We start from the raw sequence: 144,179 nt of genomic DNA, 5'->3' as shown, positions 1-144,179 counted from the left end.
TATTCCAGGGCAGATTAAGAAATGAAAGCTCAGCTCTGATTGGTTGTCTTGGTAGTAACGAATGAGAGCTCAGGTCTATAGTATTGCTGTAAGCTCAGCTCTGATTGGCCGTCTCTGTTGCTAACAGCAACTGGCCAGAGCTCGGCCTTCAGCTGCCTGCATGCTGGGAGTTGTAGTCCTGTCCTTATATCAGACAATTATCTCTGCAGCAGCCTACATGCTGGGAGTTGTAGTCCTTTCCTTATATCAGACATTCACTATCACTGCAGCTGCCGGCATGCTGGGAGTTGTAGTCCTGTCCTTATATCAGACATTCACTATCACTGCAGCTGCCGGCATGCTGGGAGTTGTAGTCCTGTCCTTATATCAGACATTCACTATCACTGCAGCTGAGTATATACATTTGTTTACAATGAAGAGCGGGTAGAACGCTACAACATGGCCGATCCTCCCCTCCGCCATCAGGGGGCAGTGAAATCATCAGGCGACATCTAATGTGTGACTTGCTATTCATGTTGCTGGGTGTTACCATGTGGGCTTGTTATCCAGTGGTAGAGGATGACAGGCTGATCTCTGGTGGTCCGACCACAGCAGAGCCCACCATGGCCCCCGCTCTGTTTATTCTCTGTGGGAGTGTGCACCTGGAAAGGCTGGGTGACCCAATAGTGAGTGTGAGTGAGTGGATGAAGCGTGTGTGTGTGTGTGTGTGGGGGGGGGGGTGTTCAATCGCTTAGGATCAGTGGTCGGACCCCTGTGGATATGGAGTGTAGAGGATGATGTCATCAGGGTAGAGAGTAACGGAGGCGGGGGGGGGGGCAGTATAGAGGATGATGTCAGCAGGGTGGAGAGTACCGGAGCGGGGGTGGGACAGTATAGAGGATGATGTCATCAGGGTGGAGAGTACCGGAGCGGGGGTGGGACAGTATAGAGGATGATGTCATCAGGGTGGAGAGTACCGGAGCGGGGGTGGGGGGGCAGTATGGAGGATGATGTAATCAGGGCGGAGAGTACCGGAGCAAAGGCGGGGGGACAGTATGGAGGATGATGTCATCAGGGTGGAGAGTACCGGAGCGGGGGTGGGGGGGGGGCAGTATGGAGGATGATGTAATCAGGGCGGAGAGTACCGGAGCAAAGGCGGGGGGACAGTATGGAGGATGATGTAATCAGAGTGGAGAGTAGCATGGTGGGGGGCAGTATAGAAGATTATGACATCAGGGTGGAGAGTACCGGAGCGATGGGGGGGGGGGGGGGCAGTATAGAAGGTGATGGCGTCAGACCCCGGACTATGACGGCTCTGCTACATCTGTAGTCACAGTGTGATCGGATAGTAATAAAAAAGAGGAAATCCAGATGAACAGGGTAAGCGGCAGTAAGAGGCAGGAAGTGAGGCCGGGGTATCAGCCTATATACTCTGTATCCTGCCCTGACATATAGATCATTAAAGCAGTACTCCAGAGAAAAAAAATATTTTCAAATCATCTGGTGTCAGTAAGTTATATAGATTTGTAATTTAATTCTATTTAAAAATCTCTGTCAGACTGGAGAGAATACACCACTTCCTGCAGGGCATACAGCAGCTGATAAGTACTGGAAGACTGGAGATTTTTATATAGAAGTAAATTACAAATAGGTATAACTTCCTGACACCAGATGATTAGAAAATATTTTTTTCCTCTGGTGTTCCCCTTTAAAGGGTACCTGTCTGCAGAGACGTTGCCAGCGCAGCATCAGCTACTAATCGGAAGGTTGGGGTATCCTTGGTAACATAATCCATTATTATAGAGTCCCCCTTTAATGCTCTCTACCCTGTGCGAGTCCGTTGCGGCTGACCATGTGATCTGCTTGCGTCTCCAGATGGACCAGTCCTCTCAGTCCTACATGCTTGCCAACATCACCCACTTGCACTCAGAACAGCTCCTGCAGGGCCTGAACCTCCTCCGCCAGCACCACGAGCTCTGCGACATTGTCCTGCAGGTGGGCGATGTCAAGATCCACGCCCATAAGGTGGTGCTCGCCAGCATCAGCCCCTACTTCAAAGCCATGTTCACCGGAAACCTTTCGGAGAAAGAGAATTCGCAGGTGGAGTTCCAGTGCGTGGACGAGGCCGCCCTCCAGGCCATCATAGAGTACGCCTACACCGGCACCGTCTTCATCTCCCAGGAAACGGTGGAGTCCCTCCTTCCGGCCGCCAACCTCCTGCAGATCAAGCTGGTGCTGAAGGAGTGCTGTGCCTTCCTGGAGAGCCAGCTGGACGTGGGCAACTGCATCGGCATCTCCCGCTTTGCCGAGACCTACGGCTGCCATGAACTCTACCTAGCTGCCAACAAGTTCATTTGCCAGAACTTTGAGGACGTTTGTCAGACGGAAGAGTTCTTCGAGCTGACCAATTCGGAGTTACACGAGATCGTGTCCAATGACTGTCTGAATGTGGTGAACGAGGAGAGTGTGTTTTATGCCCTGGAGGCCTGGATCAAGTACGACGTGCAGGAGCGACAGAAGTTCCTCTCACAGCTGTTGCACTGCGTCCGGCTGCCGCTGCTCAGCGTCAAGTTCCTCACCCGGCTCTACGAAGCGAACCACCTGATACGCGATGACCACACGTGTAAACACTTACTGAACGAAGCTCTGAAATACCATTTTATGCCTGAACATAGACTCTCCCACCAGACGGTGCTAAAGACGCAGCCACGCTGTGCTCCCAAAGTGCTCTGCGCGGTGGGAGGAAAAGCCGGACTGTTCAACTGCCTAGAGAGGTAGGTTCACCTGTGTGTGTCCGCCATTTAAAGGGAGGGTCCACGGGATTTTATAGATCCAGGAAAATGAAGGTACTTTGCAAATAGTTATTAAAAAATATGTTGTTAGTTTTTGTTTACAGCTTGGAGACCTATGTGTCTCCATGGTAACAGACTACAGACAAACCCTGTGTAGTCAGAGCCTGCAGTCATCCACACTTCCATCACATAGCTGTCTCTCCTGATCCCGCATCAGATGTGCAGCTTACCTACTGAGAACAAAAGGATCAACCGTGTTAAAATCCCGCCCCATCAGACGCTTGGGAGGCGCCAATACACATTAGATGGTCGAGCAGTTACAAAGAAGTCGCTCTTATCTGTATACCCAGTAAGTAGTGGAGAGATGGAGGAGCATCAGACTACGCAGGGTTTGTAGTCTGTTACCATGGAGACACCCAGGTGTGTATAGGAGCTGTCATCTTACTTTTTAGCACTGATCAGTGGTGTCAGCTGTAAGACCCCAACCGATCTAGGCATGTGACTCTGTGACACGGTCTATCCCAATACATCAAAGGAACATCCTAGGGCCATATATGTGCTGACCAGAGATAATAAGGTAGCCGGACACATTAAAGGGGGGTCCGGGCAAGTGTCACAGATAACTGTTCAACTCTTATTAAAGTGAATGGGTCTGAGCTGTAATACCAAACACAACGTGTAGACAGGTGTCATCGCTGTTTTAGGAGAAAAGTGTGCTGTGTTTTTTTATTAATCCCAGATGATTTACCCCTCCAAAGGCAAATCCAAGTTTAAATGGTCAACCAACCATGTGACCATATTGCCCACTAGGTGTCTCCCTTCTCTGCATTCTGATGCCTGTTGCCAGGGGAATTCTGTCTCTAGTAACAGCTAGATAAGGACAGAACACAGTAAGAGGGGGAGGGCCTAACCTGTGCTCTGTAACTGCCTGCTGGGAGGATCCACACTGTTCCTAAAAGGTAAATCCAGGCTTCCTTCTTATCGCAGTGACAGCGCAGATCTCACCTGTCACCACTCTGAGCGGTTCCTAGAAGTGATCGTTCCCTCTCTTGTTTATTCCAGCATGGAGATGTATTTCCCGCAGGACGACTCGTGGATAGGCCTGGCCCCCCTGGGGTCCCCCCGCTATGAGTTTGGACTGTGCACTCTGGACCAGAAGGTGTATGTAGTGGGGGGCATCGGCACCCATATGAGACAGGGCATCAACTACAGGAAGCACGAGAGCTCTGTGGAGTGCTGGGACCCCGTGACCAACACCTGGACGTCTGTGGAGAGGATGAACGAGTGTCGGAGCACCCTGGGGGCCGTGGTCTTAGCGGGAGAACTTTACGCCTTAGGCGGGTACGATGGACAGTCATGTTTACAATCTGTGGAGAAATATATCCCCAAGGCGAAAGAGTGGCAGCTGGTGGCCCCCATGATAAAGACCCGGAGCTGCTTCGCTGGGGCCGTCCTGGATGGGATGATCTACGCTATAGGGGGATACGGCCCCGCCCACATGAACAGGTCAGTGTATATACTATAGGGGGATACGGCCCCGCCCACGTGAACAGGTCAGTGTATATACTATAGGGGGATACGGCCCCGCCCACATGAACAGGTCAGTGTATATACTATAGGGGGATACGACCCCGCCCACATGAACAGGTCAGTGTATATACTATAGGGGGATACGGCCCCGCCCACATGAACAGGTCAGTGTATATACTATAGGGGGATACGGCCCCGCCCACATGAACAGGTCAGTGTATATACTATAGGGGGATACGACCCCGCCCACATGAACAGGTCAGTGTATATACTATAGGGGGATACGGCCCCGCCCACATGAACAGGTCAGTGTATATACTATAGGGGGATACGACCCCGCCCACATGAACAGGTCAGTGTATATACTATAGGGGGATACGGCCCCGCCCACATGTACAGGTCAGTGTATATACTATAGGGGGATACGGCCCCGCCCACATGAGCAGGTCAGTCTATATACTATAGGGGGATACGGCCCCGCCCACATGAACAGGTCAGTCTATATACTATAGGGGGATACGGCCCCGCCCACATGAGCAGGTCAGTCTATATACTATAGGGGGATACGGCCCCGCCCACATGAACAGGTCAGTGTATATACTATAGGGGGATACGGCCCCGCCCACATGAGCAGGTCAGTCTATATACTATAGGGGGATACGGCCCCGCCCACATGAGTAGGTCAGTCTATATACTATAGGGGGATACGGCCCCGCACATATGAGCAGGTCAGTGTATATACTATAGGGGGATACGGCCCCGCCCACATGAACAGGTCAGTGTATATACTATAGGGGGATACGGCCCCGCCCACATGAACAGGTCAGTGTATATACTATAGGGGGATACGACCCCGCCCACATGAACAGGTCAGTGTATATACTATAGGGGGATACGGCCCCGCCCACATGAACAGGTCAGTGTATATACTATAGGGGGATACGGCCCCGCCCACATGAGCAGGTCAGTCTATATACTATAGGGGGATACGGCCCCGCCCACATGAGTAGGTCAGTGTATATACTATAGGGGGATACGGCCCCGCCCACATGAACAGGTCAGTGTATATACTATAGGGGGATACGGCCCCGCACATATGAGCAGGTCAGTCTATATACTATAGGGGGATACGGCCCCGCCCACATGAGCAGGTCAGTCTATATACTATAGGGGGATACGGCCCCGCCCACATGAACAGGTCAGTGTATATACTATAGGGGGATACGGCCCCGCCCACATGAACAGGTCAGTCTATATACTATAGGGAGATACGGCCCCGCCCACATGAACAGGTCAGTCTATATACTATAGGGGGATACGGCCCCGCCCACATGAACAGGTCAGTGTATATACTATAGGGGGATACGGCCCCGCCCACATGAACAGGTCAGTGTATATACTATAGGGGGATACGGCCCCGCCCACATGAACAGGTCAGTGTATATACTATAGGGGGATACGGCCCCGCCCACATGAGCAGGTCAGTCTATATACTATAGGGGGATACGGCCCCGCACATATGAGCAGGTCAGTCTATATACTATAGGGGGATACGACCCCGCCCACATGAACAGGTCAGTGTATATACTATAGGGGGATACGGCCCCGCCCACATGAGTAGGTCAGTGTATATACTATAGGGGGATACGGCCCCGCACATATGAGCAGGTCAGTCTATATACTATAGGGGGATACGGCCCCGCCCACATGAACAGGTCAGTGTATATACTATAGGGGGATACGGCCCCGCACATATGAGCAGGTCAGTCTATATACTATAGGGGGATACGGCCCCGCCCACATGAGCAGGTCAGTCTATATACTATAGGGGGATACGGCCCCGCCCACATGAACAGGTCAGTGTATATACTATAGGGGGATACGGCCCCGCCCACATGAGCAGGTCAGTCTATATACTATAGGGGGATACGACCCCGCCCACATGAACAGGTCAGTGTATATACTATAGGGGGATACGGCCCCGCCCACATGAACAGGTCAGTGTATATACTATAGGGGGATACGGCCCCGCCCACATGAATATGGTAATGCTTGGTTGTTATACTCTGTTATCTGGCTCTATATACCCGGTCCCTATCTGCCTCTATATGCTTGGAAGTTATCCGCCTCTATATACTCTGCCGTTGCCCGGCTCTATATACTCGGCCGTTGACCGGCTCTATATATTAGGTCACCACCACTGTTTGTATATAGGAGACTATGATGTAGTGTTGGGACCAGTATGGGACTTAAAGGGTTTCCAGTAGATTTGGGGCTGTTTTTTTTTTTCCTTTCCGGGTAGAGCGCCTCCTTAGTCTCTGGGCTGGCTCTGGTATTGCAGCTCATCAGAAGATCAGAAACCTCGCATAGAGAAGAACGGCCATGTTTCTGCTTTTTTAAAGACGTCCCCTTTAAGGTTCCCCATACACCTTCAGGAACGTCTGGCCAGAGGGTCACTTAACGTCTAAGGTGGATGGGGACCTTTACAAGTCGTATGAAGAACCCCGACTGATCTGTCACGGAGCGGGGAGGAGCACTGACTGTGTGCATCGCTCCCCGCCCATAGACTTATAATGGGGCGAGCTGGGGGAGTGAAGCACAGGATCAGACGCTTCTCCCACATGTTATAGAGATCAGCGCATGATCTGATGTATATGACCAGTGACCCTTCTCCTCCATCTTTCATAGTGTGGAGCGATACGACCCCGCCAAAGACTCCTGGGAGATGGTGGCGCCAATGGCCGATAAGAGGATTAACTTTGGAGTGAGCGTTATGCTGGGCTTTATATTCGTAGTGGGGGGACACAATGGAGTGTCGCACCTATCCAGCATCGAGCGGTATGACCCCCATCAGAACCAATGGACGGTGTGTAGACCCATGACGGAGCCCCGGACAGGTGAGACCCCATGTACACTGTATGACTGCTGTACCTCCCCCCCCCCCCCCTCCTCATTGTGAGAGCCTAGAGGTAGTGGGGGCCCGTAAGAAGAGATTATATATATATATATATATATATATATATATATATATAATATATATATATATATATATATATATACATATATATATACACACACACACACACACACACACACACTGTGGAGGGAGGGGTTCTTTGTAAAGCAATGGTTTACACCAACACAGAACTAAACATGGCCGGGGTTCTCCAGGATAAAGCACAGCGCCACCCCTGGTTGTCAGGTTGTGGTCTGGTATTACAGCTTATAGTTTGCTTTATCCGGTTGCAGTTCCTGACTCCTCTTCTTCCTCTTGTCTAGGAGTGGGAGCGGCGGTGATTGACAACTACCTCTACGTGGTTGGGGGTCACTCGGGGTCGTCCTATCTCAATACTGTACAGAAGTACGACCCTATATCGGACACGTGGCTGGACTCGGCCGGCATGGCCAGCGCCCGCTGTAACTTTGGGCTGACGGCCCTTTGATGAACGTGTGCGCACCGCGTGATGATCCTGTATCCTGCATGAGCGGATAACGTCCCAGGCCTCGACTCCAGGACGACTCAGAGATCCAGGGGGCGAGCGGCCGGCTACCTGGTGACCGCCTCTTATAGCCAGTCATCTCTCCCAAAGTTCCCATCAACCATTGCAGCTGTAGTGCGGGAAGGAGCAGCTGCGTCTCACTGGTCTTATACGTTTACATTGAGTTACAGACGGCTTTTATATCGGTGCTCTCTATGTCTCGCACTGTCTCTCTCTCTCTCTCTTTTGTGTCTCTCATTATCTCTCCCTTTCTCTCTATCTCTCACTATTTTTCTATGTCTCTGTTCCTCTCTCACTATCTCACTATCTCTCTCACCATCTCTCTGTTCCTCTCTCACCATCTCTCTGTGCCTCTCTCACTATCTTTCTCTCTCTCTCTCTTTGTGCCTCTCACTATCTCTCTGTTCCTCTCTCTCACTATCTCTCTGTTCCTCTCTCACCATCTCTCTGTGCCTCTCTCTCTCTCTCTCTCTCTGTTCCTCTCTCTCTCTCTCTCTCTCTCTCTCTCTCTGTTCCTCTCTCACCATCTCGGTCTCTCTGTGCCTCTCTCACTATCTCTCTGTTCCTCTCTCACCATCTCTCTGTTCCTCTCTCTCACTATCTCTCTGTTCCTCTCTCACCATCTCTCTGTGCCTCTCTCTCTCTGTTCCTCTCTCACCATCTCTCTGTGCCTCTCTCTCTCTGTTCCTCTCTCACCATCTCGGTCTCTCTGTGCCTCTCTCACTATCTCTGTTCCTCTCTCACGATCTCTTTGTGCCTCTCTCTCTGTCTCTCTCACTATCTCTTTCACTGTCTCTGTCTCTTTGTGCCTCTCTCATTGTCTCTCTCTGTGACTCTCTCTCACTATCTCTCTCTTCCTCTCTCTTGAATTACACGTTTCCTCCTAAAATGATAGAGAATATAAATGGATTTGTTTGGATATCATCTGCATAACTACAGCTCCCAGCATGCCCTGCCCTGGGTTCTTTAGTCTTCTGCTCTCAGGGCATGCTGGGAGTTGTAGTTTTGCAAGAAGCAGAGAGTTCCAGATTATGGATCAATGCTTTATACTGTATATTGGATTGTAATAGACAATAGTAAATGTGGACATCCCCTTTAAGTTGCGGAGTCACCCCAACCTTATCCTTTCTATCTGGAAATGGCGGGTGAGAACCGGCAACTACAACCCCTCTAAGCTTTTCTGAGCTCCTGAATGGCTGTGTCCTGGTTCAGCTGCAATGTGATAGGTAAATCTGACATCCACCACTATGGCTGTCACCCTGCTGCCCCACAAACCCATCCAACATAAAGACTAGAACAAGGAAGTACCCTGGGATTTAAAGGGGTCAGCTAGAATGAGATAAGTATAAGTATTTTTTAAAGGGGTACTCCAGTGTGGGGGCTATTTTTTTTTATCTGGCCGGGGAGGAGATGGCTGAGAGAAAAGACGTCCACTCACCTCCCCGGTTCCAGTGGCGAGTCCCGTATCGCGGCGCTTCGGTTCCCGGCTGCTTCCTGGTGTCTGACGCAGGCTCGAGACGTGGCGTCTTAAGCCCGCTCAGCCTGTCAGTAACAGAGGCGGGATCCGTTTCAAGTCCGCTCAGATCCCGCCTCTGTCACTGACTGGCTGAGCGGGTTTGAGATGTCACGTCTCGAGCCTGCATCAGACACCAGGAAGTGGCCGGGGACTGGAGCACTGCGATACGGGACTCGCCGCTGGAACCGGGGAGGTGAGTGGACGTCTTGTCTCTCAGCCACCTCCTCCCCGGCCAGATGAAAAAAATAGCCCCCACACTGGAGTACCCCTTTAACTAGAGCTACCCCTGTCCACAGGTGGTTCATGGTATTGCAGCTCAGCATTGTTGAGTTAAACTGCAGTACCAGATATAACCTATGAGCAGTGGTGGCACTGCTTCTACAATGAAGCAGCCATGTTTTATCTAATACCTTACCATGAAGGCTCAGGACCCAAGATTGGTGGGGGTTCAGGCCCCGGGGGATATAAATAACCCCCCCCCCCCCCAGCATATAGACAGGTGACACAGCAAGGGACGCTTGTCCTTACCCTCATCCCCCAGAGTGTGTGTGTGTGTGTGTGTGTATATATATATATATATATAATATATATATATATAAAATATAATAAATATACAGGTGAAATAGCAAGGGACGGTTGTCTCTTACCCCCAGCCCCCCAAGTATGTATGTGTGTGTGTGTGTGTGTATATATATATATATATATATATATATATATACATATATACACACACACACACACATACATCACTTGGGGGGGAAGGAATGGGGGTAAGAGACAACCGTCCCTGGCTATGTCACCTATGTATGTGTATGTATGTGTGTGTGTATATATTTATATACACACACACGTGTGACATAGCAAGGGACGGTTGTCTCTTTCCCCTTATCCCCCCCAAGTATATATGTATACACACACATATATATCCAGGTGACATAGCCAGCTCTGCACTGTGGTGTAGTCGTCTAGACCTGATCACATAGAGACAGGAGATAGCGCCATTGGGCTTATTCTGCATTTCATGGAATCTCATGTTCTAAATCCATTTCTTCTTATGATCTCTCTCCATCCGTGTCCTGAAGATGAAGTTCTACGAGGTTCTGACCCCTGGATACACTTGGACACGGCTCAATGCATTATTATTATATATATCCCATAGATCCTGAGTGTCCAGTGTATACACAATGGAAAAATATTAAAAGGAGGTTTTTTTTGTAACCGTTGCTATGCAGACCTCTGTGTCTCCTTGGTAACAGACAACAAACCCATCCTGTGTAGTCTGATGCTGCTTCCCGCTTGTCTCCTGTCTCTTCCTAACATTTCCTCTATGGGACAGATAGAAGGGTGTGATGGGTGACAGGCGTGACCTGCTCTACTACCGAACCTGCTGAGTCTGTGTGCCTTCTAGTTTAAGGTTGCACAACCTGAAAAACTACTATTCCCATCGTGCCTGGATAGACAAAAAGTGTCCAGGAATGATGGGAATTGTATTTTTGTAACGGCTTGCGAAGCACTAGTTGTTGCCCTGCTCCTAAACCTCTCATCCCGTTCCTGGATACAGAGGCTGGACTGGTATCATGTCACTCCACCAGCCTGTCCCTGGCATGGGCAGCGGCTGCCCGGTGCGTCAGGCTGGAAGCATAGTCACACAGGAGAGGTAAGGTAGTCAGACACCTTCTATAATTGTGAGCTGAATAACAGTACCCCAGCTCTTGCTGCAGCTTATCTCTCTAAGAACAAAGGGGTCAGGCATTTTCCATCATGCCCACACCTATCTTGGTGGAGTCTCGGGAATCTCCACATTACAGGTGGGTTTAGCTGACAGACGTATAACGTGTATGGGAACCGGGGGTGGGGCAGAGACATAGTCATATACAGAGGAGTGGTCATGGCCCAGGTTCAGGTTAGAATCAGTAGTACAGGAGCAGTCAGGCAGAATCAGAATTCATTACATGGAGAATTCGCTAGACAGTGCGGCTCTAAGAAGCCAAAAAGCAGCATCAGAAGCCAACTACCGTCATCCCAAGCCAACCAGCAGCATCAGAAGCCAACCACCGGCATCCCAAGCCAACTGGCAGCATCAGACGGCAACCACCGGCATCCCAAGCCAACCGGCATTAGATAACAACCGGCAGCATCAGAAGCCAACCAACGGCATCCCAAGCCAACCACAGTCATCTCAAGCCAACCGGCAGCATCAGAAGCCAACCACCGGCATCCCAAGCCAACTGGCATCAGATGACAACCACCAGCATCAAAAGCCAACCACAGTCATCTCAAGCCAACTGGCAGCGTCAGAAGCCAACCACAGTCATCCGAAGCCAACCGGCAGCATCAGACAGCAACCAACAGTATCAGAAGCCAACCACCGGCATTCCAAGCCAACCGGAAGCATCAGAAGCTAACCGGAAGCATCAGAAGCTAACTGGCAGCATCAGTAGCCAAACAGCAGCATCAGAAGGCAACCTGCAGCATCAGAAGGCAACCTGCAGCATCAGAAGGCAACCTGCAGCATCAGAAGGCAACCTGCAGCATCAGAAGGCAACCTGCAGCATCAGATGGCAACAGTCAGCATCAGATGGCAACAGTCAGCATCAGATGGCAACAGTCAGCATCAGATGGCAACAGTCAGCATCAGAAGCCAACCGGCAGCATCAGAAGCCAACCGGCAGCATCAGAAGCCAACCGGCAGCATCAGACAGCAACCACAGTCATTTCAAGCCAACCGGCAGCATCAGAAGCCAACCTGCAGCATCAGATGGCAACCGGCAGCATCAGAAGCCAACCATCGGCATCCCAAGCCAACTGGCATCAGATGACAACCACCAGCATCAGAAGCCAACCATCGGCATCCCAAGCCAACCAGCAGCATCAAAAGCCAACCACAGTCATCTCAAGCCAACCGGCAGCGTCAGAAGTCAACCACCAGCATCAGAAGCCAACCACAGTCATCCGAAGCCAACCGGCAGCATCAGACAGCAACCAACAGTATCAGAAGCCAACCACCGGCATTCCAAGCCAACCTGCAGCATCAGTAGCCAAACAGCAGCATCAGAAGCTAACCGGCAGCATCAGAAGGCAACCTGCAGCATCAGAAGGCAACCTGCAGCATCAGAAGGCAACCTGCAGCATCAGATGGCAACAGGCAGCATCAGAAGCCAACAGGCAGCATCAGAAGCCAACAGGCAGCATCAGAAGCCAACAGGCAGCATCAGATAGCAACCGGCAGCATCTGAAGCCAACCAATGGCATCCCAAGCCAACCACAGTCATTTCAAGCCAACCGGCAGCATCAGAAGCCAACCTGCAGCATCAGATGGCAACCAGCAGCATCAGAAGCCAACCACCGGCATCCCAAGCCAACCAGCAGTATCAGAAGCCAACCACCGGCATCCCAAGCCAACCACCGGCATCCCAAGCCAACCAGCAGCATCAGAAGCCAACCACCAGCATCCCAAGCCAACCAGCAGAATCAGAAGCCAACCACCGGCATCCCAAGCCAACCAGCAGCATCAGAAGCCAACCACCGGCATCCCAAGCCAACCACCGGCATCCCAAGCCAACCAGCAGCATCAGAAGCCAACCACCAGCATCCCAAGCCAACCAGCAGCATCAGAAGCCAACCACCGGCACCCCAAGCCAACCAGCAGCATCAGAAGCCAACCACCAGCATCCCAAGCCAACCACCGGCATCCCAAGCCAACCAGCAGCATCAGAAGCCAACCACCAGCATCCCAAGCCAACCAGCAGCATCAGAAGCCAACCACCGGCATCCCAAGCCAACCAGCAGCATCAGAAGCCAACCACCGGCATCCCAAGCCAACCGACAGCATCAGAAGCCAACCACCGGCATCCCAAGCCAACCAGCAGCATCAGAAGCCAACCACCGGCATCCCAAGCCAACCACCGGCATCAGAAGGTGCTGTTCCTGTTCATTTTGGGTACATTTCACAAAAACCAACCAAATCTATGGCGTGGTGTAAACAGGACCTCATCCATGGTAGAATGAAGAAATCTATAATTGTCTAATACTTTGGAATTACATCCCTGCTTCCTGTAATCCAGCAGGAACCTTCCATCACTTTTTACCATGTGACCGATATGTCCAATCATGTGTTGAGGACCGATACTCATCCCGACAGAAGAGACTTGGGGGCCCAAATAACTGATGGGGGGGGGGGGGGTGTCAGCCATGAAGAAGCAGAGGGCAGCTGGCCAATTATACTGCACACACCAGGTTCTAGAGCACACACCAGGTTCTAGAGCACACGGCAGGCAGGATGGGGGCCTTTATAGTCCACAGAACTAGTAGTTTAATCATTTAAACCTCTATTCCTTTTGGGCTCAGAAGTCCAGGGGGCGGTCCTAATTAGTGATTGACGGTCATTTCCTGTGAGTGGGGAGGGAAAGTAAGCAGTCACCCAGTAGAACCGCCCACTGGACTCTTAAGCCCAGAGTGAGCAAAACTTTGAATTAAAGGGATGTTCTACCAATATAATCAGGGCCGCTTTAACCAGAGGACACATGGTGCACGTGCACCGGGCCCACTGGTTAAAGGGGCCCCCCCGAGCAGGCCGGCCGTTGCTATGTGCGACCAATGCGGTCGCACAGGGCTCCGGCCACCAGCCTGTCAGGGGGGAGCGCCATGGATGGGTAATCTACTTACCCCTCCATGGCGCCCCCTGCAGGGCCCCCCCCCGCCCGCCCGCTGCTGCCCCCGCCCACTGCTGCTGCGGCGCTTGAGCGCTTAAGCAGCAGCGATACTGACGGAGAGAGAGCCATTGGCTCCCTCCCTGTCAGTCACTCTTGTGGGCGCACTTCCTGCGGTCACAAGAGGCCGCACTCTCCCTCTAGCGGCCGACGTCACTGGAGCGTCGGCGCGAGGGTAAGGGGAGTGCAGCCTCTTGTGACCGCAGGAAGTGCGGCCACAAGAGGAAAGAGAAGAGGAACGCGTGGACCCAGGTGAGTAACAGTGTTTGTTTTGGGGGCTATATACTATGGGGGAGCACAGGGGAGCTATATACTATGGGAGAGCACAGGGGGCTATATACTATGGGGGAGCTCAGGGGAGCTATATACTATGGGGGAGGACGGGGGCTATATACTATTGGGGAGCACAGGGGGGCTATATACTATGAGGGAGCACAGGGGGCTATATACTATGGGGGAGCACAGGGGAGCTATATACTATGGGGGAGCACAGGGGAGCTATATACTATTGGGGAGCACAGGGGGCTATATACTATGGGGGGGCACAGGGGGCTATATACTATGGGGGAGGACGGGGGCTATATACTATGGGGGAGCACAGGGGGCTATATACTACTGGGGAGCACAGGGGAGCTATATACTATGGGGGAGCACAGGGGAGCTATATACTATGGGGGAGCACAGGGGGCTATATACTATTGGGGAGGACAGGGGGCTATATACTATGGGGGAGCACAGGGGGCTATATACTATGGGGGGGGCACAGGGGGCTATATACTATGGGGGAGCACAGGGGAGCTATATACTATGGGGGAGCACAGGGGGCTATATACTATTGGGGAGGACAGGGGGCTATATACTATTGGGGAGGACAGGGGGCTATATACTATGGGGGAGCACAGGGGGCTATATACTATGGGGGAGCACAGGGGGCTATATACTATGGGGGGGGCACAGGGGGCTATATACTATGGGGGGGGCACAGGGGGCTATATACTATGGGGGAGCACAGGGGAGCTATATACTATGGGGGAGCACAGGGGAGCTATATACTATGGGGGAGCACAGGGGAGCTATATACTATGGGGGAGCACAGGGGAGCTATATACTATGGGGGAGCACAGGGGAGCGATATACTATCGGGGAGCACAGGGGAGCTATATACTATGGGGGAGCACAGGGGAGCTATATATTATGGGGAGCACAGTGGGGCTATATACTATGGGGGAGCACAGGGGGCTATATACTATTGGGGAGCACAGGGGGCTATATACTATGGGGGAGCACAGGGAAGTTATATACTATGGGGGAGCACAGGGGGCTATATACTATGGGGGAGCACAGGGGAGCTATATACTATGGGGAAGCACAGGGGACTATATACTACTGGGGAGCACAGGGGACTATATACTACTGGGGAGCACAGGGGTCTATATACTATGGGGGAGCACAGGGGAGCTATATACTATGGGGGAGAACAGGGGAGCTATATTCTACTGGGGAGCACAGGGGTCTATATACTATGGGGAGCACAGGGAAGCTATAAACTATGGGGGAGCACAGGGGAGCTATATACTACTGGGGAGCACAGGGGAGCTATATACTACTGGGGAGCACAGGGGAGCTATATACTACTGGGCAGCACAGGGGGCTATATACTACTGGGCAGCACAGGGGGCTATATACTATGGGGGAGCACAGGGGGCTATATACTATGGGGGAGCACAGGGGAGCTATATACTATTGGGGAGCACAGGGGAGCTATATACTATGGGGGAGCACAGGGGGCTATATACTATGGGGGAGCACAGGGGGCTATATACTATGGGAGAGCACAGGGGGCTATATACTATGGGGGAGCACAGGGGGCTATATACTATGGGGGAGCACAGGGGGCTATATACTACTGGGGAGCACAGGGAGCTATATACAATGAGGGAGCACAGGGGAGCTATATACTATAGGGGAGCTATATACTATGGGGGAGCACAGGGGAGCTATATACTATGGGGGAGCACAGGGGGCTATATACTACTGGGGAGCACAGGGAGCTATATACAATGAGGGAGCACAGGGGGCTATATACTATGGGGGGAGCACAGGGGGCTATATACTATGGGGGAGCACAGGGGAGCTATATACTATGGGGGAGCACAGGGGGCTATATACTATGGGGGAGCACAGGGGAGCTATATACTACTGGGGAGCACAGGGGAGCTATATACTATGGGGGAGCACAGGGGGCTATATACTACTGGGGAGCACAGGGGAGATATATACTATGGGGGAGCACAGGGGAGCTATATACTATGGGGGAGCACAGGGGAGCTATATACTATGGGGGAGCACAGGGGAGCTATATACTATGGGGGAGCACAGGGGAGCTATATACTATGGGGGAGCACAGGGGAGCTATATACTATGGGGGAGCACAGGGGAGCTATATACTATGGGGGAGCACAGGGGAGCTATATACTATGGGGGAGCACAGGGGAGCTATATACTATGGGGGAGCACAGGGGAGCTATATACTATGGGGGAGCACAGGGGAGCTATATACTACTGGGCAGCACAGGGGGCTATATACTACTGGGCAGCACAGGGGGCTATATACTATGGGGAGCACAGGGGGCTATATACTATGGGGGAGCACAGGGGTCTATATACTATGGGGGAGCACAGGGGAGCTATATACTATTGGGGAGCACAGGGGGCTATATACTATTGGGGAGCACAGGGAGCTATATACTATTGGGGAGCACAGGGGTCTATATACTATGGGGGAGAGCACAGGGGGGCTATATATTATGGAGAGCACAGGGGCTATATACTATGGGGGAGCACAGGGGGCTATATACTATGGGGGAGCACAGGGGGCTATATACTATGGGGGAGCACAGGGGAGCTATATACTATTGGGGAGCACAGGGGGCTATATACTATTGGGGAGCACAGGGAGCTATATACTATTGGGGAGCACAGGGGTCTATATACTATGGGGGAGAGCACAGGGGGGCTATATATTATGGAGAGCACAGGGGGGGCTATATACTATTGGGGAGAGCACAGGGGGCTATATACTATTGGGGGAGCACAGGGGGGCTATATACTATTGGGGGAGAGCACAGGGGGGCTATATACTATTGTGGGAGAGCATAGGGGGCTATATACTATTGTGGGAGAGCATAGGGGTCTATATACTATTGGAGAGCACAGGGGGGCTATATACTATTGGGGGAGAGCACAGGGGGGCTATATACTATTGTGGGAGAGCATAGGGGTCTATATACTATTGGAGAGCACAGGGGGGCTATATACTATTGGGGGAGAGCACAGAGGGGCTATACACTATTGTGGGAGAGCACAGGGGGGCTATACACTATTGTGGGAGAGCACAGGGGGGCTATATACTACTGGGGAGAGTGCACAGGGGGGCTATATACTAATGGGGGAGCGCACAGCAGGACTGTATATAACTAGAGGAGCACATGAGGGTCTATATACTACAGGGCCTTAAAACTATGGAGGCACAGAGGGGTGTAACTATGTAGGGGTACAGAGGGGTGTAACTACTGTATAGGGGTACAAGGGACCTAACTACTGTATGTGTTGGAGCCTAAAATATTTGTCTGGCAGATTCTGGAGAGAAGATTCACAGCCAGGAGAAGACTTCAAGGTGGCCCAGGCTGGATGGAGAGAAAAAGAAAAGGTGACAGACTCTGATCGGAGAAAACGCCCCCGGTGAGTCACTGGATGTAACTGCACTCTGTTATAGGGTTGTAGTGTTAGGGGTCATGATGTGGCGGTATTATGTAATGGTATCATTGGTGATATCTTTCTGTTTTGTTTAGTGCAGTTTTTATGTAATATGTAATCACTGAATGGTGGAAATAGTGTTATAAGGTAACTACTGTATGTATTGGGGCTCTTGATACAGTGTGGGGGCAAATTCAGTACATTATACAATGTGCCGAAAGGGAAGGGGGGGCCCACTCTTGAGGGCTGTGCACTGGGCCCACCAATGTATTAAAACGGCCCTGAATATAATGTGTATATGAGTCGGCTCAGCTGCTCTATAAGACGACGGCTGCAGATCAGACCAGGTCCTCAACATAACAAGAGAGGCGTACGGCACTAATCACCGACACGGGAGAGCAGGATGATGCAATGTACGTGAGGAGGACAGCCGGAGCACCGGGACCTCCATTCATACCGGCTGTCCCTGTGTATACCAGCTGTAGGATACAGAGCTCATTAAAGGGCCGGAGTCTCCTGTGATTTGGTCTATATATATATGGTTCATGTATAGCTTATCGCCTGGATACTATCCCCCTGAGGAGGCCGAGAATTCTGAAGAGTCAACTTAAAGAGACTCTGTCAGCAGGGTTATGGCATCCTATCTCAGGGTAACCAGTGACAGAGATGCTGAGCAGAATGATGGACAATAACATGGACAATAAGTAGTCCTCTCTATTATGTGAATGAGCCCAGTAGTCCTGGATATTCATGAGCAGAAAACTCCGCCCACCAGCTGCTGATTGGCAGTTATCTATCCATGCTGTGTATAGGCAGTCACCTGTCACTCAGCAGCTGGGGGAAGGGTGTGGCAAGAATCCTATTCTCCTGCATATTAGGAGAACGGCTGTACAGAATGCAATAAACACAACTGCAATAACAAAAAACAGCAAAACTAATGTTTTAATTAAAAAAATTTATTTCTGCAAAAGAGAAGCCAAAGTATACAAAGAATTACAAAGGTTTGCATAGATGATTGCACCTAATCATTCTGAAAACAATCAATTTTACATTGTAAAATATTCTTCTTGGATGCCAAGTGTGAACAAGCAGAAGCCTTCTCCTCCCGGGGTTATTATACAGCTATTACGCTCCCAGCTCTCCAAAACACACACCTTACCGACAAGTACTGGAAATTTTAGAAAAAAAAAATAAATGTATAAAATAATTTATTTTGTACAGTGAGATGCCATTTGTTGGCAGGAGGCGCCGTGTGCTCGTCATGGGACCAACCACAAGGGGCACTGCAGCAGTCTTCTCCTGATCCTGCTTCCTGAGATGTGTTAGAGGGATTATCAAGGATTAGGGAAACATTGCTGCTTTTTCCAGATCCAGCGCCCCCTCTGTCCTCAGGCTGTGTGTGGTATTACACCTTGGATTCATTCACTTCAATGCAGCTGTGCTGCAATACCACACACTGAGTGACCTGGTTTCTGGAAGAAAACTGCCATTTTTTTGCAAGCCTGGACAACCCCTTTAAGCACAATAGGTGACATGTGATATTGCAGCAAGGAGGTTAAATGGAGTTCACCACTACAGACGTGATGACATAACACAAGGCTGTACCATCACGTCCTGATCAGTAGGTGACCTATCACAAGGCTGTACCATCACGTCCTGATCAGTAGGTGACCTATCACAAGGCTGTACCATCACATCCTGATCGGTGGGTGACCTATCACAAGGCTGTACCATCACGTCCTGATCAGTAGGTGACCTATCACAAGGCTGTACCATCACGTCCTGATCAGTAGGTGACCTATCACAAGGCTGTACCATCACGTCCTGATCAGTAGGTGACCTATCACAAGGCTGTACCATCACGTCCTGATCAGTAGGTGACCTATCACAAGGCTGTACCATCACATCCTGATCAGTAGGTGACCTATCACAAGGCTGTACCATCACGTCCTGATCAGTAGATGACCTATCACAAGGCTGTACCATCACGTCCTGATCGGTGGGTGACCTATCATAAGGCTGTACCATCACGTCCTGATCAGTAGGTGACCTATCACAAGGCTGTACCATCACGTCCTGATCAGTAGGTGACCTATCACAAGGCTGTACCATCACGTCCTGATCAGTAGGTGACCTATCACAAGGCTGTACCATCACATCCTGATCGGTAGGTGACCTATCACAAGGCTGTACCATCACGTCCTGATCAGTAGGTGACCTATAACAAGGCTGTACCATCACGTCCTGATCGGTGGGTGACCTATCACAAGGCTGTACCATCACGTCCTGATCAGTAGGTGACCTATCACAAGGCTGTACCATCACGTCCTGATCAGTAGGTGACCTATCACAAGGCTGTACCATCACATCCTGATCAGTAGGTGACCTATCACAAGGCTGTACCATCACATCCTGATCAGTAGGTGACCTATCACAAGGCTGTACCATCACGTCCTGATCAGTAGGTGACCTATCATAAGGCTGTACCATCACGTCCTGATCAGTAGATGACCTATCACAAGGCTGTACCATCACGTCCTGATCAGTAGGTGACCTATCACAAGGCTGTACCATCACGTCCTGATCAGTAGGTGACCTATCACAAGGCTGTACCATCACGTCCTGATCAGTAGGTGACCTATCACAAGGCTGTACCATCACGTCCTAATCGGTGGGTGACTGTCCCACCAATTCTTAAAGGGGTTACCCAGGGTTTGAAAAACATGGCTGATTTATTTCCTTGTCTTCAGGTTGGGTGTGGGGAGTTGTGCACTGAGTTGCATTGAAGTGAATGGAAACTAACTGTAATACCACACACAACCTGAGGGCAGGGGGGTGCGCTGTCTTTGATTGTAAGCAGCTGTGTTTTTCTAATCCTAGAAAGCCCCTTTAAGTTACCTCCTATAACTAGATTGATGGAGGGTCCGAGCACTAGGACCCCCACCAATCACAAGGACAGCGGTCAGGTAAAGCATGGAGGGACAGCGCACACCCCAGTGGCTGAGCATGCAGTCAGGAGGCCGGAGCGCTGCTGTGCAGCAAAAATGCAGCCTCTGTCCAGGTGGAGCTCACAGAAGTCAGAAGGCATAACCAAGTGATCCGCCATCATCACTTCTAATAGTGGTACTGCCCCTTTAATAGAACCGCACAGACACAGTAACCCCGGCCACACGTAAATTATAACTCTATAATGTAACGGCACAAAGCAAATCTACTGCATCACCAGGTCGCTTCCTATATTATACTACACGTCTATAACCTCACTGTAATGTGCTGGAGAAGCTGGCAGTAAGTGACGTCCCCGCAGCGCCACCACAGGAGAGGAGCATTACACTCTGTCCATTCACATCAATGGGCGGTGTGTGTAATGCAGAAAACCTCCAGAGAGCACAGGGTTAATCTCCTCCTCATCAGTAGCTGCAGCAGCCATAGTGATGTGTAAGAGTGCTGCAGATCCTGACACAGCCACTGGGGGCAGCAGAGGGCCGTGTAACAAGAGAAACATAATAAAGTTATGCTACAAACTCAGGTCACTATAGAAAAGGAAAGAAATTGGCAGAATATCCCTTTAAGAATGGCTTTGTCTTACTGGGGGGGGGGGGGAAGAGGGGCTTCTGAGGAGGAACTCGTGTTACAAGACACATTTTCTGTGCGGTTTACAGATTTGTAATTTACTTCTCTATGATACTCTCAAGTCTTCCAGTACTTATCATCTGCTGTATGTCCTGCAGTAAGTAGTATATTCTCCCCAGTCTGACACAGTGCTCTCTGCTGCCACCTCTGTCCATGTCAGGAACTGTCCAGAGCAGCAGCAAATCCCAATAGAAAACCTCTCCTGCTCTGGACAGTTCCTGACATGGACAGAGGTGGCAGCAGAGAGCACTGTGTCAGACTGGAGAGAATACACCACTTCCTGCAGGACATTCAGCAGCTGATAAGTACTGGAAGACTGGAGATTTTTACATAGAGGTAAATTACACTTTCTGACACTAGTTGATTTAATAACATGGTTTTCCTCCGGAGTATTGCTTTAACTGTTTATATAAATTACCTACAGTATATCCTGTATTATACTCCGAAGCTGCACTCACTATTCTGCTGGTGGGGTCACTGTGTACAGACATTACATTACTGATCCTATATTATACTCCAGAGCTGCACTCACTATTCTGCTGGTGGGGTCACTGTGTACATACATTACATTACTGATCCAGAGTTACATCCTGTATTATACTCCGAAGCTGCACTCACTATTCTGCTGGTGGGGTCACTGTGTACATACATTACATTACTGATCCTGAGTTACATCCTGTATTATACTGCAGAGCTGCACTCACTATTCTGCTGGTGGGGGTCACTGTGTACATACATTACTGATCCTGGGTTACATCCTGTATTATACCCCAGAGCTGCACTCACTATTCTGCTGATGAGGTCACTGTGTACATACATTACTGATCCTGGGTTACATCCTGTATTATACCCCAGAGCTGCACTCACTATTCTGCTGGTGGGGGTCACTGTGTACATACATTACATTACTGATCCTGAGTTACATCCTGTATTATACCCCAGAGCTGCACTCACTATTCTGCTGGTGGGGTCACTGTGTACATACATTACATTACTGATCCTGAGTTACATCCTGTATTATACCCCCAGAGCTGCACTCACTATTCTGCTGGTGGGGTCACTGTGTACATACATTACATTACTGATCCTGAGTTACATCCTGTATTATACTGCAGAGCTGCACTCACTATTCTGCTGGTGGGGTCACTGTGTACATACATTACTGATACTGAGTTACATCCTGTATTATACCCCAGAGCCGCACTCACTATTCTGCTGGTGGGGTCACTGTGTACATACATTACATTACTGATCCTGAGTTACATCCTGTATTATACTGCAGAGCTGCGATCACTATTCTGCTGGTGGGGTCACTGTGTACATACATTACATTACTGATCCTGAGTTACATCCTGTATTATACCCCAGAGCTGCACTCACTATTCTGCTGGTGGGGTCACTGTGTACATACATTACATTACTGATCCTGAGTTACATCCTGTATTATACCCCAGAGCTGCAGTCACTATTCTGCTGGTGGAGTCACTGTGTACATATATTATCCTGAGTTACATCCTGTATTATACTCCAGAGCTGCACTCACTATTCTGCTGGTGGGGTCACTGTGTACATACATTACATTACTGATCCTGAGTTACACCCTGTATTATACTCCAGAGCTGCACTCACTATTCTGCTGGTGGGGTCACTGTGTACATACATTACATTACTGATCCTGAGTTACATCCTGTATTATACTCCAGAGCTGCACTCACTATTCTGCAGGTGGGGTCACTGTGTACATACATTACTGATCCTGAGTTACATCCTGTATTATACCCCAGAGCTGCACTCACTATTCTGCTGGTGGGGTCAAGCAGGCAGGTTTGATGGGAGTTGTAGTAGCAGCTGGAGAGGCCACTGATCTCCTCCCATGTATAATAGTGGATGTCCTGTCCCCTGGGGGCGGCTGCAGACCCATCACACCCCGGCGCCTCCATAGAACAGTCTGGCACTTATTATACTGTATAAAATAGAGACGTTCTGGGGGAGATTTATCAAACATGGTGTAAAGGGAGACTGGCTCAGTCACCCCCGGCAACCAATCAGATTCCACCTCTCATTCCTCACAGACTCTTTGGAAAATGAAAGATGGAATCTGATTGGTTGCCGGGGGTGACTGAGCCAGTCTCACTTTACACCATGTCTGATAAGTCTCTACCTCTGTATACAGATACGCTGGGGCCGCCATTATTACACACATATACACCCGGGGCCCTGTATACAGGATACGCTGGGGCCGCCATTATTACACACATATACCCCCCGGGCCCTGTATACAGGATACGCTGGGGCCGCCATTATTACACACATATACCCCCCGGGCCCTGTATACAGATACGCTGGGGCCGCCATTATTACACACATATACACCCCGGGCCCTGTATACAGGATACGCTGGGGCCGCCATTATTACACACATATACCCCCCGGGCCCTGTATACAGGATACGCTGGGGCCGCCATTATTACACACATATACCCCCCGGGCCCTGTATACAGGATACGCTGGGACCGCCATTATTACACACATATATATACCAGGTCCTGTATACAGGATACGCTGGGGCCGCCATTATTACACACATATATATACCAGGTCCTGTATACAGGATACGCTGGGGCCGCCATTATTACACACATATACACCCCGAGCCCTGTATACAGGATACGCTGGGGCCGCCATTATTACACACACATATACACCCCGGGCCCTGTATACAGGATACGCTGGGGCCGCCATTATTACACACATATATATACCAGGTCCTGTATACAGGATACGCTGGGGCCGCCATTATTACACACATATACACCCCGGGCCCTGTATACAGGATACGCTGGGGCCGCCATTATTACACACATATACCCCCCGGGCCCTGTATACAGGATACGCTGGGGCCGCCATTATTACACACATATACACCCCGAGCCCTGTATACAGGATACGCTGGGGCCGCCATTATTACACACATATATACCAGGTCCTGTATACAGATACGCTGGGGCCGCCATTATTACACACATATACCCCCCGGGCCCTGTATACAGGATACGCTGGGGCCGCCATTATTACACACATATACCCCCCGGGCCCTGTATACAGATACGCTGGGGCCGCCATTATTACACACATATACCCCCCGGGCCCTGTATACAGATACGCTGGGGCCGCCATTACACACATATATATACCAGGTCCTGTATACAGGATACGCTGGGGCCGCCATTATTACACACATATACACTCCGGGCCCTGTATACAGGATACGCTGGGGCCGCCATTATTACACACATATACCCCTCGGGCCCTGTATACAGGATACGCTGGGGCCGCCATTATTACACACATATACCCCTCGGGCCCTGTATACAGGATACGCTGGGGCCGCCATTATTACACACATATATATACCAGGTCCTGTATACAGGATACGCTGGGGCCGCCATTATTACACACATATACACCCCCGGGCCCTGTATACAGGATACGCTGGGGCCGCCATTATTACACACATATACACCCCGAGCCCTGTATACAGGATACGCTGGGGCCGCCATTATTACACACATATATATATATACCAGGTCCTGTATACAGGATACGCTGGGGCCGCCATTATTACACACATATACCCCCCGGGCCCTGTATACAGGATACGCTGGGGCCGCCATTATTACACACATATATACCAGGTCCTGTATACAGATACGCTGGGGCCGCCATTATTACACACATATACCCCCCGGGCCCTGTATACAGGATACGCTGGGGCCGCCATTATTACACACATATATACCAGGTCCTGTATACAGATACGCTGGGGCCGCCATTATTACACACATATACCCCCCGGGCCCTGTATACAGGATACGCTGGGGCCGCCATTATTACACACATATATATACCAGGTCCTGTATACAGGATACGCTGGGGCCGCCATTATTACACACATATATATACCAGGTCCTGTATACAGGATACGCTGGGGCCGCCATTATTACACACATATATATACCAGGTCCTGTATACAGGATACGCTGGGGCCGCCATTATTACACACATATATATACCAGGTCCTGTATACAGGATACGCTGGGGCCGCCATTATTACACACATATATACCAGGTCCTGTATACAGGATACGCTGGGGCCGCCATTATTACACACATATACCCCCCGGGCCCTGTATACAGGATACGCTGGGGCCGCCATTATTACACACATATACCCCCCGGGCCCTGTATACAGAATACGCTGGGGCCGCCATTATTACACACATATATATACCCGGTCCTGTATACAGGATACGCTGGGGCCGCCATTATTACACACATATACCCCCGGGCCCTGTATACAGGATACGCTGGGGCCGCCATTATTACACACATATATACCAGGTCCTGTATACAGGATACGCTGGGGCCGCCATTATTACACACATATATATACCAGGTCCTGTATACAGATACGCTGGGGCCGCCATTATTACACACATATACACTCCGGGCCCTGTATACAGGATACGCTGGGGCCGCCATTATTACACACATATATACACCCCGAGCCCTGTATACAGGATACGCTGGGGCCGCCATTATTACACACATATACCCCCCGGGCCCTGTATACAGGATACGCTGGGACCGCCATTATTACACACATATACACTCCGGGCCCTGTATACAGGATACGCTGGGGCCGCCATTATTACACACATATACACCCCGAGCCCTGTATACAGGATACGCTGGGGCCGCCATTATTACACACATATACACCCCCGGCCCTGTATACAGGATACGCTGGGGCCGCCATTATTACACACATATATATACCAGGTCCTGTATACAGGATACGCTGGGGCCGCCATTATTACACACATATATACCAGGTCCTGTATACAGGATACGCTGGGGCCGCCATTATTACACACATATACCCCCCGGGCCCTGTATACAGGATACGCTGGGGCCGCCATTATTACACACATATACACCCCGAGCCCTGTATACAGGATACGCTGGGGCCGCCATTATTACACACATATATCCCAGGTCCTGTATACAGATACGCTGGGGGGGCCGCCATTTATTACACAACATATACCCCCGGGCCCTGTATACAGGATTACGCTGGGGCCGCCATTATTACACACATATACCCCACGGGCCTGTATACAGGATACGCTGGGGCCGCCATTATTCACACATATACCCCCCGGGCCCTGTATACAGACTACGCTGGGGCCGCCATTACACTACATATATATACCAGGTCCTGTATACAGATACGCTGGGGCCGCATTATTACACACATATACACTCCGGGCCCTGTATACAGGATACGCTGGGCCGCCAGTATTAAACACATATAAACCCCCGGCCCTGTATACAGGATACGCTGGGGCCGCCATTATACACACATATACACCCGAGCCCTGTATACAGGATACGCTGGGGCCGCCATTATACACACATATATATATATACCAGGTCCTGTATACAGGATACGCTGGGGCCGCCATTATTACACACATATACCCCCGGGCCCTGTATACAGGATACGCTGGGGCCGCCATTATTACACACATATATACCAGGTCCTGTATACAGATACGCTGGGGCCGCCATTATTACACACATATACCCCCCGGGCCCTGTATACAGGATACGCTGGGGCCGCCATTATTACACACATATATACCAGGTCCTGTATACAGATACGCTGGGGCCGCCATTATTACACACATATACCCCCCGGGCCCTGTATACAGGATACGCTGGGGCCGCCATTATTACACACATATATATACCAGGTCCTGTATACAGGATACGCTGGGGCCGCCATTATTACACACATATACACTCCGGGCCCTGTATACAGGATACGCTGGGGCCGCCATTATTACACACATATACCCCCCGGGCCCTGTATACAGGATACGCTGGGGCCGCCATTATTACACACATATATATACCAGGTCCTGTATACAGGATACGCTGGGGCCGCCATTATTACACACATATATATACCAGGTCCTGTATACAGGATACGCTGGGGCCGCCATTATTACACACATATATATACCAGGTCCTGTATACAGGATACGCTGGGGCCGCCATTATTACACACATATACCCCCCGGGCCCTGTATACAGGATACGCTGGGACCGCCATTATTACACACATATACACCCCCGGCCCTGTATACAGGATACGCTGGGGCCGCCATTATTATACACATATACACTCCGGGCCCTGTATACAGGATACGCTGGGGCCGCCATTATTACACACATATACCCCCCGGGCCCTGTATACAGGATACGCTGGGGCCGCCATTATTACACACATATATATACCAGGTCCTGTATACAGGATACGCTGGGGCCGCCATTATTACACACATATACCCCCCGGGCCCTGTATACAGGATACGCTGGGGCCGCCATTATTACACACATATACACCCCGAGCCCTGTATACAGGATACGCTGGGGCCGCCATTATTACACACATATATACCAGGTCCTGTATACAGGATACGCTGGGGCCGCCATTATTACACACATATACACTCCGGGCCCTGTATACAGGATACGCTGGGGCCGCCATTATTACACACATATACACCCTGGGCCCTGTATACAGGATAAGCTGGGGCCGCCATTATTACACACATATATATACCAGGTCCTGTATACAGGATACGCTGGGGCCGCCATTATTACACACATATATATACCAGGTCCTGTATACAGATACGCTGGGGCCGCCATTATTACACACATATACACCCCGAGCCCTGTATACAGGATACGCTGGGGCCGCCATTATTACACACATATACACCCCGGGCCCTGTATACAGGATACGCTGGGGCCGCCATTATTACACACATATACACCCCGAGCCCTGTATACAGGATACGCTGGGGCCGCCATTATTACACACATATACCCCTCGGGCCCTGTATACAGATACGCTGGGGCCGCCATTATTACACACATATACACCCCGGGCCCTGTATACAGGATACGCTGGGGCCGCCATTATTACACACATATACCCCCCGGGCCCTGTATACAGGATACGCTGGGGCCGCCATTATTACACACATATACACTCCGGGCCCTGTATACAGGATACGCTGGGGCCGCCATTATTACACACATATACACCCCGAGCCCTGTATACAGAATACGCTGGGGCCGCCATTATTACACACATATATATACCAGGTCCTATATACAGGATACGCTGGGGCCGCCATTATTACACACATATATACACCCCGAGCCCTGTATACAGGATACGCTGGGGCCGCCATTATTACACACATATACCCCTCGGGCCCTGTATACAGGATACGCTGGGGCCGCCATTATTACACACATATACACTCCGGGCCCTGTATACAGGATACGCTGGGGCCGCCATTATTACACACATATATATACCAGGTCCTGTATACAGGATACGCTGGGGCCGCCATTATTACACACATATACACTCCGGGCCCTGTATACAGGATACGCTGGGGCCGCCATTATTACACACATATACCCCCCGGGCCCTGTATACAGGATACGCTGGGACCGCCATTATTACACACATATACACCCCGGGCCCTGTATACAGGATACGCTGGGGCCGCCATTATTACACACATATACACCCCGAGCCCTGTATACAGGATACGCTGGGGCCGCCATTATTACACACATATACACCCCGAGCCCTGTATACAGGATACGCTGGGGCCGCCATTATTACACACATATATATACCAGGTCCTGTATACAGATACGCTGGGGCCGCCATTATTACACACATATATATACCAGGTCCTGTATACAGGATACGCTGGGGCCGCCATTATTACACACATATACACTCCGGGCCCTGTATACAGGATACGCTGGGGGCCGCCATTATTACACACACATATATATACCAGGTCCTGTATACAGGATACGCTGGGGCCGCCATTATTACACACATATACACCCCGAGCCCTGTATACAGGATACGCTGGGGCCGCCATTATTACACACATATACACCCCGAGCCCTGTATACAGGATACGCTGGGGCCGCCATTATTACACACATATATATACCAGGTCCTGTATACAGATACGCTGGGGCCGCCATTATTACACACATATATATACCAGGTCCTGTATACAGGATACGCTGGGGCCGCCATTATTACACACATATACACTCCGGGCCCTGTATACAGGATACGCTGGGGGCCGCCATTATTACACACACATATATATACCAGGTCCTGTATACAGGATATGCTGGGGCCGCCATTATAACCAAAACGAAATTTTTTTTCCTCTAAAAGTTCCCGTACTGTTCCGCCACTTTTTTCCCGGCACATTTCCCGCACTTTTTCCGGTACATATCCGCCACATTTCTGGTACTTCTTCCGCCACATTTCTGGTACTTCTTCCGCCACATTTCTGGTACTTCTTCCGCCACATTTTCCGGTACATATCCGCCACATTTCCGGTACATATCCGCCACATTTCCCGGAACATTTCCGGTACATATCCGCCACATTTCCCGGCACATTTTCTGGTACATATCCGCTACATTTCCGGTACATATCCGCCACATTTCCCGGCACATTTTCCGGTACATATCCGCCACATTTCCGGTACATATCCGCCACATTTCCCGGAACATTTCCGGTACTTTTTCCGGTACATATCGGCCACATCTTCCGCCACATTTCCGGTACTTTGCCTTTAATACAATTATTTAAAACAATAAAAGTGATTGTCCTGCTCATTTCTCTGCGGCCCGGACATAGACCAGCGAGGAGAGGAGCAGCAGCTCCGGAGGTTTGTGCAGGAGGATAAGGTTCACGCTCCGGAGGCCGTCATAATGCATCCAATATCCATCAATCTGGAAGGCGGCAGAGTAATGGTGCTCCTCCTTGTTAAACAGCGTGGCTCCTTCCAGAAGATACCTGAGAGCGGAAGACACGGGGGAAAGATGGTCACACCCAGGACATCCTCCCCACTATGACTGTACCCGATGGCGGGGGGAGGGCTATGACTGTACCCGATGGCGGGGGGGGGGGAGGGCTATGACTGTACCCGATGGCGGGGGGGAGGGCTATGACTGTACCCGATGGCGGGGGGGAGGGCTATGACTGTACCCGATGGCGGGGGGGAGGGCTATGACTGTACCCGATGGCGGGGGGGAGGGCTATGACTGTACCCGATGGCGGGGGGGAGGGCTATGACTGTACCCGATGGCGGGGGGGAGGGCTATGACTGTACCCGATGGCGGGGGGGGAGGGCTATGACTGTACCCGATGGCGGGGGGGGGGGGGGAGGGCTATGACTGTACCCGATGGCGGGGGGGGAGGGCTATGACTGTAACCCGATGGCGGGGGGGAGGGCTATGACTGTACCCGATGGCGGGGGGGAGGGCTATGACTGTACCCGATGGCGGGGGGGGGGGGGGGGGGGGGGGGGGAGGGGGGGGGCTATGACTGTACCCGATGGCCGTGCCAGGATCGGTCCATACTCACTTGTGGTCACACAGGTCCAGGTAATACGGCACATACGCCAGGTCTTCTGATCTCCACTGCTCCATGTTCAGGATCACAAATGGAGGCGCTCCATAGCAGAAGACCCTCTGCGAGAACTCCCTGAGACAGCCGCACCTGCAGACACAGACAGTCACCCTGGTATATGTCTGTATACCTCCCCTCCCCCCCCCCCCCCCCCCAGACAGCCGCACCTGCAGACACAGACAGTCACCCTGGTATATGTCTGTATACCTCCCTCCCCCAGACAGCCGCACCTGCAGACCGTCACCCTGGTATATGTCTGTATACCTCCCCTCCCCCCCCCCCCAGACAGCCGCACCTGCAGACACAGACAGTCACCCTGGTATATGTCTGTATACCTCCCCTCCCCCCCCCCCCCCCCCCAGACAGCCGCACCTGCAGACACAGACAGTCACCCTGGTATATGTCTGTATACCTCCCCTCCCCCAGACAGCCGCACCTGCAGACCGTCACCCTGGTATATGTCTGTATACCTCCCCTCCCCCCCCCCCCAGACAGCCGCACCTGCAGACACAGACAGTCACCCTGGTATATGTCTGTATACCTCCCCCCCCCAGACAGCCGCACCTGCAGACACAGACCGTCACCCTGGTATATGTCTGTATACCTCCCCCCCCCCCCAGACAGCCGCACCTGCAGACCGTCACCCTCGTATATGTCTGTATACCTCCTCCCCCCCCCAGACAGCCGCACCTGCAGACCGTCACCCTGGTATATGTCTGTATACCTTCCCCACCCCCCAGACAGCAGCACCTGCAGACACAGACCGTCACCCTGGTATATGTCTGTATACCTCCCCCCCCCCCAGACAGCCGCACCTGCAGACCGTCACCCTGGTATATGTCTGTATACCTCCCCCCCCCAGACAGCCGCACCTGCAGACACAGACAGTCACCCTGGTATATGTCTGTATACTTCCCCCCCCCCCAGACAGCAGCACCAGCAGACCGTCACCCTGGTATATGTCTGTATACCTCCCCCCCCCCCAGACAGCCGCACCAGCTGACCGTCACCCTGGTATATGTCTGTATACCTCCTCCCCCCCCCAGACAGCCGCACCAGCTGACCGTCACCCTGGTATATGTCTGTATACCTCCCCCCCCCCAGACAGCCGCACCAGCTGACCGTCACCCTGGTATATGTCTGTATACCTCCCCCCCCCCAGACAGCCGCACCAGCTGACCGTCACCCTGGTATATGTCTGTATACCTCCTCCCCCCCCCAGACAGCCGCACCTGCAGACCGTCACCCTGGTATATGTCTGTATACCTCCCCCCCCCCCAGACAGCCGCACCAGCTGACCGTCACCCTGGTATATGTCTGTATACCTCCCCCCCCCCCCCCCCCAGACAGCCGCACCTGCAGACAGTCACCCTGGTATATGTCTGTATACCTCCCCCCCCCCCCCAGACAGCAGCACCTGCAGACAGTCACCCTGGTATATGTCTGTATACCTCCCCCCCCCAGACAGCAGCACCTGCAGACCGTCACCCTGATATATGTCTGTATACCTCCCCCCCCAGACAGCAGCACCTGCAGACTGTCACCCTGGTATATGTCTGTATACCTCCCCCCCCCCCCCAGACAGCCGCACCTGCAGACCGTCACCCTGGTACATGTCTGTATACCTCCCCCCCCCCCCCCAGACAGCCGCACCTGCAGACACAGACCGTCACCCTGGTATATGTCTGTATACCTCCCCCCCCCCAGACAGCCGCACCTGCAGACACAGACCGTCACCCTGGTATATGTCTGTATACCTCCCCCCCCCCAGACAGCCGCACCAGCTGACCGTCACCCTGGTATATGTCTGTATACCTCCCCCCCCCCCCCCCCAGACAGCCGCACCTGCAGACAGTCACCCTGGTATATGTCTGTATACCTCCTCCCCCCCCAGACAGCCGCACCTGCAGACCGTCACCCTGGTATATGTCTGTATACCTCCCCCCCCCCCCAGACAGCCGCACCTGCAGACCGTCACCCTGGTATATGTCTGTATACCTCCTCCCCCCCCAGACAGCCGCACCTGCAGACCGTCACCCTGGTATATGTCTGTATACCTCCCCCCCCCCCCCCCCAGACAGCCGCACCTGCAGACCGTCACCCTAGTATATGTCTGTATACCTCCTCCCCCCCCAGACAGCCGCACCTGCAGACCGTCACCCTGGTATATGTCTGTATACCTCCCCCCCCCCCCAGACAGCAGCACCTGCAGACAGTCACCCTGGTATATGTCTGTATACCTCCCCCCCCAGACAGCAGCACCTGCAGACAGTCACCCTGGTATATGTCTGTATACCTCCCCCCCCCCCAGACAGCCGCACCTGCAGACTGTCACCCTGGTATATGTCTGTATACCTCCCCCCCCCCCCCCCCCAGACAGCCGCACCTGCAGACCGTCACCCTGGTATATGTCTGTATACCTCCCCCCCCCCCCCAGACAGCCGCACCTGCAGACACAGACCGTCACCCTGGTATATGTCTGTATACCTCCCCCCCCCCCCCCAGACAGCCGCACCTGCAGACTGTCACCCTGGTATATGTCTGTATACCTCCCCCCCCCCCCCCAGACAGCCGCACCTGCAGACACAGACCGTCATCCTGGTATATGTCTGTATACCCCCCCCCCCCCCAGACTGCCGCACCTGCAGACCGTCACTCTGGTATATGTCTGTATACCTCCTCCCCCCCCCCCCCAGACAGCCGCACCTGCAGACCGTCACCCTGGTATATGCCTGTATACCACCCCCCCCCCCCCCCCCCCCAGACAGCCGCACCTGCAGACACAGACAGTCACCCTGGTATATGTCTGTATACCACCCCCCCCCCCCCCAGACAGCCGCACCTGCAGACCGTCACCCTGGTATATGTCTGTATACCTCCTCCCCCCCCCCCGACAGCCGCACCTGCAGACACAGACCGTCACCCTGGTATATGTCTGTATACCCCCCCTCCCCCCCCCAGACAGCCGCACCTGCAGACCGTCACCCTGGTATATGTCTGTATACCTCCCCCCCCCAGACAGCCGCACCAGCTGACCGTCGCCCTGGTATATGTCTGTATACCACCTCCCCCCCCCCCAGACAGCCGCACCAGCTGACCGTCGCCCTGGTATATGTCTGTATACCTCCTCCTCCCCCCCCCCAGACAGCCGCACCTGCAGACCGTCACCCTGGTATATGTGTGTATACCTCCCCCCCCCTGGACAGACGTTCCTGCAGACCGTCACCCTAATATATGTCATCAATGTCTGTACGTCCACCCCCCCCCCCCTCCCCCTGTAATGTGGGAGTCCCCCCCGCCCCATGTTATACTGATGGCCTCCATACACTGCGCTGCCCGCCTGATGATCTGGCACTCGTCTGCACTGTGTTCTCAGGGAGGGAAGCCGCCAGCAGGTGTCTGGTATCAGAATGGGGGACCCTATATAACTGAAGTAACAGCAGTGAGAGGGGCACTCACCCCATCTCTTCACATAGTTCGATCCGGGAACAGAACAGCTCGTCTACCGCCATCTGGATCAGGTCTCCGTGCGGGATGTCATGGGGGGGGCTGAGGAGACAACAGTTTAATAGACATGTCGTCATGTGATCTCCACCGCCATCTAATCATGTGACCTCTGCGGCCATCTAACCATGTGACCTTCGGCGCCATCTCATCATGTGACCTCCACCGCCATCTCATCATGTGACCTCCGCCGCCATGTAACCATGTGAGCGCCACCATCTAACCATGTGACCTTCGGTGCCATCTCATCATGTGACCTCCGCCGTCATGTAACCATGTGAGCGCCGCCGCCGCCATCTAATCATGAGACCTTCGCTGCCATGTCATGTGACCTCCGCCGCCATCTTCCTAGTGAGTACAATGGGGGACACCTGACCCCACCCATCAGCAGGTTAGCTGCTATACCGGTGGTTACTGTAATTTTCGGGTGGCGGTCGGTCATCTGGGACCCCCCATCCAGCGTTTCTGCAGTCAGGGGGGCACTATGTCACAGGGGGCTTCTATTACCCCCATCCAGCGTGTCTGCAGTCAGGGGGGCACTATGTCACAGGGGGCTTCTATTACCCCCATCCAGCGTGTCTGCAGTCAGGGGGGCACTATGTCACAGGGGGCTTCTATTACCCCCATCCAGCGTGTCTGCAGTCAGGGGGGCACTATGTCAATGGGGGCTTCTATTACCCCCCATCCAGCGTGTCTGCAGTCAGGGGGGCACTATGTAACAGGGGGCTTCTATTACCCCCCATCCAGCGTGTCTGCAGTCAGGGGTGCACTATGTAACAGGGGGCTTCTATAACCCCCATCCAGCGTGTCTGCAGTCAGGGGGGCACTATGTCACAGGGGGCTTCTATTACCCCCATCCAGCGTGTCTGCAGTCAGGGGGGCACTATGTCACAGGGGGCTTCTATAACCCCCATCCAGTGTGTCTGCAGTCAGGGGGGCACTATGTCACAGGGGGCTTCTATTACCCCCCATCCAGCGTGTCTGCAGTCAGGGGGGCACTATGTAACAGGGGTCTTCTATTACCCCCATCTAGTGTGTCTGCAGTCAGGGGGGCACTATGTAACAGGGGGCTTCTATAACCCCCATCCAGCGTGTCTGCAGTCAGGGGGGCACTATGTCACAGGGGGCTTCTATTACCCCCATCTAGCGTGTCTGCAGTCAGGGGGGCACTATGTAACAGGGGGCTTCTATTACCCCCATCCAGCGTGTCTGCAGTCAGGGGGGCACTATGTAACAGGGGTCTTCTATTACCCCCATCCAGCGTGTCTGCAGTCAGGGGGGCACTATGTAACAGGGGGCTTCTATTACCCCCATCCAGCGTGTCTGCAGTCAGGGGGGCACTATGTAACAGGGGTCTTCTACTACCCCCATCCAGCGTGTCTGCAGTCAGGGGGGCACTATGTCACAGGGGGCTTCTATAACCCCCATCCAGTGTGTCTGCAGTCAGGGGGGCACTATGTCACAGGGGGCTTCTATTACCCCCCATCCAGCGTGTCTGCAGTCAGGGGGGCACTATGTCACAGGGGGCTTCTATTACCCCCATCTAGCGTGTCTGCAGTCAGGGGGGCACTATGTCACAGGGGGCTTCTATTACCCCCCATCCAGCGTGTCTGCAGTCAGGGGGGCACTATGTCACAGGGGGCTTCTATTACCCCCATCTAGCGTGTCTGCAGTCAGGGGGGCACTATGTAACAGGGGGCTTCTATTACCCCCATCCAGCGTGTCTGCAGTCAGGGGGGCACTATGTAACAGGGGGCTTCTATAACCCCCATCTAGTGTGTCTGCAATAGGGGGAGATCAGCGCTGAGACCCCCTCCCCATATAAGCCTCATTTGTTAAGAGCTGTAAGAGGAAAAACTTCCCTTGAGAAATAATAAGAGCCTTCTATATAATAATCTCCAGTCTTCTGGTACTTATCAGTTGCTGAATGTCCTGCAGGAGTGGTGTATTCCCTCCAGTCTTCCAGTACTTATCAGCTGCTGTATGTCCTACAGGAAGTGGTGGCAGCAGAGAGGTGGCAGCAGAGAGCACTGTGTCAGACTGGAGAGAATACACCACTTCCTGCAGGACATATAGCAGCTGATAAGTACTGGAAAACTGGAGAGAATACACCACTCCCTGCAGGACATACAGCAGCTGATAAGTACTGGAAAACTGGAGAGAATACACCACTTCCTGCAGGACATACAGCAGCTAGCAGCAAGTAAATACAAATCTGTGTAACTTTCTGACACCTGCTGATCTGTAAAACTCTTTGGTGCCGAGTGGGTGGAGCCTATTGAGACAATTGTTTGTCACGCCCCGCCCCTGTGTTTCTCGGCTCTTACTTGATGAGTATGGTCTGCATGTGGCTCTCCTTCCCCCGCAGCGGGCACCTGGAGTTGGAGCAGTAACTCTCCTGGATAGTCGCCATCAGACGCTCCAGGTTCCGGGTGAAGTTCTCGTGCTCGTTCCCGAACAGGTCGATCTCCAGCGTGGCCCTGTGGATGCCCGACTTGTACTGCCGCTTCTCCATCTTGTCCCAGATCCACAGTAACTTGACGGAGGTGAAGCTGTAGGTGTCCATGAGGTGGAGGAAGCAGTCCACAAAGTCCCGGCCCAGGTAGTGGGCGAGCTCGCGGGGGAAGGCCTGGTTCTCCCGTAAGATGACGTAGAGCAGCATGAGGAAGCCATCGATGGTGCACGTGTTCTTCAGCGTGATCTCCACATAGAGCGGCATACAGGACACCGCCTTCCTGCCCGCCCGGATGGTGAAGACCCCTCCCCAGGGCAGCACCGGCCTCCAGAACGAACGGTCCTGGTCACAGTTATTCTTTATAGAAGCTTTGATCTCCTGGAACAATGTCTTCATCCTGCGGAGGGGGAAACAGTCAGCAATGATGAGGGAGAGGACAAGGAGAGGGGATCAGAAGGAGGTTACCCCGGGGGCAGCAAGTGGGGGGGTTACAAGGAGGATACCCCGGGGGCAGCGAGGGGGGGGGGGGTCACAAAGGAGGATACCCCAGGGGCAGGGGGGGGGGGGTCACAAGGAGGATACCCCAGGGGCCGCAGGGGAAGAGCACAAGGAGGATACCCGGGGGCAGCAAGGGGGGGGTCACAAAGAGGATACCCTGGGGGCAGCAAGGGGGGGGTCACAAAGAGGATACCCCGGGGGCAGCGAGGGGGGGGGGGGTCACAAGGAGGATACCCCGGAGGCAGCAGGGGAAGAGCACAAGGAGGATACCCCGGGGGCAGCGAGGGGAGGGGGGGGGGGTCACAAGGAGGATACCCCGGGGTCAGCAGGGGAAGAGCACAAGGAGGATACCCCGGGGGCAGCAAGGGGAGGGGGGGTCACAAGGAGTATACCCCAGGGGCAGCAGGGGGGGGGGCGGTCGCAAGGAGGATACCCCGGGGGCAGCAAGGGGAGGGGGGGGGGGTCACAAGGAGGATACCCCGGGGGCAGCGAGGGGAGGGGGGGGTCACAAGGAGGATACCCCGGGGGCAGCAGGGGAAGAGCACAAGGAGGATACCCCGGGGGCAGCAAGGGGGGGTCACAAGGAGGATACCCCGGGGGCAGCAGGGGAAGAGCACAAGGAGTATACCCCGGGGGCAGAAAGTGGGGGGGTTACAAGGAGTATACCCCGGGGCAGCAGGGGAAGAGCACAAGGAGGATACCCCGGGAGGCAGCAAGGGGGGGGGGGGGTCACAAAGAGGATACCCCGGGGGCAGCGAGGGGGGGGGGGGGGTCACAAGGAGGATACCCCAGGGGCAGCGAGGGGGGGTCACAAGGAGGATACCCCGGGGGCAGCGAGGGGGGGGGTCACAAGGAGGATACCCCGGGGGCAGCAGGGGGGGGGGTCACAAGGAGGATACCCCGGGGGCAGCAAGGGGGGATCACAAGGAGGATACCCCGGGGGCAGCAGGGGAAGAGCACAAGGAGTATACCCCGGGGGCAGAAAGTGGGGGGGTTACAAGGAGTATACCCCGGGGCAGCAGGGGAAGAGCACAAGGAGGATACCCCTGGGGGGCAGCAAGGGGGGGGGGGGTCACAAAGAGGATACCCCGGGGGCAGCGAGGGGGGGGGGTCACAAGGAGGATACCCCAGGGGCAGCGAGGGGGGGGGGTCACAAGGAGGATACCCCAGGGGCAGCGAGGGGGGGGGGTCACAAGGAGGATACCCCGGGGGCAGCAGGGGGGAGGGGTCACAAGGAGGATACCCCGGGGGCAGCAGGGGGGGGGGGTCACAAGGAGGATACCCCGGGGGCAGCGAGGGGGGGGGGGGGTCACAAGGAGGATACCCCGGGGGCAGCAGGGGGGGGGGGTCACAAGGAGGATACCCCGGGGGCAGCAGGGGGGGGGTCACAAGGAGGATACCCCGGGGGCAGCAAGGGGGGGGGTCACAAAGAGGATACCCCGGGGGCAGCGAGGGGGGGGGGGGGTCACAAGGAGGATACCCCGGGGGCAGCAGGGGGGGGGGGGTCACAAGGAGGATACCCCGGGGGCAGCAGGGGGGGGGGGGGTCACAAGGAGGATACCCCGGGGGCAGCAGGGGGGGGGTCACAAGGAGGATACCCCGGGGGCAGCAGGGGGGGGTCACAAGGAGGATACCCCGGGGGCAGCAAGGGGGGGGTCACAAAGAGGATACCCCGGGGGCAGCGAGGGGGGGGGGGTCACAAGGAGGATACCCTGGGGGCAGCAGGGGGGGGGGTCACAAGGAGGATACCCCGGGGGCAGCGGGGGGGGGGTGTCACAAGGAGGATACCCCGAGGGCAGCGGGGGGGTCACAAGGAGGATACCCCGGGGGCAGCGGGGGGGGGGGGGGTCACAAGGAGGATACCCCGGGGGCAGCGAGGGGGGGGGGGGGGTCACAAGGAGGATACCCTGGGGGCAGCAGGGGGGGGGGGGGGTCACAAGGAGGATACCCCGGGGGCAGCGGGGGGGGGGGTGTCACAAGGAGGATACCCCGGGGGCAGCGGGGGGGGGGGGGGGGTCACAAGGAGGATACCCCGGGGGCAGCAGGGGAAGAACACAAGGAGGATACCCCAGGGGCAGCGAGCACCCTCCCCCCTCCCTCCTCGGTGTTGCTGTCACTCTGTCAGGCAGCAGGAGTCGGTGTCCGGGAGGCCTGTCAGTCATTGGCCCCGCGTGCAGCCAATAGCAGGCGGGCAGTAGTAGCAGCACCTCCCCCGGGGACCCTCCTCACCCGCTGTCGGAGCTTGTGGTCAGCGCAGGAGAAGACCGGCGGGGCCCCGGGGGGCGGCGGCTCCAGCAGGCACCGACATCAGCCCCGCCGTTCCTCCACCCAGCAGCGTGCATAAACAATCGTGACGTCACCGCGCTCTTTGCGTTCCAGCCAGGAGTCAGACGCACGTTACGTCTCTCATGCTATGCCCCTCCCCCCGACGTTACGCACGGACGTCAGTGCTGCGTGCTCTCGTCTGGCGGAGCGGCCCTTTCTGGCGGCGTGTTCCTGGCTCGTTCCCGCATCGGCGCCCGCTCTGAGGAGACTTCCCGCCCCTGGATGTGAGACGTGAGGCGGGTGTGATAGAGACAAGCCCCGGGGACGGGGAGAAGCGCTGCCGCCGCTGGTGGGTGAGTCAGGAGGGAAAATGGCGGGAGGCGCGGGCAGGGCCGGGAGTGCGGGAGTCCGGTGTGGCGCCATCCGAGCCGCGGGGCTGGGGACGGTAACATACGGGGCGCCCCCCACGGGAGACACGGACCCCCCCCCCCCACAGGAGACACGGCCCCCCCCCCCCCACAGGAGACACGGCAAAACACACACACACACGGGAGACACGGCACCCCCCCCCCCCCCCCCACACACACACACACACACGGGAGACACGGCACCCCCCCCCCCATGGGAGACACGGCACCCCCCCCCCCATGGGAGACACGACACTGACCCCCACGGGAGACACGACACCCCACAGGATACACGGCACAACCCCCCCCTCCCCCACAGAACATAGGGGAGGATATGCCCCACACACACATACACAGACAGGAGACACAGGTCCTCCAGGGGAGATATCAGTAAGGTTACACCCTGTATATACCAGGATACAGGGGGGGGGGGTATCAGTAAAGTTACAACCTGTATATACCAGGATACAGCGGGGGTATCAGTAAGGTTACACCCTGTATATACCAGGATACAGGGGGCGTATCGGTAAGGTTACAACCTGTATATACCAGGATACAGCGGGGGTATCGGTAAGGTTACACCCTGTATATACCAGGATACAGGAGGGGTATCGGTAAGGTTACACCCTGTATATACCAGGATACAGGGGGGGGATCAGTAAGGTTACACCCTGTATATACCAGGATACAGGGGGGGGATCAGTAAGGTTACACCCTGTATATACCAGGATACAGGGGGGGGATCAGTAAGGTTACACCCTGTATATACCAGGATACAGGGGGGGGGGGGGATCAGTAAGGTTACACCCTGTATATACCAGGATACAGGGGGGGGATCGGTAAGGTTACACCCTGTATATACCAGGATACAGGGGGGGGATCAGTAAGGTTACACCCTGTATATACCAGGATACAGGGGGGGAATCAGTAAGGTTACACCCTGTATATACCAGGATACAGGGGGGGGTATCAGTAAGGTTACACCCTGTATATACCAGGATACAGGGGGGGGGGTATCAGTAAGGTTACACCCTGTATATACCAGGATACAGGGGGGGGGGTATCAGTAAAGTTACAACCTGTATATACCAGGATACAGCGGGGGTATCAGTAAGGTTACACCCTGTATATACCAGGATACAGGGGGGGGTATCAGTAAGGTTACACCCTGTATATACCAGGATACAGGGGGGGATCAGTAAGGTTACACCCTGTATATACCAGGATACAGGGGGGGGTATCGGTAAGGTTACACCCTGTATATACCAGGATACAGGGGGCGTATCAGTAAGGTTACAACCTGTATATACCAGGATACAGCGGGGGTATCGGTAAGGTTACACCCTGTATATACCAGGATACAGGAGGGGTATCGGTAAGGTTACACCCTGTATATACCAGGATACGGGGGGGGGGGGATCAGTAAGATTACACCCTGTATATACCAGGATACGGGGGGGGTATCGGTAAGGTTACACCCTGTATATACCAGGATACGGGGGGGGGATCAGTAAGATTACACCCTGTATATACCAGGATACAGGGGGGGGGGATCAGTAAGGTTACACCCTGTATATACCAGGATACAGGAGGGGTATCGGTAAGGTTACACCCTGTATATACCAGGATACGGGGGGGGGGTATCGGTAAGGTTACACCCTGTATATACCAGGATACAGGAGGGGTATCGGTAGGGCTGGGCGGTATACCGCAAAAATACCGATACCGTCACTGGCGTCGGTTAACAGACCTCAACTTAGCCAGGACGGTATCTGCGGTATTTTTGTATTTTTTCTGCTGCTCCTCCAGCTCGGACATGCCGGCGTCACTGCACACACAGCACAATAACTTGTGCAGGGACGCCGGTATCAGAGCGGGAGGTGGAGGAGCAGCAGGGTCCAGGTGACAAAGCCGCCTGCAGCCGAGCGCCCTCACCACTTCCCTCCCCACCCGTCCAGGCCCCATCCCGCCGCACCTGTCCGTCCATGCGCCCACCCGTCAAGTCCGGTCCCGTCCGGCATCCCTGCACACACAGCATTGCCCTCCCCGCCCCGCTCGGACGGGACTTGTGCCGGGAAGTGAGGTGCAGGTCGGTCAGGCATTCCGCCTAACAGCCGCGGCTGACCAGCTGTACATATCACGTCCCGTCGCCCCGGCCACACATGCAGGTCCCGGTCTCTGGAGGAGGCTGCAGAGACTGTAATGGTGATAGCGTCCTGCGGGCCCTGGAGCTGAACACGGGATCTGCATCCCCCGATCCCGCTCTACAGCTCCAGTAATGGCAGCGACGCTATCACCATTACAGTCTCTGCAGCCTCCTCCAGAGACCGGGACCTGCATGTGTGGCCGGGAGGGGAACCTGTGTGCCTGAATAAGAGGAGGGCAAAGTCCCCCTGTGTCCCCCCAGTCCCCCTGTGTCCCCCCCAGCTGCCCTGTGTCCCCCCCAGCTGCTCCAGTCCCCCTGTGTCCCCCCCAGCTGCTCCAGTCCCCCTGTGCCCCCCCCCCAGCTGCTCCAGTCCCCCCCAGCTGCTCCAGTCCCCCTGTGTCCCCCCCAGCTGCTCCAGTCCCCCTGTGTCCCCCCAGCTGCTCCAGTCCCCCTGTGTCCCCCCCCAGCTGCTCCAGTCCCCCTGTGTCCCCCCCAGCTGCCCCAGTCCCCCTGGTGTCTGCGCCAGTCCCCCTGTGTCCCCCCCCAGCTGCCCCAGTCCCCCTGTGTCCCCCCCCCCCCCCAGCTGCCCCAGTCCCCCTGTGTCCCCCCCCCAGCTGCCCCAGTCCCCCTGTGTCCCCCCCCCAGCTGCCCCAGTCCCCCTGTGTCCCCCCCCCAGCTGCCCCAGTCCCCCTGTGTCCCCCCCCAGCTGCCCCAGTCCCCCTGTGTCCCCCCCCCCGCTGCCCCAGTCCCCCTGTGTCCCCCCCCCGCTGCCCCAGTCCCCCTGTGTCCCCCCCCCAGCTGCCCCAGTCCCCCTGTGTCCCCCCCCCCAGCTGCCCCAGTCCCCCTGTGTCCCCCCCCCAGCTGCCCCAGTCCCCCTGTGTCCCCCCCCCCAGCTGCCCTAGTCCCCCTGTGTCCCCCCCAGCTGCTCTAGTCCCCCTGTGTCCCCCCCAGCTGCTCTAGTCCCCCTGTGTCCCCCCAGCTGCTCTAGTCCCCCTGTGTCCCCCCCAGCTGCTCTAGTCCCCCTGTGTCCCCCCCAGCTGCCCTGTATGTCCCCCCCCCAGCTGCTCCAGTCCCCCTGTGTCCCCCCCCCCCAGCTGCTCCAGTCCCCCTGTGTCCCCCCCCCCAGCTGCCCTAGTCCCCCTGTGTCCCCCCCAGCTGCTCTAGTCCCCCTGTGTCCCCCCAGCTGCTCTAGTCCCCCTGTGTCCCCCCCAGCTGCTCTAGTCCCCCTGTGTCCCCCCCAGCTGCCCTGTGTGTCCCCCCCAGCTGCTCCAGTCCCCCTGTGTCCCCCCCCAGCTGCTCCAGTCCCCCTGTGTCCCCCCCCAGCTGCTCTAGTCCCCCTGTGTCCCCCCCAGCTGCTCTAGTCCCCCTGTGTCCCCCCAGCTGCTCTAGTCCCCCTGTGTCTCCCCCAGCTGCTCTAGTCCCCCTGTGTCCCCCCCCAGCTGCTCCAGTCGCCCTGTGTCCCCCCCCCAGCTGCTCCAGTCGCCCTGTGTCCCCCCCCAGCTGCTCCAGTCCCCCTGTGTCCCCCCCCAGCTGCTCCAGTCCCCCTGTGTCCCCCCCCCAGCTGCTCCAGTCCCCCTGTGTCCCCCCCAGCTGCTCCAGTCCCCCCTGTGCCCCCCCCCCAGCTGCTCCAGTCCCCCTGTGTCCCCCCCCAGCTGCTCCAGTCCCCCTGTGTCCCCCCCCAGCTGCTCCAGTCCCCCTGTGTCCCCCCCCCAGCTGCTCCAGTCCTTCTGTGTCCCCCCCCCAGCTGCTCCAGTCCTTCTGTGTCCCCCCCCCCGCTGCTCCAGTCCTTCTGTGTCCCCCCCCCAGCTGCTCCAGTCCCCCTGTGTCCCCCCCCAGCTGCTCCAGTCCCCCTGTGTCCCCCCCCCAGCTGCTCCAGTCCCCCTGTGTCCCCCCCCCAGCTGCTCCAGTCCCCCTGTGCCCCCCCCCAGCTGCTCCAGTCCCCCTGTGTCCCCCCCAGCTGCTCCAGTCCCCCTGTGCCCCCCCCGCTGCTCCAGTCCCCCTGTGCCCCCCCCAGCTGCTCCAGTCCCCCTGTGTCCCCCCCCCAGCTGCTCCAGTCCCCCTGTGCCCCCCCCAGCTGCTCCAGTCCCCCCCAGCTGCTCCAGTCCCCCTGTGTCCCCCCCCTGCTGCTCCAGTCCCCCTGTGTCCCCCCCCAGCTGCTCCAGTCCCCCTGTGTCCCCCCCAGCTGCTCCAGTCCCCCTGTGTCCCCCCCAGCTGCTCCAGTCCCCCTGTGTCCCCCTCCCAGCTGCTCCAGTCCCCCTGTGTCCCCCCCCAGCTGCTCCCGTCCCCCTGTGTCCCCCCCCCAGCTGCTCCAGTCCCCCTGTGCCCCCCCCAGCTGCTCCAGTCCCCCTGTGTCCCCCCCCCAGCTGCTCCAGTCCCCCTGTGTCCCCCCCCAGCTGCTCCAGTCCCCCTGTGCCCCCCCCCAGCTGCTCCAGTCCCCCTGTGTCCCCCCCCAGCTGCTCCAGTCCCCCTGTGTCCCCCCCCCAGCTGCTCCAGTCCCCCTGTGTCCCCCCCCCAGCTGCTCCAGTCCCCCTGTGTCCCCCCCCCAGCTGCTCCAGTCCCCCTGTGTCCCCCCCCCAGCTGCTCCAGTCCCCCTGTGTCCCCCCCCCAGCTGCTCCAGTCCCCCTGTGTCCCCCCCCCAGCTGCTCCAGTCCCCCCCCAGCTACTCCAGTCCCCCTGTGTGTCCCCCAGCTGCTCCAGTCCCCCTGTGTGTCCCCCAGCTGCTCCAGTCCCCCTGTGTCCCCCCCCCAGCTGCTCCAGTCCCCCTGTGTCCCCCCCCCAGCTGCTCCAGTCCCCCTGTGCCCCCCCCCCCAGCTGCTCCAGTCCCCCTGTGTCCCCCCCCCAGCTGCTCCAGTCCCCCTGTGCCCCCCCCCAGCTGCTCCAGTCCCCCTGTGCCCCCCCCCAGCTGCTCCAGTCCCCCTGTGTCCCCCCCAGCTGCTCCAGTCCCCCTGTGCCCCCCCAGCTGCTCCAGTCCCCCTGTGTCCCCCCCCCAGCTGCTCCAGTCCCCCTGTGTCCCCCCCCCAGCTGCTCCAGTCCCCCTGTGTCCCCCCCCAGCTGCTCCAGTCCCCCTGTGTCCCCCCCCCAGCTGCTCCAGTCCCCCTGTGTCCCCCCCCAGCTGCTCCAGTCCCCCTGTGTCCCCCCCAGCTGCTCCAGTCCCCCTGTGTCCCCCCCCCAGCTGCTCCAGTCCCCCTGTGTCCCCCCCCAGCTGCTCCAGTCCCCCTGTGTCCCCCCCCAGCTGCTCCAGTCCCCCTGTGTCCCCCCCCAGCTGCTCCAGTCCCCCTGTGTCCCCCCCCCCAGCTGCTCCAGTCCCCCTGTGTCCCCCCCCAGCTGCTCCAGTCCCCCTGTGTCCCCCCCCCCCAGCTGCTCCAGTCCCCCTGTGTCCCCCCCCCAGCTGCTCCAGTCCCCCTGTGTCCCCCCCCAGCTGCTCCAGTCCCCCTGTGTCCCCCCCCCAGCTGCTCCAGTCCCCCTGTGTCCCCCCCCCGCTGCTCCAGTCCCCCTGTGTCCCCCCCCCCCAGCTGCTCCAGTCCCCCTGTGTCCCCCCCCCAGCTGCTCCAGTCCCCCTGTGTCCCCCCCCCAGCTGCTCCAGTCCCCCTGTGTCCCCCCCCAGCTGCTCCAGTCCCCCTGTGTCCCCCCCCAGCTGCTCCAGTCCCCCTGTGCCCCCCCCAGCTGCTCCAGTCCCCGTGTCCCCCCCCAGCTGCTCCAGTCCCCCTGTGTCCCCCCCAGCTGCTCCAGTCCCCCTGTGTCCCCCCCAGCTGCTCCAGTCCCCCTGTGTCCCCCCCCCAGCTGCTCCAGTCCCCCTGTGTCCCCCCCCCCCAGCTGCTCTAGTCCCCCTGTGTCCCCCCCCCCCAGCTGCTCCAGTCCCCCTGTGTCCCCCCCCCAGCTGCTCCAGTCCCCGTGTCCCCCCCCCCCAGCTGTTCTAGTCCCCGTGTCCCCCCCCAGCTGCTCCAGTCCCCCTGTGTCCCCCCCCAGCTGCTCCAGTCCCCCTGTGTCCCCCCCCAGCTGCTCCAGTCCCCCTGTGTCCCCCCCCCAGCTGCTCCAGTCCCCCTGTGTCCCCCCCCCCCAGCTGCTCCAGTCCCCCTGTGTCCCCCCCCCCCAGCTGCTCCAGTCCCCCTGTGTCCCCCCCCCCAGCTGCTCCAGTCCCCCTGTGTCCCCCCCCCAGCTGCTCCAGTCCCCCTGTGTCCCCCCCCCCAGCTGCTCCAGTCCCCCTGTGTCCCCCCCCCCCCCCAGCTGCTTCAGTCCCCCTGTGTCCCCCCCCCAGCTGCTCCAGTCCCCCTGTGTCCCCCCCCCCAGCTGCTCCAGTCCCCCTGTGTCCCCCCCCCAGCTGCTCTAGTCCCCCTGTGTCCCCCCCCCAGCTGCTCTAGTCCCCCTGTGTCCCCCCCCCCCAGCTGCTCTAGTCCCCCTGTGTCCCCCCCCAGCTGCTCTAGTCCCCCTGTGTCCCCCCCCAGCTGCTCTAGTCCCCCTGTGTCCCCCCCCCAGCTGCTCTAGTCCCCCTGTGTCCCCCCCAGCTGCTCTAGTCCCCCTGTGTCCCCCCCCAGCTGCTCTAGTCCCCCTGTGTCCCCCCCCAGCTGCTCTAGTCCCCCTGTGTCCCCCCCAGCTGCCCCAGTCCCCCTGTGCCCCCCCCCCCCCCCGTCTGACCCAGTCCCCCTGTCACCCCCAGTCTGCCCCAGTCACCCCCTGCCTGCCCCAGACTACCTTCAGTCACCCCCTGCCTGCCCCAGTCCCCCTGTGTCCCCCCCCTGCCCCAGTCCCCCTGGTGTCTGCTCCAGTCCTCCCTAGCTGCCCCAGTCCCCCTGTGTCTCCCCCAGTCCCCCCCCCCAGCTGCCCAGTCCCCCCCCCCAGCTGCCCCAGTCCCCCCCCCCAGCTGCCCCAGTCCCCCCCCCCAGCTGCCCCAGTCCCCCCCCCCCAGCTGCCCCAGTCCCCCTGTGTCCCCCCCCCCCCAGCTTCCCCAGTCCCCCTGTGTCCCCCCCCCCAGCTTCCCCAGTCCCCTGGTGTCTGCCCCAGTCCCCCTGTGTCCCCCCCAGCTTCCCCAGTCCCCTGGTGTCTGCCCCAGTCCCCCAGTGTCCCCCCCAGCTGCCCCAGTCCCCCTGTGTCCCCCCAGCTGCCCCAGTCCCCTGGTGTCTGCTCAAGTCCCCCTGTGTCCCCCCCAGCTGCCCCAGTCCCCTGGTGTCTGCTCCAGTCCCCCTGTGTCCTCCCAGCTGCCCCAGTCCCCCTGTGTTTGCCCCAGTCCCCCATTAGTCACCCCCAGTCTGCCCCAGCCCCCCTTCAGTCAACTCCTGTCCCAGTCCCCCTTCAGTCAACCTCGGTTTGCTTCAGTCCCCCCCCAGTTTGCCCGAGTCACCCGCAGCTCCCTCAGTTTCCCCCAGTCACCCCTCATCTTTACCTGTACTACTACACCCCTCATCTATACCTGTATTAATACTACACCCCTCATCTTTACTTGTATTACTACACCCATCTTTACCTGTACTGCTACTACACCCCTCATCTTTACCTGTACTACTACAGCACACATCGATATCTGTATTACTAATCCTCCTCATCTGTACTACTAAAACACCCCTCATCTTTACCTGTACTACTACTACACCCCTTATCCACTATACCTCCACTACTACACCCTACCTAGATGGAGGCACAAAGAAGATCTCCTATACTATATGGGGACACAGAGGGGGCTTGTCTACTACATGGGGAGCAATGTTACGCTGGGAAGCAATACAGTTGTTGTCTCAAACGTCATTAAAATAGTATCTGACGCTGCAGGGAGAAAAATGTTCTGTTTATTAAGCAAAAAGAAAAAAAATCGAGATTTAAATTGAGAATAGTCAAAAAAATTTTTTAAAAAATCGAGACTTTATTTTTTGGCCATATCGCCCAGCTCTAGTTACAGCTCTATATTGTTACTGAGGGGACTGCAGGTCCCAGCATGCACCTCCCTGTATAATACACTCCTATCCGCCTGCCATCACTATGTGCCCCCTGTAAAGCTACACACCCCTATCCGCCCCCCCTGTATAGTCATAAGCCCCTATCTGCCCCCCCTGTATAGTCATACATTCCTGTCCGGCCCCCTGTTTAGTCATACGCCCCTATCCGCTCCCCTATGTATAGTCATACGCCCCTGTCCACCCCCCGTATAATCATACACCCCTGTCCGCCCCCCCCCCCCCCCCGTATAGTCATACACCCCTGTCCGCCCCCCCGTATAGTCATACACCCCTGTCCGCCCCCCCGTATAGTCATACACCCCTGTCCGCCCCCCCGTATAGTCATACACCCCTGTCCGCCCCCCCGTATAGTCATACACCCCTGTCCGCCCCCCCGTATAGTCATACACCCCTGTCCGCCCCCCCGTATAGTCATACACCCCTGTCCGCCCCCCCGTATAGTCATACACCCCTGTCCGCCCCCCCCGTATAGTCATACACCCCTGTCCGCCCCCCCGTATAGTCATACACCCCTGTCCGCCCCCCCGTATAGTCATACACCCCTGTCCGCCCCTCTTATAATCATACGCCCCTGTCCTCCCCCCGTATAGTCATACACCCCTGTCCGCCCCCCTATGTATAGTCATATGCCCCTATCTGCCCCCCCGTATAGTCATACACCCCTGTCCGCCCCCCACGTATAGTCACACACCCCCATCCGCGCTCCCTGTATAGTCACACACCCCTATCCGCCCCCCCCCGTATAGTCACACACCCCTATCCGCCCCCCCCTGTATAGTCACACACCCCTATCCGCCCCCCCCTGTATAGTCACACACGCCTATCCGCCCCCCCCTGTATAGTCACACACCCCTATCCGCCCCCCCTGTATAGTCACACACCCCCTATCCGCCCCCCCTGTATAGTCACACACCCCTATCCGCCCCCCCCTGTATAGTCATACACCCCTGTCCGCCCCCCCCTGTTTAGTCATACACCCCTATCCGCCCTCCCTGTTTAGTCATACACCCCTATCCGCCCCCTATCCCTATGCGCTGCCTGTATAGTCCTGTAACCCGATCCCAACCTCCTGTATAGTAATACACCCCAATCCATCCCCCCCATATAGTCATACACACCTATCCCTCTGTGACCTGTGTATACCCTGTAGAGGCTGTATACCTGTATATACACATGTCCAGGTCTCTGCTGAGACCCCTAATAATGACAAATAATAATAATGATAATAGACTAACCATGGGTTGCTGCTCAGTGAGTTCTTTTTTACATTTTTGAATCAAAATATCGCCAGTTTGGCACGGCAAGTGGGTGTGGTTTGCAAAAAAGGGGTGTGTCATAATTATCGTTCAATTATCGTTACCGCGGCTACATGTGCGATAAACCGCGATATTGATTTAGGCCAATATCGCCCAGCCCTAGGTATCGGTAAGGTTACACCCTGTATATACCAGGATACAGGGGGGGGATCGGTAAGGTTACACCCTGTATATACCAGGATACAGGGGGGGGATCAGTAAGGTTACACCCTGTATATACCAGGATACAGGGGGGGGATCAGTAAGGTTACACCCTGTATATACCAGGATACAGGGGGGGGGATCAGTAAGGTTACACCCTGTATATACCAGGATACGGGGGCGTATCGGTAAGGTTACACCCTGTATATACCAGGATACAGGGGGGGTATCAGTAAGGTTACACCCTGTATATACCAGGATACAGGGGGGGATCGGTAAGGTTACACCCTGTATATACCAGGATACAGGGGGGGAATCAGTAAGGTTACACCCTGTATATACCAGGATACAGGGGGCGTATCGGTAAGGTTACACCCTGTATATACCAGGATACAGGGGGGGGGGGATCAGTAAGGTTACACCCTGTATATACCAGGATACAGGGGGGGGGGGATCAGTAAGGTTACACCCTGTATATACCAGGATACAGGGGGGGATCAGTAAGGTTACACCCTGTATATACCAGGATACAGGGGGGGGGATCAGTAAGGTTACACCCTGTATATACCAGGATACGGGGGCGTATCGGTAAGGTTACACCCTGTATATACCAGGATACAGGGGGCGTATCGGTAAGGTTACACCCTGTATATACCAGGATACAGGGGGGGATCAGTAAGGTTACACCCTGTATATACCAGGATACAGGGGGGGGGATCAGTAAGGTTACACCCTGTATATACCAGGATACGGGGGCGTATCGGTAAGGTTACACCCTGTATATACCAGGATACAGGGGGGGTATCGGTAAGGTTACACCCTGTATATACCAGGATACAGGGGGGGTATCAGTAAGGTTACACCCTGTATATACCAGGATACAGGGGGGGTATCGGTAAGGTTACACCCTGTATATACCAGGATACAGGGGGGGTATCAGTAAGGTTACACCCTGTATATACCAGGATACAGGGGGGGATCGGTAAGGTTACACCCTGTATATACCAGGATAAAGGGGGGGAATCAGTAAGGTTACACCCTGTATATACCAGGATACAGGGGGGGGGATCAGTAAGGTTACACCCTGTATATACCAGGATACAGGGGGGGGGATCAGTAAGGTTACACCCTGTATATACCAGGATACAGGGGGCGTATCGGTAAGGTTACACCCTGTATATACCAGGATACGGGGGCGTATCGGTAAGGTTACACCCTGTATATACCAGGATACAAGGGGGGGGGGATCAGTAAGGTTACACCCTGTATATACCAGGATACGGGGGCGTATCGGTAAGGTTACACCCTGTATATACCAGGATACGGGGGCGTATCGGTAAGGTTACACCCTGTATATACCAGGATACAGGGGGGGGGGATCAGTAAGGTTACACCCTGTATATACCAGGATACGGGGGCGTATCGGTAAGGTTACACCCTGTATATACCAGGATACGGGGGCGTATCGGTAAGGTTACACCCTGTATATACCAGGATACGGGGGCGTATCGGTAAGGTTTATATGTGCTTTGTTTTCCGTCCTGTCAGGTCAGAGATATCGCATTGTGCCAAGATGCCGGACCCAAAGCTGGATCCTAGTGCTGTGACCCAGAATCCAGAGAAGAAAGCGGAGGCCCCTGCAGAGGCCTCACAGCCTAATAAAGATACTAAGGATATATTAGAAGTGACTGCGATGGAGCAATCTCCAGAACAAGATGCCACCAATGAAGTGGAGGAAGCTGCGGAACCCCCTGAGAAGGTGGCACAGGAGGCCGAGCCGCCTCTTCCCCCAGAGTTTGACAAGTATTGGAAGGCCGTGGAGGCCAATCCGGAGGAGTTCACCACATGGACCTACCTGCTGCATTACATAGAACAAGAGGTGAGTAGCCGTGTGGAAGTTAGTTCTGTTTTACCATCTCCTTTGTTCTTGTAGTCGGCAGTGTGGCCTTGTGTCACTGTATAGACGTCTCGTTGTCATCGTTTCCCCTATGACGGGATTGGTTTCCGCCATGGCTAGTACTTGTTCCTCACACCTGCCCTTTGGCCATGCTGTGTGTTATACTAGAGTAGTGGAGCATGTATAATGTTAGACACTGGCCTGTCAGGGTCACCTACCAATCTGCAGTAAATGTTATAAGGTTCATTCTCTCCCTAATTCTCCATGGCTCCAGCATGATGGGACGTGACGTCTGTTTCTTCCCGCATTGATGATGACGTATACACCTGTGCTCCATGTAATGCTGGGTTATATGTGAGTGTCAGCTCGGAGACCAGTGATTGGCTGTGGCGGTCACATGACTACATCAATGCTGCAGTAAATGGGTTGTACAGGCATGCCGGTACACGGTGTCCGCTAGCTGTGACAAAGGGGAAATACATAGGAGTGAGAACTGACTGAACGGAATAGAGAAAAGAAAGGGAAACAATCGTTATAACATACTGCTAGAGCACAGGGGTCGTACTCCTGGCTAGGGATGCACGATGCACCGAAAAATCGATACTATCGATTTTCGGGGCAAAAAAAACGGTTCGATACCAGGATTTCCTGGTATCGATACTTTATGTTAAACTGCAAAATAGCGTAGTTTAACATATAGTGCCGAGAACATGACAGGCGGCTACCTGAGCGCCTGTCATGTTCTCTCTGTGCCACCCCTGCGAACACAGACCCGGGACCCTGCGCGCTCACTCGGGCCCAGATCATCCACCTACCATGCAGCTGCCGCCGGCAAATTTTAGGTTGCCGCTCCTGCCTCTGACATCGCCAGCCCCGGAACTTGTGTGTGTCACTGCGGGTCCTATGGGCTAAGATGAGGACCTTCCCCCAACCCCCCCCCCCCCCTTCACAGGCACCGAGCATGAGACACAGCTGGGCCGGTGAGTGTCTGACAAGGGCAGAGGGGCAGCACAGGGTCGGCGGCAGGAGAGGGAGGAGAGCGGCTGAGAGCGGCACGGTCCGGGGGAGGCCAGGAGATCTGACAGGAGGTAGCTGTGAGGCCGGGCCGTCAGGACATCCCCGGGGCCGGCATCAGCAATGTGGGGGGTGAACAAAACGTCGGCCTGGCTGCGACTGTGAAGGGAAGTGGGAGGGGGGCGGTAGCCTGCACATTACTCTGCCGCCCGAATCCAGCTGGAATAGTGCAATTACAACCCCCATCATCCCCCCTGATAGCTGAAGTGTGTTACATGACTACAGTTCCCAACATCCCCCTGATAGCTGAAGTGTGTGTTACATGACTACAACCCCCACCATCCCCCTGATAGCTGAAGTGTGTTACATGACTACAGTTCCCATCATCCCCCCTGATAGCTGAAGTGTTATTGTGCATATTATAAGATTATCACCTTCCTGATGACGCACGGTAAATGGTGCAAGCGGAGAAACCACCAAATTCACTACCACATAAAAACGTGCTACTAAATAAAACTACAGATCACCCCATAGCCATGTTAAGAATCAGAATAGGGCTATTTTTTTAAGAACATTTATTTTAAAAAATGGAAACTTTATTTATAAAGTAATATGGTTCGTACAGACCTGACAGTCGGGGGGATCTCTACTCTTGTGTTTTTTAAAAAAAATATATAATTTATTAAGTATTGAATTGGTATCGAGCATTGAAAAAAAAAAGTTGGTATTGGTATCAAACTCAAAATTCTGTTATCGTGACATCACTACTCCTGGCCCTCCAGCTTTTGCAGAACTACAATTCCCATCATGCCTAGGGAGCTAAAACTTAGGCTGTCCAGGCATGATGGGAGTTGTAGTTTTGTGAGAGCTGGAAGGTTTTCCATCTGTACAATTACACAATATGGAGGCTGCACTATGGTGCCCGTCACCTCTACAGTTCTCTTCTTTTGAATGAAGATGTTAGAGTTCAAGTCTCAATGGATGGAGGGGAAGCCGCTGCACATGGAACTGTCAGGAACTGTCCAGAGCAGGAGAGGTTTTCTATGGGGATTTGCTGCTGCTCTGGACAGTTCCTGACATGGACAGAGGTGGCAGCAGAGAGCACTGTGTCAGACTGGAGAGAATACACCCCTTCCTGCAGGACATACAGCAGCTGATAAGTACTGGACGACTGGAGATTATTATATAGAAGTCATTTATAAATCTATATAACTTTCTGATACCAGATGATATGATAGAAAACGCATTTCTCCGGAGTTCCCCTTCGATGATATTGTCTTAGTGTTATGAATACGTGTTTTGCCTTTGACCCATGTGACGAGCTCCTCTTGTTTCTAGAATCACATATACGCTGCCCGCCGTGTGTTTGACATGTTTCTGGCCCGCTATCCCTATTGTTACGGCTACTGGAAGAAGTATGCGGATCTGGAGAAGCGGAGTAATAACGTCATGGAGGCTGATGAGGTAATTGTGCTGTCAGGCTGACACTCCATGGACACATGCTCGGGGCCGCTCTCACAGCAGGATTATAATGCAGCATTTGTCACTAAGCGTGACATTTGTCCTAATATCTCCTTTCTTTGTTGACAGGTGCCTTTACTCTCCACAGTTTGTCAAGCTGTGCAGTGCAAGCCAATATTACACTGCAGCTTAACACGTAGGGCAGGGCTCTCTGTCATTCCTTGTGTGGTGACTTAGCTTTAAGCATTGCTGGTTTACATTTTGCTACTTGTTTATTGAATTTGTGGTCAGACACTGTGAATGAGAATCTAATGGGTCTGTGCCTTATGGTCTGTACCCCAAAGCCAGCCCTCAGCTCCTGCTAAGAATACAGCTGCGCATTGAAGATCAAGACTCTCTGCAAGTGGAGCTCAGAACATAAGCCATGTTCTATCCAGCCTCCACTTCAATGGTAATGGCAGATTTTCACTGAAATTCCAAATACTTAGCCTTTGTAAGGTTGACCGGCTTCTTCTTCCTCCTTTTGGCATGAGAGATGTATCATTCTCCTTGGTGTATCTTCTCTCTTTTATCTTGATGTCTAGGTTTATCGTAGAGGAATTCAGGCTATTACCTTAAGTGTTGACCTTTGGATACATTATCTCCAATTCTTAAAAGAGACTTTAGATCCTGCTGATCCGGAGACGGCCAACACTATGAGAGGGTGAGTTACTCAGCGGCTCCCTGTGGAGCGGTGTATTCCTCTGTCACTGCTCACCATGTAACGCTGATCCGTAGTGTAGTGGTGTATGCGGGGAAAGGTCCAGCTGCACAGTATAAGATATTCAGTCTTTGTTCATTGCTCTAACTCCACACAAACACAGGAAAGACAAAGGCCGATGCGTTTTGGGCTGTGACTCCTGGCCCCTCCTCGTGGTGTGTGCGCGTGCATATATCCTTAGATATTTTGGATCACACTTAATTTCCTTCTGCATTCTAGAAGCTTAAGGCAGTACTTCATCGAATATATATATATATATATATATATATATATATATATATATATATATATATATATATATAATTATTTTTTTTTTTTCTAATCAACTGGTTTCAAAAAATTACATTGATTTGTTATTTAAAAATCTCCAGTCTTCCAGCTGCTGCATGTCCTGCATGAAGTGGTGTATTCTTTCCAGTGTGACACGTGCTCTCTGCTGCCACCTCTGTCCATGTCAGGAACTGTCCAGAGCAGCAGGAAATCTCCATGGAAACACCACCTGCTCTGGACAGTTCCTGACATGGACAGAGGTGGAAGCAGAGAGCACTGTGTCAGACTGGAGAGAATCCACCACTTCCTGCAGGACATACAGCAGCTGATAAGTACTGGAAGACTGGAGAGTATCATCATGGGCCCTGTGCAGCCACGATGTAAGCTCCGTCTGGGCCCTGTGCGGCCGCGATGTAAGCTCCGGCTGGGCCCTGTGCGGCCGCGATGTAAGCTCCGGCTGGGCCCTGTGCGGCCGCGATGGAAGCTCCGGCTGGGCCCTGTGCGGCCGCGATGGAAGCTCCGGCTGGGCCCTGTGCGGCCGCGATGGAAGCTCCGGCTGGGCCCTGTGCGGCCGCGATGGAAGCTCCGGCTGGGCCCTGTGCGGCCGCGATGGAAGCTCCGGCTGGGCCCTGTGCGGCCGCGATGTAAGCTCCGGCTGGGCCCTGTGCGGCCGCGATGTAAGCTCCGGCTGGGCCCTGTGCGGCCGCGATGGAAGCTCCGGCTGGGCCCTGTGCGGCCGCGATGGAAGCTCCGGCTGGGCCCTGTGCGGCCGCGATGGAAGCTCCGGCTGGGCCCTGTGCGGCCGCGATGGAAGCTCCGGCTGGGCCCTGTGCGGCCGCGATGGAAGCTCCGGCTGGGCCCTGTGCGGCCGCGATGGAAGCTCCGGCTGGGCCCTGTGCGGCCGCGATGGAAGCTCCGGCTGGGCCCTGTGCGGCCGCGATGGAAGCTCCGGCTGGGCCCTGTGCGGCCGCGATGGAAGCTCCGGCTGGGCCCTGTGCGGCCACGATGGAAGCTCCGGCTGGGCCCTGTGCGGCCGCGATGGAAGCTCCGGCTGGGCCCTGTGCGGCCGCGATGGAAGCTCCGGCTGGGCCCTGTGCGGCCGCGATGGAAGCTCCGGCTGGGCCCTGTGCGGCCGCGATGGAAGCTCCGGCTGGGCCCATGCCCCCCAGCATTGGTTTTGAGTTCTTGCTGAATAACTTTCCTTGCTTTGTCCCTTCCACTCCCTGTATATCCGCTCAGTGTTCTCTGCTTTCTCAGGTTCTAGGTCTCCGCTCTTTGTACTCATCCTGTGCTTCTTGTGTCTCGTAGGACGTTTGAACACGCTATCATGTCAGCAGGTCTGGACTTCCGTTCAGATAAGTTATGGGAAATGTATATTAATTATGAGACAGAACTGGGAAATCTTAGTGGCGTCACCTCTATATACAGCCGCCTTCTGGGGATCCCGACACAGCTCTACGCTCACCATTTCCAAAGGTAATTCGAATTATCTGGATAGTAAGAACTCTACCTAGTAGTACAATTGGTATTGTGGGTGTATTGCGAGTGCACTACTTGGTTGGCACCGGAAAACCAATAATTATATGTATTATTAGGCTCTCTAGCATAACCCCCTTGGAACGGCTAAATCATAACTCTTTAGTATTGTGTAGATCAATTTATATTGTCTTATGAAACAATATGGCGTTATTATGGTAGTGTATAAATGTAAACAATAATGGTAAATATATCGGTAAAATTTACTAAAGCGTATATCACATCATATACATGCGAAAATTATCACATAGAGCAAAAAATAAATAAAAATAAATTAAAAACCATAGGTTAAAGTACGTATCTGTAAAATATAAATATCTATAGCATGATCATTGGGATGTCCATAGAGAAATACATAGTTTTATCTATTGGCGTTCTTGCAGGGCCCTTGCAGGTCGCTGCTGTTTATGACCACTGTGTATTGGGTTAGTTATCAGTCCACTTTGTGATATTCTGGTATATATTGTAGCAGTTAATGATTGTTGTTTCGGTTAATAAATAAGATGTATATCATATAAAGAATTGGTGGATGTCCACCTCTCACCAGTCCCGTGGCTCTAGGTCTGCGCTGTCTATGGCCATAGATTGTGGGGAGCATATAGATGAATTTGCAGCTTCCCCTGTTGGTGGGGAATCATTAACTGTTACAATATATACCAGAATATCACATAGTGGACTGACAACTAACCCAATACAAACACAGTGGTCATAAACATCTGCGACCTGCAAGGGCCCTGCAAAGTCGCCAATAGATAAAACTATGTATTTCTCTATGGACATCCCAAGAATCATGCTATAGGTTTTTTTTATTTTATGACGCCCTCCTGTCAGCAGCATGGCCGCTATGTGGTTAGCTCTGCATACGAACAATGCTGGCCGCTCGTCTCACATCCCAGGGATTAACAGGTTGGGACAAGTTGGCTACGTTTCTCTTTTCTTACAGTGACGAGTGGACGTTTTACTTTTATGAGGCAGATGTATGATTCTTATGATACTGCCGCAGCTGTAGTGGATGGGAAACACACGAGAATGCAGTAATGTGTGTATGTAGATTACAAAGCTACAACTCCTATCATGCTCTGATATCTTTATCATTATGGGAGTAGTAGTTCTGCTAAGCTTTAAATCAGTGGTCGTGGTACATTCTGTACTTTGCGGTACAGTGGTTATGGTATCACCAGGCTGCTGCTTTGTTATAGATGGTAATTTGCTTTACTAACGCAGAATGACAGCATGAAGGACAGTTTCTTGTAATGTGCTAGACAGCTGATATATACAGATATATGCTTATCAAATGATATGGGAGTGATATATAATCTGTACCATGTGCTGCAGCTACTATGGAGCTTTCCTTAAACTGCCTTTACCTGCCCTAACTTGGTGGCTGTGAGGATAGATGACATCACTTCCTCCTCTCCTGCCCTCACTTGGTGGCTGTGAGGATAGATGACATCACTTCCTCCTCTCCTGCCCTCACTTGGTGGCTGTGAGGATAGATGACATCACTTCCTCCTCTCCTGCCCTCACTTGGTGGCTGTGAGGATAGATGACATCACTTCCTCCTCTCCTGCCCTCACTTGGTGGCTGTGAGGATAGATGACATCCCTTCCTCCTCTCCTGCCCTTACTTGGTGGCTGTGAGGATAGATGACATCGCTTCCTCCTCTCCTGCCCTTACTTGGCGGGCTGTGAGGATAGATGACATCGCTTCCTCCTCTCCTGCCCTTACTTGGCGGGCTGTGAGGATAGATGACATCGCTTCCTCCTCTCCTGCCCTTACTTGGTGGCTGTGAGGATAGATGACATCCCTTCCTCCTCTCCTGCCCTTACTTGGTGGCTGTGAGGATAGATGACATCGCTTCCTCCTCTCCTGCCCTTACTTGGCGGGCTGTGAGGATAGATGACATCACGTCCTCCTCTCCTGCCCTTACTTGGCGGGCTGTGAGGATAGATGACATCACGTCCTCCTCTCCTGCCCTTACTTGGCGGGCTGTGAGGATAGATTACATCACTTCCTGTACAGGCCAAAGCAAAAGATTACGAAAAAATAAACCAGGGTTTAGGGAGAATCACAGACATGGCCCAAGCAAGCCTGCATAGGTTATTCTTTTTTTTTTTTGTTCCAACACACTTGACAGCAAACGCTTTAATAACATTTTCAGACTTCAGCCGATGATGGAATCTCCGAATCTCACCCTAATCTTTTTATTTTTATTCATTATGAAACAGTTGTATATACTGTATACACTGGAGATGTCATTGGAGTTTGCTCTGGTGCCCGCTGATAGGGATGTAGGAGCTGGTGAGGCCTATGCTGATGTGTACTATCCGGCTTACATCCCTGGCCTGGCTTCTGGTGCCCACAGATAGTGATGTAGGAGCTGGTGAGGCCTATGCTGATGTGTACTATCCGGCTTACATCCCTGGCCTGGCTTCTGGTGCCCGCTGATAGGGATGTAGGAGCTGGTGAGGCCTATGCTGGTGTGTAGTATCCGGCTTACATCCCTGGCCTGGCTTCTGGTGCCCGCTGATAGTGATGTAGGAGCTGGTGAGGCCTATGCTGGTGTAGTATCCGGCTTACATCCCTGGTCTGGCTTCTGGTGCCCGCTGATAGGGATGTAGGAGCTGGTGAGGCCTATGCTGGTGTAGTATCCGGCTTACATCCCTGGCCTGGCTTCTGGTGCCCGCTGATAGGGATGTAGGAGCTGGTGAGGCCTATGCTGGTGTGTAGTATCTGGCTTACATCCCTGGCCTGGCTTCTGGTGCCCGCTGATAGTGATGTAGGAGCTGGTGAGGCCTATGCTGATGTGTAGTATCCGGCTTACATCCCTGGCCTGGCTTCTGGTGCCCGCTGATAGTGATGTAGGAGCTGGTGAGGCCTATGCTGGTGTAGTATCCGGCTTACATCCCTGGCCTGGCTTCTGGTGCCCGCTGATAGGGATGTAGGAGCTGGTGAGGCCTATGCTGGTGTAGTATCCGGCTTACATCCCTGGCCTGGCTTCTGGTGCCCGCTGATAGGGATGTAGGAGCTGGTGAGGCCTATGCTGATGTGTAGTATCCGGCTTACATCCATGGCCTGGCTTCTGGTGCCCGCTGATAGTGATGTAGGAGCTGGTGAGGCCTATGCTGGTGTGTAGTATCCGGCTTACATCCCTGGCCTGGCTTCTGGTGCCCACAGATAGTGATGTAGGAGCTGGTGAGGCCTATGCTGGTGTGTAGTATCCGGCTTACATCCCTGGCCTGGCTTCTGGTGCCCACAGATAGGGATGTAGGAGCTGGTGAGGCCTATGCTGGTGTAGTATCCGGCTTAAATCCCTGGCCTGGCTTCTGGTGCCCGCTGATAGTGATGTAGGAGCTGGTGAGGCCTATGCTGATGTGTACTATCCGGCTTACATCCCTGGCCTGGCTTCTGGTGCCCGCTGATAGGGATGTAGGAGCTGGTGAGGCCTATGCTGGTGTAGTATCCGGCTTACATCCCTGGCCTGGCTTCTGGTGCCCGCTGATAGTGATGTGGGAGCTGGTGAGGCCTATGCTGGTGTAGTATCCGGCTTACATCCCTGGCCTGGCTTCTGGTGCCCGCTGATAGGGATGTAGGAGCTGGTGAGGCCTATGCTGATGTGTACTATCCGGCTTACATCCATGGCCTGGCTTCTGGTGCCCACAGATAGTGATGTAGGAGCTGGTGAGGCCTATGCTGATGTGTACTATCCGGCTTACATCCCTGGCCTGGCTTCTGGTGCCCGCTGATAGGGATGTAGGAGCTGGTGAGGCCTATGCTGGTGTAGTATCCGGCTTACATCCCTGGCCTGGCTTCTGGTGCCCGCTGATAGTGATGTAGGAGCTGGTGAGGCCTATGCTGATGTGTACTATCCGGCTTACATCCCTGGCCTGGCTTCTGGTGCCCGCTGATAGTGATGTAGGAGCTGGTGAGGCCTATGCTGATGTGTAGTATCCGGCTTACATCCCTGGCCTGGCTTCTGGTGCCCGCTGATAGGGATGTAGGAGCTGGTGAGGCCTATGCTGGTGTAGTATCCGGCTTACATCCATGGCCTGGCTTCTGGTGCCCGCTGATAGTGATGTAGGAGCTGGTGAGGCCTATGCTGGTGTAATATCCGGCTTACATCCATGGCCTGGCTTCTGGTGCCCGCTGATAGGGATGTAGGAGCTGGTGAGGCCTATGCTGGTGTAATATCCGGCTTACATCCATGGCCTGGCTTCTGGTGCCCGCTGATAGTGATGTAGGAGCTGGTGAGGCCTATGCTGGTGTACTATCCGGCTTACATCCATGGCCTGGCTTCTGGTGCCCGCTGATAGTGATGTAGGAGCTGGTGAGGCCTATGCTGATGTGTAGTATCCGGCTTACATCCATGGCCTGGCTTCTGGTGCCCACAGATAGTGATGTAGGAGCTGGTGAGGCCTATGCTGGTGTACTATCCGGCTTACATCCCTGGCCTGGCTTCTGGTGCCCGCTGATAGGGATGTAGGAGCTGGTGAGGCCTATGCTGGTGTGTAGTATCCGGCTTACATCCATGGCCTGGCTTCTGGTGCCCGCTGATAGGGATGTAGGAGCTGGTGAGGCCTATGCTGGTGTGTAGTATCCGGCTTACATCCATGGCCTGGCTTCTGGTGCCCGCTGATAGTGATGTAGGAGCTGGTGAGGCCTATGCTGGTGTGTAGTATCCGGCTTACATCCATGGCCTGGCTTCTGGTGCCCGCTGATAGTGATGTAGGAGCTGGTGAGGCCTATGCTGGTGTAGTATCCGGCTTACATCCCTGGTCTGGCTTCTGGTGCCCGCTGATAGGGATGTAGGAGCTGGTGAGGCCTATGCTGGTGTAGTATCCGGCTTACATCCCTGGTCTGGCTTCTGGTGCCCGCTGATAGGGATGTAGGAGCTGGTGAGGCCTATGCTGATGTGTAGTATCCGGCTTGCATCCCTGGCCTGGCTTCTGGTGCCCGCTGATAGTGATGTAGGAGCTGGTGAGGCCTATGCTGATGTGTACTATCCAGCTTACATCCCTGGCCTGGCTTCTGGTGCCCGCTGATAGGGATGTAGGAGCTGGTGAGGCCTATGCTGGTGTAGTATCCGGCTTACATCCCTGGTCTGGCTTCTGGTGCCCGCTGATAGTGATGTAGGAGCTGGTGAGGCCTATGCTGATGTGTACTATCCGGCTTACATCCATGGCCTGGCTTCTGGTGCCCGCTGATAGTGATGTAGGAGCTGGTGAGGCCTATGCTGGTGTGTAGTATCCGGCTTACATCCCTGGCCTGGCTTCTGGTGCCCGCTGATAGTGATGTAGGAGCTGGTGAGGCCTATGCTGGTGTAGTATCCGGCTTACATCCCTGGTCTGGCTTCTGGTGCCCGCTGATAGTGATGTAGGAGCTGGTGAGGCCTATGCTGATGTGTAGTATCCGGCTTGCATCCCTGGCCTGGCTTCTGGTGCCCGCTGATAGGGATGTAGGAGCTGGTGAGGCCTATGCTGGTGTAGTATCCGGCTTAAATCCCTGGCCTGGCTTCTGGTGCCCGCTGATAGTGATGTAGGAGCTGGTGAGGCCTATGCTGGTGTAGTATCCGGCTTACATCCATGGCCTGGCTTCTGGTGCCCGCTGATAGGGATGTAGGAGCTGGTGAGGCCTATGCTGATGTGTACTATCCGGCTTACATCCATGGCCTGGCTTCTGGTGCCCACAGATAGTGATGTAGGAGCTGGTGAGGCCTATGCTGGTGTGTAGTATCCGGCTTACATCCATGGCCTGGCTTCTGGTGCCCGCTGATAGGGATGTAGGAGCTGGTGAGGCCTATGCTGGTGTGTAGTATCCGGCTTACATCCATGGCCTGGCTTCTGGTGCCCGCTGATAGGGATGTAGGAGCTGGTGAGGCCTATGCTGGTGTGTAGTATCCGGCTTACATCCCTGGTCTGGCTTCTGGTGCCCGCTGATAGGGATGTAGGAGCTGGTGAGGCCTATGCTGGTGTGTAGTATCCGGCTTACATCCCTGGCCTGGCTTCTGGTGCCCGCTGATAGTGATGTAGGAGCTGGTGAGGCCTATGCTGATGTAGTATCCGGCTTACATCCATGGCCTGGCTTCTGGTGCCCGCTGATAGTGATGTAGGAGCTGGTGAGGTTGTGTCTTGTCTCCTCACATTCACAGCGGCTGATCAGCAGATGCACAGCTCATATACAGCAGCTATTGTCCCTTCTGTTGGCACAGATGGGGTTAATGCCATGTGCCGCTATTAGGATGCATGGCTCAGAGGTCAGCAATGCAGCAATGTAAGCCAAGTCCTGCTAGTCAAAGGGGCGTGTGTAATAAACAGCATAGGTCCCGCCTCCTTGACACTCTCTGGGGCCAGATAAGTGTTTTTATCCCGGCGGCTCTTCCCCTGGCGGGGCTAGAGCAGATCCCGGCGGCTCTTCCCCTGGCGGGGCTAGAGCAGATCCCGGCGGCTCTTCCCCTGGCGGGGCTAGAGCAGATCCCGGCGGCTCTTCCCCTGGCGGGGCTAGAGCAGATCCCGGCGGCTCTTCCCCTGGCGGGGCTAGAGCAGATCCCGGCGGCTCTTCCCCTGGCGGGGCTAGAGCAGATCCCGGCGGCTCTTCCCCTGGCGGGGCTAGAGCAGATCCCGGCGGCTCTTCCCCTGGCGGGGCTAGAGCAGATCCCGGCGGCTCTTCCCCTGGCGGGGCTAGAGCAGATCCCGGCGGCTCTTCCCCTGGCGGGGCTAGAGCAGATCCCGGCGGCTCTTCCCCTGGCGGGGCTAGAGCAGATCCCGGCGGCTCTTCCCCTGGCGGGGCTAGAGCAGATCCTGGCGGCTCTTCCCCTGACAGACAATTGATTTGTGAGTCCTTTTGGATTTTTAAATTGTCCACTCTTGGTCCGTATGGATTAAATGAAACTATTGCTAGTCCCAGGTAGTGATGTTGTTGTTTTTTAATAATCGCAAGGCTTTTACTATCCAGTTTTATATTTCTATCCTTTGTTGCATTGGGACTCTTTCTATTTGTGTGTTATTTTGTCTCTGGTTACTGGGGGGGGGGGTTATAATTACCTCTCACCTGTGTGTTTTTGTCATGTGATGATGTCCGTGTGCTTTATAAGTATGTTACAATGCTTTGATGTCAGACACTTGAGAAAGGGATCGGTGTGATCTCGAAGCGTGTTGTTGTTTGTTAATTTTTTAGTACTCTATTTTGCCTTGCTTTTTTACCTGGACCCAGTTGTGGAGGATTCTGTTGCTGTTAGTAATGTAACGTGGCCTCATAGTGAGGGTTCTGGGAGAGTCCACTCCATCTTTCTGACCGGTTACTGTATCACCACCTCTCCCCATCCGCAGGTTTAAGGATCACATACAAGGCCATCTGCCAAAAGAGTTTCTCACTGCTGACAAGTTCATTGAGCTCCGGAAAGAGTTGGCGTCAGTAAATCACCATGGTGGATGTAAAATGGAGTGTCCAGAGGGCCTGGAGGACATCGCTGACCCCGCACAGGTACGCACAGTATAATGGCCGTCGTTCTTCATCGGGATCCTTTTATGTGTTGCAGGCAAATCAAATTTTTACTTAAACTGCGGCGTGACTGTGGTGTGTAAATAATCCCATAAATGGGGGCTGTCACTTTAACCCCTAGACCACCCTGGATGTACAGTTATGCCATGCAAGTCTGTCACCAGACGACCCAGGGTTTAACTGTACGTCCTGGGTGTTTCTCCTGCTATGAAGCGCGCTCCAGAGCGGAGGGGGAGTCCCCTGTCACTGACTGATCGGGACCCCCGCAGTGTCCCGATCGTTAAAACGGACCGTCGGAGGTCTCTCACCTGCCTCTGTGCGGTCCGATTGGCGCTCTAGTCACTGAGCCTGCACAGGCAGGCTCAATGAGCAGAGCGCCGATAACTCTGATCAATGCTAGGCCTATGGCATAGCAATCATCAGTGTGTAATCAAACTAATGTATGTACAAGTCCCCCAAAGGGACTTCAAATGTGTAAAAAAAAGTCATTACACTACCCCAAAGCCCTTCCCCCAATAAAAGTTTAAATCACCCCCTTTCCCATTATATAAATATATTTATAAAAATAAATAAACATATAATATACCGTAGCATGCGTAATTGTTATATTTTGAACAAACAAGCATCATTGCGAACGGCGTACTCGAAAAGAGGGAAAAAAGTGCGCGGATTACTGATTTTAAGTTACATTATATATTAAAAAAATTATAAAAAGTGATCAAAACGTCCGATCTTCACAAATATGGTATTAATAAAAACGAGATCATGGCGGAAAAAATGACACCCCATACAGCCCCGTAGGTGTAAAAAAAACTGTTATAAGAGTCACAATAGGCCCATTTTATTAATAATTGTCAAAAAAAAGATTTCATAAAAATATATATATATTTATATAACATTAGAGAATCTGTGTAATCTGACTGACCTATAGAATAACGGTATTGTCGCTGTTACCATATAGTGCATTACGTAGACACAGGAACCCCCCAAACGTTACCATATTGCATTCTTTTTTACGATTTCACCTATTTATATCTTCATAAATAATATATTTGTGGTTCCATATACATGTTATGGTAAAATGAAAGACGCCATTACAGAGTACAACTATTCCTGTAACAAATAAGCCCTTACACAGCCTGTAGATAGAAAACTGAGCTTGCTGGAGCTCTTAGAAGGGGGAGGAGGGAAAAACAAAAACACTAAGATCAAAATTTGCGCCGTGTGTCCTGTGCACTGTGTATCTGGGTAGAGGTGGTCTCCTGTATATGGGTGGTGGGGTCTCCTGTACCTGTGTGTGTCCTGTGTATCTGGGTAGAGGTGGTCTCCTGTATATGGGTGGTGGGGTCTCCTGTACCTGTGTGTGTCCTGTGTATCTGGGTAGAGGTGGTCTCCTGTATATGGGTGGTGGGGTCTCCTGTACCTGTGTGTGTCCTGTGTATCTGGGTAGAGGTGGTCTCCTGTATATGGGTGGTGGGGTCTCCTGTACCTGTGTGTGTCCTGTGTATCGGGGTAGAGGTGGTCTCCTGTATATGGGTGGTGGGGTCTCCTGTACCTGTGTGTGTCCTGTGTATCGGGGTAGAGGTGGTCTCCTGTATATGGGTGGTGGGGTCTCCTGTACCTGTGTGTGTCCTGTGTATCTGGGTAGAGGTGGTCTCCTGTATATGGGTGGTGGGGTCTCCTGTACCTGTGTGTGTTCTGTGTATCGGGGTAGAGGGGGTCTCCTGTATATGGGTGGTGGGGTCTCCTGTACCTGTGCACTGTGTATCTGGGTAGAGGTGGTCTCCTGTATATGGGTGGTGGGGTCTCCTGTACCTGTGTGTGTCCTGTGTATCGGGGTAGAGGTGGTCTCCTGTATATGGGTGGTGGGGTCTCCTGTACCTGTGTCCTGTGTATCTGGGTAGAGGGGGTCTCCTGTATATGGTTGGTGGGGTCTCCTGTACCTGTGTCCTGTGTATCTGGGTAGAGGTGGTCTCCTGTATATGGGTGGTGGGGTCTCCTGTACCTGTGTGTGTCCTGTGTATCTGGGTAGAGGTGGTCTCCTGTATATGGGTGGTGGGGTCTCCTGTACCTGTGTCCTGTGCACTGTGTATCGGGGTAGAGGGGGTCTCCTGTATATGGGTGGTGGGGTCTCCTGTACCTGTGTGTGTCCTGTGTATCGGGGTAGAGGGGGTCTCCTGTATATGGGTGGTGGGGTCTCCTGTACCTGTGCACTGTGTATCTGGGTAGAGGTGGTCTCCTGTATATGGGTGGTGGGGTCTCCTGTACCTGTGTGTGTCCTGTGTATCGGGGTAGAGGGGGTCTCCTGTATATGGGTGGTGGGGTCTCCTGTACCTGTGTGTGTCCTGTGTATCGGGGTAGAGGGGGTCTCCTGTATATGGGTGGTGGGGTCTCCTGTACCTGTGTGTGTCCTGTGTATCGGGGTAGAGGTGGTCTCCTGTATATGGGTGGCGGGGTCTCCTGTACCTGTGTCCTGTGTATCTGGGTAGAGGGGGTCTCCTGTATATGGGTGGTGGGGTCTCCTGTACCTGTGTGTGTCCTGTGTATCGGGGTAGAGGGGGTCTCCTGTATATGGGTGGTGGGGTCTCCTGTACCTGTGTGTGTCCTGTGTATCTGGGTAGAGGTGGTCTCCTGTATATGGGTGGTGGGGTCTCCTGTACCTGTGCACTGTGTATCGGGGTAGAGGGGGTCTCCTGTATATGGTTGGTGGGGTCTCCTGTACCTGTGTGTGTCCTGTGTATCGGGGTAGAGGGGGTCTCCTGTATATGGGTGGTGGGGTCTCCTGTACCTGTGTGTGTCCTGTGTATCGGGGTAGAGGGGGTCTCCTGTATATGGGTGGTGGGGTCTCCTGTACCTGTGTCCTGTGTATCTGGGTAGAGGGGGTCTCCTGTATATGGGTGGCGGGGTCTCCTGTACCTGTGTCCTGTGTATCTGGGTAGAGGTGGTCTCCTGTATATGGGTGGCGGGGTCTCCTGTACCCGTGTCCTGTGCACTGTGTATCGGGGTTGGAGTGGTCTCCTCTGAATATACTCACTTTCCTGCTTTTTTTGCAGCGCACAACAGAAGTGGAGAACATGAGACATCGAATCATCGAAGTTCATCAAGAAATCTTTAACATCAATGAGAATGAAGTCCACAAGCGATGGGCCTTTGAGGAGGGAGTAAGTTGTCTTTTTTTATAACTTGGTTCAGTAATAAGGCTCCATCCAGGGCGTAGAGATCCCGTCCTGTGTAACCACGGCTGACTGACACTCATGGCCTGTTCCTTCTCTTATAGATTAAGAGACCTTATTTCCATGTGAAACCATTGGAGAAAGTGCAGATCAATAACTGGAAGGAGTATTTGGACTTTGAGGTTGAGAATGGTTCCCATGAGCGAGTGGTCATCCTGTTTGAGAGATGCGTCATAGCCTGCGCCTGCTATGAGGAGTTCTGGATAAAGGTAAGCCCCCTGAGGTGCTGCCGCTACGTGCGCTGTGGTTCTGACACATTGATCTCTCATACCTAACCCTGTTAACCTGTGAATTCTGTTCATCTATAACTATATCTATTGCATTAGGGGATGGTCTGCTTGCAACCAGATTTGACTGCTGCATATGCCAACAGCGTTGCCTCCCTTCGCCCTTCCTTACAGAATCTAGTCTAGTGGTTCAATAAAGGTGCTGAATGGGTTTAAAACAAGATTTTAATTGTTCACACTTTGCATCGTTCTTAGACGTATTAACGGATTGTCTCTCTTGTGTTTAGTATGCCAAGTACATGGAGCAGCACAGCCCCGATGGAGCCAGACACGTCTACACCCGAGCCTGCAATATTCATCTCCTCAAGAAGCCTTTAGCGCATTTACTATGGGCCGCCTTTGAGGAGCAGCAGGGTAAGAGAGATCTCGGCTTAGGCCTTATTAGAGTCCGGACACCCTGGTAAATCGTCGTCCTAACAGTCCGCCTCATTGCAGGGAACGTCGAGGAAGCAAAGCACATATTAAAAACACTGGAAGAGTCCGTGGAAGGTCTCGCTATGGTGCGGCTAAGAAGAGTCAATTTAGAGCGGCGGCATGGCAATATTAAAGAGGCCGAGGAGCTCTTGTGTGAAGCGATGAAAAACGCTAAAGCCGCCCACGAGGTCTCGTTTTATGCCATTAAACTGTCCCGCTTCTACATCCAAATCCTGAAAAATGGGGTGAAAGCAAAGAAAGTGTTAAGTGACGCCCTTCAGAAAGATAAAGTAAGTGACCCCAGTGTAGTCTGTGGCATGGATGGTTCATCTGCATTACTACACAGGGTTCTCCAGCATTAGAAAATCATGGCCACTTTCTCCCAGAGACAGCAACGCTCTTGTCTGCAGTTTGGGTGCAGATTTTGCAACTCTGTTCCATTGAAGTGAATGGAGCTTAAACCTCATCTGAACTGGAGGAAAGAGTGGGGCTGTCTCTGGAAAAAAGTGGCCATGTTTTTCTAATGTTTGATAGCCCCTTCAAGTAATTGGTACAAACACGCTTCTTAAAGGGGTTGTTCAGGCTTAGAAAAAGATGGCTGCATGATTTCAGGAACAGCGCCCCTCCTGTCCTCGGGTTGGGTGCCGGTTTAGTAGTTGAGTTCTATTGAAGTGAATGGAGAGTTGTAATACTGCACCCAACTTGAGCTGTTTCTGCATGCTGTTCTCTTTTCCAATCCTGGATAACCCATTAAAGTTGTGGTGTGCAGAGGCCTCGGCTCGGTGCTGCGGCTTGTCCTGAGGATCCATGGCTGTATTTGTGCGGCCTCTGTAGTTGCACAGGAGATGTGATCAGCTGTTGTAGAGATCTCTTGCTGTGACCGTCCCTGCCGCTGATCGCCCCATATTACACCGACCTTTAGTGCTTTCTACCTCTCCGTGAGCACAATGGCAGAACCTCCCGCTCTTGTAGACACTTTTTGCAGCCTTTATAATCTGCTGCGGATTGTGCGCGCGTTTCATGCAGATTTTGCTAAATAGTGAAATCTGACCAATGGCCACCGTGCCCCCAGTGCATGTGAGGTGGGTGACATCTCGTTCACCTGCCGTGTACGACCACCTGTGACTGCAGCTTTACTGTCTCGGCAATAGTGATGACCATTGTGACTACTGTATGTAATTATTACAGCATGTTGACATCAGTCCCTCTAAGCTGATGATATTGCCCGGTAAGCTGCCTCCTCCGTACTGGGCTCTGGTGGGCAGCCATACACCCCTAACCAGTCTGTGTCTTTCTGGACAGGAAAACACAAAGTTATACCTCAACCTGATAGACCTGGAGTTCAGCGGAGACGTCCGACAGAATGAAGCCAATATCCTGGTACTGTTTGATAAAGTGATAAAAAGCTCCATGCCGCTGGCCACCAGGATCACCTTCTCTCAGAGGAAAGTCGAGTTCTTGGAAGACTTTGGTTCGGACATTAATAAGTAAGTTTCATCTTGGGCCCTGAGATTTGGGGAATCCTCCCGCGTCCCGCTCTAAGTCTGGCTGCATCTTACCCGCTGCTGTACATGTCTGGTATCCGTCTATCTCCACATCTTATAGCGCCCCTGAAATCTTCTGACGTCTGTGACCTCTCCCTGTCAGTGAACATTATAATGGTGTGGGGAGGCAGTATATATGCGGCTCTCGCACCTCTTATCCGCTGGGTTGGGATATATAGAATTGTATTGTTTTCCTCCTTGTAAACACATAGAACATGTATAACGCGCTTTACGTTTCCTTCTCTAATCACTGATCATTTTCAGGTTTGTCCTATCCTGACATTGTTATGTAGCTGTGAGGCCGAGCGTCACATGGGACCTCTCGTATATAGGTCTATGCCTTAGAAGGCCTGGCAAGGTAGTGCTGAGGGCTGTGACATCTCCTCGCTCCCCCTCACATCCCTGTTCCTCAGCTCAACCTATAGCTGATGTTAATGTGAGCAGGAGCAAGGAATAGAGGGGGAGGGGAGCAAGGAGATGGTACAGCCCTCTCGGTAAGATCCTATTGACACTTTCCACCAGAGAATAACTATGTTTCTATGTCCCAGAAGCACAGGCTGGTATAAAAAGGCTCCCATGTGTCTTTGCCCTGACAGCTGGGTTGTTTTCTTCCTTGTGTCCAGTGCCAGTGGCCGCACATGCTCAGTAGGTCACCGTGTGGTAAAGCAGAAACTTCACATCTATGAGTAGATTTCCTTTTGTAAAGTTTCTCTTTCTCCTGATCCCCAGCAGAGATGTCAGATGAATCCTGGAGCTGCCCCTTTAAATGCCCCTAGCCCGTGTTTCTAAGTCTCCTTGTGTTTCAGGTTGCTGACAACCTACGACGAGCACCAGAAGCTTCTACGAGAGCAGGAAATTCAGAAAAGAAAAGCAGAGAATGGGTAAGTGTTATACAACCCTATCTGGTTTGGTTACATTAACCCTAGTGTTGTCACTACTGCCAGGTGTCCCCTCTGTAGTGCACGACTGTTTCTCTATAGTATCACATGGATCAGTCTAATCTGCTAGTATAGCCGCCTTTATGACTGATTTGACCACAGCGTCCATTAGTTAATAGCATTGACATTTCTGACCTGTGAATCCAGCATTTTGTGCCTAGACAGTCTCCAAACTGCAAGGCTGCTTCTTTGCTCTTCCTGCTCACTTATCCCCCTCAGCCCCTCCATAGGTTATAATGGTCTGTAATGTAGACAGCTTTGCCTGATACTGAGCAGATCCAGAAGGAAACTCAATTGTTTAATAAAACCTTTTAGAGTTTCTTAGAATCGCTTGTACTATTGATTTCTGTAAAGTTGTATATAACGACATATACACTTTAAGGCTTATGAGAAAAAGTATAGCGCTACCCTTGTCCTCAGGAGAGGTGCTGTTTCTGGAAGATAGCAGTCAAATATTTTTAAGCCTGGACAACCTTTTATATTTAAGTAGGAAGCCCATATGTCAGGTGACTTTGCCTCCATCTTTCAGGGTTACATCTTACCCTTTAAGTGTTTGAGCTGCTCGGAGCACTCCGGACCTGTTTGTGTTCCCTGTGACACCTGTCTTACATATACCTGTGTGATGTGCCGGTCTGACTAAGTAGCCGTCAGGGGCGGACGTGTCCCTGAGGTGTCTGACCCTATACAGCCAAAGCTGGCAGTGGCAGGCAGTGTCGGGGGCCCCCTGATGGTCATGCCCAGTTGTCTATTCAGTCATGTATTTCTAGTAGATACAACAGAGGGATGGATGCTGACTATTGTGTTCACTGTAGGTTGGAGCAGCCGGATGCAAAGAGACTGCTCACAGAGGACGGTGCGGTGATGTCTGCTGCCCCCATGGCTGCCACAACCACTGCCGCTGCGCAGCCGGCGTATAACTATGCAAACTGGTACCAGGTATGTTGCTGCCGCTACCACCGCCATCTTGTTTCCTGTACTTCTCAATCTATTGTCTCCAGCTCTGAAGGGGATCAGTGCTCTCCTGTACTGACGTCTGCTCTGTCCTACCTTCTGCTTATTTTACAAAACCTGTACGGACCAATAACATCTTGTAGGCAGCCATTTTGTGTCGGCTCAAATCCTGCACTGAACACCAGAGGAAGACCCGACGGACCCCACTAACAAATAGTATTTATTGGTGGTGTGTAATCATAGTTTCCCTGATCCCGTCTACTTTGCTGGTACTGTAGCACTCTGCAGAAAAACTGTGCAGTGTAACCACTCTGTGGATTTCCCCTTAAAGGGATACTGTCAGCTGTAATTCCCATTCAAAGTGGCTGACACTGCTATATAGGAGCCTGGTCAGGGAGACACCTTAACCTTTCCTGTACATTGTATCAAAAGGCTCCTGGCATGCCTCCTCGCTCCCCCTCATCCCTGACAGCTGTCTGGCAGGCAGGGGAGGAGCTTAGGAGCTTGGGAACGCCTCTTTGACACTTAATAGAAGCATTACAGATCGGCACCCAGGGGGGAGGGGGGAAATGTCTCTATGATCTCTGAGCTGGGATAAGTAAATTCCCGACCCACGAGTGACCCAGCAAAGTGGTGGTCGGTAACTGAGGCTACACAGGAAGAGGGACACAATTCTAAGGTAAGCAGGCTTACTAATCAGAATCATTTGCAGAGTTGCTTTCTGTGAAATAACCTTCAGGAGATGAGTCCCCCTTTAAGGCTGCGATCACACACGTTGCAGTGCGCTTATGGTCAGAAATTCACCTTTGGTTTCCTTCTCTTGTAGCACTACAACTACCAGAACACCTGGAACTACGGACAGTACTACCACCCCCCCTCCACATGAACGCTGCCTGCACTTTCCTACATTTTGCAGCAGGAGTCGATATAAGTTATAAAAGTTTCTAATTTTGTCTTTCACTTTGGGGGAGGTAGTTTTGGCAGCGGAGGGCGGTGTGAGCGGTGGTAGGCCCCGGAGGGAGGCGGTGTGTCCCAGACTCCTCCCACTGGACGCTCTGTACATCCCCCATCTCTTCTATCTTCTGCTCCCGATTTTTTGTACAATACAACGCCTCCGACCTTCTGGACACATCGTTCACAGTTGGACTTTGTTTTGTTTCTTTTTTCCCCCTTGAAGAAAAGTGTTTAATAAAGGGAGGTGTGGGGGCGGGGTGCAGATGTGTCAGGGTGATGGACACATGCTGCACTCAGTATATATATATATATATATTTTTTGGTCATTCAGATTTTTAGAAACATTAATGTTTGTATTCATCTGTATGTACTTTCTCTTTTTATCACGTTTTGTTGTTAATAAAGTGTTGGCAAAGTCACCACCTTTATGGTTGTTGTTGTTTTTTTTTTTTAATATACTTAAAGGAGAACTCCAGCCAACAGTGTTTAATGTTATTACTTATGGAAAGTTAGACCGATTTTTTTTTTTTTTTTATGTACATTAATTATGGGAAATGCACATATAGGGCTATTTCCTTTAATTTAGTTGATCAGGGAGACTTCAAATACTCTGAAATACCGTGACATCACGAATCGGGGGTGTAATTACAATGGATTGTCCAGCAGGGGGCGCACTATATATAGAAGTTAATGAGTACCATTGACTTATATATATATATATATATATATATATATATATATATATATATATATATATATATATATATATATATATAGTGCGCCCCCTGCTGGACACTATGGATTGAATTGATGTGTATGTAAATGTAATATACAGTAAGTTTTTGATCGAATACATTTTATGGAATACTTTGTGGAGCGAGTGTCCTTGCTCTCTGCTCCCACATCCCGGTCCGCACTGCATGCCAGCTGCGTCCGCCCTCCCCCCACCCCGCAGGGAGCACAGCGGTCCCGGTGCTTCCTGTCCCCGGCCGGCATACACTGTGGGTCGGAGCCGGGATGTGGGAGCAGAGAGCGGCGGTGGGATAGTTAGAAATTGGAAGCTGGGAGGGGGAGCGGAGGAGGGGCATGATGAAGCCCTTCTGAGGAGCAGCAGTGCGGCGGCAGAGAAGTATTGGGAATAGCACAGGTACTACTCTTCTCTCCCTGCTTGGTGCCCTCTAATATACTGATTGATTTCATTTATGTAATACTTTGGGGAGCAAGGACACTCGCTCCACAAATTATTCCATAAATGTATTTGATCAAAAACACTGTATATTACATTTACATACATATCAATTGAATCCATAGTGTGTCCAGCAGGGGGCGCACTATGTATAGAAGTCAATAGTACTCATTGACTTCTATATATAGTGTGCCCCCTGCTGGACACTCCTTTGGAATTACACCCTGGTTCGTGATGTCACGGTTTTTCAGAGAATTTGAAGTCTCCCTGATCTACTAATTTAAAGGAAATAGCCCTATATGAGCATTTCCCATAATTAATGTATATTAGAAATTTGTCTAACTTTCCATAAGTAATAACATATCAAATACTTTTGGTTGAACATCTACTTTAAAGGGGAACTCCAGAGGGGGAAAATTTTTCTTTAATTGGTGGTATACAAATTTAGTAAATTACTTCTCTATAATAATCTCCAGTCTTCCAGTACTTATCAGCTGCTTGGAGTATAGTCACACGTTGAGAGGATCTCGTGCAGGGTTGTGCAGAGATCACCAGACTGCCGCTGCCCCCATCCTCCTCATTGGTTTTGCACACACAGCAGTAGTAGTCAGGACAGGGATTCCATAGATTCTGGCCTCTGATTGCTGTTCTATACTATAGCCTCTCACACAGACCAACATGGTGAGTAGCTCCGGGGTGGCTGACTGTCTACTTCTCCTATGAGGCACTAGGTACAGATTTCTTAAAGGGGTAATCCTATCTGGACAATCCTCAGGATAAGAGTCTCATAGATGCAGAATGCAGCAGGCACAGACCCCAATGATGCTCACTGTGTGGTACTACACGGCTCCTATCAGACTCACCGGCGGTCATGCAGCCAATGCTTTAGCTGTCCAGGCATGATGGGAATTGTAGTCTTACAACGGGGGGATATTTGACCCCTGTGTGCGAGGTTTACCAGGCTGAGGCTCATTCACACCACACTTATGGTCCTTTTACACGGGACGATTGATCGTTTGTTTTTGCACGATAACTGTAAAATCCGAACGATAATCGTACGTGTAAACGCAGGGAACGATCAAACGACGAGCAAAAAAATCGCTCATTTTGATCTTTCAACATGTTCTCAAATCATCGTTGACAAAAAATTCGCAGATCGTTCCGTGTAAACATTCTTTCACATAGTTAATTTTCCGTACGATGTATCATTCCGTCTAAACGCTGAGCGTTATAAAAAAAACATCGTTCATTCAAAATCGTTAATTGTGCAATTGGGCGAATTATCGCACCGTGTAAAAGTACCATTACAGGCACCAATGATGGTGGAGACGGCATTCTCTTCAAATCACTGGTAAAGGGGTTATTCATGCTGCCAGGGCCATGACAGCAATGTATACTTACCTGTTTTGGGCTGCCTGCTCTGGCTGTCAGCATTATCCATAAACTCTATACTGACCGACCATTTTCTACGGGAACAGCATGTCAGCGGATGTTACTGAAACGCTGACCGCTTCAGAGGGGGCAGCCCTGACAGGTAAGTATACATTACTGTCATATCCCTGGCCACATGGATAACTTATCCCAGACAAGGGGGAAACTGACTGGGGATTTAATAAGCCCAAAACACTCCTCCTGGGGGGGTGGGGCAGCTTTATCATGGTGTATTAGATCCCCCGCCGTGGCTGTTGGGCTTTATTAAGGGGCGGTTCAGGGTTAGTAAAAGCATGGCTTCCTTCTGGCAAAAAAAGCGCCATCCCTGTCCTCTGGTTGTGTGGGGTATTACAATTCAGCTTCATTCACTTCACTGGAACAGAGGTGCAAAGCTGCACACAACCTGAGGACAGGAGAGGCGCTGTTTCTGGGAGAAAGCAGCCATGTTAAACAAAGTCTGGACCCCTTTAAAAAAAAAAAAAAAGTCTTACAGTGATTTGAAGAGAATTGACCTCTGAATGGCAGCATCAGAGAGGGGCTCAGCATAGCCTGGAACAGGAATGGCCTGTTAGTCTGACCTGGGTCTGAGGAGAGAAGAGCCCAGATCAGAGCTTCATCCTGACAGGAAATTCTCACACTACAACAATCTTTATCAATAAAATAGAAGTCATTTTTTTAGTGATGCTGAACGAAGGTTATTATGAGCGGAATATACATGCAGCTGACCGAGAACAATGGATTCCACGGACAAACTGCGTAGTACAAAAAGAGCAAAAACATCTAAAAAAATAAAAGAACCTGCACAACTATAAATAAGTCATAAAGAAGCGCGGACCCCATAGGTCACTGCACGTGACGGCGGGCTGCCCGAGAGGTCACTGCACAGGACTACAGATGATGGAACAGCGCTGATGTTCAGGTTCGTATGCACTCAAACCAAGGGCATTTGACTCCCGCAGTCTTCCCATTCCGTGGGGAAGGTGGAGACCGCACAAGTCCCGCCTGGGCCATAGGTTGTATCCCTATTTTCCAGGTGGAACTTCAAGAAACGGGAAGACTGCGGGACCTGAACATCAGCGCTGTTCCATCATCTCTACACAGGACACGGCTGCAGGAAATACCAACACTTGCTGCTGTGTCTCCACCCAAGATTATGGTGATTGTCCAAAGCAAGAGGGACCTAGAGAGGGAATAAATGCCTGCGTCTACAGCACCAGTGCCAAACTCCGGCCCTACAGCTGTTACAAGACTACAACTCCCATCATGCATGGAGAGGGTTGTCCAGGCATGATGGGAATTGTAGTTTTGAAACCGCTGTAGGGCCGGAGTTTGAAAGAGGTTGTCCATGCTTAGAAGAACCACCCCGTCCTCAGGTTGTGAGTGATGCTACAGCTTTGCTCCATTCACTTTACTAGAACTGAGCTGCAATACTGCACACAGCCTGAGGACAGGGGTGGAGCTGTTTCTAATCTTGGATAACTCCTTTAAAGGGAGCAGGGTGTTCCAGTAACGCTGCTCCCCCATCATGTAATTGGGGAACCAAGGGGTATGGCCACAGACACAGATGGGACACCCACTCTCCTAATGGCCCATGACCGGACCCCTTACTCCCCACTTTATACAGGTAAACCCTTAAAGGGGCACTCCAGAGGAAACATGTTTTCAAATCAACTGGTGTCAGAAAGTTCTATAGAAGATTTGTTTACTTCTATAGAAATATATCCAGTGTTCCAGTACTTATCAGCTGCTGTATGTCCTGCAGGAAGGGGTGTTTGCTCTCCAGTCTGACACAGTGCTCTCTGCTGCCACCTCTGTCCATGTCAGGAACTGTCCAGAGCAGCAGCAAATCCCAATAGAAAACCTCTCCTGCTCTAGACAGTTCCTGACATGGACAGAGGTGGCAGCAGAGAGCACTGTGTCAGACTGGAGAGAACACCACTTCCTGCAGGACATACAGCAGCTGATAAGTACTGAAAGACTGGAGCTTTTGATATAGAAGTAACTTACAATCTGTATTAATTTCTGACCCAGGTGTCTGGAGGTGACGGCTACACTGTAGGCCGTCAGATCACATGCCATCCGCCATCATCCCCCCTTCAGCTCAGTGAGCCATTGATGTTAGTCAGCATAGCGCACACGGCCCATAACTGGTTGGCTATGGCCCCTAAAGCGTATGGTAGAATGTTATCGAACAGGTGGTAGTGGCGGACCCGCTCTATGTCCTGGTTGATGCAGATCCTCAGGCGGGCCAGGGAGTTGATGTCCTTGTTGAGTGTGGAGGAGTGGTCCGTGTTCTTGTCTATGTGCGGCCCGCACCTCACCACCTCCTCCCGGCCATAATCCGTGTCCTTCATAACAATCTCGTTCCCATGGTGACTCTTGGCCGCGTCTCTTATTTGCGCTCCTGCCACGGTCTCCTCCACGTTCTCGGTGGTGGTCACCACCTCCTCCACCAGCTTCTCTTCGGTCACCACCTCCTCCACCACCACATCCACCTCTCCAGCAGACTGCTCCAGCTCCACCACCGCATCTTCTACTCCGCTGGAGGTGGTCACCACCAGGGTCTCCTGCACTTCTTCGCTGGCGGATGCCAGGATGAACATGGCGTTCTGGTCTGAGGAGGGCTGGCTCACCATGACGGTGTCGCGGCACTCTCTGGGGAGGGCGGTGGTGGTGATTATAGGGGGGATGACCACAAAGGCACCAATGGACTCCACCAAGTCTTGGATGAGGAAATCCTTCTCGGTGACCACCCAGTCTCCAGGCTCCAACAACTCCAAGATGCCGGATGACTTTATGATGTCTCTCTTTGAGGCGCAGCCAGAATAGAGGGGGCTTATGAATATGACGGCTCCGTGGGGGGCGATGCCCAGCAGGCCTTGGTATACAGCGTGGTTATAGTATATCTGAGAGGGTATACTGTCCGTGTTGTTGGTCTGGACCTTAATCTCAGCACAATGTAAAGTCACCCGGGCACGGGGGTAAGAGGCCTTGAAGCATTCGGGCACATCCTGGCATCCAGTTTCCCGGCTGCGCCAAAGCGGTATCTCCCCCAGGACCAGATACAAGTAGTGCGCCCAGGTGACGACGATGCGGCCCACCCTGCTCGGGGAAACGTTAAAGCGGATGCCGAGATCCTGATCGTGGAATCCCTGACGGACTTTACATAAGAATAAGAAGAACTGGTCGATGTGCGGCATGGCCTCCGGTGCTGACCCCTCGCCGACACTCAACTCCCCCTCCTGTTGGCACCGCTTCCATTTCACCGGGTTGCCCTCCGTTTCTGTCAAAGTTGAAAAAACGACTTTTAAGGTGGAGTAGTCCTTAAATCCGGTGTAGAAGTGGATGAGATCGGAGTCGGAGGAAAAGCGCTCCAGAAAGAAGAGGTTCTTCTCCAGGGCGGCGTTGCGTCGCTGTAACCTGGCGATCTCCTCGCGGGCGGCGTGCAGCATTTCTGTGTCGGTCATGGGGGGCAGGTCGTAGCAGTGGTCCAGGATGGAGGCCGTCATCTCCACCGCCGGAGGGGGAGGCGGCGGCTTATTGTTCTGCACTGGGGGCAGCGAGGGCAGGATGGGCTGCAGCATGTTCTTACTGCTCCTGGGGAGGAAGGAGACGACAGATCAGCCTCATCACACACATATATATATATACTGGATATAGATGTTTCTGGATTATCAGCTATGAGGGGTCGGCCGCTGGACGTAGAAGATGGCAAAACCTGTTTCTTTTTTATGGTGCTCTTTACAACCACCTATAGTAGCCATAAGCCGACTGGAAGGGGCCCTTAAAGAGGTATTCCGCTCAGGTAAAATACAAGCTCCTGGAGACTTAACAATTCCTTCCATATAAGTCATTAGCTTATCTGTCTCCTTCCCCCAGTTCTCAGCTGCTGCTTTCTGCCAAAGACACAAAACAGTGTGCAAGCTTCTCTCTCCGACTCCCCCGACTCCCCGAGACGGCTGATGTAAAGAAGTCCCTGGCAGGCAGTCTCTGCACTCTGTGATGCCGAGAGGGTTAATAGTAGGTCAAGCAGCTGATGACCTCACTGACATTGACCCTACCAGCCTCGGAGTGCAGATACAGCCTGCCAGAGACTTGTATACATCAGCCGTCTCAGAAGGGAGGAAGGGGAGACAGAGAGAGACTTACACACAGATTCCTGTGTCTTCAACAGGAAGCAGCAGCTCAGAACTGGGGGAAGGAGACAGATAAGGTAATGGCACGTATGGAAGGAATTGTTAGTCTTCAGAATGGTCTCAGTAGTCGCTCCCCTCCCCCCACCGCCTTGTTATCCACTATCCTGGGAATACCCCTTTAATAGACAACAGTAAAAGCTTTTTACCCAGAATTCCTTTTTGGGATGGACGTCTGCTCTGGGGTCACCTCATCTGTCGACCACTGGAAGATGCACGGAACGCTGTACGGCTTCAGATTCCGCTTTCCTGTTAATGTCCTCACAAAATCAGACGGGAGGAAATGCTTGGAGCAAACTCTGGTGCAGCTGGAGACCTGAAATACAGAGGACAAGATGGCGGAGTGTGAGGAGAGGAGACCCAACATACATGGGACAAGATGGCGGAGTGTGAGGAGAGCCGACATACAGGGGACAAGATGGCGGAGTGTGAGGAGAGCCGACATACAGGTGACAAGATGGCGGAGTGTGAGGAGAGCCGACATACAGGTGACAAGATGGCGGAGTGTGAGGAGAGCCGACATACAGGGGACAAGATGGCGGAGTGTGAGGAGAGGAGACCCAACATACATGGGACAAGATGGCGGAGTGTGAGGAGAGCCGACATACAGGTGACAAGATGGCGGAGTGTGAGGAGAGCCGACATACAGGGGACAAGATGGCGGAGTGTGAGGAGAGCCGACATACAGGTGACAAGATGGCGGAGTGTGAGGAGAGCCGACATACAGGGGACAAGATGGCGGAGTGTGAGGAGAGCCGACATACAGGGGACAAGATGGCGGAGTGTGAGGAGAGCCAACATACAGGGGACAAGATGGCAGAGTGTGAGGAGAGCCGACACACATGGGACAGGATGGCGGAGTGTGAGGAGAGCCGACATACAGGGGACAAGATGGCGGAGTGTGAGGAGAGCCGACATACAGAGGACAAGATGGCGGAGTGTGAGGAGACCCAACATACATGGGACAGGATGGCGGAGTGTGAGGAGACCCGACATACAGGGGACAAGATGGCGGAGTGTGAGGAGAGCCGACATACAGGGGACAAGATGGCGGAGTGTGAGGAGAGCCGACATACAGGGGACAAGATGGCGGAGTGTGAGGAGAGCCGACATACAGGGGACAAGATGGCGGAGTGTGAGGAGAGCCGACATACAGGGGACAAGATGGCGGAGTGTGAGGAGAGGAGACCCAACATACAGGGGACAAGATGGCGGAGTGTGAGGAGACCCGACATACAGGGGACAAGATGGCGGAGTGTGAGGAGACCCAACATACAGAGGACAAGATGGCGGAGTGTGAGGAGAGCCGACATACAGGGGACAAGATGGCGGAGTGTGAGGAGAGCCAACATACAGGGGACAAGATGGCGGAGTGTGAGGAGAGCCGACATACAGGGGACAAGATGGCGGCGTGTGAGGAGAGGAGACCTGAAATACAGAGGACAAGATGGCGGAGTGTGAGGAGAGCCGACATACATGGGACAAGATGGCGGAGTGTGAGGAGAGCCAACATACATGGGACAAGATGGCGGAGTGTGAGGAGAGCCGACATACAGGGGACAAGATGGCGGAGTGTGAGGAGAGCCGACATACAGGGGACAAGATGGCGGAGTGTGAGGAGACCCAACATACAGGAGACAAGATGGCGGAGTGTGAGGAGAGGAGACCCAACATACAGAGGACAAGATGGCGGAGTGTGAGGAGACCCGACATACAGGGGACAAGATGGCGGAGTGTGAGGAGAGCCGACATACAGGGGACAAGATGGCGGAGTGTGAGGAGACCCAACATACAGAGGACAAGATGGCGGAGTATGAGGAGACCCGACATACAGGGGACAAGATGGCGGAGTGTGAGGAGAGGAGACCTGAAATACAGAGGACAAGATGGCGGAGTGTGAGGAGAGCCGACATACAGGGGACAAGATGGCGGAGTGTGAGGAGAGCCGACATACAGAGGACAAGATGGCGGAGTGTGAGGAGAGGAGACCCAACATACAGGGGACAAGATGGCGGAGTGTGAGGAGAGCCGACATACAGGGGACAAGATGGCGGAGTGTGAGGAGAGGAGACCCGACATACAGGGGACAAGATGGCGGAGTGTGAGGAGACCCGACATACAGGGGACAAGATGGCGGAGTGTGAGGAGAGGAGACCCGACATACAGGAGACAAGATGGCGGAGTGTGAGGAGAGCCGACATACAGGGGACAAGATGGCGGAGTGTGAGGAGAGCTGACACAGCTGTGGAGGCCGCAGTACTTATACCAAATCTTATATCAATGGCCCCAACCGGTGACTCCCCAGATGTTGCAAAACTCCCATCATGCACTGGCAGCCTAAGGCTATTCAGCTGATTGCAGCACTGTCATCAGGGCATGCTGGGGGTTGTAGTACTGCAGGCAGTATAAGGACATGCTGGGGGTTGTACTGCTGCAGGCAGTATAAGGACATGCTGGGGGTTGTAGTACTGCAGGCAGTATAAGGACATGCTGGGGGCTGTAGTGCTGCAGGCAGTATAAGGACATGCTGGGGGTTGTACTGCTGCAGGCAGTATAAGGACATGCTGGGGGTTGTAGTACTGCAGGCAGTATAAAGACATGCTGGGGGTTGTAGTACTGCAGGCAGCATCAGGGCATGCTGGGGGTTGTAGTACTGCAGGCAGTATAAGGACATGCTGGGGGTTGTAGTACTGCAGGCAGTATAAGGACATGCTGGGGGTTGTAGTGCTGCAGGCAGTATAAGGACATGCTGGGGGTTGTAGTACTGCAGGCAGTATAAGGACATGCTGGGGGTTGTAGTACTGCAGGCAGTATAAGGACATGCTGGGGGTTGTAGTACTGCAGGCAGTATAAGGACATGCTGGGGGTTGTAGTGCTGCAGGCAGTATAAGGACATGCTGGGGGTTGTACTGCTGCAGGCAGTATAAGGACATGCTGGGGGTTGTAGTACTGCAGGCAGTATAAAGACATGCTGGGGGTTGTAGTACTGCAGGCAGCATCAGGACATGCTGGGGGTTGTAGTACTGCAGGCAGTATAAGGACATGCTGGGGGTTGTAGTACTGCAGGCAGTATAAGGACATGCTGGGGGTTGTAGTGCTGCAGGCAGTATAAGGACGAGCTGGGGGTTGTAGTACTGCAGGCAGTATAAGGACATGCTGGGGGTTGTAGTACTGCAGGCAGTATAAGGACATGCTGGGGGTTGTAGTACTGCAGGCAGTATAAGGACATGCTGGGGGTTGTAGTACTGCAGGCAGCATCAGGGAATGCTGGGGGTTGTAGTACTGCAGGCAGTATAAGGACATGCTGGGGGTTGTAGTGCTGCAGGCAGTATAAGGACATGCTGGGGGTTGTAGTACTACAGGCAGTATAAGGACATGCTGGGGGTTGTAGTGCTGCAGGCAGTATAAGGGCATGCTGGGAGTTGTAGTGCTGCAGGCAGTATGAGGACATGCTGGGGGTTGTAGTGCTGCAGGCAGCATCAGGGCATGCTGGGGGTTGTAGTACTGCAGGCAGTATAAGGACATGCTGGGGGTTGTAGTACTGCAGGCAGTATAAGGGCATGCTGGGAGTTGTAGTGCTGCAGGCAGTATAAGGACATGCTGGGGGTTGTAGTGCTGCAGGCAGTATAAGGACATGCTGGGGGGTGTAGTACTGCAGGCAGTATAAGGACATGCTGGGGGTTGTAGTACTGCAGGCAGTATAAGGACATGCTGGGGGTTATAGTACTGCAGGCAGTATAAGGACATGCTGGGGGTTGTAGTACTGCAGGCAGCATCAGGGAATGCTGGGGGTTGTAGTACTGCAGGCAGTATAAGGACATGCTGGGGGTTGTAGTACTGCAGGCAGTATAAGGACATGCTGGGGGTTGTAGTACTGCAGGCAGTATAAGGACATGCTGGGGGTTGTAGTACTGCAGGCAGTATAAGGGCATGCTGGGGGTTGTAGTACTGCAGGCAGCATCAGGGCATGCTGGGGGTTGTAGTACTGCAGGCAGTATAAGGACATGCTGGGGGTTGTAGTGCTGCAGGCAGTATAAGGACATGCTGGGGGTTGTAGTGCTGCAGGCAGCATAAGGACATGCTGGGGGTTATAGTACTGCAGGCAGCATCAGGGCATGCTGGGAGTTGTAGTTACCTTGAAGTTGGGCCCGGGCTCCCTGCGGATCCGGTTCAGCCAGTCCCGGTGTCTCTGCGGCTCCACATGGAAGGCCGGGATCCGGTGGAAGGAGATCTTCTTGTCCGCATTGTACCGGGAGTCGCTGTTACAGAAGGGCACACAGCAGTGATAGGCAGCCATGTGGGGAGCCGCGGCCTACAGCATGCCGGACCCGCGGATGGACACAATGCCCGGCCCGACTACACACAGCGCCGGCCCCGCCACCCGCCTTCCAGCAGCTTTCAAACTTGCCAGGCTACGCAGCACCATCCGCGAGCATACAACTGCGCGCATGCGCGATGGACTATTTCCTCCGTGACGCATGCGCAAATGGTCTAACTCGCGCACCACTTCCGACATTCTCGGCGGTGGCTTACGATCAGCAGAGCGCATGCGCCTGGCGTACAACCGGTGATAGAGAGTGCGCATGCTTATGCAGTTTTCTCCAGCAACTCCCATCATGCCCGGATGGTGTAAGCCAGTGCCGGGCATGCTGGGGATTGTAGTTGTGCAGCACAGGTTGGTGACAGGACTATAGTGCATACAGCAGCTGGATACCACCCCCGCCTCAGTCTGACTCCCATTCTCAGTACAGGAGGCACTCAGTGGCTTAAAGGAATTATCCATCCAGTATTACAAGAACAATGCTGCTTTCTCCCGGAAACAGCGCCACCCCCCGTCCTCAAGTCTCTTGTGGGGTTTACAGCTCTGTGAATGGAACTGCACTGTAATCCCTCACACAGCCTGAGGACAGGGGGGCGCTGCTTCTGCAAGAAAAGTAGCAGTTAGTGTAATCCTGGAAACATCCAGAAAAAGATCGATAGCCTGCCCATAGAGTAGCCTGCCCATAGACTGGCCTGCCCATACAGTAACCTGCCCATAGAGTAGCCTGCCCATAGAGTAGCCTGCCCATAGACTAGCCTGCCCGTAGAGTAGCCTGCCCATAGACTGGCCTGCCCATAGACTAGCCTGTCCATAGAGTAGCCTGCCCATAGAGTAGCCTGCCCATAGACTAGCCTGCCCATAGAGTAGCCTGCCCATAGAGTAGCCTGCCCGTAGAGTAGCCTGCCCGTAGACTAGCCTGCCCGTAGAGTAGCCTGCCCATAGACCAGCCTGCCCATAGAGTAGCCTGCCCATAGACTAGCCTGCCCATAGAGTAGCCTGCCCATAGACTAGCCTGCCCATAGAGTAGCCTGCCCATAGACTAGCCTGCTCATAGACTAGCCTGCCCATAGACTGGCCTGCCCATAGAGTAGCCTGCCCATAGACTAGCCTGTCCATACAGTAGCCTGCCCATAGACTAGCCTGCCCATACAGTAACCTGTCCATAGACTAGCCTGCCCATAGACTAGCCTGCCCATACAGTAACCTATCGCTAGAGTAGCCTTCCCATAGACTAGCCTGCCCATACAGTAACCTATCCCCAGAGTAGCCTGCCCATAGAGTAGCCTGCCCATAGACTAGCCTGCCCATACAGTAACCTGCCCATAGACTAGCCTGCCCATAGACTAGCCTGCCCATAGACTAGCCTGCCCATAGAGTAGCCTGCCCGTAGAGAAGGCTGCCCATAGAGTAGCCTGCCCATAGACTAGCCTGCCCATAGAGTAGCCTGCCCATAGAGTAGCCTGCCCGTAGACTAGCCAGCCCGTAGAGTAGCCTGCCCGTAGACTAGCCTGCCCGTAGACTAGCCTGCCCGTAGACTAGCCTGCCCGTAGACTAGCCTGCCCGTAGAGTAGCCTGCCCATCGACTAGCCTGCCCATAGACTAGCCTGCTCATAGACTAGCCTGCCCATAGACTGGCCTGCCCATAGAGTAGCCTGCCCATAGACTAGCCTGTCCATACAGTAGCCTGCCCATAGACTAGCCTGCCCATACAGTAACCTGTCCATAGACTAGCCTGCCCATAGACTAGCCTGTCCATACAGTAGCCTGCCCATAGAGTAGCCTTCCCATAGACTAGCCTGCCCATACAGTAACCTGTCCCTAGAGTAGCCTGCCCATAGACTAGCCTGCCCATACAGTAACCTGTCCCTAGAGTAGCCTGCCCATAGAGTAGCCTGCCCATAGACTAGCCTGCCCATAGACTAGCCTGCCCATAGAGTAACCTGCCCATACAGTAACCTGCCCATAGAGTAGCCTGCCCATACAGTAACCTGTCCATAGACTAGCCTGCCCATAGATTAGCCTGTCCATACAGTAGCCTGCCCATAGAGTAGCCTTCCCATAGACTAGCCTGCCCATACAGTAACCTGTCCCTTGAGTAGCATGCCCATAGACTAGCCTGCCCATACAGTAACCTGTCCCTAGAGTAGCCTGCCCATAGAGTAGCCTGCCCATAGACTAGCCTGCCCATAGACTAGCCTGCCCATAGAGTAGCCTGCCCATAGAGTAGGCTGCCCATAGACTAGCCTGCCCATAGAGTAGCCTGCCCATAGACTAGCCTGCCCATAGAGTAGCCTGCCCATAGACTAGCCTGCCCATAGACTAGCCTGCTTATAGAGTAGCCTGCCCATAGACTAGCCTGCCCATAGACTAGCCTGCCCATAGAGTAACCTGCCCATACAGTAACCTGCCCATAGAGTAGCATGCCCATAGACTAGCCTGCCCATAGACTAGCCTGCCCATAGACTAGCCTGCCCATAGACTAGCCTGCCCATAGAGTAGCCTGCCCATAGAGTAGCCTGCCCATAGACTAGCCTGCCCATAGACTAGCCTGCCCATAGAGTAGCCTGCCCATAGACTAGCCTGCCCATAGAGTAGCCTGCCCATAGACTAGCCTGCCCATAGAGTAGCCTGCCCATAGACTAGCCTGCCCATTAAGTAGCCTGCCCATAGAGTAGCCTGCCCATAGAGTAGCCTGCCCATAGACTAGCCTGCCCATAGAGTAGCCTGCCCATAGACTAGCCTGCCCATAGAGTAGCCTGCCCATAGAGTAGCCTGCCCATAGAGTAGCCTGCCCATAGACTAGCCTGCCCATAGAGTAGCCTGCCCATAGAGTAGCCTGCCCATAGAGTAGCCTGCCCGTAGACTAGCCTGCCCGTAGACTACCCTGCCCGTAGACTAGCCTGCCCGTAGAGTAGCCTGCCCATAGAGTAGCCTGCCCGTAGACTAGCCTGCCCGTAGACTAGCCTGCCCGTAGACTAGCCTGCCCATAGACTAGCCTGCCCATAGAGTAGCCTGCCCATAGACTAGCCTGCCCATAGAGTAGCCTGCCCATAGACTAGCCTGCCCATAGAGTAGCCTGCCCATAGACTAGCCTGCCCATAGAGTAGCCTGCCCATAGAGTAGCCTGCCCATAGAGTAGCCTGCCCACAGACTAGCCTGCCCATAGACTAGCCTGCCCATAGACTAGCCTGCCCATAGACTAGCCTGCCCATAGACTAGCCTGCCCATAGACTAGCCTGCCCATAGACTAAAACCAAAGAAAAACCCTAAATAAATGCAAACCACATACCAAAATTAATTTAACAAAATATCAATCCTTTATTAATATATGAATCCCAAACCTATCCCATAAAAACAACATATACACATAAGACACTTAAAAGACCTGGTGCAGGGGATCACAAAAATCTATATCATCTTGAAATATACCCGCAATAAAGAAAAGGGACAAGAAAAACTATAATAATTTACATAAATAATGGGATTTCAAATGGCTTAAATCAAGTATCTAAAGTGCTATGTGCAACCTATATCTATCACAAACCGGTACTGAGTATAGACAAGGGAATATATTTATACATCACATGGCTAACATTGCCATCCCTAGAAAAATAAAACCTCAGACCAGTGCCAAATAAAATGAATCCCAATCCCCTTCTGATGCGGCCCCTGCACCTCACCCTCCAACGCGTTTCGTAGACCTTTCTCAAGGAGTGGTGAAGTGTGCAGAGGTGGGCATACTTATATATCCAGTGCTGTCATGTATCGGCCTATAACAAGCCGTGATCATAATTACCTGGCGCTCCGACGCCATGCCGCCCCCATCCGCCAAGACCACGCCTGCCACGAGGCCGCATCACCGAGGACGCACACCGTGCGCCATCAGCGGTGCGAGCGTCGGACCGGAAGTCGTCACGGCGGGGGGAGCGCATGCGCACCGGAGCGCTCAATCACAGCGGCCATATTGGAAAAGGGAGACAGCTCCGGATTTGCCCACAAGACGTCACTGTGAATAATTGAACCATGTATTCCCTATAGTAATGAAGCATACTCCACTGGAGATACTAATACCGGAAGGACTAATAAAGTAATGAGGAAGTAATGTGACAGAGAATGTCTCATGTAAACTTAAAGTGTAAAACATGGTCTATCAATAAAATAAATATATGTGTGCATACTCAACACAACGTGAGTTATTGGGACAATAAAATGAAAAAACCATGATCAAAAATGGTTTGTACACTTAGTGTGAATAAAGGCTAATTACATGTTAATGAGAAATACTAATGTGAGTGCATGTGAAAAATATGTGATATATTAATGTGAGATTTGTGCAATAAATTTGTAAAAAAAAATTTTTATATAAAATAAATATGGAATAAAATAAAATAAATTAAAAATTAAAAATAAAAATAAAAATAATAATAAGTATAAAAATGAAAAATAATAAATGCAAAAAAAATATATATAAAAAAATAAAAAATAAAAAATAAATAAAAATAAAAAATAAATAAATAAAAAAATATATAAAAATAAAAAAATAAATAAAAAATAAACAAAATAAAAATAAAAAATAAATAAAAATTAAAAATTAATACAGAAGAGTCTGATAAATAGAGTTAAATAAATAATTAAATAGTTAGTGAATTATTAAATTATTTTACAAATAAATATAAACCAGTTTGTTGGATCATCACCATAAAGTGCATAAGTGCATTCAATATGAAATTAAAGTGAGAATGTGAGGCCAAAACAGAAGTGAAAAAAAGATCTGCAAATAAAAGTGCGCTGAAAATACATGAGTGCTAGAATACATTAGTGCATATTAATTGATGAAGATGAAAAATACAGAATGAAAAATACAAAGATTGTGAAGAATGATAAGTGCATAAAGTGACAGAGTCCAGTAGAAAGTGCCTAAAGTGCAAAAGTGTGCATTAAAGACTTAGCCCAGGTCTCCCTATACTCACCAAATCAAAACCACCAATAAGAACCTACCAATATTACAAGCTAGGCCGAAGTCTCCCTATATTTCCTATATCATAGCCGCCAAACAACCCTTCCAATATAAATATGTGCCCACCTATATCCTTTGCACCACAAATAATCAAAAATCACCCCAATTAAAAACCTATAATACATAGGACCCTAGAAAGTATTTGAATATATCAATCAGAAAGTATTGGCTTCACAGAAAACTTGAAAAAGTCCATTGTTCATTCAGACCATCCGGAGAGATTGTTTTCAACTTCGTCATCCATTTGCATTCACGTTGTGCCAGTAATTTTGACAAGTCCCCCCCTCTGGATCCAAGACGAACATGATCTATTCCTCGTACCTTCAATTCTTTCCATTGTCCTTTATGTTTCACACGAAAGTGACGGGCCAACGGTTTGAGTTGTCGAATGGCAAAGGTGTCTTCCAAAGGGATGTTCATAGCTGCCTTAATATCACGGATGTGTTCCTGTGTTCTCACTCTTAGATCTCTAGTGGTCAGTCCAATATATATTAAGTCACATGGACAGGTGGCATAATATATGACTCCAATTGTTCGACAGTCAATATGGTGCACAATGCGGAATTCTTGTTCCTTCATAGAATCCATAAACCGGTCAGTTCTGATAACATGTGGACAAATAGAGCACCTCCCACAGGGGAATGATCCCCACTTGGGGCCTCGTGTCTGAAAAATAAAATTAGATTTAGCCGGAACATAATGACTCTGAACCAGTTCATCACGCAAAGAACGACTACGTCTCGGCGTGATTAGTGGTCTTGGAGACAGAGCCCTTTGTAAATCCGGGTCATGTGACAAAATTGGCCAATGTTTGTTAAGTACCTCAGTCATTTCAGCCCATCTCGTATGGTATCTGGTGATGAGGCGGATCGAACCATCATTGTTACGTTTCTGTTGCGGTCTCAACAGATCCCGGCGTTGTGATGCTCTTGCCTTCAAAATTCCAGCATCAATATCTCTGGAACAGTAACCCCGCTGTTGAAATCTCATTTCCATTTCTCTGGATTCTTTCTCGAATTCTCCATCCAAATCGCATATCCTGCGAGCCCGCAGGAACTGACCAGTGGGTATGGCTTTCACCACGTGTCTTGGATGCGATGAATTGGCGTGTAGTAGAGAGTTGGTGCTGGTGCTCTTGCGATGCACTTTTGTATGTAACATACCCTGATTATCTGCAAAAATATGCAAATCAAGGAAGTCGATGCAATCTTGTTTAATGTTCCAGAGATATTGATGCTGGAATTTTGAAGGCAAGAGCATCACAACGCCGGGATCTGTTGAGACCGCAACAGAAACGTAACAATGATGGTTCGATCCGCCTCATCACCAGATACCATACGAGATGGGCTGAAATGACTGAGGTACTTAACAAACATTGGCCAATTTTGTCACATGACCCGGATTTACAAAGGGCTCTGTCTCCAAGACCACTAATCACGCCGAGACGTAGTCGTTCTTTGCGTGATGAACTGGTTCAGAGTCATTATGTTCCGGCTAAATCTAATTTTATTTTTCAGACACGAGGCCCCAAGTGGGGATCATTCCCCTGTGGGAGGTGCTCTATTTGTCCACATGTTATCAGAACTGACCGGTTTATGGATTCTATGAAGGAACAAGAATTCCGCATTGTGCACCATATTGACTGTCGAACAATTGGAGTCATATATTATGCCACCTGTCCATGTGACTTAATATATATTGGACTGACCACTAGAGATCTAAGAGTGAGAACACAGGAACACATCCGTGATATTAAGGCAGCTATGAACATCCCTTTGGAAGACACCTTTGCCATTCGACAACTCAAACCGTTGGCCCGTCACTTTCGTGTGAAACATAAAGGACAATGGAAAGAATTGAGGGTACGAGGAATAGATCATGTTCGTCTTGGATCCAGAGGGGGGGACTTGTCAAAATTACTGGCACAACGTGAATGCAAATGGATGACGAAGTTGAAAACAATCTCTCCGGATGGTCTGAATGAACAATGGACTTTTTCAAGTTTTCTGTGAAGCCAATACTTTCTGATTGATATATTCAAATACTTTCTAGGGTCCTATGTATTATAGGTTTTTAATTGGGGTGATTTTTGATTATTTGTGGTGCAAAGGATATAGGTGGGCATATATTTATATTGGAAGGGTTGTTTGGCGGCTATGATATAGGAAATATAGGGAGACTTCGGCTTAGCTTGTAATATTGGTAGGTTCTTATTGGTGGTTTTGATTTGGTGAGTATAGGGAGACCTGGGCTAAGTCTTTTAATGCACACTTTTGCACTTTAGGCACTTTCTACTGGACTCTGTCACTTTATGCACTTATCATTCTTCACAATCTTTGTATTTTTCATTCTGTATTTTTCATCTTCATCAATTAATATGCACTAATGTATTCTAGCACTCATGTATTTTCAGCGCACTTTTATTTGCAGATCTTTTTTTCACTTCTGTTTTGGCCTCACATTCTCACTTTAATTTCATATTGAATGCACTTATGCACTTTATGGTGATGATCCAACAAACTGGTTTATATTTATTTGTAAAATAATTTAATAATTCACTAACTATTTAATTATTTATTTAACTCTATTTATCAGACTCTTCTGTATTATTTTTTAATTTTTATTTATTTTTTATTTTTATTTTGTTTATTTTTTATTTATTTTTTTATTTTTATATATTTTTTTATTTATTTATTTTTTATTTTTTATTTTTATTTATTTTTTATTTTTTATTTATTTATTTTTTTATATATATTTTTTTTGCATTTATTATTTTTCATTTTTATACTTATTATTATTTTTATTTTTATTTTTAATTTTTAATTTATTTTATTTTATTCCATATTTATTTTATATAAAAAAAAATTTTTACAAATTTATTGCACAAATCTCACATTAATATATCACATATTTTTCACATGCACTCACATTAGTATTTCTCATTAACATGTAATTAGCCTTTATTCACACTAAGTGTACAAACCATTTTTGATCATGGTTTTTTCATTTTATTGTCCCAATAACTCACGTTGTGTTGAGTATGCACACATATATTTATTTTATTGATAGACCATGTTTTACACTTTAAGTTTACATGAGACATTCTCTGTCACATTACTTCCTCATTACTTTATTAGTCCTTCCGGTATTAGTATCTCCAGTGGAGTATGCTTCATTACTATAGGGAATACATGGTTCAATTATTCACAGTGACGTCTTGTGGGCAAATCCGGAGCTGTCTCCCTTTTCCAATATGGCCGCTGTGATTGAGCGCTCCGGTGCGCATGCGCTCCCCCCGCCGTGACGACTTCCGGTCCGACGCTCGCACCGCTGATGGCGCACGGTGTGCGTCCTCGGTGATGCGGCCTCGTGGCAGGCGTGGTCTTGGCGGATGGGGGCGGCATGGCGTCGGAGCGCCAGGTAATTATGATCACGGCTTGTTATAGGCCGATACATGACAGCACTGGATATATAAGTATGCCCACCTCTGCACACTTCACCACTCCTTGAGAAAGGTCTACGAAACGCGTTGGAGGGTGAGGTGCAGGGGCCGCATCAGAAGGGGATTGGGATTCATTTTATTTGGCACTGGTCTGAGGTTTTATTTTTCTAGGGATGGCAATGTTAGCCATGTGATGTATAAATATATTCCCTTGTCTATACTCAGTACCGGTTTGTGATAGATATAGGTTGCACATAGCACTTTAGATACTTGATTTAAGCCATTTGAAATCCCATTATTTATGTAAATTATTATAGTTTTTCTTGTCCCTTTTCTTTATTGCGGGTATATTTCAAGATGATATAGATTTTTGTGATCCCCTGCACCAGGTCTTTTAAGTGTCTTATGTGTATATGTTGTTTTTATGGGATAGGTTTGGGATTCATATATTAATAAAGGATTGATATTTTGTTAAATTAATTTTGGTATGTGGTTTGCATTTATTTAGGGTTTTTCTTTGGTTTTGGATCTATAGAGTGAACCCTATTTGTGTATTACTGGTCAGAGACCCTAATATAGGTTTTTCTGCCCATAGACTAGCCTGCCCATAAAATAGCCTGCCCGTAGACTAGCCTGCCCGTAGACTAGCCTGCCCGTAGACTAGCCTGCCCGTAGAGTAGCCTGCCCGTCGACTAGCCTGCCCATAGACTAGCCTGCTCATAGACTAGCCTGCTCATAGACTAGCCTGCCCATAGACTGGCCTGCCCATAGAGTAGACTGCCCATAGACTAGCCTGTCCATACAGTAGCCTGCCCATAGACTAGCCTGCCCATACAGTAACCTGTCCATAGACTAGCCTGCCCATAGACTAGCCTGTCCATACAGTAGCCTGCCCATAGAGTAGCCTTCACATAGACTAGCCTGCCCATACAGTAACCTATCCCTAGAGTAGCCTGCCCATAGACTAGCCTGCCCACAGAGTAGCCTGTGGGCAGGCTAGTCTATGGGCAGGCCCCACACCTGTGCCCCACACCTGTGCCCCCCACCTATACAAGACAGCGGCCCCACACCTGTGCCCCCCACCTATACGAGACATCTTCAGCCAATCAATGCACTGAAGAGGGGAGCCGGGGATTTGGAACACCTGCTACGCGGAGCAGGTAAGGTATGCGGCGGCGGGGGGGGGGGCAATCGGAGCGGGGGTGGCAATCGGAGCAGCGGGGGTTGCAATCGGGGCGGCGCAGGGGGCTGCGGTTGACCGTGGGGCCGGGCTGCGGATGAGCGGAGGGCCGGGCTGCGGGCGCATGATCTTAAAATGATCGCAAAACGATTTTTCCATAAGATATATCGTACCTTCTAAACGCTGATCGTTATGGAAAAAAAAACATTACTCCGACATCATTAATCGTACGATCGGGCCAATTATCGTTTCGTGTAAAAGCAGCATAAGGGCCTATTTACACAGAAAGATTATCTGAAAGATTATCTCCCAAAGATTTAAAGCCAAAGCCAGGAATGGATTTGAAAAAAGGAGAAATCTCAGGCTTTCCTTTATGACCCAATCTCTGTTTATAGTCTGTTTTGGGCTTTGGCTTTCTTATCACACTAATAGCGATTTCTTCCTCTTTGTGCGGTATCCAAATTATATCAAATAATAGTATGAGCGCTCATACAGATTCACACAGACACCGATAGCAATTGGTATCAATGCAAAAGGATTCTGCTTTATTACACAAACAACAGTTCTTATACTAGTTATGACGTACAGGGAAAGGTGGTTACATCATGGGTTAATACTGGCACAATTGGCTATTTGCCTACTCGGGAGGGTCTTATGCTGATGAGTTCCTAAGTTATCTGACACCCAAGACCACTCATATCCCCCCTCCCAAGTCTTAAAAGAACAAAGACACATTCAAGTATATATAATGATTTCCATATGGCAGTACGAGCTATACCTGAGTATACATATACATAGAGATATTTGTCAGACTATATCTCTCACAACTCCCCCCTTTTTGCGGACTGTAGGATCAATGAGAGAAGGCGAAGTGAGGTGCATACCCTCGCCCTAAATGACGCAGAGCTGGACTTTCCTATTTCTTCACCAGGTCCCCCACAATCCTCTTGGGTATCGCCTTCCCATTGTCCTAACAGCCCCACAATTATCAAAGATTATTAGCTTAAGGGCAGAGTTGCGCTCTTGAAATAATTGATCATAATAGTTTTTGTCTTTGATAGGGTTACTATTCATATACATGGTGTTAGAGGTTACTGATGTGTTGAATGTGTGTAAGACAAGTTTCCTGAGACAAGGAACGACACAACAACATATAAGGCCTAATATTACAAAGACAACAACAAGTGTGAGAACTAGGTTGGCTACTACATTGGACCAGCTTCCAAACCATTTCTCAAGCCATGAGGTAAAAGCATTATCAATTCCAGAGTTCTGAGCCAGTTCCTCTGATAAAGCTGTGAGTCCTTGTAATGCCTTTGTGATGCTTCCATCGGGCAGTGTTGTTGGGAATGAATGTGCAGCACGAAGCTCCGAACATCTTACAGACCCCTCCGAACATCTTACAGACCCCTCCGAACATCTTACAGACCCCTCCGAACATCTTACAGACCCCTCCGAACATCTTACAGACCCCTCCGAACATCTTACAGACCCCTCCGAACATCTTACAGACCCCTCCAAACATCTTACAGACCCCTCCGAACATCTTACAGACCCCTCCGAACATCTTACAGACCCCTCCGAACATCTTACAGACCCCTCCGAACATCTTACAGACCCCTCCGAACATCTTACAGACCCCTCCGAACATCTTGCAGACCCCTCCTTTTTCAGCTAAAATCATGTCGAGGGTCAGTCTGTTTTGCCAGGCCATCATTGAGGTGGAGCCTAGTTGTTCTGCAATTCCCTTGACAGCATCACGGGTGTAATTGACGAATCTCTGTTGATTATAATAGAGATAGTTAATCCAATCTACATTTTTATTAATGGCAATCATAGGAATGAGAGATTCAAAACCTGCTGCTATCTGGTTTCTGGCTTTAAACTCATCTGGGACTCCTCTAGGAACTCCTATTGCATCAATATAGACATGTGGGTCAAAGGATGTTGGGAGTGATCTCTTACTACCTTTGTGATTGACCTCATTCCATTTAGGTGGGGAAAATATCTGGAAAGGCATAAGTATCTTAACTAAGGCCCACTGGCCTACCCATTCTGTCTGCATCCTGGGTCGGAGTTTCAGGTCTCCACACATCCACCAGATATCTACATGCTGTTTTATTTGATTAATAAACCATCTATCTAGATAATCGTCACTACTATTGCTCGGGTCAGTGAGTTGTACAATGTGCGAACAGTACCCTGGAGGAAAAGCACCAAGGGGTAGTCCTACACTATTGCGTTCAAAACAAGTATAGTTCCCGGAGTACAGGCAATACAGTCAGATTTATCCTGAGAAAGGGCTGTATAACGTACCCATTCTACCCATAAGTTGGTATCGGAGAACCCAGTCTCGATGGCTAACTTATCTTCGTATTTAAGATTGCCCAAGTATTTAACACCAAATATTGGCAGAGGGGTAGGATTTGCCTGTGTATCCTTGCCTATTACCATTATCTTGAACTGACCTATGGGGTCTTTGCCCTCTACCACTGCTCCTAGGACATAAGTCCCTGAATCTTCTTGAGTGGGATTTCTAATGGATAGGAGCAGAGGGTTACATCTATCATACCTGCAGTTATGGGATTGCTTTTATGAGTGTCATTCTCTGCAATAGGTTTTCCCCTTTGTTAACTCTCGAGGTGGCTCCTGTTGGAGTATATCCCCAACTATTTGGACTAGTGTTCCATCCCACCAATCCCCACTTTTCACATGCCATAGAGTTTGGTTCTGTCACACATATATACTTGTCCGACCAGAGCCATGTGTCCTTATTTATTTTGTCCTTTGGCCCACAGTCAACTACACTACAAAAGTCAAACCTAGCAGTTTTTGTTTCATCTTGGTGGAACACAAAAGTAGGGATTTTATCAGTCTGAGGTTCTCCTTTTATAAAATACACAAAACATATCACCACATGCAGGACAGTTACGCCCCTGAAGATCATTCTGTTGATGGTTCAGGCACTTTCTTGCAATGGGATGCGTGGATCCAATTGGGTTTCCCTTCCAATTTGACAGCTGTGGCGGTGGTCAGCAGAACTTGGTGTGGACCTTCAAACCGTGGTTCTAGAGTTTTTCGGACGTGCTTTTTCACCACTACCCAATCTCCTGGCTGTAGAGAGTGGGTCGCCTCTATGCTGTCTGGATCTGGAAGGGAAGCAAACACTTGGGAACATATGTTAGATAATCGTTTTGTGAGACAGATAACATAGTCAGTAAGGTTACTATGCTGCATCTGGAGTTGTTGTGGAAAATAAAGCCCTAGCCTAGGGACATTTCCAAAAAGAATTTCATAAGGGCTGAGGCCTGTCTTTCGGTTAGGGGTATACCGAATGGAGAAGAGTGCTAGGGGTAGGCACTCTGTCCATGGCTTTTTTAGCTCAGCCATTGCTTTCTGCAGCTTAGATTTGATAGTTCCATTCAGTCTTTCTACTCTACCGCTACTTTGTGGATGGTAGGCTGTATGGAAGGCTTGCTCAACGCCCAGGGCCCCCATGATTTCCTTCATGACCTCCCCTGTGAAATGTGTACCACGGTCACTTTCAATTGTCTCTGGGACCCCATAACGACAAATTATCTCGTTAATAAATTTCTTGGCAACAGATTTCGCAGTGGCTTTGGCCACTGGATATTCCTCTGGCCATCCCGAGAATAGGTCTGCACACACTAGTACGTATTCAAGGGTCCCAACTTTGGGTAGTTGGATGAAGTCGATTTGTAGTCTTTGGAAGGGGATATTGGGCCTGGGGGTGTGTCTCAAAGGTGTTTTTACAGTCTTTCCCACATTGTGATGGGCACAAATCATACAAGCTTGGGTAAACTTGGCTGCTGCAACACTAAATTCTGGGGCATGCCAATATTTATTCACAAGATCAGACATTGCAGTCTTTGACAAGTGGGTGTTACCATGGGCGGCCTGAGCTGTGGCAGGAAACAGGGCACGGGGTAAACACAATTTCCTTTTTAGTTCCCATGCTCCCTCAGGGTTCATCTAAGCTCCTTTCTCTTCCCACCCAGACTTTTCTTCCTTACTGGCTTGAGATTGCAATGTTTTAAGCATTTCAAAATCAACTGGCAGGGAAATGTCTTGTTGTACGGCTGCCATCCCTGCAGGGTCATGTCTGGGATTTTGTGCAGCAGCTTTTGCTGCCTGATCAGCCCGATGGTTCCCTCGAGCTTCAGGGGTTTTATCTGAAGAGTGGCCTTTGACCTTAACAATGGCCACCTTCTTTGGCAACAGCAAAGCATCCAGTAGGGCCTTTACACCCTTGCTATTTTTAATTGGCTTGCCATTTGCTGTGAGAAAGTCTCTAGCCTTCCAGATTGGACCATAATCATGGGCAATCCCATGGACATTAGCACCTGAAACAGAAAATGGATAACAAAGGAATCAATTCCAATCCTAATGAAGCGACCGATGTGCGGATGAGACTCAAGGCTGCCCCTGAGTCCACCATGGCCTGACAGGAAAACACAACATCACCAGAAGACATCTTAACCGGCAGAAGAAACTTATCAAATATTTTAGGGAGTACCTGTGTTTGGGTGACCCTCCAGGTAATCACTCTGGCACTGGCGTTTTCCCGGATGCTGGTTAGGCCTTGATGGGCAGGTTCTGATGAAATGACCCGGCTTGCCACAATATAGACAAAGGGAGTTGTTCAGGTGATGTCTCCTGCGGGCAGCAGCAGTGGAGCCTATTATCATGGGTTCTTCCGGAGATGCGGATACTGTGTCTCCAGAGGTACTGTTCCAGGACCCGCTGGTTTTCACCAGAGCCCGCCGCAAGGCGGGATGGACTTGCTGCGGCAGGCGACCCCCAGGTCGCTACCCCTGGCTTGGTTGCTAGTGACGGCAGGCGAGGCGTGGCAGGAGCAGTAGGCAGGAGATGGTGCTGGCAGAGGTCTGTAGGCGTAACCGCAGGTGACAGGCTGAACACAGGAGCAATGGTGTAACAGGGGAGCAGGAACCAGGGACAAGGACTAGGGACCAGGTAGCGGATGGAAATCAGGAACAGGGACTAGGGACCAGGTAGCGGATAGGAATCAGGAACAACAGGGAGCTGGGCCTAACGCTATGGGAAGCATGTAGAGGCTCCAACACCTGGAAGGGGGCAGAGCTGGAACTTATAGGGGAGTGATTGACACATGGACCAATTAGGAGCGCACTGCCCCATTAACTCTGAGACAGCCGGCGCGCGCGCGCCCTAGGAGGCAGGGACGCGCGCGCCGGCCGGCACAGCGGGTGACGGGAGCGGGGCGAGGTAAGGCGCCCCACGGGGCTGAACTAGTGGCAGCGCCGGGTCCCTGTACATGGACCCCGGCAGCTGCATGGAGAGGTCGCGGCGGCGGTCCGGAGCACGGGCCGCCGCCGCGGCCGTGACACGATCTTGCTGAATAGATAGCAGGTGAGACTTGGCCAGGGCAGCGCGGTTAGGGTCATCATAAATTTGTCCCAGGGACCTGAAAATCCTTGCAGGGAATTCCACTTGGGGGGTGTCAGGGGGTAAGGCTAAAGCCCAATCCTGGGGCGCCCCCCGTAGGAGAGAGATCAACATTGCTACTTTCTCCCGAAAGGGCATTGAATTTAAAATACAAGTTACTTGTCCGGGTTCCCCTCAAACCGGTCGGGCATAAGCATTTTAGGTCGGGGAGTCTGAGAGACCGCAGGAGCTGGTGTAACAGTCATCTGGGAAGTTGACGGGGTTAAAGCATCTACCCGCTGTGACAACTGTGCTGTATACCCCGCCATACCTTCCATGCGTGTTGCAATGTCTTGTATGCGGTCAGTTAGGGATGGCTCAGTAGACATGCTGAACCGTCAGGACCGCTGTCATGGGGTAAGGCCGGTGATAATGTTAGGTTAGGGACAGTGAAACACAAGGACAGGTGAGCCCTGAAGCTGGCACCCGCCCCGCTGCCCCTACCTGCCTGCCTCAGAAGCTCTAATAGCAACGGACAACTGGACGGCAGTCCCTGATCTCACTGAGTGGAACACAGAACAAAACAAGACAATACACAACACAATAAAGGGAAAGTCAGGAGTCCAAGTCAAAACCAACCGAGCAGCAAAGTACAAAAATCGTGTCCAGAGGGGAAGTCAAAGGGTTAATAGCCGAAGTCAGGTAACCAGAGAATAAATGCAGGAAACGCTAGGTCAAGTAAACTAGGAGCTATAGATACTATCACCGGCGCTGAATCTGGGCAGAATGGAAATACTTATAGGACCTGGAGTCCCAGCCCAGATACTGACAGCTAACTGGAAGAGCCAGCTGTCAGTCCAATCACCATGATAACAAACACCAGTGCTGATTCAGCCAGGGAGAGCACACTTGCCACTGCTACAACATGGAGCAGCAGAGCTGAGTATAGCAAAAAAACATGAAAGTGTTCAAGTTGCTATGGAGGCCAAGCCGAGTGCATGGCCCGAGTCCTAACAATTTGACTCTGCATTGGCAACTCCCTATGGGCGTTCCATTTGCTGAGAGCGTCCATCTTTTTCCTCCTTTTTGGAGCGGAGAGGTGCACGACACTCACGCCTAAAATGTCCATATCTGCCACAGTTTAAACACCTACCCCTGCGTCGAAATATTCCTCCCTTTCCCTCTTTGGGTGGAGCTGATAAGCAGCCACACCCGCTCTACGTCTTTTGGGGAATTCTACTTCCACTCCTTTAGCAACTTGCAATAGAGTAGGAGGTTGTAGAGACCTCCACTCAGGTCTGGCCAATACCAAACCTTTACGAATGTTTTCTCTAAGACCCTCTACAAAAGCAGCAGTCAAAATTCTACCGAGCATCTCTGAGGTATTTTCAAAGCCCAAATCCACCCATCTCTGCTGCAGTCTAGTAGAAAACTTCTCCACACTCTCTGTCTTGTCTTGTTACATATCAGACAAGGTGGCTGACTGATCTGCTAGCCTCTTCCTCCCCCACTCAGTGAGTCTGACCCAACTCCTCTGGATTAGGAATTCTGCTCATTATTGCTAGCATCTCACCAGGGGACCAAGGGCGATAGGCAGGCTCGGCAGGATGATCATTTGGTCCCCTAAGGGGAACAATCCCATAACTTGGTTGTTGGGATGTGCGCCAAAAAGGATTTGATCTAGATTTGTTTGGCGCAGATGATGTTCCCTGGGACCTAAAATCTCTATCTTCCAAAACCCTTGCTGCACTTTCCTGTGACTGTGGTGCACTTCTATCTGAATAGGGTAGAAGTGACGGTGGATTACTATATTCAAGGGGTGCATCAGAGGCACCTCCCGTTGTCATTATAGGTGCAGCTGCAGTAGGCATACTTGGTTTTGGTGGTACATATAATTGGGAAGAATTATTTGCACATACAATAGGGTAAAGGCCAGTACTGGCTGTTATAGCTGGACTTAGCCAACTTTTGGGTGTAGTACATTTACAACAAGTCTCTCTCCAGTCAGGATTCTTTGGTCTACAACTACACTCCCAACCCCCACCATATGGGGGTGGAGCAGTATGCACCATAGATATAAGTATACCATTTGAAATAGAAATTGGGGAAGGAGGGGATTTTGGATAGGAATGTTTTGCATGATGGAGGGAGTTCCTGTCAAAAGAGCATTACACACCCTGTGCTGAAGAGCTAACTCTTTGTTTTCAGACATCTTCTCATATAAAAACTGCCCATCTTTCTCAATTTCTTTTAACTTTCCATCAGTCACTTCTATAGTGATATCTTCCACCATAATTCTGCTTGTTCTAGACGATTATTATCCTTCAACCAACCTCTCTTTTCCTGCAATATCTCTTTCCCCAATTCTTCCTTCAATCTACCACCTTTCGGCATCCCTAAGGCTTGCATGAACGATTTTAACTTTTTAACTGCATCTTTACCTTCTCTGTCCTCCATCAATTGGGCAGCTGTTACGCTACCACCTGTAACATTAGAATCACCCATTTTTCAAGACTTAGTGGACTCTAACCACACACGCAGCTCCTTGACTGCTGACCAATATTCAGCTCGACAGGGCTGACCAATACCTTTTTTTTATTTTTTTTATTTATTCAGCTCCCTCCTGGCTGACCAATATTCAGTGCAATTTCTTTATGCAGTTTCTATATAACATCCTCTAGAGGGAGCCCTTACACAATACACAATACTACGTATTACGTCTCACGTACTGCGTTATGTCCGAATGGTACCGGATATGCTTTCTACAAAACACAGACTTTTAGCACTACTAACACAAAGAGGGGATCTTAGGGTTCTTAATTTAGATCTAGATCCAGCACAATTGAACCCTAAATAACGTGAGGTCAACACTCAGGAACAGGCTAAACGGGGACTTAGAGGAGAGTAAGAAATAAGGCTTTCTTACCTGCTGCCGCTGTGATCTCGTCTAATGTTCCCCCTTAAAGCTTATCTCTGGAACGGTTGAACAAACGCCATTTAGATCTAGATCATCCGAGTCACGACACCAAAATGGTTACTGCACAAAGAGGAAAAATTTGCTATTAGTGCGATAACAGCTTCAAATCTTTGTCAGATAATCTTTCTGTGTAAATGGACCCTTACACTGCTGCCAGTTCTGATCCCCAGGTGGTTTGGTTTGGAGCCGGGAGCCTTGTCCTATAGGGGCTGGAACTGTCTCCTGGTTCCCTATAAGTATTCGGCTCATTCTGGTGCCGGATATTGAGCTTGTCTCTACCTACTTGTGGTTCTGCTATTATCTGTCCTTACTCTGACCCTTTGCCTTGCTTTCTGACCTTCCTTGCTAGCCGCCTGCCCCTGACCATATTGCCTGACTTTTACCTTGCCTATTGGATTGTGATTTTGTACTGTGCTGCCTGATTGTTGTGACCTGGCCTGTCGACTCATCTTTATTGTGTTGTTTTGTCTGTCTTGTTTTTGTGTCCCACCTAGCCAGTGCAGGGACCGCCGCCCAGTTGCTCGCCGCCATCTTAGGGTGGATTGTGGCAAGTAGGTAGGGACAGTGGGTGGGGTTGAGCTTAGGGTCCACTGTCTGTGTCCGCCATCTTGTCTGTCTGAGCGACCAGTCCTAACAGAGTATCTGGCCCATTAAAACATATACTACCCCCTCTGGTGCCATGGCTACCGTGGAAGATCTGGCTACCCGGGTGGAGGGGGTGTCAGGCCTGGTGGTCAAACTGGCAAACCCGATAACACAGTTAATGGATTTAAACCTGGTGGCTAAGATGGAGGCTTTGTCTTGCCTGGTTGAAGACCTAGCTAAACAGGTTCAAGTTTTGTCTACCAACCAGAATAATGCTGTGGTAGCGCCCCCAGTGGTGGAAAGGCCTAGGAAACCGGTCATGTTGCTCCCTGATAGATTTTCTGGCGATATGGAGAAATTTGAGTCTGGCCGGACATGACCAGCATCTAATAGTGAGAAGAAATAACAGAAGTCACAAGGCTTCGGGCGGCCCGTCAGGGAAGAACACGCTCAGCAGGGTCCGTGGAGATCCTCTCCCTCAGACACGATACTACAAGACCGACCCACAGTCCCACCCCGCTATACATATATATAACAGGGGTAGACCTGGGATAACCATTTGTGAGAGGTGACTACTCCTCAGGTAGCTCAGGGATTGCTAATAGAAATCAGAGGAGACTGGCAGGAAATGATAGAGACATCAAGTGCTCCTTATACAACCGTGCAATACAACAGTGACATCTGGTGGCCAGAGTTGCATACTACAGACTGCAGTCTCAGAGGTTACACATAATACAGTACCGACCTATAGAAAAGGCAGAGGACCCGCTCTGGGACACTGCACTAGTATATAGAGCCAGTATATAGAGCCAGTATATAGGGCCAGTATATAGAGCCAGTATATAGAGCTAGTATGTAGAGCCAGTACATAGAGCCAGTATATAGGCCCAGTATATAGAGCCAGTATATAGGGCCAGTATATAGGGCCAGTATATAGAGCCAGTATACACACCTGTGACCGCACTCACCTGCACAACTTATCACAACAGCGTCTGTAGTTTCCTTAAAGCCAGGGAAGAAGTTTTTGATTTTTCCGCTGGTTTGCGCAGCCACATAGTCATTGAGTTTGGTTTGGGTTTTGGGATCCTTGAAATCTGCTGCTATAACCTGAGCGTTCTGATTACCGGGAGTCCGACCACCCGACAGGAATATTGTGACTCCATCATTAGAATGAAACTTACTGTCAGGATTATCCAGCTCTTTATAGGTGTAAACTAAGGCGTCACGATCAAACTCTGCACTAGTGATGTCACGATACCAGATACCAACTTATTTCTTCCAATGCTCGATGCCATTTGGATACTAAATAAATTATAGATATATAGAATAGAAATGCCCCCCCCCCCCCCCTCCGACTGTCAGGTCAGTATGAACCAGTCTATGTTCCTTTCCATTTATTACTTTAAAGCTAAAGTTTCCATGTGGCGCAGGTGACCTATCCCGTAAATAGCCCAGACACTTCATTTCTCCCCCGTGGAGGAGAGGCCGCAGCATTTGGATTAACCACTATATTTATTTAAACGTATGTGATCCAAATGATTGACTAACAGCAGTCAATAATTATTTATTCGACAACCTCATAACTGTCCATCAGAGACTTCATTGTCCGCCCTCACCCTTAACCAACCACAAAAAAGAGAGGGGGGGGGGGGGGGGTGCGGCCCAATTTTTTAAAAATTGCCCTATTCTGATTCTTGACACTTTTTAATCTCTATGCCTGTCTGGCTGGGGGGGAGAGGGACATTTTTAGCACTGTGATCTGTAGCTTTATAACACTTCAGCTATCAGAGGATCAGGGCCGTAGCGAGGGGGGGCAGAGTGGGCAGCTGCCCCGGGCGCAAGGCTGGGGGGGAGGGGGGGTGCTAGTGTTCCTGCGACATCTACATAATCGCTGCTAGTAAGTAAATCCATTCATACTGACAGTCCAGGGGATCAGAGCGGATTATTTCACGCTGTCAGTTCCTGTCATTTTCTATGGCTGTACAGACTATATGTAAAGCCCCTTCCCACTAAACCCACCAGTGCTGCTGGGCTAATATATTACCTGCTCCCGCTCCTGCTGTGCAGGACACTAGGGAGCCTGAGAAGCAAGCCCGGATGGGACTGAAGAGGAGCTGCAGCAGCTGTGACAATGATTACTATCTGGCTGCTGAACATTATAATGTAGGGGGTGGACTGTGTGAGGAGAAGTACAAAGAAGAACTCTTCCCCCTAAACATACAGAAAATGCTTCTCACCTGAGCCCCCCATTTCCAGTGTGTCCACCCCCCTTCTCTGCAGTAGTCCCCCCTAAACTACTACACCCTTGGGTTACACAGTGGTTTTGGCTGATAGAAGACGTGGGACTGTAAATTGCCGTCTCGCTATGCTGTGTTAGGTTAAATGGGCACTGACACAGCAAAAACTAAAGGGGGGGGGGGCAAAACTGAATGTTTGCTCCGGGTGCAGGAAAGGCTAGCTACACCTCTGCAGGGGATGATGGGGGTTGTAGTCATGTAACATACACCAGCTATCAGGGTATGATGGGATTGTAGTCATGTAACACTTCATCTATCGGGATGATGGGATTTGTAGTCATGTAACACTTTAGCTATCAGGGGATGGTGGGATTGTAGTCATGTAACACACACACACACCACCTATCAGGGGATGATGGGGTTGTAGTCATGTAACACACCAGCTATCAGGGGGATGATGGGTGTGTAGTCATGTAACACACACCAGCTATCAGGGGGATGATGGGTGTGTAGTCATGTAACACACACTAGCTTTCAGGGGGATGATGGGTGTTGTAGTCATGAAATACTTCCACTATCAGGGGAATGATGAGGAATGTAGTCATGTAACACATAGCAGTTATCAGGGGGATGATGGTGGTTGTAGTCATGTAACACTTCAGCTATCAGAGGGATGATGGGGGTTGTAGTCATGTAACACATAGCAGCTATCGGGGGTGATAAGGGTGTTAGTCATGTAACACATAGCAGCTATCAGAGGGATGATGGGGGTTGTAGTCATGTAACACTTCAGCTATCAGGGGGATGATGGTGGTTGTAGTCATGTAACACACACCTCAGCTATCAGGGGGATGATGGGTGTTGTAGTCATGTAACACACACTAGCTTTCAGGGGGATGATGGGTGTTGTACTCATGAAATACTTCCACTATCAGGGGAATGATGGGAAATATAGTCATGTAACACAGCTATCAGGGATGATGGGGGTTGTAGTCACGTAACACACTTCAGCTATCATGGGGATGATGAGGGTTGTAGTCATGTAACACTTCGGCTGTCAGGCGGATGATGGATGTTGTAGTCATGTAACATAGCAGCTATCAGGGAAGATGGTGGGGGTTGTAGTCATGTAACACACACCAGCTATCAGGGGAATGATTGGGTTGTAGTTTCACTATTCCATGCTGACCGCTGACCCAGCAGGGTGACCTGGATTTGTGCGGCAGAGTAATCCGCAGGCTACAGCCCCCCTACCCAGTCAGAGACGACCCCCTGTTCACCACCCACATTGCTCTGTCCTGACGGCCCCAGCCTGCCGCCCCCACCTCAGTCCTGCTGCCGCCCCCACCTCACGGTCCTGCTGCCGCCCCCACCTCACGGTCCTTCTGCCGCCCCCACCTCACGGCCCTGCTGCCGCCCCCACCTCACGGTCCTGCTGCCGCCCCCACCTCACGGTTCTGCTGCCGCCTCCACCTCACGGTCCTTCTGCCGCCCCCACCTCACGGTCCTGCTGCCGCCTCCACCTTACGGTCCTCCTGCCGCCCCCACCTCACGGTCCTGCTGCCGCCTCCACCTCACGGTCCTGCTGCCGCCCCCACCTCACGGTCCTGCTGCCGCCTCCACCTCACGGTCCTGCTGCCGCCCCCACCTCACGGTCCTGCTGCCGCCCCCACCTCACGGTCCTGCTGCCGCCTCCACCTCACGGTCCTGCTGCCGCCCCCATCACACGGTCCTGCTGCCGCCCCCACCTCACGGTCCTGCTGCCGCCCCAACCTCACGGTCCTTCTGCCGCCCCCACCTCACGGTCCTGCTGCCGCCCCCACCTCACGGTCCTTCTGCCGCCCGCCCTTCACGGTCCTGCTGCCGCCCCAACCTCACGGTCCTTCTGCCGCCCCCACCTCACGGTCCTGCTGCCGCCCCCACCTCACGGCCCTTCTGCCGCCCGCCCTTCACGGTCCTGCTGCCGCCCCCACTGCTGGTCCCCACCTCACAGTGCAGCAAGATGTAGTATATAATTATATACAGTATATCCCAAGGTTATACCAGCTGTACATATATAATTATATACAGTATATACCCAGGTTATACCAGCTGTACATATATAATTATATACAGTATATACCCAGGTTATACCGGCTGTACATATATTATTATATACAGGAGATACCCAGGTTATACCAGCTGTACATATATATACCCAGGTTATACCAGCTGTACATATATAATTATATACAGTATATACCAGCTGTACATATATAAATATATACAGTATATACCCAGGTTATACCAGCTGTACATATATAATTATATACAGTATATACTCAGGTTATACCAGCTGTACATATATCATTATATACAGTATATACCCAGGTTATACCAGCTGTACCTATATCATTATATACAGTATATACCCAGGTTATACCAGCTGTACATATATAATTATATACAGTATATACCCAGGTTATACCAGCTGTACCTATATCATTATATACAGTATATACCCAGGTTATACCAGCTGTACATATATAATTATATACAGTATATACCCAGGTTATACCAGCTGTACATATATAATTATATACAGTATATACCCAGGTTATACCAGCTGTACATATATAATTATATACAGTATATACCCAGGTTATACCAGCTGTACATATATAATTATATACATTATATACCCAGGTTATACCAGCTGTACATATATAATTATATACAGTATATACCCAGGTTATACCAGCTGTACATATATAATTATATACAGTATATACCCAGGTTATACCAGCTGTACATATATAATTATATACATTATATACCCAGGTTATACCAGCTGTACATATATAATTATATACAGTATATACCGGCATGTTCAACATCACTATATATAGTTGTATATACTCTGTAATGTGATGGGACACCCAGGTTTTATCAGCTGATTCCATTGTTCTGGCCGATTCCATTGTTCTCTGGATGCGAGCTATTTGATCAGTCCTGGGGTTAGGTTGTTCTGCACCTATAATCCTGGTTTCTCTGGAAGGTATATTATATACACCAGGACAAGACCGGACAGGACCAGACTGGACAGGCACTGACACCTCCCGAGGAGCCGGCGGTGAGTACTGCTCCATGTCTGTCTCTCTGCTTGACCAGATTTTGTGTGTGTGTGTGTGTGTGTATATATATATATATATATATATAACACTAGCAGTGTATATATATATATATATATATATATATATATGTGCATATATTGTAGACAGGTGAATGGTGTACGGGCCGCTAGCTGGGATGAGACGGTAAGAGATATTCTGCTGAACTGTTTATTATTTCCAGGCCTGGATGTTACTGGAATGGCAGGTAGGTTTGGTAGTGGGAACGGCCATTCCCTCCCCTCTCCAGTCCGCACCTTGCAGACAGGTGTAAGTAGGAGTAATCGCTGCAGCACAGAAGAGGCAGCTCAGAGGGCTGAATATTGCTGAGAGCCTGGAAGCCACTGACATGTTCACACACGGCTGTTGTCTATTTCTGTTTGGTCAGTAAGGTGAGATCTCTGTGTAGGTAGAGCCCAGCCGGGCAGGAGGTTATTGTGTATGCTGTTCTTGCACAGTGCTGTAACATTTGTTTTTGTCTGAAACTTTATATACCAGAATAAAGCCAAGTTGGAGTTTTTATATTAAGTTCACATAAGGAAAGCTTTATTCCTGCTACCACTACTGAAGATCTCCACTATGTATATAATCTATCTCTCTCACTAGCAGAATATATGTAACACTGGTAGAATATAAAATTATATATATATATACACACACACACACACACACACACACACACACACTGCAGCCTGTGAGACAGAGACTGCTCCTCTAATAATGTGACTGTCTGATAATTTCCATGTTTATGAAGTATACACTCACCGACCACTTTATTAGGTACACCATGCTAGTAACGGGTCGGACCCCCTTTTGCCTTCAGAACTGCCTCAATTCTTGGTGGCATAGATACAACAAGGTGCTGGAAGCTTCCTCAGAGATTTTGGTCCATAGTGACATGATGACATCACACAGTTGCCGCAGATTTGTCGGCTGCACATCCATGATGCCAATCTCCCGTTCCACCACATCCCAAAGATGCTCTATTGGATTGAGATCTGGTGACTGTGGAGGCCATTGGAGTACAGTGACCTCATTGTCATGTTCAAGAAACCAGTCTGAGATGATTCTAGCTTTATGACATGGCGCATTATCCTGCTGAAAGTCGCCATCAGATGTTGGGTCCATTGTGGTCATAAAGGGATGGACATGGTCAGCAACAATACTCAGGTAGGCTGTGGCGTTGCAACCATGCTCAATTGGTACCAAGGGGCCCAAAGAGTGCCAAGAAAATATTCCCCACACCATGACACCACCACCACCAGCCTGAACCGTTGATACAAGGCAGGATGGATCCATGCTTTCATGTTGTTGGCGCCAAATTCTGACCCTACCATCCGAATGTCGCAGCAGAAATCGAGACTCATCAGACCAGGCAACGTTTTTCCAATCTTCTACTGTCCAATTTCGATGAGCTTGTGCAAATTGTAGCCTCAGTTTCCTGTTCTTAGCTGAGCGGAGTGGCCCCCGGTGTGGTCTTCTGCTGCTGTAGCCCATCTGCCTCAGAGTTGGCCGTACTGTGCGATCAGAGATGCTCTTCTGCCTACCTTGGGTGTAACGGTTGGCTATTTGAGTCACTGTTGCCTTTCTATCAGCTGGAACCAGTCTGCCCATTCTCCTCTGACCTCTGGCATCAACAAGGCATTTCCGCCCACAGAACGGCCGCTCACTGGATGGTTTTTCTTTTTCGGACCATTCTCTGTAAACCCTAGAGATGGTTGTGCGTGAAAATCCCAGTAGATCAGCAGTTTCTGAAATACTCAGACCAGCCCTTCTGGCACCAACAACCATGCCATGTTCAAAGGCCTCAAATCACCTTTCTTCCCCATACTGATGCTCGGTTTGAACTGCAGGAGATTGTCTTGACCATGTCTACATGCCTAAATGCACTGAGTTGCCGCCATGTGATTGGCTGATTAGAAATTAAGTGGTAACGTGCAGTTGGACAGGTGTACCTAATAAAGTGGCCGGTGAGTGTAAGTGCACTCCACTCATGACAAGTAAAGACAAATGGCCGGTTATTATGTGCAGAATGTGACGTCCACACTTTTCACCAGTGACTGATATTACTGTATGATGGAACCTGCTGCTGCTTTATAACCTGTATTGTAGATTCATAATCTTGTATACAAACCCTTAATAAGAATATTTAGAACCATAAATGACCTATATTACACCGGTGAATCATGGGACTTTACTTTGGTTTCCTCCACAGAGATGAAGCTCTTCCTGCTCGTGTGTGTGAGCCAAGTTCTGCTCTGCGCATTGGTCATTGGTCAACCCGAAGCAGATGATGATCAGCAGAAACTACTAGCGCCATCTATTGAGACATTTACAGGGAAGCTCTACTCACAAGTGGTTACTACTCACCCCAAGGAGAATCTCTTCTTCTCCCCATTGAGCATTTCTATTGCCTTTTCTTTGCTTTCACTTGGGGCCAAGGCTGATAGCCGTCGTCAGATCCTAGAAGGACTTGGTTTCGACACCTCAGTGGATTCTGAAGACATCTACAAGGGCTTCCAGCAGCTCCTGGAAAATCTCAGCCAACCTAACAGTGAGCTGGAGCTGAACATCAACAATGCTCTCTTTGTAGCCAAGGATCTCGTCCTTCAGCAGACCTTCCAAGATAACGCAAAGAAGTTCTATCAATCTGACGTCATCTCCACTGATTTCCGGCAATCGGGGAAAGCAACAGCACAAATTAATAGCTACGTGGAGGAGAAAACCAAAGGAAAAATCAAAGACTTGCTGAGCCAGCTTGATGTAGAGACAGTTTTGGTTCTCATCAACACAATTTTCTTCAAAGGTAAGTCATAGATGTGTGAGGAGCAATGAGGATCTGGACCTCAGCATGGATACAGTATGTACATATATAGTGACCACACCATGCCACCTGTGCCGGGATGCTCCTCACCTCTTGTAGGCCTCAGTGTGGTGCAGCTATTAGGTGAAATGAATGATGATCCACCAGGTGATGTTTTGACAGATGGTTGTGACAGTGATGATATTGTTGTGACGCTAGTAATAGTCCAGCACACAGGTATGGTGTTTGTACCTGCTTTGTGTTGTGGCTGGCTGTAATTCCCAAATGGTCAGTGACCTGCTGCCTTGTGATGGTCCCTTGGGCTCTTGTCACGGCAGTCCTGAGTGGCAATTAACCCAACTGGACTATCGGTACCATCACCCACAGAAAGGGGAAAATAACCCAAGGTGTACGGCTAGTGTGTATGGGTGCTGGTGCGTATGAAGGATGATGGAGTCCCAGTGCTATAAAAAAATAGAACAGCTTTACTGTAGTCTCTTAGTAGTACAATAGACTTTGGCAGAATAGATAAATCTTCACACAGACTTTAGTGCTTGAACTGGTTTGTGCTGAGGAGATCCTTGAAGAAGTAGAGTAGAAGAGGTAGTTGTAACGGTGCTGAGAAGGTGTAGAGTAGAGGAGAAGAGTTTGTCGAGGGAGTCCTAACCCAATGTAGTAATGCACTCTGCCAGAACTCGTGTATAGACTTTAGTTTGACCACCTTCTGCCCTACAGTGTCGAGTGACCCATCATAATAGGGTGATACAAGCCCCAGTTGTGGTTATGTGGGTGAAGCTAAGTTTTTGGGGGTGTCCCAGTTACCTGCACTGCGAGATAGGCTACGTAGACCTTCCTTGGTAGCTTTGTCCTTTACAGGCTAGTTCCTCTTTTTATTCAGGATACTGCCCTGCACTTTTTAGACTGGTTCATGGCATGGACTAGGATGTTCCCCAACTCTTCTCCCTTAAGGTGCATAGTAGATATAGTGGAAATAGTAAAAGAACTGCTTGTTTATAACCACATCTGTACACACTCGTGTCTAAGACTAGACTGCGCTTGTCCCTATCAGGGGTCCTGGCAGCATCCAGGCCCTGGCTTGGCTACAACAGGAACAGTAGGTTTTTGCTTCTTCCCTCTCAGAGAATCTGGTAAGAACTGACTTGGACTTCCTCCACCCAATAACTAATTTCCTACAATAATCTACCGTGTGAGTAGTGAGGATTAGTGTGCGTAAAAGAAAAAAGGAAAGTGATAGGTCAGAAGTAGAAAGGACCTCCTATTGGTCATCAAAAGCACATGGTACACATAATACTGTAACCCATTACCTTCCTCAGCTGTGCAATACATAGACATATAAGAAATACTGACATCTAGTGGTGAAACGTTAAAAAAATACCTTCATCACCACTAAAGCTAAAGTGAGAAGCTTTTTGAGAGGTACACAGGAGAGACAAAGACACTTGTGGTGGAACACCGCGTCAGCAGCTCTGCATCCACAGGACTCAGATACAGGCTGGAGGTAAACGAAATTGAGTTGAGAGTTTTTTGGATTTCTGTGTTTTAGGGTCCTGGAAGGTTGCATTTAATATAAATAATACCAGAAAACAAGACTTCCATGTGGATGAGAAGACAGTTGTGAAGGTGCCGATGATGACCAGAAAAGGAGAGTATTCTATGGCCTCCATACCTAAAATAGGATGCACAGTGGTCAAGATCCCGTACAAAGGGAACTTCTCCGCCATCTTTATTATACCAAATAAAGGAAAAATGCAAAAGGTGGAGAAAGCTTTTCAGGAGGGATCCCTGAGGTCATGGATACAAAAACTAAAACCAAAGTAAGAACCTCTAGATGGGATCAACCAATGATGTCCACTGTTCTCTCCGATGGGGTTATCATATGGAGCTGTATATAGAACCCCAGCTATAAGACGCCAGTCAGTTTTGGGGTGATGGTTGGATCTTTCTGTGGAGAAAGCTTTTCAGGAGGAGGTCAACATGGGTCACATGGGTGCACATGGGTCAAGCAGATGAATCCAACATAAGACCAAATGTTTCTTATGATTGGGGTTTACCACTGTGGCCTACAGGCATAAAATTTAACTGTAACCCTGGCCCCTTCTTCTTTATATAGCAAATATTGGGGTACATCTAAGCGCCGATTCTGTAGTGTGAACGGGGCCTAAAAATGTCCACACACTTATCCTATACGTTATCTGTCCTGATCTCCCCCAAACACAGACATACTCGACTTACAATACATGCATTCTGAATAGAGAGGGGAGAAAGTCATTGCCAGGCCCCTCTATTCATTCCTGGTGCCTCTGGAGGTGGCTTATATCCCCAAGAAGAAAAGGTTTAAACATGGTAAAAACCAACACTCCCAACAGTTTTCTCCCCCAATATCTGGCATCAGGGGAGTCTGGAGGCCCCCATAGTTGACTGATTCCATCAAAATTGGTAGGTTAGGCTGACTTCAATCCAGAGGAGCCCCCATACTATTCACTAGACAAGGCTTTACTTGGGGACTTCTCCAGTTGTCGGGGATTCCAAATACCAATGGTTTTTCCCTCTTTTCACAGGAAAATAAAACTCTCAATACCCAAGTTCTCGTTTTCTCTGAAGCTAGATCTTATAGAAGAGTTAACGCCCATAGGCTTCACCAATGTGTTCTCCAGCACGGCTGATCTCTCCGGGATTGCTGAAGGTCCTAGATTGGAGGTGTCACAGGTGAGATCCATTATAAAAGGATAAATGTACCAAGCAGAAACTATAGAGAACCCAATCAGCTTGTACGGTGGAGCTGTGAGCATGACCCCATTGTTGAGACAAGCCCAGCCTTACATCTCACCCGGTGAGGTATCCTCATATAGTACCGGAGAGATGATGGCCGTCATGTTTAGGTAACAGAAGAAAACATTCTATACAAAAAGACGCCACGTTTCGAGGGGGTCTCCACTCCTCCTCAGGTCCATACAACAATAGTACAATGTGATAGGACACCACACTAACCCTAGAGCAGTGGTCCTCCCCGGGCATCAGGGACCAATATATTAGGGGGCTTCTCGTTGGCCGGTTTTCCTCACACTCCCAATAGGTTACTCTGGAATCCATGTTTATTTCTCCTTACGTCTTCTCTATAGGCCGTCCATAAAGCTGTGATAGAAGTGGACGAGGAAGGAACAGTGGCGGCCGCGGCTACAGCTATTGGGATTGTGGCCACCAGTATTGTAATATATCCTGAGGTTACAGCCAACCGTCCGTTCATTCTGACCATCGTGAGGGATGATGATAATTTGGGGCTGTTCACCGGGAAACTCATTAACCCAACTCTGTGAAATGGATCCAGTATCTACTACTCATAAAATAAAGCGATACAATACAGTCTGACGTTGTCTTTATTGTATTAGATCTCTGCTCATTCTATGGGGAGACACTGGAGATTACTGTGCAAAATAGATTGATTTTTAGGATTATCAGATTCTCTGTGTGAATCCCAAGGATTAAGCTGTCCGACTTTATATAAAGGGGTATTCCACTCATATATAACTTCTGATATGTTGCTGCCCATGGTAAGACTAACCATTCTGTCAAGATCGTGCCTGAAAAGATATCAGTGCCTCCCTCTGCGGTGAAGATCCGACCACTGCGCCAAAGACGCCGCTTTTGACCTTAAGTCCTTTCCTGGTTTTATTATGTTCTTTGCTTATGTCTTCAGTGATCCGGTCCATGTTTTCTCAGTTCTCCCTGCACTTTCTTGCTGTGGCTCACTCACTAATTCACTCACTGTGTTCTGACTGACAGCTGACCTGACCATCCCTTATTGTGTTTGTTTGTCTTGTATTGTTCTGTTATTTTAGTGGAAGGTTTGTCGGCCAGTTGTCCGCACTAATATTAGTACTGTCTGAGGCAAGTAGTTAGGGCAGTAGCGAAATTTGATGGGGGCAGGGGGCGGCACTCAGCTGCTGGATGCTGAGCCTGGCCATGTAATCACTCCTGTGGCCGAAGGCAGAACAATTCCGTCTCCAGCCACAAGAGGCCGCTCTCTTCCCCCTGCACTTGACATCACACACTCAGAGCAGAGACTCAGGGAGTGAGCTGACTGTGACAGTACTGCATTGCAGGTAATTATGGCGTCCTTTCTTTTTCTGGGGGGAGAGGAGGTGTGGGGTGTGATGTGCTGGTCTGGCCAAATGACGGGGACCTAATTTGGAGTTACAGGCTACTGGGGGGATGCAGCATGGGGTGTGTATACCTGCTGTATTAGTGGAAAAAATGGGGGGAGGGTGGTAAGAAGAGGGTCTGCCATGTGTTCACCTGGTAACTGCTGCTTCTGCCATGAGATAGAATGAGCTTTCTGCCTCAGGCAGCAGACTCTTTGCCTCACTAGGGGACGGCTGCACAGCACAATCCCTTACTTTCACTTTCACTTATGAAGGGGGAGGAAAGCCCAGCACCACAGCAGAGCCGACACACAGCAGAGCCGACTGGAAGGTGTGTGCCCTGTCTCCTCCACTACTAAACCCCTCATATCTACCTATACTATTACTACACCCCTCATCCACTATACCTCCACTACTACACCCCTCATCCACTATACCTCCACTACTACACCCCTCATCCACTATACCTCCACTACTACACCCCTCATCCACTATACCTCCACTACTACACCCCTCATCCACTATACCTCCACTACTACACCCCTCATCCACTATACCTCCACTACTACACCCCTCATCCACTATACCTCCACTACTACACCCCTCATCCACTATACCTCACTACTACACCCCTCATCCACTATACCTCCACTACTACACCCCTCATCCACTATACCTCACTACTACACCCCTTATGATGTTGGTCATTTCCAGCATCTTGTACTCAGTATAAAGAGGTCACCCAGCTTTCACAGCATCTAATACTCAGTATGATGGAGGTCACCCAGTTTTCCCAGCATCTAATACTCAGTATGATGGAGGTCACCCAGCTTTCCCAGCATCTAATACTCAGTATAATGGAGGTCACCCAACAATGCAGCTATGGTTCTCTTATCTTGCATAACCCCTTTAAATTTTACATGGCCGTATATGTGAAAAGTAGAAAGCCTTTTACACTGCTCTCAATCCCTGTTCTCTATTAGTAATGTAGTAGAATATTTCCTTTATTATTTGGAAAACAGTGTCTTCTGCTGAGGTTCCCTATGGGTAACTTAATCGGGTGGGGGCTCACTCAGACTTGCTCGCCCCCCCTAGACTGAACCCCTAGCTACACCCCTGAGTTAGGGACAGCTGCGCTGGTGCGAGTCTAGGGCTGCCCTTGTCCACATGTCTTTCCAGTACCCTACCTGACATTTTCACAGGCCTAAAAATTTTTTCACTGGTTACCAGGTCAAGGCATGAGCGCCGATGACTCTGTCGCCAACCGCCTGGAGGGTGTTGCTGGGTTGGTGGCACGTCTTGCCAGTCGGGTCGATGCTATAACCACTGCTACTTCCCCGTCTGCTGCGATGCCCCAGTCCTCAGCTGACTCTCCAGTCCAGGTGGTAAAGCATAGAACCAAGATGTTACCCGACAGGTTTCAGGGTGACACTGGCAGATTCCAGACATTCAGGGAGTCCTGTATTCTATCTGTCTGATGCTGAGAGAGTGGCCAGGGACCCCCACAGGATTGGGCTCTATCTCTCCCTGCAGAGGCTCCTGACTAGAACTCGGTGGAATCGTTTTTTGTGTCCCTGAGTCAAATCTATAACGATCCCAGCAGGGCCGCAGTGGTAGAATCTCATCGTCTGTCCATCCAGCAGGAGCGCTGCTCTGCAGAAGAATACTGTGCGGAGTTTCGCCAATGGTGCACCTGACTGGATGGCCAGATTCTCCACTTAGAACCCTTTTTTTGTCAGGGACTGTCTGACGCCATTAAAGATGTGATGGTTAGCCCCCCCCCCCCCCCCACTGCCAACTCCCTCAGTGACTATATGACTCTCGCAGTAACCATTGACCGTAGGCTGAGGGAAAGGAAGCATCAAAAGTCAGGGGTAACTTCAGCACAGCCAGGATCAGCCCAGTCTCCCAAAGGATCCGCAATGCCCCCTGTACCTGCTGCACCCCACTTGCAGGAAGAGGAAGAACCCATGGGTAACACGACTGCCAGGAGAAAATACCGACTGGAGAACTCCCTATGCCTGTACTGGGGGAAATCTGCCAGGTGAAGCCATCTCGGAGGCCCGAAACACTCCAGTGCCTGAGTGACGGTCCGGAGGGTCACTCAGGAACCCAGGGATCTCCAAAAAATTTTGAAAAATTTCTGTTACCTATTACTTTGTGTTATAATGGTCCTTCAGTTGAGGGACTCGTTGGGCAGCCCTAAGTTTTGTTCGAGCATCGGTAGCCCACTAATTGCGGCGCCGCATCGCAGGAGCGGTGGTGTGTTAGGACGCTGCAAGATACATTCTGACGCACCGGAGGGCACTATTTCCCCACCGCATATTTTGAAGAGTCCCATTGAAAACAATGGGATCAGTTCAATGATGCGTTTCCCTCCGGCGCTTTTCTCCTGCGCTGGAGGGAAACGCCGCCGCACCGCCCATGTGTAAACCCGGCCTTAGAATCCATCCAGTGTTCCACAAAAGTCTACTAAAAAAATACATTCCTCTCGTAAGTACTCATCCTCCTCCCTCTCCAGTGGCGGTCCAGGGGGAGATTGAGTTTGAGATTGAGTGCGTCATGGACTCCAGAAAGGTGCTGGAAGGGTTACGGTCCAGAGGAACGCACTTGGGTGTCAGTGCGAGATCTCCATGCCTAGTGGTCCTTGTGAGGGTCCAGAGACCCCTCCTCGGGTGGGGGTGGGGGTAATGTCATGATCGTGCCTGAAAAGATATCAGTGCCTCCCTCTGCGGTGAAGATCCGACCACTGCGCCAAAGACGGCGCTTTTGACCTTAAGTCCGTTCCTGGTTTTATTATGTTCTTTGCTTATGTCTTCTGTGATCCGGTCCATGTTTTCTCAGTTCTCCCTGCACTTTCTTGCTGTCGCTCACTCACTAATTGTCTCTGCTGTGTTCTGACTGATAGCTGACCTGGCCAGTCAGCTGTCAGCACCTAGGTTCCTGTCCACTATAAATCCCAGCCCCTGCCCTCACTCCAATGCCTGTGATAGAGCCTTGTGCCTTTAACTAGTGTTCTCCTGATTGTTTGCTGCTGTTATTCTGACCTTTTGAATTGTGTGCCCTGACCTTGCTTCCCGGATTCTGATTTTGTACTTTTAGCTGCCCGTCTGTTGCTAACCTTGTTTCCTGACCATCCCTTATTGTGTTTGTTTGTCTTGTATTGTTCTGTTACACTTATTTTAGTATAAGGTTTGTCGACCAGTTGTCCGCAGTAATATTAGTACTGTCTGAGGTAGGTAGGGACAGCTGGGCGGGTGCCAGTCTAGGGCTGCACTTGTCCAGATGTCTTTCCAGTACCCTACCTGACAAATTCCTTCCATACTTGTTGTTATCTATTCAGTCTCCTTCCCCCAGTTCTCAGCTGCTGCTTTCTGCTGAAAACACAAAAATCTGTGTGTGAGCTTTTCTTTGTCTCCCCCCTCTCTTTTGAGACAGCTGATGTAAATAAGGCCCTGGCAGGCTGTATCTGCAACATTGTAACTTATTTGTAATGCCGGGAGGATTAAGTGAGATCATCAGCACCTTGACCTCAGAATAAACCTCCCAGCATTACAAAGAAGCTACAATGTTGTAGATACAGCCAGACAGGGACTTGTTTACATCAGCTGTCTCAGAAGGGAGGGGGGAAGAGGGGGAGACAGAGAGAAAGGCTCACACACAGATTTTTGTGTTTTCAGCAGAAAGCAGCAGGTTAGAACTGGGGGAAGGAGACTGAATAGATAATAAGTATGGAAGGAATTGTTAGTCTCACCATGGGCCGCAACATATCAGAAGTTATGTATGACTGGAATACCCATTTAATAACCACCAACCGCCATACACCAGAATCTACATACAAGTCATTGTAAGGAGGAGGGAAGGTATGCCTGTAAGGGGTCTGTGTGACCAAAATACAGAACTACTTCATAGCTGATAAGTGGATTATAGACCCTGGATACTTCCTAATACCAGTTGTAGAGAACCAGGAACTATGGACGTCAAAGTCCAGTGACTGCCCGGTCACCTCCAAATACTGTATCCTTATGCCTTATCAATGGGGCCCATTACTGTGCTGGGTGGACGTTATAGTCCTCTGGTTGTACGTGATCCTGCCACGCTGGAATAGAGGGGGCACAGCTGGTAACCTACCCTGACAAGAGGAGGCCTCCTGAGCCAGGCCTGCTACTTTGTCTGTATCTTCTAGACTTGTTTCTCTCTCTCATAGACTTGTATTGCTTGTAATCTGTTACAGACGATAATCATCCCGTGTAATAGAAAGCAATGATCAGCCAACATCGTTCATGTCAGCTGATCATTGCCTTCTATTACACGGCACGTTGCTGACATTTGTCTTTCAACATGTTGAAAGACAAACAATTGTGATAGCAGCGATCTGGGTGTTGCTATTGGTTACACCCTTCGTAAAGGCCTGTACTTATTGTAAGTAAATGGTAATGGAGAAGTGATAATGTTTCGCCACTAGATGTCGCTGTTACAGATGTATTTAGATGCTGCACGGCTGAAGTATGGAAAGGGTTATTGTTTATTTGTGTGTCACATGGATCTGTGAACCTATGGGAGTCTTTTCTTCTTCTGTCCTATCATCTCTTACTTTACTTCTGTACGCACTCTTCACCCACTCACAGCACACCTTAGATAGGCTGGAGATAGGAAATCACGTGGGTAGAGGAAGTGTAGAAATCTTTTGTGTTGGACATTGTAGGGGAAGGATGCAAGCTAGAACGCTCCCTGAAGTGGTCCCTTTGGGCCCAGGCCCTATGCCAGGTTCCCAGCCTGAAGTCAGTCTTAGTCAGGTCCCCGTTTGGGTAGGAAGCAAGACAAGACACAGCTAACACTTTCTCCTCAGCTTACTCTACACAACACTATGCAGTGTTAAACTCCTTCAGAAGAGGACAAGTCAGAGATCATCTCAACCCACGCAGTGGACTAGGAGAGTCACAGTGCAGGACAGTATCCACAAAAGCCAAAGAAAATAGGAACTCATCCGGATAGAGCAAAGTTGCTAAGAGCCTTGGAACTCTATCTTGCAGCGCGGTTGTCATCAGGAAATCCTAAGCATTCTGTTCATCCCATTCTCGTCTGGGGCCTCGTGTCACCCTCTAGGACGGGTCCCCCGACACTGGTAGGGCATTAGGTGGTGTGAAGACCCAAAGGTCAAAACACAGGCACAAGTATTCTCTTCTTCTAAAATATTTTTCTAACTCATCCTCCAACATCCCGGCAAAGCACAGTACTAATTGGGTTGGGACTCTCACGACATCCTCCTCTCTGTTCCTCTGATTCTTTGTATCTCTCAATACGCAACTTAGTCCACACAACTGTACTCTCCACTATACTCCTATCACAGAGCTGGATCCTGTATTGTCAAGTGTACTTCCGGGTGTATTATCAAGTGTAATGTATCCTGTAAAAGCAAAGTTGTATGTTCTGCTGCACACAAGTATTTTCCAAGTGAACAAGACATAATTTATGGTAAAGAGACTCTGTGATCCTTCATCCCGCGCCAACACAGCACACACACTCCTTGGGACATCTCCCCTTTCTGTGGGTGGCAGTACCGATAGTCCGGGGGGCAGGGCCGTATTTACCACTAGGCACCCGTGGTCCGATGCCTAGGCCAGCACCTTTCAGGGAGCAGGGGGAAGGATGTTTATTTTTTTAGTTTCCCACCTCCTGTTCAGACTTGCCAGTAAATCTGGTGTCTTTTTGAGCAGGGGGTATGGTGCTAATGGTCAGGTCTGGTGTGGTGGTGATAAATGGGACGCCTGGAGCTATTACCTACCAATCTACCAATCCTGAGGTTAGAATTCCATCAGACAATATGAGACACCTCTAATCATTGATTTAATGTGGAAATTTGTTTGTTTTACGCAGTTAAAAAACATGAAAAATGCGATTCAGACAATGGGGAGATTTATCAAACATGGTGTAAAGTGAGACTGGCTCAGTCACCCCCGGCAACCAATCAGAGTCCACCTCTCATTCCTCACAGACTCTTTGGAAAATGAAAGGTGGAATCTGATTGGTTGCCGGGGGTGACTGAGCCTGTCTCACTTTACACCATGTTTGATAAATCTTCCCCATTGTTTCTACATTTAGACAAAAGGCCAAAACCCTGCTCCCCAAGATGGGACGTCTTTAGGTTTCAGAGAACTGGCCCAGATGGCGCTGCTGGGACCTGACAACGGCCACGAGGCATCACTAAAGCCGTCTTCTCTTTTGATTTCTCTGCAAGAGGAATTACCCAATAACTCATTAACCCTATAACCCTATAACCAAATAACCCATTAACCCTATAACCCAATAACCCATTAACCCTATAACCCAATAACCTTATAACCCATTAACCCATTAACCCTTACACAAATTCAGGGTGGAAATGTACAAGCTGCGTTCCCCGATCTATCAATGAGCGAGATATTGGAGAACTGTCAGAGACGGCCTTCATCTTACAGAAATCTATACAATCTCATAGCTCCATCTTCCTGACCATCACTGGATGCTTCAGTGACCACAATCTCCTGAGCATTTCCTGCACCTCGTCTTCTGCCTCGGGCCGCGTTCACACTGCATTTCTGCAATGCGATTTGTCTGCTTCCGTTTTGATCCATTTTCCATTGACTTTCATCATTAAAAAGGATCAAAAAAATCAATCAGTTTCTTTATGATGGAAATCAGTGGAAAAGCTGATCAGAATGGGAGCGCACAAATGCTTCTGTTGTCTCATCCATTTTGCTTAAAACAGATGAAAGAAACGGATTGCAAAAACAGTGTGAACCAAGGCTAAAGGTCCCATTACACGGCCCAATCATAAACTGTAACAGCTAGATCGGCCCTCATTTACTGAGCGATTAGACAGGCCAACTATTGGCTAGTAAGTGCTGCATGGACATCATTAACAATGTCTGTGCAGCCCTTGCCTTTAGTATAGAGTAATAAAGTGCAGTGTCCCAGAACATGCAGACTACTACTCCTATTATGGCCATTTCTCTTGCTGTGTCCATGCCTGTTTTGGTAATTGTTTGCACTGCAACTGCTGCTGGTTTTCCCCTAGTATTCTCTGGTAATGTGCATTCTCATGTGTATTCGCATGTATTCCTGTGTATTATTACATTGTACAGTGGTATGCAAGGATGTTGATCACGTGACCTGTAACCATGGTTCCTCCAATGGCCGACTAGCTCTGGCCAGGAACAACCATGTGACCTCCCACTTCCTCCTAACAAGTTAGTCTTCCCCCTGCTTCCAAGCAAGGAGGTTGTGTGTGTCGTCCCTCTCCTACCTCAGAGGAGTTGGACATGTTGCAGGTCCCACTTCACCACTAGAAGTGTGGATCAGGTGCTCTGCAGTATTCAAGTCTTCGGCTGTATCTGCCTGCTCAAGTGTCCGGAGTCTTCTCTCTCATCTGGGTGTCATTCCGTTATCTCTCCTCATCGCTACAAGGATTCACAGCAAGTATTATTCTCAAGCTAATCCACCCAGCAACGCTATTTCTCTCATACTCCTACTCCCATCATCCGGCACGTATTCTCACAGCCTATGCAGCACCACTCCTGCCTTATTTGTCAAAGCCTGCTATATACCCGGTTGCATCCGGACAGAACTGTTGCTACTAGTTACCTCATCTATAATAAAACCGCTGTTACTGAACCCTGGCATTGGTGTCCACTAACTGGTGCCCTGACTAAGTGCAGCGAAGAATCGCATGCCCATCATCACCCGCAGATTCCACAGACCGGCCCTACAGCTGTGCTGCCCTCAGGCCTATACCGTGACAAGTATACACCCTACAGCTGCCCCGGTTATTGCCCGCTCATAACACCAGCACTGCGGAAGTGGCCCCCAGGTGCCAGGGCATCGCAAAAGTAATAACTAGAGATGAGAGAACCTGGAGCAGCTGGAGTCCATCCGAACCTGAACGTTCGGCATGTGATTAGCGGCGGCTGCTGAAGTTGGATAAAGCCCTAAGGCTATGTGGGAATCGTGGATATAGTTATTGGCTGTATCCATGTTCTCCAGACAACCTTAGAGCTTTATCCAACTTCAGCAGCCACCGCTAATCACATGCCGAACGATCGGGTTCGGATGGACTCCAGCTGCTCCAGGTTCTCTCATCTCTAGTAATAACCTTACCACATTCCCTGGTGTCCTTGGAGGACTCCCCAGGTGTCTGCAGCTCTGCCTTCTCTGCACTGATAGGCCACCAGCCGCTCAGCCAATCACTGGCCAAGATGGGCCACAGCCACTCAGCCAATCACTGGCCAAGATAGGCTGCTGGCCGCTCAGCCAATCACTGGCCAAGATAGGCTGCTGGCCACTCAGCCAATCACTGGCCAAGACAGGCCACCGGCCTGTGATTGGCTGAGCATCCGCCAGCCTTTCGTGGCCAGTGATTGGCTAAGCGGTGACGGCAGCCTGTGATTGGCTGAGTGGCGGCGACCTGTGATTGGCTGAGCATTGCCGGCCTGTCAGTGCAGAGAAGCCAGAGCTGCAGACACCAGGGAACATGGTAAGGTGAGGTATTACTTTATTATTTTATATAACAATCATCAGCTGTTGGCAGCGCACTATTACACGTAGCGATGCGCACCCGACAATTTTAGGTAAGAACCTAAAGAAACGGTCAGCCAATGATCATTTCGTCAGCTGATCGTTCTCTCTATTACACGGAGCGATAATCGTCCGTATTGTCCTGATTGGTCTGATTACACTGGTCAACGGCCAAAAAGGTTCCGACATGAAAAGAGTTGATCTTAACTAATTTTGGGGGCTGAGTTTGAAAATGATGTTTAAATTTTGAAATTGTCTGTAATTTTCAAGATATAGACGAACTTTCTATACTTCTCACAGCCTGTGATACAATACTGGGAAAAGTTTGCATCATCAGCTGGTATATTGCATCATCTTCGAATGACCAATAGTTATGGTATAAGGCTAGGTTCACACTGCGTTTTTGCAATCCATTTTTTTCATTTGTTCTTTGCAAAAAAACGGATGAAAAACGGATGCATTTGTGTGCATTTCCATTATAAAAAAAAAAATGGATCGAAACAGATCCGTTTTTTTTTTTAACGGACCCAAAAGTAGTGTCAACACTACTTTTGTGTCCGTTAAAAGGACGGATTTGTTTTGTTCCTTTTTTTTCTTTTATAATGGAAATGCACACAAATGCATCTGTTTTTCATCCGTTTTTTTGCAAAGAACAAATGAAAAAAATGGATTGCAAAAACGCAGTGTGAACCTAGCCTAAGGTATGAAGGTATATGGAAGCCATCAATGCTTGCAGATTACTGTTGGACAGTTATCAGAGACAATCCCATGTATGAATACAAAAGACAGGTGTAAATGCACCGAGAAGCCATTGAATTAGGACCTACATCCCAGAGGTCAATAAACAGAATTAATTTGTAAAATTTCTTAGATCTGCCTGTAAATTGTAGGTGATTTTAGATAGAACTGAGTTTCCTAGGAATATATTTCAGAGGTTTATGAACAGTAACCGAGCTTCCTTACGATGCAGAAGTAATAAATCTGTCGGCTATTATACTGGATTCTATACAATTCACAAAGCAGTAACATGAAAACTCTTCCATATCAGAGAAACTAGAGACAATTCACATTTTTCCTTGTGATATTTGAATTCAGCACAGAAAAATCATTAAGAAATGGAGAATTTTATTTCTGAACCAAACAACTTTTGAAAATTTGTTGACCAGTGTTATCGCTCGGTGTAATAGGACCCTTCATTTTTCTGCTATCCTGTCCATCGGAGCGTGATCCCCAGGATTGGTCATACACGGCCCCATAAACCGTCTGCCTTACCTGTAGACGGGTCCTTAGATCACCCCAGGATTGGTCATACACGGCCCCATAAACCGGCCGCCTTACCTGTAGACGGGTCCTTAGATCACCCCAGGATTGGTCATACACGGCCAGGCTTACTGCCAGACACCGGCCGCCTTACATATAGACGGGTCCTTACATCACCCCAGGATTGGTCATACACGGCCCCATAAACCGTCCGCCTTACCTGTAGACGGGTCCTTAGATCACCCCAGGATTGGTCATACACGGCCAGGCTAACTGCCAGACACCGGCCGCCTTACCTGTAGACAGGTCCTTAGATCACCCCAGGATTGGTCATACACGACCAGGCTTACTGCCAGACACCGGCCGCCTTACCTATAGACGGGTCCTTACATCACCCCAGGATTGGTCATACACGACCAGGCTTACTGCCAGACACCGGCCGCCTTACCTATAGACGGGTCCTTACATCACCCCAGGATTGGTCATACACGGCCCCATAAACCGTCCGCCTTACCTGTAGACGGGTCCTTAGATCACCCCAGGATTGGTCATACACGGCCCCATAAACCGTCCGCCTTACCTGTAGATGGGTCCTTAGATCACCCCAGGATTGGTCATACACGGCCAGGCTTACTGCCAGACACCGGCCGCCTTACCTGTAGACGGGTCTTTAGATCACCCCAGGATTGGTCATACACGGCCAGGCTTACTGCCAGACACCGGCCGCCTTACCTGTAGACAGGTCCTTAGATCACCCCAGGATTGGTCATACACGGCCAGGCTTACTGCCAGACACCGGCCGCCTTACCTGTAGATGGGTCCTTAGATCACCCCAGGATTGGTCATACACGGCCAGGCTTACTGCCAGACACCGGCCGCCTTACCTGTAGATGGGTCCTTAGATCACCCCAGGATTGGTCATACACGGCCAGGCTTACTGCCAGACACCGGCCGCCTTACCTGTAGACGGGTCCTTAGATCACCCCAGGATTGGTCATACACGGCCAGGCTTACTGCCAGACACCGGCCGCCTTACCTGTAGACGGGTCCTTAGATCACCCCAGGATTGGTCATACACGGCCAGGCTTACTGCCAGACACCGGCCGCCTTACCTGTAGACGGGTCCTTCGATCACCCCAGGATTGGTCATACACGGCCCCATAAACCGTCCGCCTTACCTGTAGACGGGTCCTTAGATCACCCCAGGATTGGTCATACACGACCAGGCTTACTGCCAGACACCGGCCGCCTTACCTGTAGACGGGTCCTTAGATCACCATGTTGCTCCATAGATAGTTTAGGATTCATGGTGACATCTGACCACTCCATAGTTACTGTAAATAAACGTCAATAAACGTCTTGTTCCAGACAACGTTTTTATGACATGGTGGACGTTACGTATTTGTCTGTTATCTGGGGTCCTGAACGTGTTTGTCCGGCCGCTTCATATGGTCCTTGTCCTCTTATTAGCAGCTTTTTCTCACTGCTAGGCGGTAAGAGGAGAACCTCCTTACCCACTTTCATGGATAGTTTCCTCGCATGCCGATCACACCATTCCTCTTGGTGACCTTTAGCCTTTCGGACATTACCATGGGCTCTTCTGATCAGTTTGGGTACTGGTCATCTGTAACACATGTTCTACCACCTTTGTCTTCCCAAACTTCTTTCATATCATCCAAGAGTCTTCTAGGTCGTCTTCCATATAAGAACCCAACTGGGCTGAATCCTGAGGACTCTTGTAGAGCTTCACGATGGGCGAACAACACGAACAACAGGAAAGGTAACAATCCGTCCTGCTGTCTGGGAGCTTTCTGTTTGTCAGTGTTTGGTTATACCGGTCAGCCAAGTCATCTGTTCATGGATGGTAACGGGAGGTTCTGAGGAGCCCAAGACCTTCATACACGTCTGCTAGAGGTTGAGTTACTGATCTGCCCGGCTTGGGTAACATTCATCGCTTTCTCTGCCACTCACTTAGCGGTAACTGTGCGCATAGGAACGGCCTCGGGGAACTTAGCCGTCCTTTCCTAGTGGACCAGTAATATCCCAACCAGCAGTAATACATGGTTCATCACTTCCTGGCAGTGGTAAGAGTTCTGCTTTAGGATAGATAGAAGCTGTATACTGGCATACTGGGCACCCACCTCACCATAACCACCAGGCCAAGTGACGCCATGGGGCACCCTGACCAATGGTTTCTAGAACCCAGATGATCAGCAATAGGAAGATCATGTAACCATCATGTCAGTTCCAAACCTCAAAACTGTATCTCGCCTCTGACACCATATGTTAGTCCTTTGGGGGGGGGGGGGGGGGGGGGGGAGACCGATCAAGGAGTCCAGATCAGAGAAAAATAATTGGGGGAGGAGAGGTGATGGGAGGGGAGGAAAAAAGAGGAGAATGGGGGAGGGGAAGAGAAGGGGAGGTGACGGAAGGAGAGGTGACGGGAGGGGAGGAGAGGTGACGGTAAGGAAGGGGAGGTGATGAGAAGGGGAGGGGAGATGACAGAATGGAAGGGGAGGGGAGATGACGGGAGGGGATAGGAGGGGGAGGGGAGACAGAAATAGGAGAATGGGGGAGGGGAAGAGAAGGGGAGGTGACGGGAGGGGATGTGATGGAAGGGGAGGTGACGTGGGGGACAGGAGAGGACGTGATGGGAGAGGACGTGATGGGAGGGGAGTTGATGGGAGAGGAGGTGACGGGAGGGGAAGGCAAGAGAAGGGGATGAGAGGTGACGGGAGGGGAAGTGACAGGAGAGGAGGTGACGGGAGGGGAAGGCAAGAGAAGGGGATGAGAGGTGACGGGAGGGGAAGTGACAGGAGAGGAGGTGACGGAAGGGTAGGGGAGGGGGCGGGAGAGGAGGTGACGGGAAGGGAGGGTACGGGAAGGGAGGAGACGGGAAGGTAGGGGAGGTGACTGGAGAGGAGGTGACGGGAGGGGAGGTGACTGGAAGGGAGGGGAAGGGAGGGGACGGGAGAGGAGGCGACAAGAGAGGAGGTGACGGGAGGGGAGGGGACAGGAGAGGAGGTGACTGGAAGGGAGGGGACGGGAAGGGAGGGGACGGGGGAGTAGGGGACGGGAGAGGAGGTGACTGGAAGGGAGGGGAAGGGACGGGAGGGGAGGGGACTGGAAGGGAGGGGACGGGAAGGGAGGGGACGGGAGAGGAGGGGAGGTGACTGGAAGGGAGGGGACGGGAGAGGAGGGGAGGTGACTGGAAGGGAGGGGACGGGAGAGGAGGGAAGGTGACTGGAAGGGAGGGGACGGGAGGAGAGGGGACGGGAGAGGAGGGGACGGGAGAGGAAGGCAAGAGAAATGGATGAGAGGTGACGGACAGGGAGGGGAAGGGGAGAAAAAAAGAAGAGAGGGAAGGGAAGAGAAGGGGAGGTGACGGGAGAGGAAGGAAAGGATATTTATACACACAGCTCTCTCCAATGTTTAAATTTGCATCTTTATTAAATTAAAGAAGAAGCTAAAGCTTTTTGCTTCTGTCTCTGCTTATAGATCAGGCTTGTGATTGGCCGGCAGGGGCTTATCAGTCTTCCCGCACTTTATGGGATTGTTAGCGCCATACTTGATGCGTACTGCGGGAGAGAAGACATTGCAGGGTCAGCATCACATAGACGAGAGAAACCATCTTATACCCAACCACAATATCGCCCTTCTCCTATGTCCCCCTCACACAGGTCCAGGAAGCTGAGATATGGGGAGCTACATGGTGGGACACTGCCCCATCCCCCTCCATCACCCCCACATATCATTGTACTAAGCAGCGGCCACAGATATATGCAGGTGTCCTCCCCCAGCCTGACCATTATATCTACCAGTCACAAGTATAATATATAACAAAAAACATAATAGACAATGTATAAACCCCCTCACCTTATAACTCTTATACTCAAAATCATCGAACCGCACGGTTTCAATAGTCAGAGCAGTACAGGCGTACACAGTATCCAGGGGAACCTCCACATTCACCGGCCTACAGGAATCACAGACACACTGATAGTATTATAATAGTTATATTCCTGTATATAGGAGCAGTATTATAGTAGTTATATTCCTGTATATAGGGGGCAGTATTATAGTAGTATATCCCTGTATATAGGAACAGTATTATAGTAGTATATCCCTGTATATAGGGAGCAGTATTATAGTAGTTATATTCCTGTATATAGGGAGCAGTATTATAGTAGTTATATTCCTGTATATAGGGGCGGTATTATAGTAGTTATATTCCTGTATATAGGAGCAGTATTATAGTATATCCCTGTATATAGGGAGCAGTATTATAGTAGTTATATTCCTGTATATAGGAGCAGTATTATAGTATATCCCTGTATATAGGGAGCAGTATTATAGTGGTTATATTCCTGTATATAGGAGCAGTATTATAGTAGTTATATTCCTGTGTATAGGAGCAGTATTATAGTAGTTATATTCCTGTATATAGGAGCAGTATTATAGTAGTTATATCCCTGTATATAGGAGCAGTATTATAGTAGTTATATTCCTGTATATAGGAGCAGTATTATAGTAGTATATTCCTGTATATAGGAGCAGTATTATAGTAGGTATAATACTGTATATAGGGGCAGTATTATAGTAGTTATATTCCTGTATATAGGAGCAGTATTATAGTAGTTATATTCCTGTATATAGGAGCAGTATTATAGTAGTATATTCCTGTATATAGGGGCAGTATTATAGTAGTTATATCCCTGTATATAGGAGCAGTATTATAGTAGTTATATTCTTGTATATAGGAGCAGTATTATAGTAGTTATATTCTTGTATATAGGAGCAGTATTATAGTGTTATATCCCTGTATATAGGAGCAGTATTATAGTAGTATATTCCTGTATATAGAAGCAGTATTATAGTAGTTATATCCCTGTATATAGGAGCAGTATTATAGTAGTTATATTCCTGTATATAGGGAGCAGTATTATAGTAGTTATATCCCTGTATATAGGAGCAGTATTATAGTAGTTATATTCCTGTATATAGGAGCAGTATTATAGTAGTTATATCCCTGTATATAGGAGCAGTATTATAGTAGTTATATTCCTGTATATAGGAGCAGTATTATAGTAGTATATCCCTGTATATAGGAGCAGTATTATAGTAGTTATATTCCTGTATATAGGAGCAGTATTATAGTAGTTATATCCCTGTATATAGGAGCAGTATTATAGTAGTTATATTCCTGTATATAGGAGCAGTATTATAGTAGTATATTCTTGTATATAGGAGAAGTATTATAGTAGTTATATCCCTGTATATAGGAGCAGTATTATAGTAGTTATATTCTTGTATATAGGAGCAGTATTATAGTAGTTATATTCCTGTATATAGGAGCAGTATTATAGTAGTATATTCTTGTATATAGGAGAAGTATTATAGTAGTTATATTCTTGTATATAGGAGCAGTATTATAGTAGTTATATTCCTGTATATAGGGGGCAGTATTATAGTAGTTATATTCCTGTCTATAGGAGAGGATAGACGTGTGCTTGTGAGCTCCCTGAGGGGAGGAGGCATGGCTTCTGACCCAGGAGGAGGGGAGGGAAGCTGGGCAGATGATCCTGGGAGAGTCCAGGGTCTGGAGTGCGGCCTGCAGCATGGAGCTGGTGGAAGTGGAGATTTGGACATGGTGGCTGGTGAGTCTTCAGAATCTTGCAGTGTTGTTGGATTTAACAGAAAAGTTACAAGGAAAAATATATTTATGCTGGAAATGCAGATTGGCAAATTGAGAGATGAAATTAAGAAAGAGACTGATCCTAAAGTAAAGTTGATGAAATGTGAAAGGCTGGATGATTGTAGACGTGAGCTGGCCATAATGAAGGGCAGGCTGGATGATTGTAGACGTGAGCTGGCCATAATGAAGGGCAGACTGGATGAGGGAACAAACACCGCACCCAAAGTGGAAAACTGGGCGATTGAGAGAAAGAGAGAGGCCAGAGCCCAAGGTATGAGAAGGAGACTGAGAGACATTATTATCAAAAAAGATATTAACTATGACACAGTATATGACATTGTGGACCAGGGAAAACCTGTGAGATTTGGGGGAGCAGCTACTGAGGAATCGCTGCACTCAGAGACAAACAATAGCGGATCTGTAGAAAACATTGACAGTGATGATGATGCAGAGAGCTCTGTGCCAGCCAGCAAGGGGTTAAACGCAGAGGATTCTGACTGTAATTCTGGTCATATGAGTGAGAATGACTCCACTATGCAGCAAAGTACTGACATTGTATATGATACCCCACAGAACAGAGGGAGTGTGAGCCGGCTAATGCCAGAGCCAACCGCACAGCCTGCAGCACACAGTATACAGGACACTCTGCAGCCTGCAGCACACAGTATACAGGACACTCTGGAGCCTGCAGCACACAGTATACAGGACACTCTGGAGCCTGCAGCACACAGTATACAGGACACTCTGCCGCCTGCAGAACACGGTGTACGGGGCTCTCTGCAGCCTGCAGCACACAGTATACAGGACACTCTGCAGCCTGCAGCACACAGTATACAGGACACTCTGGAGCCTGCAGCACACAGTATACAGGTCACTCTGCAGCCTGCAGCACACAGTATACAGGACACTCTGCCGCCTGCAGAACACGGTGTACGGGGCTCTCTGCAGCCTGCAGCACACAGTATACAGGACACTCTGCAGCCTGCAGCACACAGTATACAGGACACTCTGGAGCCTGCAGCACACAGTATACAGGTCACTCTGCAGCCTGCAGCACACAGTATACAGGACACTCTGCAGCCTGCAGCACACAGTATACAGGACACTCTGCAGCCTGCAGCACACAGTATACAGGACACTCTGCAGCCTGCAGCACACAGTATACAGGACACTCTGCAGCCTGCAGCACACAGTATACAGGACACTCTGCAGCCTGCAGCACACAGTATACAGGACTCTCTGCAGCCTGCAGCACACAGTATACAGGACACTCTGCAGCCTGCAGCACACAGTATACAGGACACTCTGGAGCCTGCAGCACACAGTATACAGGACACTCTGCAGCCTGCAGCACACAGTATACAGGACACTCTGCAGCCTGCAGCACACAGTGTACGGGACTCTCTGCGGCCTGCAGCTCACAGTATACAGGACTCTCTGCGGCCTGCAGCTCACAGTATACAGGACTCTCTGCGGCCTGCAGCTCACAGTATACAGGACTCTCTGCGGCCTGCAGCTCACAGTATACAGGACTCTCTGCGACCTGCAGCACAAAGTATACAGGACACTTTGCAGCCTGCAGCACACGGTGTACGGGGCTCTCTGCGGCCTGCAGCTCACAGTATACAGGACACTCTGCAGCCTGCAGCACACAGTATACAGGACACTCTGCAGCCTGCAGCACACAGTATACAGGACTCTCTGCGACCTGCAGCACAAAGTATACAGGACACTTTGCAGCCTGCAGCACACGGTGTACGAGGCTCTCTGTGGCCTGCAGCACACAGTATACAGGACACTCTGCAGCCTGCAGCTCACAGTGTACGGGACTCTCTGCGGCCTGCAGCTCACAGTATACAGGACACTCTGCAGCCTGCAGCACACAGTATACAGGACACTCTGCAGCCTGCAGCACACAGTATGCAGGACACTCTGCAGCCTGCAGCACACAGTATACAGGACACTCTGCAGCCTGCAGCACACAGTATACAGGACACTCTGCAGCCTGCAGCACACAGTATACAGGACACTTTGCAGCCTGCAGCACACGGTGTACAGAGCTCTCTGCGGCCTGCAGGGAGTAGAGTAAAGGGTGCACAGCCACCAGTAGCACACACAGTTGGATCAGCAGGACAGCCTGGTGTCAGTAATCCTGTGGAGAGGCCCAGCACTGATCCCTCTGCCGGCAGACCTCAGTACAGACTGTTCTCCAGTGTTACAGGGTCAGCTAACCCCACACCGCAGAGGAGGAATGCGGTAAGGATCCGGTATACGGGTCCAGAAGATGGCATCCCCTCTAGACTGTACATTGGAAAAGTTTTATTAAAAGAGTTTATGCGGTTTGAGGCCTCGGAGGTGTATGCCCTAATCCATATCCCCTCCACCAGAATCTATGATATCAGCTTTAAGCTGCAGTATAGTCTGGACTTATTCTGGAATATCTACAATGATACTAAAGGTCACAAGATGTGGGAACACCTCCAGGTCATACAGTTGTCCAAGCCTCAGGTAGTGACCGTCACCATCCTGTTCCAGTCCGAGGTGGTGGCTCTGGCGGATCTAATCCACTGGCTGAGCCGGCAGTGTGATGTGAAGAGCCATCCGGCTAAGATATACGATGAGGAGGGGATTTGGAATGGTGGGTATACAGTAAAGATTCAGCTCCGGCGAGAGAGTGGCATGAACAAACACCTACCACACTCCTTTTACCTGGGCTCAGAGCGTGGGATATGCTATTACCCAGGTCAGCCACGTCTTTGCCATAGATGTGGGGGCCGACACCTGGCCATGAACTGTTCTCGTATCAAGTGCTCGTTATGTGGACAGTTTGGACATGGAAAGGAGGATTGTACGGGCCCGGTGATCTGTAATCTGTGCTCTGGCCCAGGTCACACATTCAAAGATTGTCCACATGCAGAACACAATAAGTGTAATGAGACCCTCATCGAGGCCATGGAGGAAGAGCAGGAGGACGTCACTGAAAGTGTGGGCATAGCCCCAGAAGTCGCCAGTACCAGTACTAATGTCAAACAAGGTACAAGTGACCCTGCTGCAGTGCCTCATGTTCTGTCTATGGATGCTGCACCACATGTACCAGAAGACAATGTAGATGAACCATCTATGGATGCTGCACTTATCACTGCAGAGCCTGAAGTATTATCCACCAGTACAGAGTCTGCTAGTCCACCTATGGATGCTGCACAACAACTCTCATCAGCCACTGACATACCACCTGCGGATGCTGCACAACAACTCTCATCAGCCACTGACATACCACCTGCGGATGCTGCACAACAACTCTCATCAGCCACTGACATACCACCTGCGGATGCTGCACAACAACTCTCATCAGCCACTGACATACCACCTGCGGATGCTGCACAACAACTCTCATCAGCCACTGAAGAGACAAGTAAAGTGCTCAGAGAACCAGTCACTAAACCCTCCAAACAGCAGCCCAGCACCTCTACAGATCCAGCTGCAAGTACCCGTGTAGATGATGACGGGCTCCAGATCGTAAAAAGAAAAAACACAACAGTGGATTCCTCTAGAAAGATCACTGCAACCAAGAAGCCAGCTGAGCCGCCAGCGCTGGAGATCACCTCTGGAAGGTACAGTGCTCTGGGAGAAGAAGAGCAGGAGACAACAATAGAACAAGTTCCCTCAACCCTTCCTGATGATGATCCTGAACCCTCAGTGTCCACCAAGAGATGGGGAACTACAGGTCACAGCAGTGGAAGGAGAAAAAGGACTAAGAAGGCCAAGTGAATGAGACTAAGACTCAGCTCTATCAATGTAAACAGTGTGAGGACTAAGAGCCGGCGACAGGCGATCTACCAGCTTCTGTCTCAGGAGAGATCTGAAATAGAGTCTCTAAAGACTGTATATAAGAGAGACCTGAAATGTGACCCGCACAATGTGTATTGGAGAAACATCCATGTGTCATGTTTTCTGTAATGTTATCAAGTAATGTAACAATATCTTTATTTTCTATGATTTTAATGTTAATACACTGTAATAATTTGGTGTAAGTTTTAAATAAAAAGATCATTATAGTAGTTATATTCCTGTATATAGGGGGCAGTATTATATATTTATATTCCTGTATATAGGGGCAGTATTATAGTAACTATATTCCTGTATATAGGAGCAGTATTATAGTAGTTATATTCCTGTATATAGGAGCAGTATTATAGTAGTTATATTCCTGTATATAGGAGCAGTATTATAGTAGTTATATCCCTGTATATAGGAGCAGTATTATAGTAGTTATATTCCTGTATATAGGGAGCAGTATTATAGTAGTTATATTCCAGTATATAGGAGCAGTATTATAGTAGTATATTCCTGTATATAGGGGGCAGTATTATAGTAGTATATCCCTGTATATAGGAGCAGCATTATAGTAGTTATATCCCTGTATATAGGGGGCAGTATTATAGTAGTTATATTCCTGTATATAGGAGCAGTATTATAGTAGTTATATTCCTGTATATAGGAGCAGTATTATAGTAGTTATATTCCTGTATATAGGAGCAGTATTATAGTAGTTATATTCCTGTATATAGGAGCAGTATTATAGTAGTTATATTCCTGTATATAGGAGCAGTATTATAGTAGTTATATTCCTGTATATAGGGGGCAGTATTATAGTAGTTATATCCCTGTATATAGGAGCAGTATTATAGTAGTTATATTCCTGTATATAGGAGCAGTATTATAGTAGTTATATTCCTGTATATAGGAGCAGTATTATAGTAGTTATATTCCTGTATATAGGAGCAGTATTATAATAGTTATATTCTTGTATATAGGAGCAGTATTATAGTAGTATATTCCTGTATATAGGAGCAGTATTATAGTAGTTATATTCCTGTATATAGGGGAGCAGTATTATAGTAGTTATATTCCTGTATATAGGAGCAGTATTATAATAGTTATATTCTTGTATATAGGAGCAGTATTATAGTAGTATATTCCTGTATATAGGAGCAGTATTATAGTAGTTATATTCCTGTATATAGGAGCAGTATTATAGTAGTTATATTCCTGTATATAGGAGCAGTATTATAGTAGTTATATTCCTGTATATAGGAGCAGTATTATAGTAGTATATCCCTGTATATAGGAGCAGTATTATAGTAGTTATATCCCTGTATATAGGGGGCAGTATTATAGTAGTTATATCCCTGTATATAGGGGTCACCTGGAGCAGTATTGGCAGTATGGTAGATATAATATAGAATATAATCTGGTTTCCTTACTGTTGGGTCAGGGACTTTCTCCACTTGTTCATGTTGTTGTTATTAGCGGCTGCTGACACGGCGTTTTCCTTTCCTACATCTGGTAATATGAGCAGCACATTCATATACTTGTCCCTTTTCACCTCCAGCATAGTGAATCCTAAAGTCTTTTCCTTCATTACATTGTAGTTTCCCTGCAGTTGTACCGAGTATCCTCTTCCTCCACTGATAGGAACTTTCCACTTATCTATGAAGAAGCAGAAGGGGCGGAGAAGCTGATTATTAATGTGACGCCATTAGCCGTAGAATCCGTATATAGAACCAGTATATAGAGCCAGTATATAGAACCAGAATATAGAGCCAGTATATAGAGCCAGTATATAGAACCAGTATATAGAGCCAGTATATAGAGCCAGTATATAGAGCCAATATATAGAACCAGTATATAGAGCCAGTATATAGAACCAGTATATAGAACCAGTATATAGAGCTAGTATGTAGAGCCAGTATATAGAGCCAATATATAGAGCCAGTATATAGAGCCAATATATAGAACCAGTATATAGAGCCAGTATATAGAACCAGAATATAGAGCCAGTATATAGAGCCAGTATATAGAGCCAGTATATAGAGCCAATATATAGAACCAGTATATAGAGCCAATATATAGAACCAGTATAAAGAGCCAGTATATAGAGCCAGTATATAGAACCAGTATATAGAGCCAGTATATAGAGCCAATATATAGAACCAGTATATAGAGCCAGTACATAGAACCAGTATATAGAACCAGTATATAGAACCAGTATATAGAGCCAGTATATAGAGCCAGTATATAGAACCAGTACATAGAACCAGTATATAGAGCCAATATATAGAACCAGTATATAGAACCAGTATATAGAGCCAGTATGTAGAACCAGTATATAGAGCCAGTATATAGAACCAGTATATAGAACCAGTACATAGAGCCAGTATATAGAACCAGTACATAGAGCCAGTATATAGAACCGGTATAAAGAGCCAGTATATAGAACAGGTATATAGAGCCAGTATATAGAACCGGTATATAAAGCCAGTACATAGAACCAGTATATAGAGCCAGTATATAGAACCGGTATATAGAGCCAGTATATAGAGCCAGTATATAGAACCAGTACATAGAACCAGTACGTAGAGCCAGTACATAGAACCAGTACGTAGAGCCAGTATATAGAGCCAGTATATAGAACCAGTATATAGAGCCAGTATATAGAACCAGTATATAGAGCCAGTATATAGGGCCAGTATATAGAGCCAGTATATAGGGCCAGTATATAGGGCCAGTATATAGGGCCAGTATATAGGGCCAGTATATAGGGCCAGTATATAGGGCCAGTATATAGAGCCAGTATATAGAGCCAGTATATAGAGCCAGTATATAGGGCCAGTATATAGAGCCAGTATATAGAGCCAGTATATAGGGCCAGTATATAGAGCCAGTATACACACCTGTGACCGCACTCACCTGCACAACTTATCACAACAGCGTCTGTAGTTTCCTTAAAGCCAGGGAAGAAGTTTTTGATTTTTCCGCTGGTTTGTGCAGCCACATAGTCATTGAGTTTGGTTTGGGTTTTGGGATCCTTGAAATCTGCTGCTATAACCTGAGCGTTCTGATTACCGGGAGTCCGACCATCCGACAGGAATATTGTGACTCCATCATTAGAATGAAACTTACTGTCAGGATTATCCAGCTCTTTATAGGTGTAAACTAAGGCGTCACGATCAAACTCTACACTGAGGAGCGCAAAGTCATTGGAGTTAACTGGGGGCAAATGTCTGGGGACTTTGCTAGTGATATAGGAAAACTGCTGGACCCCCAGGTGCACAAGAGAGGCCCCCATACACAGGAACAGCAGCAACTTCATCTTCTATCTATTGTTTATCTATAACAAAGAAAATACAAATTATCCCTAGGTTATACCAGCTGTACATATATAATTATATACAGTATATACCCAGGTTATACCAGCTGTACATATATAATTATATACAGCATATACCCAGGTTATACCGGCTGTACATATATAATTATATACAGTATATACCCAGGTTATACCAGCTGTACATATATAATTATATACAGTATGTACCCAGGTTATAGCAGCTGTACCTATATAATTATATGCAGTATATACCCAGGTTATACCAGCTGTACATATATAATATATACAGTATATACCCAGGTTATACCAGCTGTACATATATAATTATATACAGAATATACCCAGGTTATACCAGCTGTACATATATAATTATATACAGTATATACCCAGGTTATACCAGCTGTACATATATAATATATACAGTATATACCCAGGTTATACCAGCTGTACATATATAATTATATACAGTATATACCCAGGTTATAGCAGCTGTACATATATAATATATACAGTATATACCCAGGTTATACCAGCTGTACATATATAATTATATACAGTATATACCCAGGTTATACCAGCTGTACATATATAATTATATACAGCATATACCCAGGTTATACCAGCGTCCTCCCTATAGGTGGATGTAATGTATAATCTGACGGGATCGGGCTGTGGGATATTTGATCAGTCTTGTGGTTAGATACACCCAGCACAGAGAACATTTCTCACACTCACCTCTGGCACCAGGAATGTTTGCTTAATCTTATTTTATAAACACTCAATATAATAGGGGAGGATGGAACAGAAGAGGAGGATTACCCTCTTCCTGCTGATATGAGGGATCAGGGTCACATCTCCTCTGATCCAGGGGGGGGGGGGGGTCTGTTTCTGTTAATGATAACGCTTCTTTAGTAGCTTTGTGTTACTGATACTGGTTTATTAGTAGTTTTGTGTGACTGATATAAAGACTGTTTTATGTTTTATTGGGGTCTCATCAGTGGTGGCGCTGTTGCACTGACGTCTATGAAAAAAGTGTGCAGAAACGATAGAGGTCATAAGTGGTACTGCAGGGGAAATTATAGATTAATATGTAAGTATATTCTGCTCACTGAGCACGGTGCAAGGAACTAGAGGCAGCACAGCAGGGGACATTATTACTATATGGAGGGCACAGCATGGGGACTGTGCCAACAGGAGGCATTATTACTATAAGAGGGTACAGCAGGAGACATTATTACTATATGGAGGCATAGCAGGAGACATTATTACTATATGGAGGCATAGCAGGAGACATTATTACTATATGGAGGCATAGCAGGAGACATTATTACTATATGGAGGGCACAGCATGGGGACTGTGCCAACAGGAGGCATTATTACTATATGAGGGTACAGCAGGAGGAATTTTTACTATATAAGGGGACAGCAGGGACATATTACTATATGAGGGCACCGGAGGAGACATTATTACTATATGGGGGCACAGCCGGGGACATTATTACTATATGAGGGTACAGCAGGAGACATTATTACTATATGGGGGCACAGCAGGAGGCATTATTACTATATAAGGGCACAGCCAGGGACATTATTACTAGATGGAGGGCACAGCCAGAGACATTATTACTATATGGGGGCACAGCAGGAGGCATTATTACTATATGAGGGTACAGCAGGAGGAATTATTACTATATAAGGGGACAGCAGGGACATATTACTATATGAGGGCACAGCAGGAGACATTATTACTATATGGGGGCACAGCCGGGGACATTATTACTATATGAGGGTACAGCAGGAGACATTATTACTATATGGGGGCAAAGCAGGAGGCATTATGACTATATGGGGGCACAGCCAGGGACATTATTACTAGATGGAGGGCACAGCAGGAAACATTATTACTATATGGGGGCACAGCAGGAGCCATTATTACTATATGAGGGTACAGCAGGAGACATTATTACTATATGGGGGCACAGCCAGGGACATTATTACTTTATGAGGGTACAGCAGGAGACATTATTACTATATGGAGGACACAGCAGGGGACATTATTACTATATGGAGGACATAGCAGGAGACATTAGCACTATATGGGGGCACAGCAGGAGACATTATTACTTTATTTGGGGCACAGCAGGAGACATTATTACTATATGGGGGCACAGCAGGAACATTATTACTATATTGGGGCACAGCAGGGGACATTATTACTATATGAGGACACAACAGGAGACATTATTACTATATGGACGACACAGCAGGGGACATTATTACTATATGGACGACACAGCAGGGGACATTATTACTATATGGAGGGCACAGCAGGGGACATTATTACTATATGGAGGACACAGCAGGGGACATTATTACTATATGGGGAATAACAGGGACATTATTACTTTATTGGGAACACCAGGGACATTATTACTATATGGAGGCACAGCAGGAGACATTATTACTTTATGGGGGCACAGCAGGACACATTATTACTATATGGAGGCACAGCAGGAGACATTATTACTTTATGGGGGCACAGCAGGACACATTATTACTATATGGAGGCACATCAGGAGACATTATTACTATATGGAGGACACAGCAGGGGACATTATTACTATATGGGGAATAACAGGGACATTATTACTTTATTGGGAACACCAGGGACATTATTACTATATGGAGGCACAGCAGGAGACATTATTACTTTATGGGGGCACAGCAGGACACATTATTACTATATGGAGGCACAGCAGGAGACATTATTACTTTATGGGGGCACAGCAGGACACATTATTACTATATGGAGGCACATCAGGAGACATTATTACTATATGGAGGCACAGCAGGGACATTATTACTTTATGGGGGCACAGCGGGGGCGTTATTACTAAATGGAGGCACAGCAGAAGATATCATTACTATATTGTGGCACAGCAGGAGACATTATTACTATATTGTGGCACAGCAGGAGACATTATTACTATATTGTGGCACAGCAGGAGACATTATTACTATATGGGGGCACAGCAGGAGACATTATTACTATATGGGGGCACAGCAGGAGACATTATTACTATATGGGGGCCCAGCAGGAGACATTATTACTATATGGGGGCCCAGCAGTAGACATTATTACTATATAGAGGGCAAAGCAGGGGACATTATTACTATATGAAGGCACAGCAGAATATATTATTACTATATGGGGGCATCGCAGGGGGCATTATTACTATATGGAGGTACAGCAGAAGATATCATTACTATATGGGGGCACAGAAGGAGACATTATTACTATATTGTGGCACAGCAGGAGACATTATTACTATATGGGGGCACAGCAGGAGACATTATTACTATATGGGGGCCCAGCAGTAGACATTATTACTATATAGAGGGCAAAGCAGGGGACATTATTACTATATGAAGGCACAGCAGAAGATATTATTACTATATGGAGGCACCGCAGGGGGCATTATTACTATATGGAGGTACAGCAGGGGGCATTATTACTATATGGAGGTACAGCAGGGGACATTATTACTATATGGTGGATCCTACAAACACAGGCAACCCACATATCTACTCACTTTACTGTACATGACACCAAACAGCGCAATTACTACTGTATGGGCCTATTTCGCCTATCGTTAGGAGAAATGGAAGAAAGTTTAGGAAAAGTGCAGAGCCTAAGATGTTTGTCTGTCAGGTTCTTAAGAGAGGAATTAAAGCTAAAGGAAATCATCATGGTGGTCTGGGCCAGATGGAGAGGAAAAGGGAAAGTGACCCCTTAGATCAAAGAAGAGTAAGATTCTTGTATTTTGTAGAACATTATTTGGTTGGGAAACACTCCCCCCTCATCGCTGTCCTCACCAGGACAGTATATTGGTTCGTCCCTCGAAAACCATTTCAATTGGTCATGTGACCCCATGGGAAAATTAATTGCCCACCCTTGAGTTAGAGAGAGAGAGTAGTTATTGGGTTAGATACACTGTACAGAGACAGTGTTGATGTTGTGTTAGATACACTGCATAGACAGGTAGTAGGTGTTGGGTTGGATACATCAGACAGAAGATGATGGGTTGGATACACTAGATAAGACAGTTTTTGTTGGGTTGGATACACTGGATACACAGAGCGTGGGGTTGGATACACAGAGCATGGGGTTGGATACACAGAGCGTGGGGTTGGATACACAGAGCGTGGGGTTGGGTGATACTCACCTGTAGCATTCGGTGCTCTCTTTGATAGCGACGTCCTATTAATCCCTCTATATATAGTTATCGGCTACTGAGGCATCATGGGAAACATTTAGACAAACGTTATTTTTCTGCCAAGTCCAATAATTCTCATCTCCCTCCCTGGAAGTAAATAGAGAAGAAGAATAAAACCGCAATGAGGAGTCGACAAACCGTGACTGACGTGAGAAGCTGCAGCAAGAGCCGAGTTACTAAGAAAACTTCTGGGGAAAAGGATTAAGCTGATAAGAAATGTGTGACGTCCAATCCAGCCGGCAGTGAGGCACAGTCCGGCCGGGGCTTGTCCTGGTGATGGGCAGTTGTTCCGATAATGGGCAGCTGTTCCGGTGATGGGCAGTTGTTACAGTGATAGGCAGCTGTTCCGGTGATGGGCAGTTGTTACGGAGATGGGGAGTTGTTCCGGTGATGGGCAGTTGTTCGGTAGTGGGCAGCTGTTCCGGTGATGGGCAGTTGTTCGGTAGTGGGCAGCTGTTCCGGTGATGGGCAGTTGTTCCGGAGATGGGGAGTTGTTCCGGTGATCGGCAGTTGTTCCGGTGATGGGCAGTTGTTCCAGTGGTGGGCAGCTGTTCGGGTGATGGGCAGTTTTTCTGGTGATGGGCAGCTGTTCCGGTAATGTGCAGCTGTTCCGGTAGTGGGCAGTTGTTCCGGTGATGGGCAGCTGTTCCGGTAATGTGCAGCTGTTCCTGTGGTGGGCAGATGTTCTGGTAACCAGCAGCTGTTCCGGTGGTGGGCAGTTGTTCCGGTGGTGGGCAGCTGTTCCAGTGATGGGCAGATGTTCTGGTAATGGGCAGCTGTTCCGGTGATCTGCAGTTTTTCTGATGATCGGCTGCTGTCCAGGTGGTCGGCTGCTGTTACGGTGATAGGCCACTGTTTTAATGATCGGCTGCTGTCCCAGTGATCGCCCCTTGTCTCGGTGATCGTCCACTGTCCTAGTGACCTTACGCTGTCCTGATGATCGTCCACTGTCATGTGATCGGCCCTTGTCCTATAGATCAACCCTTGTCCCAGTGATCGCCCACTGTCCCAGTGACCGTGTGGCCCAGGTAGACAGTAGTACCATTACTGTATGTAATACCATCCAATTACAGGTTAAGAACGGCCGCGTTGTTATACACGTCCCATCTGTTCTCTGTATTATGTTTTATTTCTTTACAATCCTTTTTAATCTTTTTATGACCTTTCCTTCCGGGTTAGGGAGGGATAGATTTCTTATCCTGTGTATGTAATCCTGGTGATGGGCAGTTGTTCCGTTGATGGGCAGTTGTTCCGGTGATGGGCAGCTGTTCCGGTGATGGGCAGCTGTTCCAGTGATGGGCAGTTGTTCCGGTGATGGGCAGTTGTTCCGGTGGTGGGCAGCTGTTCGGGTAATGGGCAGTTGTTCCGGTAGTGGGCAGTTGTTCCGGTGGAGGCCAGCTGTTCCGGGGATGGGCAGTTGTTCTGGTAATGGGCAGTTGTTCTGGTGATGGGCAGTTGTTCCGGTAGTGGGCAGTTGTTCCGGTGATGGGCAGCTGTTCCGGTGACGGGCAGATGTTTTGCTAATCGGCAGCTGTTTCGGTAATGGGCAGCTGTTCCGGTGGTGGGCAGATGTTTTGGTAATCGTCAGCTTTTCCGGTGGTGGGCAGCTGTTCGGGTAATGGGCAGTTGTTCCGGTAGTGGGCAGTTGTTTTGGTGGAGGCCAGCTGTTCCGGGGATAGGCAGTTGTTCTGGTGATGGGCAGTTGTTCTGGTGATGGGCAGTTGTTCCAGTAGTGGGCAGTTGTTCCGGTGATGGGCAGCTGTTCTGGTGATGGGCAGCTGTTCCGGTGATGGGCAGCTGTTCCGGTGACGGGCAGATGTTCTGGTAATGGGCAGCTGTTCCGGTAATGGGTAGCTGTTCCGGTGGTGGGCAGATGTTCCGGTAATCGGCAGCTTTTCCGGTGGTGGGCAGCTGTTTCGGTGATGGACAGTTGTTCCGATGATCGGCTGCTGTCCTGGTGATGGGCAGCTGTTCCGGTAATGGGTAGCTGTTCCGGTAATGGGCAGCTGTTCCGGTAGTGGGCAGCTGTTCCGGTGGTGGGCAGCTGTTCCGGTGATGGGCAGCTGTTCCCGTGTTGGGCAGTTGTTCTGGTGATGGACAGTTGTTCCGATGATAGGCAGCTGTTCCGGTTATGGGCAGCTTTTCCGATAATGGGCAGCTGTTCCGGTAGTGGGCAGTTGTTCCGGTGGTTGGCAGCTGTTCTGGTGGTGGGCAGTTGTTCCGATGATGGGCAGCTGTTCCGGTGATGGGCAGCTGTTCCGGTAAGGGGCAGATGTTCTGGTAATGGGCAGCTGTTCCGGTGATCGGCAGTTTTTCTGATGATCGGCTGCTGTCCAGGTGGTCGGCTGCTGTTACGGTGATAGGCCACTGTTGTAATGATCGGCTGCTGTCCCAGTGATCGCCCCTTGTCTCGGTGATCGTCCACTGTCCTAGTGACCTTACGCTGTCCTGATGATCGTCCACTGTCATGTGATCGGCCCTTGTCCTATAGATCAACCCTTGTCCCAGTGATCGCCCACTGTCCCAGTGACCGCGTGGCCCAGGTAGACAGTAGTACCATTACTGTATGTAATACAATCCTATTACAGGGTAAGATCGGCCGCATTGTTATACACGTCCCATCTGTTCTCTGTATTATGTTTTATTTCTTTCAATCCTTTTTA

At 50.4% G+C, this 144,179-nt stretch overlaps 6 protein-coding genes and 1 non-coding gene across 10 annotated transcripts in view; 4 read left to right on the top strand and 3 right to left on the bottom strand.

Annotated features, from left to right (window-relative positions):
- The window catches only part of KLHL28 (kelch like family member 28), a 9,294-nt gene extending 394 nt beyond the window's left edge, over positions 1-8,900 (top strand). Inside the window, exons 2-5 of the mRNA XM_069950534.1 lie at positions 1,855-2,753; positions 3,834-4,277; positions 6,990-7,198; positions 7,581-8,900. Coding sequence (XP_069806635.1) covers positions 1,855-2,753; positions 3,834-4,277; positions 6,990-7,198; positions 7,581-7,744 — 1,716 coding nt within the window. The 3' untranslated portion in view covers positions 7,745-8,900. The remainder of the gene's footprint in view (positions 1-1,854; positions 2,754-3,833; positions 4,278-6,989; positions 7,199-7,580) is intronic.
- Positions 8,901-27,508: 18,608 nt separating this feature from the next.
- On the bottom strand, positions 27,509-39,900 carry C13H14orf28 (chromosome 13 C14orf28 homolog). Of its 3 annotated transcripts, XR_011359598.1 has the most exons (6): positions 39,709-39,870; positions 36,854-37,378; positions 34,482-34,571; positions 30,978-31,112; positions 28,436-30,407; positions 27,509-28,381 (listed from the first exon to the last, which is right to left on the bottom strand). XR_011359598.1 is itself a non-coding variant. In XM_069950943.1 (5 exons), exons 1-5 carry the CDS (start codon positions 39,819-39,821, stop codon positions 30,224-30,226), a joined length of 999 nt encoding a protein of 332 aa, XP_069807044.1. In that variant the 5' UTR covers positions 39,822-39,900; the 3' UTR covers positions 27,509-30,223. The 3 variants fall into 3 exon arrangements, 2 of the variants coding, with proteins under 2 accessions (XP_069807044.1, XP_069807043.1); XM_069950943.1 differs by having other exon boundaries at positions 27,509-30,407; positions 36,902-37,378; positions 39,709-39,900; XM_069950942.1 differs by having other exon boundaries at positions 27,509-30,407.
- Positions 39,901-39,907: 7 nt separating this feature from the next.
- On the top strand, positions 39,908-72,874 carry PRPF39 (pre-mRNA processing factor 39). 2 transcript variants are annotated; one of them, XM_069950941.1, is made up of 14 exons: positions 39,908-40,093; positions 51,248-51,578; positions 53,949-54,074; positions 54,656-54,774; positions 56,410-56,577; positions 63,963-64,116; positions 67,188-67,295; positions 67,412-67,576; positions 67,882-68,008; positions 68,090-68,358; positions 69,371-69,555; positions 70,419-70,493; positions 71,363-71,486; positions 72,328-72,874. In XM_069950941.1, the coding sequence occupies exons 2-14, from the start codon at positions 51,273-51,275 to the stop codon at positions 72,385-72,387; spliced, it is 1,986 nt and encodes a 661-aa protein (XP_069807042.1). In that variant the 5' UTR covers positions 39,908-40,093; positions 51,248-51,272; the 3' UTR covers positions 72,388-72,874. The 2 variants fall into 2 exon arrangements, with proteins under 2 accessions (XP_069807042.1, XP_069807041.1); XM_069950940.1 differs by having other exon boundaries at positions 39,908-40,097.
- On the top strand, positions 69,211-69,295 carry LOC138771612 (small nucleolar RNA SNORD127). The gene has a single exon (XR_011359659.1). It is a non-coding gene; the product is annotated as a small nucleolar RNA SNORD127 (small nucleolar RNA).
- Positions 72,875-75,720: 2,846 nt separating the features above from the next.
- Positions 75,721-83,703, bottom strand: LOC138770658 (uncharacterized). Its single transcript, XM_069949783.1, has 3 exons — positions 83,401-83,703; positions 79,415-79,581; positions 75,721-78,669 (listed from the first exon to the last, which is right to left on the bottom strand). The coding sequence occupies exons 1-3, from the start codon at positions 83,560-83,562 to the stop codon at positions 77,169-77,171; spliced, it is 1,830 nt and encodes a 609-aa protein (XP_069805884.1). The 5' UTR covers positions 83,563-83,703; the 3' UTR covers positions 75,721-77,168.
- Positions 83,704-109,814: 26,111 nt separating this feature from the next.
- LOC138770869 (plasma serine protease inhibitor-like) lies at positions 109,815-113,764 on the top strand. Its single transcript, XM_069950150.1, has 4 exons — positions 109,815-110,403; positions 111,965-112,235; positions 112,980-113,127; positions 113,541-113,764. The coding sequence occupies exons 1-4, from the start codon at positions 109,815-109,817 to the stop codon at positions 113,733-113,735; spliced, it is 1,203 nt and encodes a 400-aa protein (XP_069806251.1). The 3' UTR covers positions 113,736-113,764.
- A 14,035-nt stretch (positions 113,765-127,799) lies between these two features.
- Positions 127,800-141,564, bottom strand: LOC138770698 (serine protease inhibitor A3L-like). Its single transcript, XM_069949863.1, has 5 exons — positions 141,466-141,564; positions 136,819-137,239; positions 135,333-135,558; positions 128,250-128,349; positions 127,800-127,951 (listed from the first exon to the last, which is right to left on the bottom strand). Exons 2-5 carry the CDS (start codon positions 137,219-137,221, stop codon positions 127,919-127,921), a joined length of 762 nt encoding a protein of 253 aa, XP_069805964.1. The 5' UTR covers positions 137,222-137,239; positions 141,466-141,564; the 3' UTR covers positions 127,800-127,918.
- Between the last annotated feature and the right edge of the window lie 2,615 nt (positions 141,565-144,179).

This window comes from Dendropsophus ebraccatus, chromosome 13, assembly GCF_027789765.1.
Source record: "Dendropsophus ebraccatus isolate aDenEbr1 chromosome 13, aDenEbr1.pat, whole genome shotgun sequence".
Classification (NCBI taxonomy): Eukaryota; Metazoa; Chordata; class Amphibia; order Anura; family Hylidae; genus Dendropsophus; species Dendropsophus ebraccatus.
The sequence above is the reverse complement of the archived record's forward strand: the minus strand, read 5'-3'. Positions and strand labels throughout refer to the sequence as shown.

What these genes read in the sequence shown, in the direction of transcription:
- C13H14orf28 (XM_069950942.1), bottom strand. Translation starts at nt 39,821, where the DNA reads ATGCACGCTGCTGGGTGGAGGAACGGCGGGGCTGATGTCGGTGCCTGC. An exon ending in ACCACAAGCTCCGACAGCGG is followed by an intron (nt 37,379 to 39,708) that starts GTGAGGAGGGTC and finishes CCCCCTCCGCAG; the next exon opens with GATGAAGACATTGTTCCAGG. An exon ending in ATGCAGACCATACTCATCAA is followed by an intron (nt 34,572 to 36,853) that starts GTAAGAGCCGAG and finishes TTGTCTCCTCAG; the next exon opens with CCCCCCCCATGACATCCCGC.
- PRPF39 (XM_069950941.1), top strand. Translation starts at nt 51,273, where the DNA reads ATGCCGGACCCAAAGCTGGATCCTAGTGCTGTGACCCAGAATCCAGAG. An exon ending in TACGCTCACCATTTCCAAAG is followed by an intron (nt 56,578 to 63,962) that starts GTAATTCGAATT and finishes CCCCATCCGCAG; the next exon opens with GTTTAAGGATCACATACAAG. An exon ending in AAAAGAAAAGCAGAGAATGG is followed by an intron (nt 70,494 to 71,362) that starts GTAAGTGTTATA and finishes TGTTCACTGTAG; the next exon opens with GTTGGAGCAGCCGGATGCAA.
- LOC138770658 (XM_069949783.1), bottom strand. Translation starts at nt 83,562, where the DNA reads ATGGCTGCCTATCACTGCTGTGTGCCCTTCTGTAACAGCGACTCCCGG. An exon ending in AGCCCGGGCCCAACTTCAAG is followed by an intron (nt 79,582 to 83,400) that starts GTAACTACAACT and finishes TCTGTATTTCAG; the next exon opens with GTCTCCAGCTGCACCAGAGT. An exon ending in ATCCCAAAAAGGAATTCTGG is followed by an intron (nt 78,670 to 79,414) that starts GTAAAAAGCTTT and finishes CTTCCTCCCCAG; the next exon opens with GAGCAGTAAGAACATGCTGC.
- LOC138770869 (XM_069950150.1), top strand. Translation starts at nt 109,815, where the DNA reads ATGAAGCTCTTCCTGCTCGTGTGTGTGAGCCAAGTTCTGCTCTGCGCA. An exon ending in ATACAAAAACTAAAACCAAA is followed by an intron (nt 112,236 to 112,979) that starts GTAAGAACCTCT and finishes CTCTTTTCACAG; the next exon opens with GAAAATAAAACTCTCAATAC. An exon ending in CTAGATTGGAGGTGTCACAG is followed by an intron (nt 113,128 to 113,540) that starts GTGAGATCCATT and finishes TCTTCTCTATAG; the next exon opens with GCCGTCCATAAAGCTGTGAT.
- LOC138770698 (XM_069949863.1), bottom strand. Translation starts at nt 137,221, where the DNA reads ATGAAGTTGCTGCTGTTCCTGTGTATGGGGGCCTCTCTTGTGCACCTG. An exon ending in TGTTGTGATAAGTTGTGCAG is followed by an intron (nt 135,559 to 136,818) that starts GTGAGTGCGGTC and finishes GCTTCTTCATAG; the next exon opens with ATAAGTGGAAAGTTCCTATC. An exon ending in TTGAGTATAAGAGTTATAAG is followed by an intron (nt 127,952 to 128,249) that starts GTGAGGGGGTTT and finishes TCTCTCCCGCAG; the next exon opens with TACGCATCAAGTATGGCGCT.